The 139,429-nt window shown below is 48.9% G+C and overlaps 6 protein-coding genes and 1 pseudogene across 25 annotated transcripts in view; 3 read left to right on the top strand and 4 right to left on the bottom strand.

Moving 5' to 3' along the window:
• Positions 1-20,720: 20,720 nt before the first annotated feature.
• Positions 20,721-56,562, top strand: EMID1 (EMI domain containing 1). 6 transcript variants are annotated; one of them, XM_080941248.1, is made up of 15 exons: positions 20,721-20,822; positions 26,736-26,849; positions 27,234-27,331; positions 35,362-35,439; positions 36,368-36,429; positions 38,366-38,489; positions 38,872-38,961; positions 39,643-39,789; positions 40,711-40,809; positions 40,933-40,985; positions 41,344-41,406; positions 41,506-41,550; positions 45,651-45,695; positions 52,170-52,254; positions 55,988-56,238. In XM_080941248.1, the coding sequence occupies exons 1-15, from the start codon at positions 20,722-20,724 to the stop codon at positions 56,113-56,115; spliced, it is 1,332 nt and encodes a 443-aa protein (XP_080797374.1). In that variant the 5' UTR covers position 20,721; the 3' UTR covers positions 56,116-56,238. The 6 variants fall into 6 exon arrangements, with proteins under 6 accessions (XP_080797374.1, XP_080797372.1, XP_080797371.1 ...); XM_080941246.1 differs by lacking the exon at positions 52,170-52,254 and adding an exon at positions 53,330-53,420 and having other exon boundaries at positions 27,228-27,331; XM_080941245.1 differs by having other exon boundaries at positions 27,228-27,331.
• A 362-nt stretch (positions 56,563-56,924) lies between these two features.
• On the bottom strand, positions 56,925-62,608 carry RHBDD3 (rhomboid domain containing 3). 8 transcript variants are annotated; one of them, XM_080925541.1, is made up of 10 exons: positions 62,254-62,530; positions 61,922-62,071; positions 61,591-61,808; positions 61,220-61,407; positions 60,357-60,393; positions 59,626-59,815; positions 58,580-58,963; positions 57,698-57,860; positions 57,328-57,612; positions 56,925-57,246 (listed from the first exon to the last, which is right to left on the bottom strand). In XM_080925541.1, exons 6-10 carry the CDS (start codon positions 59,771-59,773, stop codon positions 57,069-57,071), a joined length of 1,158 nt encoding a protein of 385 aa, XP_080781667.1. In that variant the 5' UTR covers positions 59,774-59,815; positions 60,357-60,393; positions 61,220-61,407; positions 61,591-61,808; positions 61,922-62,071; positions 62,254-62,530; the 3' UTR covers positions 56,925-57,068. The 8 variants fall into 8 exon arrangements, with proteins under 8 accessions (XP_080781667.1, XP_080781668.1, XP_080781666.1 ...); XM_080925542.1 differs by having other exon boundaries at positions 61,737-61,808; XM_080925540.1 differs by lacking the exons at positions 61,220-61,407; positions 62,254-62,530 and adding an exon at positions 62,555-62,608.
• A 46-nt stretch (positions 62,609-62,654) lies between these two features.
• On the top strand, positions 62,655-90,438 carry EWSR1 (EWS RNA binding protein 1). 5 transcript variants are annotated; one of them, XM_080925518.1, is made up of 18 exons: positions 62,655-62,802; positions 67,661-67,697; positions 67,838-67,889; positions 69,502-69,625; positions 70,006-70,020; positions 73,803-73,989; positions 75,811-75,978; positions 78,188-78,399; positions 79,275-79,455; positions 82,190-82,224; positions 82,763-82,795; positions 83,183-83,301; positions 87,374-87,503; positions 88,544-88,666; positions 89,034-89,196; positions 89,402-89,499; positions 89,649-89,901; positions 90,026-90,438. In XM_080925518.1, exons 1-18 carry the CDS (start codon positions 62,790-62,792, stop codon positions 90,063-90,065), a joined length of 1,983 nt encoding a protein of 660 aa, XP_080781644.1. In that variant the 5' UTR covers positions 62,655-62,789; the 3' UTR covers positions 90,066-90,438. The 5 variants fall into 5 exon arrangements, with proteins under 5 accessions (XP_080781644.1, XP_080781643.1, XP_080781646.1 ...); XM_080925517.1 differs by having other exon boundaries at positions 82,187-82,224; XM_080925520.1 differs by lacking the exon at positions 70,006-70,020.
• A 4,072-nt stretch (positions 90,439-94,510) lies between these two features.
• Positions 94,511-99,386, top strand: GAS2L1 (growth arrest specific 2 like 1). The gene is made up of 6 exons (XM_080921039.1): positions 94,511-94,598; positions 95,333-95,985; positions 97,078-97,185; positions 97,267-97,363; positions 97,452-97,623; positions 97,953-99,386. The coding sequence occupies exons 2-6, from the start codon at positions 95,353-95,355 to the stop codon at positions 98,986-98,988; spliced, it is 2,046 nt and encodes a 681-aa protein (XP_080777165.1). The 5' UTR covers positions 94,511-94,598; positions 95,333-95,352; the 3' UTR covers positions 98,989-99,386.
• A 294-nt stretch (positions 99,387-99,680) lies between these two features.
• On the bottom strand, positions 99,681-101,374 carry RASL10A (RAS like family 10 member A). Of its 2 annotated transcripts, none has more exons than XM_080910470.1 (3): positions 101,072-101,374; positions 100,194-100,318; positions 99,681-99,974 (listed from the first exon to the last, which is right to left on the bottom strand). In XM_080910470.1, exons 1-3 carry the CDS (start codon positions 101,288-101,290, stop codon positions 99,707-99,709), a joined length of 612 nt encoding a protein of 203 aa, XP_080766596.1. In that variant the 5' UTR covers positions 101,291-101,374; the 3' UTR covers positions 99,681-99,706. The 2 variants fall into 2 exon arrangements, with proteins under 2 accessions (XP_080766596.1, XP_080766597.1); XM_080910471.1 differs by having other exon boundaries at positions 99,826-100,084.
• An 11,657-nt stretch (positions 101,375-113,031) lies between these two features.
• Positions 113,032-113,406, bottom strand: LOC308416605 (small ribosomal subunit protein eS25-like; annotated as a pseudogene). The gene has a single exon. The product of its transcript is annotated as a small ribosomal subunit protein eS25-like (transcript).
• Positions 113,407-120,869: 7,463 nt separating this feature from the next.
• The window catches only part of AP1B1 (adaptor related protein complex 1 subunit beta 1), a 50,911-nt gene continuing 32,351 nt past the window's right edge, over positions 120,870-139,429 (bottom strand). For both annotated transcript variants that reach the window (XM_080940432.1, XM_080940433.1), the window contains exons 10-21: positions 138,806-138,921; positions 138,187-138,352; positions 133,002-133,100; positions 132,183-132,442; positions 131,450-131,651; positions 130,198-130,353; positions 125,821-125,966; positions 124,330-124,459; positions 123,981-124,065; positions 123,404-123,490; positions 123,151-123,305; positions 120,870-121,710 (exon numbers count right to left, since the gene is read on the bottom strand). In XM_080940432.1, coding sequence (XP_080796558.1) covers positions 121,636-121,710; positions 123,151-123,305; positions 123,404-123,490; positions 123,981-124,065; positions 124,330-124,459; positions 125,821-125,966; positions 130,198-130,353; positions 131,450-131,651; positions 132,183-132,442; positions 133,002-133,100; positions 138,187-138,352; positions 138,806-138,921 — 1,677 coding nt within the window. In that variant the 3' untranslated portion in view covers positions 120,870-121,635. The remainder of the gene's footprint in view (positions 121,711-123,150; positions 123,306-123,403; positions 123,491-123,980; positions 124,066-124,329; positions 124,460-125,820; positions 125,967-130,197; positions 130,354-131,449; positions 131,652-132,182; positions 132,443-133,001; positions 133,101-138,186; positions 138,353-138,805; positions 138,922-139,429) is intronic.

The raw sequence follows: 139,429 nt of genomic DNA, 5'->3' as shown, positions 1-139,429 counted from the left end.
ATTATGCTCAGGGCAGACTCTGGTTTTCCCAGAAAGAACAGCTATGTTGGTCTGCTGTTTCCAGTCTTTGAAACTATGCCACTCCTAAGAGACTTCACAGGACAAATTGAAGCATCCCTGGAGCCTCTAGCTGGACACTGCCCCAGCTACCACATCTGTGGTTACGTGAGTCAAGGGCCTTTGGACCGGAAGCTGCCTGTGCTCCAATTTTCTTCCAGGTGGAGCCACCTCCTGTTGTGAAGGCCTCAGGGGACACATGCTGGGACTTGGAGGAGGACCACATTGTATGCCTGGTCTGAAAGAGTGTTTCTGACCACACGAGTTCCTGAATAACAGTCCCAAGGGACTGGACATTGTGACCACACTCTGGAAAGACTGCCACTGCTGTCACAGCCGGAGATGGACCACCTTCCTGTTGCAGGCACCCATATATACCCTGGGCAAACACTTTGCCTTGACCACTTCTTCCAGGACAGATGGCTTATGACTCATGGGGTCTGGTACTGGACATGTGTAATGGCCACCTCTTTGGTCCTTGAGTTCCTGTTGACCCTCAAACATAGAGTGTTAGCCAGGGTGTAATGCTGTGGCACCACCTGGGAAAACGGTGGAGAACGAAGGTCTCAGTCCCTGGCTGATGGCACTGAGTGACGCAAAACATCACGGTGCCAGCAAGTGGCAGATCCTCATAATGGCCAGGAAGCACTGGGCCCGGGTATACCCTACAGGGCATGTGACCTTGACCTACCTCCTAGCTCCACTGCCTCCCCACAAGGCCTTGCACAACCATCACACAACCTCCCATGAATTCGCCCATTGCGTAAGTCAATACCCTCAAGGTCTTGCCGCCTCTCGGTCACACCACAAACTGAGGACCAAACCTCAACATGCGACTTTTTGGTGGACATTGTACGTCCACTCTCTGAATTCCTGCCACTGCCATCTCCTGCAGAGGGACACCTGCCATGTTACCTCTCCCTCCCCTTGTCTTTCTGAGCCCTGCAGACTTGACCGCCCTCCTGCTGACAGCTTCCCAATGCTTCTACAGTAATGGGGCCCTCCCAGGGCCTGTCAGCCACTGGCTGCTCCAACCTGTTAATAGTAAAAATCAGACTAAGGGATACAGCTCCATCATAGGGAGCTCACCTAGCATGTGCAAGCCCTGAGTTAGATCCCTAATGCAGCCAAACAATGCTCTTTAGATATGTCTATCCCTGCATAAGGTCCTATCAGGTGCTCATATATAAATATTATTCCACCTTCTCAACTGCCACAAGGACCATCACCGTGGCCCCATTCCAACCCCTTAACTCTCCTTAACTTCTCAGACATCCCTTTTCCTTACCCTGATGATTTCTCTCCTATACCGAGCCCCATTCCTCAGTCCGCATGCCCCACTTTCAGAGGTCATTTGGGGAATGCCCACACCCTCAGGCAGTTGCCAGTTTCCGGTCCATTTATCCCCCACCCTCTCTATAGAGGGCACATAGAGGTGGTCAGAGGGCTGAGGCAGATGCAAGGGTGGCTCTCTGTCCCCTTGCCTCAAAGCCCCGTCGGTCTTAGTGGTGACAGGGCCTCTCGGTGGCTCCAGCTCTCCCAAGATGCGTCTTCCAGCAGGCTGACCTCAAACTCATGGCAATCCTATCTCTGGTTCGCTGGCACGAGTCGCCATCCCTTGCTTTCTCTCATTAATAATAATAATAAAAGGTTTATGTGTTTGGGGGGTATGTGCAGGTGGGTTCAGATCCCCTTGGAGCTGGAATGGTAATCTCAGCAGAGGGAAGGCAGAGGGGCGGCAGATGGCAGGCAGATCTCTAGGGGTTCCAAGCCAGCCTGGTCTACAGAGTGAGTCCCCATTCCCCTCTGCTGCTGTCTTTCCCAGGTGCCCCCTGCTGTCCTGCTCAGACGTCAGACCAGACATCTTCAGTAACAGGCTGTAAGAACTCTCCCTCTTCCAGGGCCTGCTGTTGTCTTGCTGTGTCCTAACTGACTCAGCTGGGCTGATTTTAGTGAAGTCTGTTTTTCTGAGAAAGTATACAATCTCTGGTTTGACCCTTCAGAGGCAGCCTTGCGCATGCTCCGAGTCACCCTGGGTGACGGGGTCATAACAGGACCCTCCTCGGCCTTCCCTGGCTTCCCATGTAATTGCCTGTCTGTTTGAACTCCCCACTGAGCTGGTTTCAGGAATGACGGATTAGTCTCCTGGGATAGAAACCATTCCTCAGATGATCTAATTAAACTCAGGCCCCCGTCATGGGGGTCCTCTTTGAGGTCAGCCTTTGAGGATTGTTACAGTCCCTTGAGGATTCCCCTCAATTGTTTAGTTTTTTTTTTTTTTTTTTTTTTTGAAGTTTTAGTGCACTTGAGCGTGTGTGTGTGTGTGTGTGTGTGTGTGTGTTTGCACACGTGCACATGTGCACACCCTCAAGTATGCCTGCAGAGACCAGAAGGCCTTGATCCCCTGGAACTGGAGTTATAGTCCATTGTGAACCCTCTGACCTAGGTGCTAAAAACTGAATTCAGGCCCTATGGAAGATTAGCCAGTGCTCTTAACCACTGAGCCATCCATCTCTCCAGCCCTGGAGTTGTCTCTTTCCACCCTGTAAATATCTAGCTGACCTTTATCTTAGCTTGCTCCCCTCCTGGAGCTATTTATAGCAGCCTTCTCTTAATTAGTAGCTATTATCTGCCTCTTTTCGCTTGCTACCAAGATCTCCACTATTTTCACCCTTGAACTTGAGCCGTTGACTCTCCGTCCCTTAGGAAGTGAGTTCCCTTGGGAGTGTGTTAGCTCTTCCTGCTGTGTCTAGTCCAACCTCTGCACAGCTGCACAGCATCAGGGGCGGGGCCAGCCTGCTTCTCTCTTGACACTCCTGCCCTATGAATGGGGGTGGGGCTATGGGTGGAGCAGCCCCGTCACAGCATGGAACCTCTTCTCCATAGCAAACAGGAGTAAAGGTGGCCAGGTACACTTGACTTTGTCCCTGAGGCAGATCTTCCATGCTGCGAGGGCAGCTGGGGGAGGAAGACTCCCAGCAGCTCTTTCCTGGAATAACATTTCTAGATTTCAGAGTGGGGATGAGACCTGCTCACATTGGCATCCTGCCTTTCCTGGGGAGAGAGGGAGGCTGTGCTCTGGGCTGCCTTTCCCAGCATCAGAGCCCCAAGAGGGTGGGTAGGGGAGGAGTGGGCATTGCTCTTCTGAGATTCAGGCAGGTGGTTTGTTTGTCCTAGTAGGTGTTTCTCCATTTCATGTGTCTTTCTTTAGGACAGTTCCCAAAGATTCTGAGTGATTTTGTTTTGGCAAACATTTTTTCTAGATATAGCTGTTTCTCTGAGAGACGTTCTGTCCTCATCGCTGTCTCTGAATATTCAATGTAATACCGAAGCACAGCGGGTGATCTGCCTCCCAGGAAGGTAGGTGCTTCTAACCAGACAGCATTGTTTGCCTTGGGGGGGGGGGGGGGAAGGAGTCAGTAAAAAGGTCAAAGCCACTGTACACATCAGCTTTTGTTCCTGAACGGCTGTTGCAAAACCAACTGAGGACCAGGACGTTGTCTTAGAGGTGAGAGCTCACATACACAGCAAGGCAAGATTCCCTATAGCAAGTCAGGATGCCTAAGGGCAGCTCGGCCCCAAAAGGTGTGTTCCCATTCGAATACCTGGAACCTTGTCTGGAAAAATGGGTGCTGGGACTACAGGTGTGTGCCAGCCTGCCTGGCTATGCCTCTGCCCTCTCTGGATGTCTCTCCCCTTTCCTTTTTTAAAAAAATGATTATCATTATTGTGTGCACAGGCAGATGTAATTATATGGAGGTCACTTGAGATATCTGAATGGGCCCAAGGAAAAGGGAAGCTCTAAGATGCACTAGAGGTCATGTGTGGTGGCTCACACCTTTAATCCCAACACCTGGGAGGCAGAGGCAGGTGGATCTCTATGAGTTTAAGACCAGCCTGGTCTCCATAGCCAGTTTCCAGACCAGCCAGTGATATCCTGTCTCAGAAAATAGCCCTGTGTGTATTTTTGGAGTGTCAGGTAATATAAGTAGCTTCCTGAGAGGAGAAAGCTGGGTCACGGGTCTGCTACACGTTTATGGGAAGGAAGGAGACAACTGAGAACTCAAAATGGCTCAGTGGTTAGTGCGTGTGCTAATCTTCCAGAGGACTGAGTTCCAGTTAGCCAGAGCTATGCAGAGGGCCAAGAGACTAAGAACCAGAGGGCTGGCCCGATAGCTCAGTAGGTAGCATGGTTACCACACAGTCTGACCATCTGAGTCTGATCCCTAGGACCCACAGAGGAAGAAGAGCACTGACTCCCACAAGCTGCCTTCTGACCTCCATGTATCCCTACATCCCATACACCCCCATATGCTCACTGAAACACTCACACCTATACCCCTACACCCATACCCATATACCCCCGTACCCCATACATCCACTCACACACTCTTCCACACACTCATAACCCCCCCACACCCATATACTTCCTACATCCATATATTCCTCATACACCCCCATAAACCCATACACACAGGCCCATACACATCCACACCTATATACCAACCACACACACCCATATACCCCCCTGTACCCCATACACCCAATGGCACACTCATACACCCCACACACACATATATTCACTTGGGCACAGATGCACACACACACAAAAAAAAAGTAAAAAGGAGAGACACCCAGAGGAGAAGTTCAGAGGCAAAGCTGGATTTGTTGACACGCACCTGTAGTCCCAGCCCCGGGAGGCTAAGGCAGGGAAACAAGAGTTCGAGGCTGGTCTGGGCTACATAGCCAGACCTTGTATAAAAAAAGTAAAGACAGGATGTGATGAGACCACAAGCCAAGAAATGCCTGTTTTAGACTGCTGTAACAACATGCCTTCGCCCAGAAATTCAGAATTAATGGCATTTAATGCTCAGGTCTGGAAGCTGGGACCCAGGTACCAGCAGACTCCATGGGGGAAAAATTTGTCTCCAGACTCACAGATGGCGCCTTTTTGCAGTAAGAAATCTCTCTGGGGCCTAAGTCCCAAAGTCCAGGCCTCCTATATGTTATAATATGCTGCACTGGGGATTAGAGTTCAACATTCAGAGAGAGACAGGAGCATCCAGACCCTGGTACCAGGGCAAGAACCACAGGAGAGGAAAAGTGTGTGTGAGGCAAGAGAGATGGTTCAGTGCCCACACTAGTGTTTATAACTCCAAGCCCAAGGAACCCAACACCTGCTTCTGGCCTCCATGGGTACACACACACACACAATTAAAAAAATAAAATAAAAGACTGGGTGTTCTCTGGCCCTGGCAGCCCCTCAGAACCTCTGTTGTTTTAAACCTGAGTATGTAGTAACTTGTTATATTATCACTGGACACCATATGTATAGACATACCTGTGTGAGGATGTGTGTACACACTCATGGATGTGTGCATTGTGTGTGCATGTTTGTGAAGGCTGGAGATGTCAGGGTCTTCCTCAGTAGTACTCCCGTGTTGTTATCACTATTTTGAAAGTACTGAGGCTCAAACGTAAGGCCTCGTACATGTAAGGTATCTGCTGAGCTCCAGCACATGCCTGACACATATGAGCAGTGGGGAGTTATATGCATATGACGTGGTGATCTTACATAGTTTATCTGGGACAAGTAAACTAAAGTGAGCTGGTCATTCCCGCTTCATGGTGTGTTCCTGAGTCCAGGTCTTTGTACCTGTGGCTCTTTACTCAGGAATGACAGTCTCCTTGGTGGTGTTAATCCCTCTCATTCTTCAGCTGTGACCATCCTCTCTGTACCACTTCCCCGAAGTCCTGGCATCTACTGGCACCTGAATTAGGCAGGTGTCCCCCCACCTTCCCAAAGCCCAGGCACCTGACTTAGGCAGGTCTTGTTGGTTGCTTTCTGCTGTATTCATTCCAGTGTTCCTGAGCCTGTGTTCCATTACAGTCATCTGCCTGGTTTCTCTCGGGTCTCTAAATCTGCAGCTGGTCACGCCAGCTTTCTACATTCACCACACAGCACCTGGGCAGCCGTAGGATGAGTGAGGACAGGCCCTGGCGCCGGCGATGACGCCAAGGCCACAGCACTACCATTGAGACTCCTCGGATTCAAGCTCACCACGTCCCACCCAGCAGCAAGATTTCCAAGCTGTCATTAATTCGGATCCCCACACATGATTCTTACAGAGAAAGCCACTCGGACGGACAATCTAGCCCTTTGTGGGAGCTGTGGGAGTCTTCCTGACCATAGAAACCAGCCTCACATCAGTCGCTGTCTCAGAACCATGAGCTCAAGAAATTAAGGATTCTGCAGGCGTGCTTAGAATCTCTGGGCCCAGCAATTAATTCCTTGGAGATTAAAGGATTGTTGTGTTTCTGATACATTATTATGCGGAGTGGGCTTGCTGTGGATTTCAAAACTTGAACCAGAATCCTCATTAACTGGGACCTTTTATCTGTGTGCAATTTCTAGAAGAGATGGGTTAGGAAGTGAGCTGGTGCCTCCCCCAGCCACATTCCAGAGGTGTCCTGATACACACCCAGCCTGTGTTCTCTTCTGAGGATGATGTGGCCATTGGCCAGCTTCCTCTAGCTTTACATGTGATAACCAACTCTATCTGGCCTCCAGGCCTCTTAATCCCCTTCCTCATGACGGCTCCATCTCCCTGATAGTGACAGCCAATAGGTAGAACAATCAGCCCCAAGGGTGGCCTTGGGAGCCACAGCATCTGGGGCGCTGGAAGACCAGAGGGAACAGGCTTGGATTTTTGTAAAGCCACCCAGGGGCTGGACCTGGTGTGTCTGCATTCTGTTGCTCATGGTGAACAGGCTCTGGGCTCTCCAGGGGTCTATCTGGAAACATAGGGGCTCCCTTGGAGGTTCCATCCTAGCTGCAGTGACAGGCTCTCTGAGGGGGGCATCTCCAGAGCCCTCGTCCAATGCTGGCTAGACCACCTTGAAGTTAACTTGGAAGCTTCTAGCATTTTAGCAGCTCCTGAACTTTGTCACCTGGGTTTAAATGCCCAACGTTGGTACACACAGGTGCTGCCTTGCCCCGAGGGAGGCCAGGCCTGTGCCCAGCAGTGCAGGTGGCTCACAGGCCAGGAGCCAGGTGGCTGCTCTTCCCACCCCTTCTACATAGTGGTTTCCTGGAACTCAGCCATCTCTACTTAGAAACTTTGGAAACAGAACAGAACCTGGGTTAGGATTCCAGACATCACTAAGAAAAGTATCCCCCCAGAGGGAGAGCGCCCCAGAGAATGCCGTCCCCTGGCTTCCTTTCTCTGGGCCCCGAAGGTCTACTTTCCCTGAGCCCTCAAGAGCTTTATGGCTCCCACAGCCCAAGGTTCCTAAAGCCGCTCGACCCCCATCTCTTAAGAGAACAACTGAGGGGAAACTGAGCCCTTGCCACTTCCTGGCAGGAAAGTAAGAGAACAGCCTGGAGACGCAGCGTACACTCTGCTTGTGACCCAACTCCGTGACTGTGTTTGCTCCCCCAAACTCTGAACACAGGGCCTCATTGAAGTCAGGCAAGCTGATTGCAGGAGCTCTGGATCACAAGGTGTTTACACACCACATTCATGGCACATACCTCATCAGAGCCAAAACGAGGGGCAATCTCAGTGTCCACTCACAGATGAGTGGACAGCTGAGGTGTATCTCATAGCCGTACAGTGGACCGTCATTCAGCCATAAAAAGAGAGGAATTCTCATTCATGCTACAGCGTGTGTGAACCATGGGGATGTTCTGCTGACCAAAACAAGCCAGACACAAAGTAAGTCCTCCTCTGTGCGTGTGCATCCTGGATCCGTGGTAACTTATAGTGTCAGCAGCATCTTAACGTGAATTCTGTCACCCTCATTCTGCAAAGGAGCTGACCAAGACGAGGAGGCAAGAAGCCTAGTGTGACAGCCAGTGGCAGGGCCAGGATTCGACTGGAGACCATTGACTTGGAGGCTGGCTGGCTCATGGTGCTCTTCCTGAAATCCTGTTCGGAGCTGCTGCCAGGGGACAGCAAACAGGCTCCAGATGGCTGTTCCCCACTCACCAGGCAGGGCTCCACTTGAAACCCCCGGCCAGCTTCTAAATGTATCCCAGCCGGCAGAGCTGGGAATGTCTGGGGCTCCCCTGCTGGGGTGGTGAGGACAAAGGAAGCCCTGGCTACACAGTCTGGGACAGTCACAGGGGCCTGGGAGGGTTGGTTCCAGCCCTGGCTTCATCTCTGAGGCCCAGGCTTCTTCCTGCAGCTCCTGGAGGCCATACTGCCATCCCTCCCACAACTGCACTTTTAACTATTTTTAAAATTTGTTTGATTGATTTATTTTTATTTTATGTGTATGGGTGTTCTCTCTCTCTCTCTCTGTATGTGTGTGTGTGTGTGTGTGTGTGTGTGTGTGTGTGCTTGCGTGCGCGTGCATGCAGTACCCACAGAGGTCGTCAGATTCCCCTAGAGTTTTAGATGGCTATGAGCCACCATGTGGGTGCAGGGAGGCAAACCCTGGTCCTCTGGAACAGCATCCAGGGCTCTTGATGGCTGGACCACCTCTCTAACCCCCCTATATTTATTCAGTTTATTTGTTTTTTTTGTTTGTTTGTTTTTTTGAGACAGGGGTTCTCTGTGTACCCCTCAGTATGCTAGATCTCATTCTGTAGACCAGGCTGACCTCAAACCTGAGATCTGCCTGCCTCTGCCTCTGAAGGGCTGGGGTTAAAGTGTGAGCCACCACTGCCCAGCTACATTTAACTTTCAAATTAACATGTAGAACAATGGGCTTCGTCTGACGTTTCCATACGTGTATATCTTGTATTTGACTCTTCCCTTGTTCCCTCTCTCCTTCCTCCCCCAGACGGCCCCCTTCTCTCCTGCCCTGTGTATTTCCAGCCAGGTCTGCTGCACTCTGTGAGTTGATCCCAAGTCTCGTCCATCCTCCCGCAAATGCCCTGACTTCATTCTTTATTGATTAAGAGAACTGTGTATCACAAGCTCGTTACCTGCCCACAGGTGGGCTTCCAGACTGGCCCAGCATCCCAGCTGCTCTGAGAGGTGAGGACCGTGGATGGATGCCCACGCCTGCTGCTGCCGATTCCATCAGGGTCATAGGAGGGCTCTCTTCAGTTTTCTGAGGACCTTCCTCCTTGGTTTGCACACCCACTCACGCTCCCTCCAGCCCTGTGCAGGGGTCCCCAGCCACACCCATGCCTGACCTCAAGAGCACTTCCTGTCCGTCCGGTCATTCTTACTCTCCAGCGTGGGATGGGCAGGCTTGCTTCTTGAGTGTGGGAGAGGGACCATCCTCTGTACTCTCCTGGTTCTGCTGGTCCTGGCCATCTTCTTCCTGTCTTCTAGATACTCTTCTACCCAGGCCTGTGTCCCATGTTCAGGGACAACCATAAAGAACCAAGGTCCCACGCCCACACTGGTCAGCTACACAAGCTCTGAAAGGAGCCACTTGTCCAACCTAACATCAAATCACTCCCAACCCAAACCTGCCTCCACCAATCAGAAAGCCCTGCCACCCAGAGCCACCTTCCCAGGGGTCTTCCCTCCACCTCATCAGCTCCAAATAGGAGGAAAAGAGCTTCCAGGGCTACAGTGAGTTGAAGGTATAGCCTGTGTTTCCAAGGTGTGTGTGTGTGTGTGTGTGTGTGTGTGGTATGTGGTATGTAGGGTGTGTGTATGTGGTATGTGTGTGTGTGAGTGTGTATGTGTGTGTGTAGTGTATAGTGTGTGATGTGTGTGGTGTGTGTGTAGTGTGTAGCATGTCTCTCTGTGTGCACACTGTCTGGAATCTGCTTCCTACAATGGGTTTGGTCTCAGCCCATCGATAAGTATTGATGGCTTACAGGAGCAGAGATGGGTCCTGAACCAGCCCAGTGGGGAGGGACTGTCATTTCATCCGAGGCAGAGGGAGGAGAATCAGGAGTTCAAGGTTAGCCCGAGCAATATAGGAAATTCCAGGCCAACCTGGGCTGTGCAAGACTGTGTCAAAAACAAACAAACGGAGCTGGGATAGATCTTTGGAAACTCTGGAGACGGAAGCATGAAATTAGGACTGACTACTCTCTGAAAGCTATGGGGGGGGGATTCTTCAGAAGCTTCTAGACGTTTCTTCTAGCTTCAAGTGTTCCTGCTCTGTGGCTTTATTACATAAAGTCCTGGTTCCCCCTCGCACACCCACCCCATCTAGGCCTTACCGTATAGCCCACCCTACACATGAGCCCCCATCTTCCTGCCTCAGCCTCCTTTGTGCTGGTACACACACACACACACACACACACACACACATACGCACACCCATTACCTTATCTTCGAACCTTAGTTATATCTGCTAAGACCCTTTACCAGAATAAAGTCACAGTCACAGCATCTTAGTGGATTCTATTCCAGCCACCACACCTCCCCGACCCAAGCACCATCATCCACCAGGACACTGGGTGGGTCCCCTTCCACCGGGTTCCAGACTTCCAGCTCCAGCAAACAGGAAAACTGACCCATGTTCCATGCCACATAGACTCGCAGTGACTCCCAGAGCCCTCCTGGCCTGGTCTTTCAAGCCTGGTTCCTCTACCGACCACTTTCCCATGTTGTAGCAGGTGCCACTTGTGTGGTTTGGGTTTTTTGAGACATGGTTTCTCTGTGTAGCCCTGGCTGTCCTGGAACTCACTCTGCAGACCAGGCTGGCCTCGAACTCAGAGATCAGCCCGCCTCTGCCTCCTGAGTTTAAGGGCATGTACCGCCACCACTGAGCCCGGATTTCTTTTTATGGTTGAATTGTGTGACTAGCACCTGCTTTTTCTACATTTCTGCTATGTTTGGAGTTTTTCCTTTTTTTTTTTTTTTTTTTTTTTTTTTTTCGTGAGCCTGTATCTTGAGCGTGCACCCAAGAGGGAAGAGTCTAGTTTTAACTTTTTTAAAAAATGTTTTTTTTAAATCAATGCAGGAGATCAAACCCTTGGGGCTTATGCATGGTAACACTGAGCTACAACCTCACTCTAAACTTAAATTCTTAATTACAGTGTAGTCAGATCACAAATTGAAAAAAAAAATATTTTGGCACAGCCATAATGTGCACAGGGACATTGGGGTCCTCCCCCTCAGACGTCCCTTCTTCATGTTAACTGACAGGGAGTGTGAGGCAGACATTAGCACAAAAATTGTGGCAAACCCCTGCCCTGCTCAGAGAAGGCCTCAGTCTGATCTGGCGTGTGACTATGAAAGGGCATCGTTCAGCACAGATTAGAAATAGAACCAGCTTTGATTTCAAAGAACAAACAGAAGCCAGAGAAAGGAAGCTTTTCACTGTTTTGGGCGGGACAAAGGTCCTCAAGCCAAGCCCTGGGGCAGCATTAAGGCAGAATGGATGGATTAACTGCTGGAGATTCACTTTCTTGTGTTCGTAAAAACCGCTCCAGTGACATTATATTGCCACCGTGTTTTACTGCTAGAAGGTTCTAAGTCACCACTGAAGGACGGCGGTGGGCAAAAAAAGATTTGTGAAGGTCAGCAGAATCCAGACAAGAGGGTGTCTGACTCCTGAGGACTTCCCTCAGAACAGGCTGGTCCGAGGCAAGCTGGAGTAAGGGGGCAGGGTGCTCAGTCCTGAGGGAGGGGACAAGAAGAATCAGAAAGCGCAGCAGTGGGCCTACCATGCGCAGGGCCCTGGGTTCAAGCCACAGTCCAATAACAGCTTCTCTCTGACACTGCACCAGGTAGGGTGGCAGACACCTGTCTCAGCTTTGGAAGGCCTAATCTACATAGTGATGTCTAGGCCAGCCAGGGCTAGCATAGTGAAGCCTTGTCATATATATATATATATATATATATATATATATATATATATATATATATATATATATATATATAAAATCAACCAAGCTAAAAAATCCCGAAGTTCTGCACCATTCCTGATCAGAAAGCCCTCATCAAAAGATTTACTTTAAGTCTCCTGCTGCATAAACACCCAGTAAAGTTTGTGCTTCGCTCCCAGAGCAATGCTCTTTAAATTTTCCCTTTTATGCACTTAAGAGTTTTTTGTGTTTAGTGTTTGTTTGCCGTCTATGTATGTGCATCCCACATGCATGCAGTGCTCTCTGTGGCCAGAAGAGGGCATCGGAGCCCCAGGAACTGGAGTTGGAGGTGGTTGTGCGCCCCCGTATGGGTGCTGGGAATCAAACCTTCCTCTGGGAGAGCAGCTGAGCTCCCTTTCCAACCTCCAAGCGTCTGTCCTAACAGACCTTTCCAGTACTGATTTCCCAAGCATTTTAAAAGGAGCTCCTTCACCCAGAGCTGACATTGCGGACCAGTCAGAGAACACCTTCCGACTTTCTAAAGACTTTTTCTGTTCTCAAAGGCATTTTCTAGGAACGGGTCAGAGGAGGAGCAGAGCGGACAGCTGAGCTTCTCACGGTGAGAAGACCAACGCTCCACCTAGTGGCGGAGTTGGCTAATTGCAGGCAGAGAGCTCGCTTCCAAGTCTGGTTTGTGAGTACCACGGTGTGATGGTTTGTGTCTCTAGTTCCAGTGCTCTGGGGGTTGAGGCAGGAGGATAGTGAGTTTTAGGCCAGCCTAGGCTACATGAGTTTTCCTTGCTTTGGCTAGAAAGTATTGACCGGCCAATAGAAATGTGGTTAGGAACCTGCTGCTCAGTGTTTTTCCCAGCCCCACCCACAAAGGCTACCTTTTTATGTCCCAGTTTCTCATTCTCCACACTATGTGCAACACACCTTGAGCTCCATGTGGGTAGTATGTCCTAAGCACCTTGGTCCCTAGAGGAGATCTCTGTGCCTTATCTAAATGTTCCCTGTAAAGTAGTAAGGCCCTTGGGGCTCAGAGAGGGAAATCACTTTGACCCAAGCCACACAGCAAAGAGAACACAGGTAAAACAAAACCATTCTCTTTAACCAAGAGGATCCTGGGCTGTCATCTGTGCTGGGTCTCTCCCTAGTCACAAGCCACCTTTCTTGCTAGAGTAGTTCCAAGCCAGGTCAGCTGTGCTTGGGAACATTCCACGAGGGACGGGCTATAGGCAGCTCAGATAACTAAGCAGCCATTGCTGATGGGAGAGGTGCAGGGATACATACAGCGCAGGGTCTTGGGGCTAAATCCAGGCTGAGACTGGCCTGGCCACCTGCCCAGCTGGTGTCTGAGCCTGGTGCAGCTCCTGGCAGCTAGCCTGTGGCTCACTCCCCGGCCTCCCTCTCCAGCACCAGATCCCTCCTCGCAGGTGATCAAGCAGCCAAACAACCAGAAAAGGGCTCCAGCCTGTCCTGTGGAAAGCCGACGGCACTGCCTTGGCTCTCTGTCCCCAGCACTGTATCCTCCTCTGGTCTTGATTTCATCTCTCTCCCTGTGTCCTTCATGTCTGCCTCTCTGTCTCTATACCCCATCTCTGTCTCCTCCCCTCTTCCTCTGGTGTCTGCCCTCTTTTCCTTTTCTTCCCTGGATCCAGGGGAAGAGACCAGTTCTATTCCTCCAGTAGATTAGGGTAGGAGAGAGCAGCTGGCCAGGCTCCTGGGCAAACGCCCTTTCTTTTACCCACTGTCCCCCTCCCCCTCCCCCTCTACCAGTCCTGAGAGCTAGGAACCGTAGGTCAGGCCTGCTGGGGACCCAGGGAAGGTGATGCCCTGCCTGCCCCATCTGTCCCAAGCTGCGGTCACTGACCACCAAAGCCCACAAAAGTGAGATCTCTCTCTCTCTCTCTCTCTCTCTCTCTCTCTCTCTCTCTCTCTCTCTCTCTCTCTCTCTCTCATGCACATGCATGATAGCACAACGACTACACAAGGGCAAAAATAATTAAACACAAACCAGGTTGGATGCGGGTGAGCTGAGGGGAGGAGACAGGGGCATGGCTGCAAGCTCCAGGGCCAGCTAACGTGGAGTGCACAGCAGGACAGAAACAGAGGGACTTACCTCACAAGATGGAGGGCGAGGGCTGACTCCGACCTCCACGTGTGCACTGTGGCACATAGGCAACCGTGAGCGTGCACCAGTAACTTGTTTCCAATTGTTTTTATTTATAAAATTATCTAGGGAAATAGCTCCATATCTAAACACTTTGATCGGCTATGTCTATCTATATCTGTACACAGAGAGAGACACACTACACACCTACACACACACACACACACACACTCTCTCTCTCTCTCTCTCTCTCTCTCTCTCTCTCTCTCTCTCTCTCTCTCTCTCTCTCTCTCCCAGTTGCACCCTCTGTCATCGGTGTTTGGGAACCGGGTCTCACCCTCACAATCAGGTGCCTCCATCCTCCCAAGTCCTGAACGTCTGACTCAGGAGCATCCGAGCACCGTGCTGTTGAGTAGGTCAGTTACTCCACGGACACTGGATGCTTGAGGCTGCTGTCAGCTCAAGCCACCTGCCTTTGACAGTAACATCGTTTTATCTGTAGAAAGACCGTGTGCTAAGAGCTAGAAACGCAGCAGGGGTGATTCGCAGGTAGGGAGGGGCCTTGCTCTGCCTTGCTGAGGCAGGGGCTGTGCTTGCTGACATCTGGCAACAAGGAATTGCCTAAATCAGCCCTACCGGAGCGCAGCACCAGGTCCACTCCCTGATGCCCACCCAGGAGATTCTCCGGCCCTTCCATCACAAGACCGGTGCCCCATCTACAGCTAATCACGCGCTTGCGGCCAGTCACGTGCTTGTCGTTAAGTAGTCTTGCATTTCACACCCGAGAGGCTCTACGACAGAGGGCTGGAGCGCATAACTTCCAGCCCTTTAGCCACACCCCCACTCCTCAGGAGAAATCTGGCGGACCTTCCCAGGCCTGCCTCCAGGGTGGGATGTTTCCTGTCTGAACCTCTGCGTCTTCTGCACTGCAGTGATCCCGTCAGGATTGAATCCCCCTCTGCACATGTGCAGGTCGACCCTCCTGTCGTGCGGCTGTCCCTCCAAACTGCCTCCATCACTCCGCGCTCACCTCTTCTTTTGTTGTGGTGCTGGCATAACCTGGGCCGCCTGCATGCTAGCAAGGCCCCCACCAAAGGCTGGGTCTTTGTGCCAGGGTCTTATTATGTAATCCAGTCTGATTTTTAAACTCAAAACAGTCCTGTTTCTACTTCCAGGCCCTGGAAGAAAAGTCCTATGCCCCCTTGCCAGCTTTGCCTTTTGTTCGAGACATAGTCTCGTAGTCTCGCTAAGTTACTGCTGGATTTAGGATCTTTCTGCCTCCACCTCCAGGGCAGCTGGGATTACAGAAGTGTGGCATCATGCTAGATACTCCTTGATCTTTTTCATGGCGATGTAGTATTCCCTGAGAGGCCAATTGCCAGCCTCTTGGGGTGGGCATTTGGGCTGTTCCCAGACTTCTGTTGCTACAGACAGTTCCTTGTGTCCTTTGCAAATTCAGCTGTGAGAAACTTCTCTCTGTGAAATTGCTGGGCCAAGGGTGTACTGGCGACATCGTTAGTGTCCCCTGATATACTCTAAAAAAGATCACTCGAGAAGGTGACATGTTCCCGGAGCCTTGCCATCACATTTAAAAATAAATAAATAAATAACTCCCTGGTATCTGTCTCACCAGATTCTGTCTGATTGTGGTTCCCACGTCTGTTTTGTCATTGGAGACAGGGTCCTGTTGTACAGCCTGCTTTCTCCCTTGCTTCTATGCCTCCCCATTTTGGCCCTATTACTTTTCTTCTGCATAAATATGAATTCTTCTTCAATCCAAAATCATCTGGTCACAACTTTCAACCATGTGTCTACTGCATCTTCAATCAAATATTATTAATTAATAAGAGCTCTTTACATGTGAAGAAAAGGCTTTTTTTTATTTTTTGACAGCATCCCATCTGGAACCCTGATTGCTCTGGAACCCTCAGAGGTCCACCTGCCTCTTCCAGCCCCAGGCAGCCAGAGCCACTGCCAGAGAAGGGCAAACTCCTACCCAGGGAGCCAGGGAGCGGTCAAGGGAAGCCAAAGCTGTATTGTGCAGACAGATGAGCGAACACCCTGCCCCCCCCCTCCAGGCTTCCCATATAAGCTGACAGCAACAACCTGGGGTCCTTTCCTTAAAGCACCCCCCTTTCTGTGAGTCTCTTTCCTGTTTCCCATTCCTGCTTGTGCGTGTTTCTGGCTGTTTCGTTGCTATCTCTGCTTTGTGGCTTTCTTCCTGTTCTGCTTTCTCTGGTATGTATATAGGAAACTGAGACCGGCCTCCTGTAGCCCAGGCTAACCTTGAACCCTTGATCCTTCCTCCTCCATCTCCCAAGTGAGAGTATTATACTTTCCTCCTCCCCCTCCTCTTCCTCCTCCTCCTCTTTCTCCTCTTTCTCCTCTTCCTCCTCTTCTTTCTCTTCCTCCTCCCACTCCTCTTCCTCCTCGTCATCCTATCTTCCTCCTCTTCTTCTTCTTCTTCCTCCTCTTTTTCCTTTTCCTCCTCTTCTTCCTCTTCCTCCTCTTCTTCCTCTTCTTCCTCCCACTCCTCTTCCTCCTATTCTTCTTCTTCCTCCTCCTTGTCCTACTATTCCTCCTCTTCTTTCTCCTCCCCCTCCTTTCCTCCTCTTCCTCCTCCTTCTTTTCCTTCTCCTCTTCTTCCTCCTCCTTCTCTTCTCTTCTTCCTCTTTCTCCTCCTCTTCTTTCTTTTCTTCCTCCTCTTTCTCCTCCTCTTCCTACTCCTCCCAGCCTTCCTGTCACTTTCTGCTACTCCCAGTGATGAGACCATCATTCAAGCCCACCTACCCCAAAGGAGGGTAAGTGCCACCTAGGACCAACAGGGCAGCTAGCAATTCAGGGCCCTCTGGTACGAGCATCACCTCCTGCCTGCCCTTTACTCTTCCACATCCAGCCAACTCTGGGGAGCCACAGCCTCCATTTGAGCTGAATCCAGCAGGAGGGGCCCTGGCCTCATTGGAGCAGGAATTCACATCCCTTTCCACACTGCATAGCATGTTTCTAGGCCCCTGCTCAGTCTCTGACTAACCTTGCTACCATCAATTTGGGATTTAAATCAGATGGAATCTCAGTTAATGCCCCTTTGTCCCAACTTTAAATATCATTAAACCTATCAGTTCTCATGTGATTAATTACTGTTGTTTATAACTACATACTTGGGCCTCAGTGTGGTGGACAACAGTGCCTCTCTGCTCAAAAAAACTACATGATGAGACCTCCTTAGTTCACTCTTGCTGGCAGAATGGGGTAAAAGAGAAACAGAGTAAGGAACCCCAGGGAGGCAGGGAGGCAGACATATGGAGGACTGAGTAAGGAACCCCAATAAGGCCAGACAGAAAGGCACAGTGGGGAAGGAGCAAGTGACATCATTAAGATCTCTCCTAAATCCATTCCTTCATAGTTAAAAAAAAAAAAAAAAAAAATCAGTCACAAGAAACTCCAAGTCCTTCTTTACCCCCATCTTCCAGATGGAGAAACTGAGGCCAGAAAAGGCCCTGTAGATAACGAAGAGCCCTGCCCCATTTTGGTACCCTGTTGCACAAGGATTTCTTGTGACTTTTACTTTATCACCCCAGAAGGCCCAGGCTGCTTCTCTGGAGGAGCCCGGAGAAGGGCGGGGAAACCTCCTTAGTTCTAATTTATGATTTCCCGACAGTTTCCTTCCCCTGCCTGCCAGCCTCCTCTGGGTAATAGCAGCTCACTGAGCACAAATAACATCAGGGCAGCCGCAGCCTGTGGCTGGAGTTCTCCTACCCAGAGGGCTAGAAGGCATCCTCTGCCCAGCCCTCCCTGACCAAGGGTCTAGAAGGCACTGCCTTTATCTGAATAGTCTTTGATGGCAGCTATATGGGGCTTGAATGCCTGGGACTATGGGTAGGATCAGATCAGCCGGGGCTAAGTCCTGCCCTGTAGCTGGGGACAGGCACTTCAGGGATCCTCATGGGACACAGTGGGGAGGGTGGCTGCCCCAAGCTGAGGTCCAGATGGAGTTCCCAGGGGAAAGAGGCCATGGCTCAGGTTTGTTTGGGATGAAAGCATTTCCTGTTTGGACAAGACTGGGGGGTGGCCATTCCCCACACCCCATGGCCAGCTCTAGGAGGTGACTGTGCGTCTCTCCTGCAGTCCCTTGGTGTGCGGATCCAGCTCCCCAACTGTCTACATGCACTCTGTCCTCTTCAGCCTACAGATGGAAGCCCACATTTGTGCCAAGTTCCCTCACCCCGAAGAATCCTCCTATGGGACTTGGCTGTTTGATTGGTAGCACAGGCCTGCCCACCACTGTCCAGCAGCCCTGAGTCCCACATCTGGGGGCTAACTGCTGCCCTCTGGGTGGTAGAGCCTGGCCTGTGGTCAGCCTGGGCTGGGGGACAGAAGAAGCTGCCATTGCTGGCAGTTATGATCTGGCTTGGGCAGACAAGGAGACCAGGCTCCTGGAGGGAAGGAAGACTCAGCCACAGGGACCACCCTCTCCCAGCTCAGTGGACACAGAAACCTCTAGTAAACCAAAAGCCCATTTCTGGGAAACACATCCTGCCTTTCTGAAACTCTGGAGTGAGAGCCCCTTTTCCACCATCATATCAGCTTCTGACCCCTAAGGCCACCTCGGGGGAACGAAGGCTGTCTCACCTTCCCAGAAGCGGAAGGGACCTGTCTCGGGTCACACAGCTCTTAGCGGGCACAGAACAGCCTGGTCGTGTTATAAACCAATATTCCAGACTAGGGTTTCCAGCCTCAGTCAGTCAGGCTCTCTCGTGAGGGGAAATAATGATTATAGCATTTACTGTGTCTCTTGCAGGGAAAATAGTCATCTAGAGCTGCAGGGAGCTTCTGTGCATTCAGTGATCCGTTAAGTAACCTGGGTGTCCTAACTTACAGGGGTGTCTCAAATGTACTGCTAACAGAGGTGCTGGGGCCTTCCTCCTGGCTGATTGCATGCAGCGAGCTCTCTGCAGTGGCCCTGGGGTGATGGGGATTGATCTTGGCCACTTGGCTGAAGCCTCAGAAAGACCTAGGTCCATCAGTAGGATGATCATGTTGGGGCAGAACTGAGTTGCTGATCTGCCTAGGGCAAAAACAGATCTAAGTTTGGGAGTACAGGTAAGGTAATAGGTTCCATTCCCAATACTGTACAAAACAAGACAAACCCCCCACAAGACATAGCCAGGGAGTCAAGGAACTGACTGATTTAGTGTCAAAAGGCAGCACACACCAAATGCCAACAATTTCAGTGATGGGAGGCAGGCCCTACCCTTCGGGCCAAGTTTGGCTTGTAGCTATGCCCTTGGAGGGGGTTGGGAGATTTGGAAGGCAGTATGCATCCCGGACATCATAAGCCTGCCCAAAGATCTACAAGGACCAAACAAGCAACTGAGGCTGAGACACAGGGAGGACTTGTGTAAGCCAGCATGGGCAGAACAGGCAAGAGACAGGGTTTGTAAAGCACCTACTACCTGGCCTCTTGGAGACAGGGCTGGGGTCTGTCTTCCTCTACCAAGGACTCTGGCTGTGCCCTGGTCCTGACTCTAGCCAGGACCTGCTCCTACCCACGGGTCCAGGACAAGCAATCCCCAGGAATCAGACTGTTTTGTTTCCTCCCAGAGACGGGCAAACAACCACATTAGCATGGCCCCTTGTACAGCTGAGCTGGGCCAAGATTCCCTGACCTAGGCCGCTCACTCCTGGGGCGGGAGTAGTAGACACTCTTCTGTGACCTTCTTTGATGATGACTCTGTTTTCAGGTAGCACACAGTGCTATCAGAAATACCAGAGCTGGGCACAGTATTGAACTCAGCACTTGGGAGGCAGAGGAGGACAGACAGACCTCTGTGATGTGAAAGCCAGCCTAATATGTGTAGTAAATTCTAGACCAAGCCAGGACTATAGAGAGAGAGCTTATCTAGAAGAAAGAAAGACGACGAATCATACTACATATACATTATAACATGCACATGTGTACACAAACATGATATGCATGCATACAAGCATCTCACATATACATAGGCATACATACATTGTTCATTCAAATATGGCATATATAAGCAAATATTGCCCATGCTCACAACTACATCATGTACATACAGATCCAGCACATACATGTATACGGCGTCATGCATGCACACATTACCCATGCACACAAATAGCCTATCATGTCTGCATAGGCAAACTTCTCACACAGGCTTGAGTACTACCCAGGCCCTCTGCTTGCAGCCAGTCCTTCCTTATCTTAGGGAATGGGAAACTGAGGCCCATACCAAAATGCTGTCTACACTTGTGCTTTGGAGGTCCCAATACTGCGATGAGGCGTTGTGGGTCTAGGGTACTCTGCGCCTTAGTGTTTCCCTGTAAACCGGGTGCTTGGTCACTGCACTTAGGGGATGCCTGGGTCTCGGGTTTCTCCTCCGTAATATGGGCAACTTAGCCAGTCCAGCATGGAGTGATGACAGCTTCAGCCAGGGCAGGATGTATGGGGTGAGATGCCTGGGACAATGGCACAGCTCACGCAGGATGGGAGGATCCCGAGTGTTTCGGGAACTCGGTTCCGCAAAGATGTCAGAGGATGTGTGCGTCTAGAGGCGATCGCTCAGGAGTGATGGGTTCGTGTCCTGACAGGGTTGGGGGACGAGGGGGCGGGGGCGGCCAGAGCCTCAGTTTCCCAGTCTGAGGCTCAGGTGGGTACCTGGAGGGCGTCCTGGCGGGGGCGCGGACGGCTTCCGGGTTGGTGGGGGCGGGGGGCGAGGGGCGGGCGAAGCCGAGCGCCCCCGCCCTGCTCCGCCCGGAACCCGCTCTGCGCGCCCGCGGCTGTGGCGGGGACGACAGCATGGGCGGCCCGCGGGCCTGGACGCTGCTCTGCCTCGGGCTCCTGCTACCGGGAGGCGGCGCCGCGTGGAGCGTCCCGGGCGCCCGGTTCTCGGGGCGCAGGTAAGTCTCCCCTAGCTCTGTGCAATCCCCGCACTGGGGTGAAGGAAGCGGAACCCAGCTCCGTGCAACCCCGAGACTGGGACAGGGATGCGACCCCAGCTCTGTTCAATCCCGCGATTGGGACAGAAACCCGACCCCAGCTTCGTGCAACCCCGGGACCCGGACAGGGACCCGACTCCAGCTCCGTGCAATCCTGGGATTGGGACTGGGAACTGGACCCCGGCTCCGTGCAATCCCGGGACTGGAGCAGGGACATCGGAGGCAGTCCGGGACCGGAGCAGGGGCTCCACCTCTCATCTCTGTAACCGGTGGGGAGCAGGGACTTGGCACACCGTGCTTGGAGAGCCGGCTCACCCACCTCTGTGTGAAGGAACAACCTCCCCTACTCCTGAGATCCCTGAGGCCCTAGAAGGTGGACCCATGGCAGTGTAACGGAGCGACCACCCCCCCCCCGTCCCCGGACTTCTGTGGGTCTGACTCAAATCTCCCCCCCCCTTCGTGTACATGTAAAATGCCAGGGTCACCCTTTAGCCGGCCCTTCAGGAATTCCCTCCCTTTCCCCCTGTTACTGTCTTTTTTTAATGTCCCAGCTATTTATTTCGCTCGGAGGAAGGACTGGGGTGGAGTCTGCACAGTGGGTCAGTGTCAGAGGCCCCCTGGGACCTGGCATTTGGTTGGACCTCCCCACAGCCTGAGTCTCGGCCGGCCTTTGTGGAGTGTTTCCCAGGATCTGGTCCTGTGGGATCTTTTCTAGACAGCGCGGTTCAGGATGGAAAACTTGTCCCCATTCAATAGAGGGGTAAACTGAGACTAATGATGGCTCGTGGTGGGTACTCATGGAAGAACTTAGGTTCAGCTCTCTCTTTCTGGTCTTGACGGCAGAGTTTGAACCTGCCCTGGCCCCTGCTCTGCCTTCAGCCCCTGCCCCGTCTCCAGGACAATGTGGACTAGTCAGGCCTCTTAGGCCTTTCAGCACATTCAAAGGCCCGTGAGGGCCCCGCCCCCCTGTGGCCTCACTTCTTTTTAGAAGTTTCCCTTTCTCAGTGGTCAGAGGCCAGCAACTCCCCTGGGAGCTAGCAAAAGCAGGTGACTGGATAGAGCAGGGGCAGAAATGGTTGGGGCAGCAGAGGCCAGAGGAGCAGAGGTCTGAGATGGGGACAGCCGTGTGGCAGATGTCACAGCATCCCTACAGTGTGCCAGCCACAGCTGGTGTGGGCTGGCACACCTCCTGCATCCACGGCTTCTAGAACCTTCCCAGCTGCCATCCAAGGCTTGTTCTCTTATGCTGTGTGTTTTATAGAGAAAGAAACAAAGGCTCAGCGTAGGGAATTACCCGCCCCACTTACAGAATAAGCCCCTAAATAAGAGAGATTCGAATTTTGGGCTTCCCGGGATTAGACTTGGGGCGAGGGGTAAGATACTCCCCTCCAGCTAGCTCAAGACCACGGAGTCCACATACTCCGTATCCCCGGCTTGCTGTGTGGGAACTTTGCCTGTGGGCAGGTATCTGGGCTTCATCCGGGTCTGTCCCCCCTTTATAGAACGCTGTTCCAGCCGCCCACTCAGACTCAGTGTATAGACACAGAGACTCGTGCCCATGCGCCTCAGTTTTCTCTTTTGAATATCCTGTGTCTGAAGGTCTGTTCTGAGAGCGGCACAAGCCACAAACATGGAGCCCGGCAGTTACCACCTTTAAGTAGGGTAGGGGCCTCAAACTGGAGTTATCTGTGGTCCTTGGCTGCCAGGACTTCCCCTCATGGCCCTGTCCCAGCATCCTGGAGACGGCATGGGGATGTTGCACCCATCAGCCCCCTCCCTCCACTCCCGGCCAGGCGCCCCGGGCACCCCTTGGCAGCTGAGGGACTGAAGGCAGAAAAGAGGCTTTGTGCCTGAGGAGGGGGAGGCCCGGGAAGGCATCCAAGGGGCCACCCCCAACCCCAGGAATGTGGTGAGACTTTGAGCCCCTATGACTAGGGTGCCCAGGGGCTGTGCAGAGCCACCTTGGAACACTTGGCTGCTGCCAGTCCGCAACCCGTAGTAGGACTGCTTCTGGTCCCTGTGACATCCCTCCCAGCCTCAGTCCTGTTTCTATGAATGGTCCCAGCATTCACAAATCCCAGTTCTATGCCCATGTGGCCTACCCCAGGCAGGTGCCTCCTCTCAGACCCTCGGTTTCCCTCTCTGTAAAGCTCATGGAACCCTGTGGAGATATGACGCTGGTGTCCTGGGTCCCCAGGGAGGACACTGGCCCCTCCAGCTGGACCATAGGAGGAAGGCTTGCTGAGCGCTTTGCTTGGAAGCCTTTCTGCTCTCCCCATTCGCAGATGGGAACAGCAAGGTCAGAGCCAGCCAAGGCCATGTCCAGGGAAACTGTCGCAGGACTGGAGTTGCATCCTGGTGCGGTTTGGGTTTCGGGTTCTGGCTCACACAGCCCCTGAGAGTCTCAGTTCTTTGCTCTCCTTTTCATAACGGCCCCTGGCCCCTGGCCCGCTTGGCTGCCTCCTGCAATTAGTTCCTGTCACTGTTCCGGATCGCAGCCCTGGGCCCTGTGGAGACAAAGTCCCCTGGGCCCCTGAGGCAGGGAGTGGAGGGCAGTGATCCACTAGAGAGGGTGGTTGGTGTCAGGCTGAGCTGGTCTGGCCTGTTTTTTGTCCCTTCTTGGTGGCCTCTGGAGTCTCTGAGGGTGCTGAGTGGGCCGGGGTGGGAGGCCAGGGAGGGTTGCGTTGTCTCCTCTGCCCTGCCCAGGTCCTACCTCCCAGCTCAGCCTCACCTGGCTCGAAGCCACCTTATCACTGACCTCCCCTCCGAGAAGGCAGTCCTCAGGGATGGTAGGCCTTCTGTCTGAAAACCTTGGTATCCAGTCATTTAGTAAACAGCCCTCAGCAGGCCTGGGTTGACTTCTGTACGGACTGGGTCCTTGCTTATGCCCTCATCCTTTCCCCCCCAAACCCCCACACGCAGCACACTCATGGAGAGAATACAGCTCAGAGTTGCTGTACCTGTGTGGACCTCGAGGTTAAGGGTTGTCAGAGTGAGGGGGTGGAGCTCTGTAAGTAGATTTTAAAAATCAAAGTGGGAGAAGAGGAGGCTGAGTGCTCAAAAAGTATGAGGGGCTGAAGGGGCTTGGGGACAACGGGGAGCCATGATGGACTTTGATTTCCATGGCAAGCAGTGACTACACATGACAGATGCTTTGCAAAAAGAGCTTCTTTCGGGGACCATCGAGATGGCTCAGCAGGTAAAGGTGCTTGCCGCAAGTTGGCCTCTGACCTCCATACACATGTGCACGAGTGTGTGCATACACACATGCATGTAATATGCACACACACAAATGCATATACATACATACATACATACAAATACACAAATGCACATGCAAACACATATACATATATGTACACACATGCATACATTCACATGCACAAACACACATGTGCACATACATAAGTCAAATGTAAAAAGAAACAACAAGAAAACCCTCCTGATATCTGTGAAAGTGGGCAAGGGTGGGCCTTAGGCTCATGCTGCTAACCTCGAACTCCACCTGGTTTGAGTGTCCCTTCCTCTATAAAATATCTGGCCAGCTACTGGCTCCAAATGTCCTTCCTTGGGATTAAGACAGAGTTCACCAGGCAGCAAATAACTAAGAACAGCATGAGACCTTTAATTAAGGAAGAAAAAAAATGTCTTTCTCTAGGGAAAAGGACACACTGCCCCTAGGCTGGTCTAGAGCTGGGGTTGGGGGTGTTCACGTGCATTTGAATCATGGATGAGTGTGCACAGACTCTCAGATGCATGTGAGCCCTGCTGTACCTGTCTCTGTTAATTTGTGTATGAGCACACACGTGTGCATGGCAAGACTATACGGCTGTGTGGAAACATGCACAGGACATGACTTCTGTCTGCCTCTGTGTGTGTGTGTGTGTGTGTGTGTGTGTGTGTGTGTGTGTTATGGGTCACACTAGTGTGGAGGTCAGAAGACATCTTTGGGGAATTGGTTTTCACTTCCACCCTTACACGGGTTCCAGGGATTCAACTTTGATCCTCATTCACAGCTGAGCTGTTTGCCATTCTTTTGTGGTTTTCTGAGGTGGGAGTCTCCTGGGCTGGGCCAAAGAGACTCAGCCCCCAGAGCAGGATCTGCAGGTGCAAGCATCAGTTTGGCTAGGGACTGCCATGAACAGAGCCAGCCATGGTCCTCCTTTGGTTCCCTGTACTCCCTCAGGACCTTCTGTGGTTAACCCCCCCCACCCATGCCAGCCCCTACTCTCTTATGTGGAATTGGAATTAGGGAGCTGACTTGTGCCTGTCCCTTGTCCCCCTCAGTGGGATAGCCCTATTCATAAATGACCGACCTGTCTGGATGCCAGATTGCACACATTGGGCTCTTACTACATGCTAGGGATATTTAAAGGGGTTTCCACTAAGCCAGAAAGATGCCCCTCCATTTTATAGGGAAACTGAGGTCCCAGGAAGAGAAGACAACATGTCACCAAGCTGGGCACAGAGCCAGAGTTGAGCCCAAGAATGTGACTAGCCAGGCCTGGCCTTTGACTCTTCCAGTGGCGTTGGTTCCATCTCCTGCCTGTGTTGGTTGAGACATGGTCCATGGCTCTGTGAAGGTCCCGGCCTGGGAACCTGCTGACCTTGGGCTCAAGGCCACAAAGTGCCTCTGCTGGGGAAGACAGCCCGGGCTGAGAAAAGCCACCTGATACCACCTCCTCCTTCCTGTGCCCCAACAAATGACCCTGGGCTCCTGACCCCAGGCTGGGCTGAGGGCTGTTGAACACCTGGAATGCTTCTGTCCCCCTCCCTGCACCAGTCCAGCAGACCCCCCCCAACTGCCCTCCCTCTACCCCACCCCGAGGAAGAGAAGCCTAAGTGTGTGAGGAGAAGGAAGTTCCCCTCATCTCCCTGGGTCTTGATAGAACCAGCCAAGGTGAGGCAAAGTCCAGGGGAAGGGGACGCTGCTGGAAAGGAGCAACAAGGCTTGGCAGGAGCACTTTCTGACCCAGTGCTGGGAGTAGTAGAAACCTGGGACTAGCCTGGGCATCTATAAGACCATGACAGAAGGCTAGACCTCCACAGGCTAACCTGAGAACCAGCTGTCACAGAGCCAGAAGCTACAGAACAAGCGTCCTTCCAGAAAGGGCAAGAGCTTGTGGAATGGTGTGTGCTTGTGGTCCCAGAGTTAGGAGGCCGAGGCAGCCCAGGATACTTAAAGAGGTTCTGTCCTAAATAAACAACTGAAATAAAGCAGAGGAAGAGAAAAGCAAATGCTCAGGGAACGCATAGATCGGTGTGCGTGACCGTAGGATAAATGATCCTTGTCAAACTGACACCTCTGGGTCAGAGCACTGTCATCTCAGAAACCCATGTCCCTGCTTGGGACACTTGCTGCACAGGAGCTGTGCCCAGCCTTCTGCTGTTCCTTCATTTACGGTCTTGAACCCCGATGTAAGCGCCACTTCCCACATGGGGAAGATGGAGGGGGCCCACAGTGGTCTCTGTAGGTAGCTGCCAGCCATGGCTTGGACTCAGCCCCAGCAGACCCCACAGCTTGCCTCTTAATCTCCAACTGAAAATGCTTCTCCTAAGAAATAAGTGAAGATTCTATTATAACCTTGAAGAGGTATGCTTCAGCTAGTTCAACGGGCGAAGCAGTAGCTCAAGGTCGGAGACCAGACAGAGGAGGCAGAGCCCTTTGAGGCCTCCTGGGAGCCCCCAGCATGACCACCCCATCTAGAGCCATCGAGTTCCCCCGTGAGCTGCAGGCTCTGTAAAACCTTCATCTAAAAACACAGAGAGCCCAGCGGTCTCTTTGCCTGGAGACTGAGGGCTCAGGAGAACACATGATCCCTCCTCCCGTCCTGGGCCTGCCCCTTGAACTTCCCTTCTGTGGGTTTGTCTCAGGAACTGGTGCTCCTACGTAGTGACCCGTACCGTCTCCTGTCATGTGCAGAATGGCACCTACCTCCAGCGAGTGCTACAGAACTGCCCATGGCCCATGGGCTGCCCCGGGAACAGGTGAGTGGGATTCCGATGGGGAGAGGACACTGGCTCTCTAGGTTGGGGCACAGCATGGGTGAAGGCCTGGGTGATTACATGGGGTGCCCGGGAAGGCTGGGGGACAAAGGCAGCATTGTGTGGGGAGGAAACTTCAGGTCCTCGGGGCTTGACGGGCTCATACTAAAGCCGTGAGTAGCACAGTCAGAGCAGGCGAGCCCAGTCAGCAGTGGAAATTCAGACCCTCACGGCCGTGGTGGTTAGTAAAGAGTTAAATCCAAACATGGAAGTTGAAGAGGGTCCAGGAAGCTCTGGCTTTGTCTTGGAGGTGGCACCTTTCCTGCAGCAGGAAAGGTAGTGGCAGCCTGTCTGAGCCAGGCTACCTGGCTTTTCTTTCAGCTACAGAACCGTGGTGAGACCCATGTACAAACTGATGTACAAGACAGTGACTGCTCGAGAGTGGAGGTGCTGCCCTGGACATTCAGGGGTGACCTGTGAGGAAGGTAGGACCTGGGACAGATTTCGAAATGTGTCCCATGCCTGTGACGCCTTCGGCCCCCTTTATGGTGACTGCTGCCTCTCTGGGCCCCGGGAAATTCCCTTGTCTGCTGTGCCAGCTTCTTTTAAGTCCTGCCATCCCAAGCTGTGTTTTCTACCGTGTGTTAGCCAGCTTCCGTCCCTCAGTACCTCGGGCAACGAACGCATTTAGAGTGAAAGGGTTTACTCTGCTTCACACTTTAGTCTTCGGGCTTCAGACCTGTGGGCGAGGCACATCATGACAGGAGTGTGTCACGTGGCTAATGGAGAAAAGGAGAGGGTTTGGGGGTAGGTGCCTGCGCCGCATCTCAGTGACCTAGGAGTCTCCTCGCCTCCATTAAAAATAGTTTCTTGTAAGCCAGGTTAGCCTTGAACTGTCTATGTAGCCAAGGATAACTTCAAACTTCTGTTCCTCTTCCCTGGGGTTCTAGGTGTGTGCCACTATGCCAGGTACTTCATGTATGTCAGGTAAACACTCTGGCAACTCAGCTACATCCCCAGCCCATAAGCCCCACCTCTTGAAAGGCACACCAGCAGTGCTGACCCTGAGGACCATATTCTCAGCATCTCAGCCTGTGGGGATGTTGAATACTCAAGCTCTGCACTGGCGAAATCCATCCAGATGTTCCCACGGGATAGCATAGCCCATCCCATCTGGAGGCCAAGAGCTACAGGAAAGGGTGCTGCACACCCAATAGCAGAAGGCCCAACAAGTTAATGGGCAAATGGCAGAGCTGGAACTCAAACCCTGTGTGTCTGGTTCTGTTGCCTGAAGTCTTTGTGGTACACTTATCCATGTCCCATCCAGGGGTACCCTTCCACACATTTCCCCATCTACATGTTAATTTGGGGTGGCTCGGTACTGGAGCTTGCAGCTCTCTCTGGGCCTTCCTGTCTCTTGTGGTGCTAGGCTCTGGGTTGCTTCACTGCCCCGCTGAGCCCACAGCAGCAGAGGTGAAAGGGTCACGGCTTCACTCACTCTCGGGGATGGCCCTATCAGGGATAAAGTGGCCCAGAATCAGTCTGAGAACCTCGCTTTAGAGAAGGCCCCACAGCACACAGTTATGTCCCTATTCCAGAAACAGGGACATGTAAGTGGGGGTTTTGTGTCAGGGGAGTGAGGAGCTGAGTGAAGCCCCGCCTCCTGCCGACTGGAGAAACTGAGGGCAGAGAGGTGGAGTTAAAGGCCCACGGTCCATTGCAAACGGGGTAGGGCTCATTGGTAGAGTAGTTGCCGGGTAGATACAAAGCTCTGGGTTCCATTGCTAACATGGAGCTGAAGCTAGGCATAGCACTGAGCCCAGGCTGATGGAACAGTTCTGAGACAGGGGTTTCCAGTGCTGCTGGAGAGGAATGGCGTGGCCATGCCCTAGATCAAACACCCTGAAGAAGGAACCGCGCAGTCAGTGTGGGAGCCTAGAAGCCTGGACCAGTTCCCTCCCCATCAGTAGAAGGTGTCCCATGGGTAAAAAGGAAAGCTGGCTGCTAGGGGCAGCTGCCAAGGAGACCACAGGGGTACTGTGGGCAAATCCCAGGGTGTGGGAGCTCAGGTGAGACCTTATCAAACAATGGTTATTGTATCCCCGGGGCCTTGGTGAGCAAGTGAGGGGAAAGGACATGTTTGGGTGGCTGATGGAGGCTGTGTGCCAGACTCTCAAGGTCTACCACTCCCTCTGTGGGGCCTTCAGGTCCCAGCCTGAGGACACAGTACCCAGAGCTTCCCATCCAGGCCAGCTTTACCACCCCACTAGCTGTGAAACCTCAGCTCAGAATTCCCCAAGCATTATACAAGGGCCTGCAGGATCCCATGAATGTAAGCCAACCCATGGCTTTGAGGTGACCCTGGGCCCCACAGATGCAGTCCCACCAGCAGCAGGAACTGGAGCAGACACAGAGGAAGGCAGTGTGCATATCCACTGTGTGTGTGTCTGTGTCTATGTGTGGGAAGCAGGGCAGGGCACGGTGGTGTACACCTTTAATACCAGCACTTAGGAGACAGAGGCAGGCAGATTTGTGTGGATTCAAGGCCAGCCTGGTCTACATAGTAAGTTCCAGAACAGCCAGAGCTATATGGTGAGACTCTATCTCAAAAGAAAACCAAGCCAGGGTATGTGTGAGTCTTCGGTGAAGGGCACCAGACTGTCAGGTGCACTTACGACAGTTTGGGCTATCCATCTGAACCTCAGATGGTAGATGGGATAGGAGGGCTGCTCCCACCTACAAGGCTGGAGCTAAGGACTGTAGGTGTCCAGTCCAAATACTCTGGAAAACTGTTCTGGGCATGGGGGTTGGGAGGCATGGGGACATTTCCAGCCCATCCTGGCCTTTGCCCCCCCCCCACGGCTGGATTTAGGCCACACTCCCCCAGCTGCTTCCCCTGATATTGGCCGTTCTTACGGCCATCCCATGGCTGTGACGTGACCCTGGGCCCCAGAGATGCATCATCCCCATCAACAGCAGGGACTGGAGCAGCCACAGAGGAAGGCAAGCACAGCCATTCCAGAGTCAAATGAAACCTGGCATCTTTTACTCCACATAAGTCTCTTCCGTGCTGGGCTTTCATGCTGGACCTGGTTCGTCAGTCAGATTCTTAGCGAGTGATTGTATGCTGGTGGGCTGGGCTGGTTTCTGTTCATACGGCATGGGGATGTTCATGCTGGGACAGTGAGCAAGGACAGTCTCAGCCACTGTTCATGACTATCAGTGAAGGGCCCATATTACAGACTGTGAGGCTCAGAGAGGGAAAGGGACCAGCCTGGGTCAGACAGCATGCAAGGGCTAGAGTTGAGATCCACCTACCCGTTGGTCCTTCCAGGCTTTGGGAGGAGCTCAGATACTACTTACCTGGCCACCTACTTGTGGAAACACAAGGATCCCAGGTCAGAACATACTATACCGGCAGGGCAGGCCGAGAGCTGGCCCAGTGCCAGGGCCCTGGCTGGAAGGGAGGAAGAGTGGAGCCGTCACATCCCTTGCTTGGGCCAGTGCCTGAGCCTGTGCAGAAAGTGGAGCTGCTGTGATCAGGGGCCCCCACACCTCCTCACTCTATCACTCTGCTGAAAGGCTCCCTGCAGTCCTACTATGCACCAGTCCCATAGTCCAGATGATAAAGCTAAGGCCCTCAGAGGGCATGGGCTTGTAGGTATTGTAACTGGGTTCTCTCCAGTGGCATCCTGCCTCAGCCCCTCCTGCAGTGACAGTGACAAGGGGCAGGGAAGCCGCCACTGTCCTCTTCCTCATCACAGTGAGGCTCAGACAGAAGGAAGCTGTGGGTCCACTCAAGCCGGATCAAACCGGCTCCAGAGTGGGGTTTGAGCTTTGTGGCAGCAGAGCTGGAGACATCCCAGGGAGCATGCTCAGACAGGTGGGGTGCTGTGAGCACCCCCCAGATGGAAAATTGGAGACGCTGGGCTCACCGTCCTCTCTTCATGACTTCCCTGGAGAACATGTGGTCTCTGCTTCCCTTCATTGGCTCACTGTCTTCAAAACGTATGTCCCTTCCCTGTCTGGAACCCCCCACAACCCTTGGTCTCTGTGGCAGGGAACCAGAGATGGACATTGACTTAGATATCTCAAAGTCTCGGAGCAGAAGTGAGGCCGGTTACGGCCATGCCCTTCCACGGCTCCTCCGCTCCTCTACTTTCCGGGGCTGGGCACCTCCCACACATGTCTGTCTTGTGCCAGCCAGGTGCCAGATACAGAACCAAACCTGTGCTTTGCTTTATAGGCTGAGTCCTCAGGGCTAAATTTTGTGCCATCCCACCGATGGCCACCACCCGTCACTCCCGTTCCTGTCTGGAAGACTCAGCCAACCCCTGCTACTCCACACCACACAACCCCTATCCTCACACCGGCCTCCGTGGCCTTGGCAATGGCAATCTCGTTCCCCTGTGGCTACCTTGGTGCTCCTGGGAAGACTGACTCTCAGCCCCACACTGACAGCCTGACTCCCTCAGCTCCAGTGCCTGGAATGGGCTAGGCACAAAGCGAGTATGTACAAACAGAATGAAACTTGTCCACCCTGAACAGGCCAGGCACATAGCAAGCCTTCTCAGAGGCCCCCCGGTTGGGCTGGAGGGTTCTTAGAGCTGAGAGCCTCAGCTCTGACCCTAAGCCCTGGCTCAGGCCACCGGCTGGTCATCCGCAAATATTTACATTTGCAAAGTAAATTCACACAGGAGACATGACCCAGCTAGGAAGGCTATGACCATGCAATCTGTGTGGTCACCAACCCAGGTGGGCCTGGATGGTCATCGGATGTGAACAAGGAAGCCCCTCCCCTGGCTCTGCTTTGGCAGGAAAAGTCACAGGGTTGGGGGAGCCCAGAGACCCCCCCCCCCAACTTCTTCCATCCTTGTCCTCAGTTCAGGGCAGGCTCGGAACCCAGCCCACTCGTCCTGCTGTATAAACTGGGCAGAACCCTCCTCTCTGGGTCTCAGTTCTTCTGTGCCCTGGCATGTGGAAGATCAGTTGGTACAGGAATGGGACATAGCTAGAGGCTACAGAGCGCACCGCCAGCCTTAAAGGGCCCAGCACACTGAGTGAGGAGCACTTCAGACCTGGGCAGTCTAGGAGGACTTCCAGAGGAGGTGACACAGAAACCACAGCTGTAGGAATTAGGGCCAGCGATGTACACATGTATAGTTTGGAACCTCCTAGGTAGTGAGGTGCCCCAGAGTCAGGGGGATCTGTGGCTCAGGGTTCTCCTGGGATAGAATATGGGGTTAGAGGAGGTTTTCAGGGCAGGGAGGCCTCAACTGTCAGCCTGCTTTAGGGCCTCTAGCCAAACACCAATGGTAGTAGGGATGGAATATCTTAACCATAGCAGGCCATTCCTATCCACAGCATCTGTACTAAGCTGTGTACACTAAAGGGCCCTCTTACAGTAAGGCACATCTCTGAAAGCGTTCTTGTCTATTTTTCGGAGCTTGGGAGGTTCAGCTGAGTCTGTGAACCCTGAATGTAAGCTCAATAGTTTTTGGTCCTTTTTGAGTCTTGTTTTTTTAAACTTGCCTTTTTTTCTTTCTCTGCTTTGCTGCTAGGGATGGACCCAGGGCTAGGCCAGCAGTCAAACACTGAGCTGACCACACCCTAGCCCTACACTCAAATTTTCTTCTTTTAGATTTACTGACTTTTATAAGTGTGTTTGGTGCATGTGTGTATGTGCTTCAGATGCCCTGGAACTGGAGTTACAGACGGTTGGGAGCCATCATGTGGGTGTTGGGGAGCAAACCTAGGGCCTCTGTAAGAACAAGTGCTCTTAAGCCAGGCAGTGATGGTGTACACCTTTACCCCCTCACACTCAGGAGGCAGAGACAGGCAGATCGCTGTGAGTTCTAGGCCAGCCTGGTCTACTGGGAGAGTTCTAGGCCAGCCTGGTCTCCTGGGAGAGTTCTAGGCCAGCCTGGTCTCCTGGGAGAGTTCTAGGACAGCCTGGTCTCCTGGGAGAGTTCTAGGCCAGCCTGGTCTACTGGGAGAGTTCTAGGACAGCTAACACTACACAAGAAGCCCTGTCTGGGGTGGTGAGGTGGGGAACCAAGTGCTCTTAGCCATTGAGCCATCTCTCCATCTCCCAAAGATATTTTAAAATCAAGTTTTATAATCTCTCTCTCTCTCTCTCTCTCTCTGTCTCTCTCTCTCTGTCTGTCTGTCTCTTCCCCCGCTGCCCCCTCTCTCAGCATAAGTTAATGATCTGGAGTTATAGGGAGTTGTGAGCCAAACAATATGGATGCTTGAAACCAAACTGGAGTCCTCTAAAAGAATAGTGCGTGCCTTCAGCAACTGGGCCTTCTCTCCATCCCCACTTAAACATTTTTGAGACAAGATGTCTCTATGCAGGCCCGGCTGGCTTCACACTCCTGGTTCTCCTGCCTCAGCCTCCCAAATGCTGGAATCTCGGGTGTGCACCAACCTCTTCTACTTGAAATTCACGTTCACATTGAGCACAGCAAGCACTTTGCTAACTGAGCCCTCTCTCCAGCCCCCGCTGGCCTTTTTCCCTAGTTCTTTATAGTTCTTGGCTAAATATCCCAAAGTAAATTCTTTGGGAAATAATTTCCAGCCACAAGTTCACTGGTCAGTAACTCAGGGACACTCTGTGTACCATGAGAGCATCTGTGTGCTCCACCTCAGGGCAGCTGTGTCTGTCACCTGCATTGTTTGGCCTGCTAGTGTGCTTCCGGAGAGTGTATTGTATGCGAACCTGTGTGTGAGGGAGTTCGAAACTAACATTTTATCAAGGTGCCTGTAGGACTTTTCTTGGCAAGGACAAGATGGTCAAGGTCCTTGTCCTGGTGGGGCAGGAGTTGAAGTCAAGGGACAGACAAGTGACAGTCACCTGGAAGCTGCTCTAATCAGCGGTCTTTGATGGTATGCACACACAGAAAATGCTGTGGGAAAAAGAAGCTAGCTATGGTGGCACACACTGCTAATCCTAATGCTAACGAGGCTGGGGCAGGAGGATTAAAAGTCTGAGGCCAGCCTGGGCTACATAGGGAGAGCCTTCTCTAAAGTAAAGAAATAAAGCGAGACACGGTGGTACACACCTATAATTATGACATTTGGGAGGTGGAGGCCTCTGCCTTGGTTTCCCCAGGAGAAAGCAGGGAGGGTTCTATTCGCTGATCCACATGGCTGTTCCTGAGACCAGGGGAGAACACCGACTCCCCGTCAGATAGACCTGTATGGTCTCCATTTACAGTGGCAAAAACAAAACAAGACCAGCATGGCGGATGCTTGGTGAGTGAAAAATCAGTGTGTGTGTGTGTGTGTGTGTGTGTGTGTGTGTGTGTGTGTGTTTGTGTGTGTGTGTGTGTGTGTGTATGTGTCCATGGGTGAGTGTGTGTGCTCACTGAGCACAAGTTAGCTGCAGTGGCTGCTTCTTGTAGAGCTGTGCTGGACCACAGAACCCACTGGGCACAAGGCTTGCTTCACAGTGGAATCTCCCCTCCATAGGCACCCCCCAATCTTTGTCCCTGTTCAGGGCTGCAAACCCCCATTCCTATATCCTGTACCTGAGCAAGTTGCAGGCCTCTGGAACTCTTAGGTAGGTCGCCGAGCCTGAGCAAAAATCCGTGTGCACATTGGGACCCGGAGCGAGGCCAGGCAGCCTCCCTGCTGGGGGCTGGCCAGAGAGACCCGTCTGGTTTGGATTGCGGCGCCTCTCACTCTCGGCCTCAGCCCACAGCCCGTGTCCAAGCAGCCAGGCTGGTGCCTTATTTGGGTCTTGTCTCCCCCATGGATGACAGACACTCCTTGGCCTTAAAAGGCAGGCATGGGGGCTGAGGAGCACAGTTACCACTGTTGGCTGGAGAGCCCCTCCAGCTGCGCCCGCCACCCTTGGCTTGGCTAGCCAGTCCCTCCAGCTGTGTGGAAAACCAGGCCCATGAAACCAGACCGGGCAGGCTGGGTGCGGAGCCGGGAGGCTCCTGGAACAGGCCGCCAGCCTCCCTCTGGCTTTCATTTAAAAATGTAAAGTCACTTTGGCCTTTGTTTGGCAAATGGGGTGTGCAGAGCAAACGTGGAAACCAACGCAGTGCCTTTATTGAGCACCTGCTGTGTACCTGAGCCCTGCATATGGACAGTAGATCCTTTGCACACGTCACCCTTATCCTGGCTTCGCCAAACAGGAACAGAGGCCTTGCGGTGCTGTTTGGCCGATGGGACAGTAGGCAGGTCCAGAGAAGACAGGTCGCACAGATCAGTAAGTAGAGGAGCCGGTTGCTGAGCTTGTCTGTTAGCTCTAAACGCTTAGCTCTGTCCCTAGCCGAGGACACTGGGAAAGCCTTCGGCTTTACGAAGCCCATCAAACAGGAAGCCTCGTCCCTGTCTCTTCGTTGCCCTGTGACCCAGGGAAGTTACTCCACCTCTCAGTGCCTCTCTGTGTATGAAGGGGAGCAGAAATCCATGGTGCGGTAACAGCAGCACAAAGGGCTGCTTAAGGAGGCAAGGCTAGCTCAGGTCAGCAGACTCTTAGCCCACTGCCCCTCCATTGCAGGCTCCCCTGGCTTCCTGGAGCCCACGTGGTCAAGCAGCAGCACGCGGCGGGTGGCAGTGAGGCCCGCAGCCTTCTCAGGTACGTCCTGCAGCAACCTCTTGGGGACCTCTGGGCTGGAGGAGATCTAGGGTAAACCCAGAGCAGTGTAGTAATTGTTCCTGGAAGCCAACTGAGTCCAGCAGTAGAGGGCCAAGGTAATGCTACTTTACCTCAGCCCCTGAACAGCCTGGAGGCAGAGGAAGTACCTAGAGGAGAGTCTGCATTGGACCGGCCACCCCACGACAACTGGACTTTGGTAGTTACAGGTCCAACTTCCTGAGTCCCACTCTGTGCAAACTCTCCGCTTTTCTGGGCGTCCCTAAGGCCCAAGCTGGATGCTTCCAAACCTCATATACTCCCAGAAGAGCTTGTTGAGCCTATTTAACAGCAGGAAACCAAGAGTCACGTGGAGCCTGTCCCTGCCCAAGGTGCTATAGCCAGGACTGGGCTGCACCAGGCCTGTGTCATCTGAGCTGAGCAGGTTAATATGTTGGGTACTCACTGTACCTTGTCACAAACTCAGGAGCCTCCTGTGTGTCATTTGCATCACACACGGCAACCGGGAGGACCAGAGCATCCAGTTTGTACAGGTTCCATAAATGGCAGAGGAGCTGAAGTGTGGCTCTGTGACACAGCCAATGTGACCTGTGAGGCCTGTAACATCCGAACTGTAGTCTGTCGGTCCCCAGCGATGATAGATTCAGGCCGGACCCTTATCCAGTAGGCAACAGCAGAATTTTCTGCCTGTAGCCTCTGGGATTGGGATCATCTGGATGCTGAGGCTGTCAGGACCAGGGTCCCAGAACCTGTGCTGGGAGAAAGGAACCCCGAGGGGTGATGACTCTGCACTTCTGCCCCACACTGCTCCCCAAGGGTTAGGGTTATTAAGTACCTGCCTCTCCCCAGGGCTGAGGACTCTCAGGGGACCTAGCTCCCCTAGTCTTAGCCCAGTCTTCCCCGCCCACAGGTTGTCTCAACTGCAGCAAAGTGTCTGAGCTCACAGAGAGGCTGAAGGCGCTGGAAGCCAAGGTGGGTGAGCTCTTGCCCTGAGCCTCCCTCACTCCTTCCTGTACCCCCCTCCTTGCCCATCCTTTGAACTTTCACCCTCAGGGCAACTCATGGGTTTTTCCAGCAGCCTGGCCTGCCCCGTCTTGGTGGCCATCCAGGTCCCTGTCCTCTGCTCCTTGTGTGTTTTCCCCATGAAGTTGATGCACAGCCCCACGGTCTGTTACACCATCCCTCCAGGAGGCCATAGCCCCCTCCCGTGAGGTTCAGTCTCAGAGAGATAAGCCATGACATATCCCCAAGAGCAATGACAGACCTTGCCTGCCTCCTCCCTTTGTCCTTTATCTTGCCCCTCTATCTTCCAGTTTGAAAACAAAAAATACCTATTACACATCTCAAGCTGTCTCAAAGTAAAAGGTTCCTGAAAATTTCAAAATACGACAATAAACAAGATTCTGAACGTAGAATCGAAAATCCAGAAAACCAGTTACAGAGACAACCTGTGCCAGAGGAAACTGGCAGCTTTTGAGGCAGGGTCTCACTGTGTAGCCCAGGCTGGCCTGAAACTCACGATATAGACCAGACTGTCCCTAGCTCAGACCCACCTATCTTTTTAAAGCCCTTGTTTGTTATGCGTGGAGGGGTTCTCTCCATCCAACATGTGGGTCTGAGGAGGCAAGCTCAAAGCATCAAGTTCAGAGGCGGGATCTCCACCCGCTGAGGATGCAGCCTGCCTACACCTGCTTCTTGCTGGGACTGCATCTGGTTTCCTTTCTCTTCTGTGTGGTCCAGGCTGGTCTTGAACTCTCGATCCTCCTGTCTCCACCTCCTGAATAACTGGGATGACAGCCATGAGCTGTCACCTTCTCATAAAAAATTACCTTTATTTATTTGTGCTTGGTGGCATGTGAGTAGTATAGTGTATTGTGAAGGTTATAGGACAATTTGGGGTGTCCTCTCTTACTGTGTGGGTTCCAGGAATTGAACTCACGTTGTTAGTCTTGCCTGTAGGAGCTTTTGCCCGCTGGCCCATCTCTAACTGGCTGTTCTCTTTTAATCCTTTTCCTCCAGGTTTTCTGAGCATGTGCAGATATACACTGTCTCTTTGTTCTGCCATTCCCTCCTCTGGGGACTTGTCCTCATCAGATGTGAGGAAGTTGAGTAAAGCGTTACTGTCATGGGGAAATCTGGAAGCCAGATCCCTGAAGATGCAGTTACATAATTACAAACCATCTACTGTGAGGACAGACCACCATCGGTGGCCATGTTTCCTTTTCCTGACCTTTGGTCAGAAGCTCAGAGTACTTGCAAAATCTTCTTCGTCCTTGGTTCTGGGTGGGGGTGGGGGTCAGACTCTCCCAGTCTCCCCTGCAAAATCTCAATGGTATAGCATTTATTTGGTATACAGAAAGCATTGTGTTCAATCTTCAGCATGCACACACACTGACACATAGACACACTCACACACTCTGACACACATAGACACACTTATACTCACACAGATATAGACACACACTCACATAAACATAAACACACACAGATGCACAGACACACGTTACATAGATACACTCACATACATAGACACACACAGACACAAAGACACACTCACAAGCACAACAGACACACACACACAGCTTCTCCCAGTGTGCCCCCCAATTGGAATTTCGACAGCAGCAGCATACAGTTGTGGTCATCGGATCCCATGATCACAGAGCTCAACTTGGGTGGCAATGGCAGTGCCGAATGACTGACCAGTCCACGGTGCATATTACGAATCCTCTGTCTTGAAAAAGTCACTTCTGACGACATTCTGGGCCCCTGTAAGCTCAGGTCTCCACTCACAGCTGGATTCTGCTGACTCCTCGGACCTATAGACTTCCAGGGCCCAACGCTCCTGGCTGGAGTGTCCTTTGTGAGTTCTTGGCATCCGCCCCACTTCTGTCTTCCTCTTCCTCCACAGGTGGCTGTGCTGAGTGTGACAGAGCAGACAGTGTCCTCCTCAGTCCCAGCTACCCCCAAGGACTCTGCCCTGCTCTGGGGCTCCCCAGCTGCCCAGGGCAGTCCTGGAGATGGAAGCCTGCGGGGTAAGGGGTCATGTGGGGTAAGGGGTCCTGTGGGGTAAGGGGTCCCGTGGGGTACATACCTCCATGTGACACTTAGAAGAAATGCTCCATCTGACCCCTTAGGGGAGGCCTCGGTCTTCCCAGCTCTCCAGTGGACTCAACTGGAGGCACCTAGGAATCCAGAAGTTCTAGTTCAGGGAGGGGAATCTGGAATCTTCTATCCCAAGCCCAGCAGGGATGCTGACCCCTACCTAAGCCCTCACTCAGGGTTTGCTAGGAGCTAGTGGGAATGTGAGGGGGTGCACAGCTACCTCAAGACAGTAGGGGCTGAGGGACCAGGACAGGGTGGGAAGCAAATGTAACCCATAGAAACCAAGTTCATGTTTTTTTTTTTACTCTGCAGACAGAGTTGATCCTTGGGAGCTTCCAGGGCCCACTGGTCCCAAGGGAGACACTGACAGACAGGATCCCAGAAGGATTAGAGGCCCACCAGGTGAGTACCCACAGGGCTGCCTCTTAAGTTTCTTTTTTGTATTATATTGTTTTGTTTGTTTGAGACAGGATCTCAATCTTGGCTGGCCTGGAGCTTGCTATTTAGAGCAGGCTGGCCTTGAACTCATAGAGATCTACCTTTTTCAGATTCCCAAGAGGTAGGGTTAAAGGTATGCCCCACCCTCTTGCTGGCGTTCTCCAGCTTCTGTAGGGATCTCTGCCTAGGGACTCAGGATGCCTTCGCCTAATAGTCAAGGTGGCAAACCTGTGCCACACACCTGGTCTCCTGCTCACCAATCCTCCAGTGTGCCTGTTCATGCCGAGCTATGACAACATCTCAGTCCACTTGGCCCGTGTACTTCTCTCAGCAGACCCTGAGCTAGGCACTAGGTAGGGTGAAGCTAGTCTGACTCCAAGATGGCAGAGAGCTAGCCAGGCAAGAAACATCAGTGCCTAACCCCTCTGACCAGGGTTCTGTGGAGGAACTGGGAGGTCTGGGAGCCCTATAGAAGGAAGCCAGAACGGCTTAGTAGAGACGGAGGGCGCAAAGCCGTGTTCTTCATTGTCTCAAAATGGCCGAGAGAACAGGCCTGTGCATTCTGGGGCCTTTGTACCCATTGCCCCAGACGTCCTTGTCCCTGCCTCCCTCCCATATACTCACCAGTCCCTGTTCTTACTGCAGGCCCACAGGGACCTCCAGGACGACCCGGCCAGACGGGAGCTTCTGGCATCCCTGGAAAGATGGGCCCTCCAGGCCCTCCAGGTCCACCTGGGCCCCCAGGGCCTCCAGCCCCTGTCGGGCCATCCCATGCCCAGGTCTCCCTGCATGGTAAGTCCCATGGTTTGAGGTGGGGCGAAAGAAGCCATCTGTCAGGTGTCAGTCAGGTGTGTGCCCAGTTGTCGCCCAGCTATTCAGCGGGTGCTGCTACTCTGTTCAGAGGGAGGACCCCGAGTCTGGGGAGGAAGGTCACGTGCCTCGCCCACACACTGGAGAGTGGGGCGTGGCCTCAGACCCACAGGCTCAGAACCACCTGGCATTAGGCCCTCCCCAAGCCTCAGAGCTGGCTGCAATCCAGCCCTCAGAGTGCTGGGAAGCTCAAGGCTTAACCTCAAGACTGAGCTCAGAGCTCCCAAGGCCACAGCTCTGGCCGTTGTTGCTTAGGGGAGGGCTCCAGTTCCTTCCCCAGCTAAGCGCCAGAGTGGATCCCAGGCATCTCCCTCCGGCACCCGGGCCCAAACCTACCCACATGCAGCTAGAACGGCTGCTTCAGCCCCGTCCGATTCTGATGTTCGGTGAATAGCTGAGTCCCGCTCCTTCATTCATTCTCTCATTACATCATTCATTCCCGCCTCATTCTTTCGTCTATTTTTGCTCTGAGTCTCATTGTCCTTGTTTCTATTTTGCGGATGGCAACAGTGCCAGCCTCCAGGGCCCCACGATCCCCAGCGCAGAGAAGCCTGAAACACGCAGACAGCTGGTAGAAGGCAGCTTTCCGCTATTTCCCTCTCAGCAGGTGGCAGAACAGGGTTGGCAAAGGAGAGAGCCATTCTGGATGTAACCAGCTAGACTGTGGCAGAGGTAGAACTCAGCTCTCCCTTCCTCTCCGGACCTGGAGACACGTGCTGGTGCCCCTGTCTGTGCCACAGGCTGTCCTGCAGGACTGTCAGAGCCAGCATACCAGAGGTGGCAGGTGATGACCGACTGCCCCATTCCCCCAGCTTGACACGCTTTCTATCTGTCCCCTCCCAGGAGATCCACTGCTGTCTAATACCTTCACCGAGACGGGCAACCACTGGCCCCAAGGACCCACTGGGCCCCCAGGTCCTCCAGGCCCCCCAGGGCCCATGGGTAAGTTGAGTCCAGGCCTGAGATAAGGGAAGGGAGTGGTAGGAAGCAATGGGGGGTGGGGGCTGGGCTATTAGGAGACAGTTGATGGGAAACTTCTTAGCCTTGTGGTCCTGTTTCACTCAGGTCCTCCTGGACTTCCTGGCCCCACGGGTGCCCCTGGGAGTCCTGGACACATGGTAAGTCATTCTCCAAGTTCTTCCACCCGTGTGTAACTCTATTCACTCATCTGCTCATCCATGCTTGAGTCGTACTTTGATATGCAAAGTACCCTCCATAAATCTTCTTAACTCAGTTCGCCCAACAAGAAGCATCATTATCCCTTGGGGCCAAGTAAAGGGTGGGGGATCGTCAGGCCGCAGCCAGCACACAGGATGAGGACGGCTGACTCCAGAGATCTCTAACAGTCTGGCCAGCGTGCTGTATGCTGGCCATATGGTGATGCCCGGCCCATGCTGAGGCTCCCTCTCCGCTCCCTCGGTCCCCATCCCGTCTACCTACCACAGCACAGTGCTGAAGCTCTGTCTTTTTGTTCAGGGAACCCCAGGCCCTTCTGGACCCAAAGGAACCTCTGGCCAGCCAGGAGAGAAGGGGGAGAGAGTGAGTACACAGGTCACCTCACGTGGGGGATTCTGGGGAGTCCAGGATGTTAGATCACTCTCACCAGCTAACTCAATTCTTTTCCCTCCTCTGACACAGGGACTGCCTGGGGAACCAGGCCCTCAGGGTTTGATGGGGTTTCCGGTAAGTGATGCAGCCCCCTCCATACCCATCCCCCCAAGGCCGCAGCAGCCCAGTTTCTGAACCTGGAACACCCAACCCTTCATGTGTGATTCAGGACAGCTAGCTCCCTTCTGTCTTAGCTCCCCATTGTTGAGAGCCATTCCGTCAGTCTGTCTGCCCGTGGCTCTGTATCCATTTCCTTCTGTCTCTTTGACTCTTATTTTTCCGTTTTTGTTTCTGAATGTAGAGTTGCCTGATTCTCTCTTTAATGTAGCCAGCTCTTGCCCTATGTGTTTTGAGTCTTTGTTATTAAGCAGATACATGTTTAGGATTTCAGCGTTGCCTTTGCCTCTGTGGAATTAATATTTATATCTCTAGAATACTCACCTTGAATTCTGCATTGCTTGTTGTTGAAGGAGCCACACCAGCTTCTGATACTGCTGTCTGTGCATGTTGGTGCTGGTGTATTTAAACTGCGTCTCTCATCAATAACATGAGCCTTTCCTTTTTCAGAGTCTGCCGTCCGACTCATTGATAGTTTGATACAGTGCTGTCTGGTACTCACTTAAGCTAGCCTCCAGTTTCTGACAGTCCTTCTGCCTCGGCCTCATGGAAACAGAATGTTCTTTCGTATTTCCAAACAGTTCCCTTTCTTCCTTTCCCCTCTCCCATATTCACTGGGAAGACATGGGTGCAAGTCTTTGACATGAAATTCACAGAGAAATTCACTCTGATTGGGACCAACTGAGCCTCTCCTGAGGCTTCTGTTACACCTGGTCCTCACCCTGCTCTGCTTCCTGTGGGTTTCTGCTCTGGAACTGTGTGCTCATCTTTCTGACTGCTAGGACCAGTGGCACAAACCCGTAATCCCAGCTCTTAGAAAGCAGAGGCAGGAGACTCGCCAATTCAAGGCCAGCCTGGCTACATAATGAAGCTTTGTCTCAAAAAAAAAAAAAAAAAAGATTAAAAAAATTACTGGTTTCCCCCCCCCCCAACACACACACACACACACACACACACACACACACACACACACACACTTTTACGCTACTAGAATGACTTGGTCACGTCTCAGCTTGGTGCTCCACTTGGATCCTAGAGTTGTATTTTGATTTAAAATCAAACTTGAAAAAAAGCCATGGGTCAGTGGGAGACGCTCTCCGTCCACTGTCTTCTGTGCCTAGAGCTGCAGTTACAGTGCTGACTGGAGCCCCAGGCCTCATTCCTGGAGAGCATGTACCCAGCAAACAGTTCGCCCAGCCCGGTTTTTGAAAACATCCTTTTATTTCCCTATGTGCTTCAGTTTAAAATAGCTTTTCTTCAGATTAATTGGCACTTTTTTTTGTACAATCTTCTGTTAGTCCTAACAAATGTTAAATCTTTATCACGTTTTACTTGTATATGTGTGCATACATGCATGCTGGGCACACATGCATGCTGGGCACAAGTGCATGCTGCGGCATAAGTGGAGGTCCAGGCACATCTCAAAGTTATCGATCTGTCTTTCCATCATGTGGGTTCAGAGGAGTGAACTCAAGTTTCAGGTTAATGGCATGTCCCTTTGCTTGCTGAACCATCTCACCGGGCCTCATGCATAGCGAAATTTTATTTTCAGGATTTCTATTTGAGTTTTAAAAACAATCTGCATGTCCCCTAACCTTCTCCATCTTGTCACAAAGCGTATCATTCCCAGGTGATTGCTTGTTTTGTTTGTTTTTATTTTATTTTTCTCTTAAGATAAGATCTCACTACTTAGCTTAGATAGACCTGGAGTTCTTATCTATCTAATTCTTGAACTCAGGAGCGTTAGCCTCCCCAAAGCTGGAATTACACAGGTGTACTACTGTTTAATCTGACTACTTTTTTTTTTTTTTTTTTTTTTTTTTTTAAGATTATTTATTATGGCTCTTGCTTCCTGGCTCACTTGCTCTCCCAACCCTATCCCTCCTCTTCCCCTTCCCTTCCCCCATCTCCCTCCATGTGCTCATGGCCGGCCTCTACTCCTCTATCCCCGCCCCCCGTGCCTCTACCACCCTCTTAACTCTCCCATAACCTGAATAAACTCTATTCTGTACTATATTTTTTAAAAATTATTTGTTCTGTATAGTGTTCTGCCTGCATGTACACCTGCAGGCCAGCAGAGGGCATCAGATCCCATTACGGATGGTTGTGAGCCACCATGTGGTTGCTGGGAATTGAACTCAGGACCTCTGGAAGAGCAGCCAGTGCTCTAACCACTGAGCAATCTCTCCAACCCCCCCCCCCCCCCATTGATTCTTTTAAAGCATTTTTAGGGAGCTGAAGAGATGGCTCGGTGGTTAAATGAATAATTGCTCTTTCTGAGGACCCCAGTTGAGTTGCCAGCACCCACGTCAGACAGCTCACAACCACCTGCAACTCCAGCTCCAGGGCCTCTATTGGAGTCTACGCTCATGTACTCATGGTCTTTACATTTCTCTCAATCTGCTTTAAAAAGGTTTAAAATGTTTGATTTTTTTTTTTTTTTTTTTTTTTTTTTTTTTTTTTTTACTATTATTGTGCATGTGTATTTGCTGGTGGGAGGATGCATGAAAAACAGGACAGAGTTCAGCTCTCTCCTCCCACTGTGGGTTTCAGGATCCACTCATATCCCCAGGCTTGTCCAGGTTTGCTGAACCATCTCCACGGTCCAGAATATCTGTCATAGATATTTTATTAATTTCTTTAAGATTTCTTTTTATATGTATGGGTAGTCTGCCTGCATATATGTCTGTGCACCACATGCATGCCTGGTGCCCACAGAGGTGGGAAGAGGGTGCCAGATCCCCTGGAACTGGAGTTACAGATGGCTGTTCTCTACCATGTGGGTGCTGGGAATTCGGGTTCTCTGTGGGAGCATCCAGTGGTCTTAAGCACTGAGCCGTCTCTCTAGCCCCTGTCACGGATGTTTTAAATGCCTTGTCTCCTACTTACACCACGTTAGCTACAGGTCTGCTTCTGTTGATTGATCTTTCTCTTACACGCTCATCTCGTTTCTTGTTTTTATTTATTTGTTTCACACAGCTTCTTCTCAAAAGCTTTATTGCATGAGAGGTGTCTTAGGGTTTTACTGCTGTGAACAGACACCATGACCAAGGCAACACTTATAAGGACAGCATTTAATTGGGGCTGGCTTATAGATTCAGAGATTCAGTCCATTAACATCAAGGTGGGAACATCATAATGTTCTAGGCAGGCATGGTGCAGGAGGAGCTGAGAGTTCTACATCTTTAGATGAAGGCTGCTAGCAGAATACTCCTTTCCAGGCAGCTAGGATGAGGGTCTTTTATATATATATATATAATTTTATTTATTTATTTATTTTATTGTATATGAATACACTGTAGCTGTTTTCAGACACACCAGAAGAGGGCATCAGATCTCATGACAGATGGTTGTGAACCACCATGTGTTTGCTAGGATTTGAACTCAGAACCTCTAGAAGAGCAGTCAGTGCTCTTAACTGCTGAGCCATCTCTCCAGCCCTAGGGTGAGAGTCTTATAGCTCACACCCATACCCATGGTGACATACCTACTCCAACAGGGCCATACCTCCTAATAGTGCTACTCCCTAGACTAAGTATATACAAACCATCATAGACAGTACAGTCTAAGGAGCTCCATTCTGTTAATTTCTTGAGCAGAGCTGAGGGCCCCAGGACAGCTAGGTTACAGATGGGTCTTTTGGAAATTTGCCTTTATTACAGAAAATCCATTTTGGTTTTGTTCTTGGTCCTAAGAAAACCCCATAGCCCTGGCCTTTCTGTTAGGGCTTTCTGCAGTCAAAGGAGAAAGCACTGGGTATTTCCAAACGCTCTGTGCTATGTGACAGGAAGTTCTTGAAATCTATGTTCAATCTACCAACTTGTAGTCTCCTCCCGGGGTTCCTTGCACACTGCCCTCCCCAGACACTGAACCCAGTGTCTCACAGGTGCTAGGCCATTGCTCTACACCAGCTTCACAGCCAGGTTTCTGTCAGTCTTTTTTCCTTATACCGGCTTCCTCCACCTCCAGCTCTCTCCCCTCCCCTCCCATTTCTTCCCTTCCCTCCCTTTCCCGTCCCTTCCCTTCCCTTCCTTACTTCTGTCTCTGACTTCTTTCAGGGAGAACCTGGCCCCAAAGGAGACCCTGGTGAGAAGAGCCACTGGGTAAGCTACAGCCAGGCACCTGCCTTCCCTCCTCCTGCCCTGTCCTCCCTCCTCCTGCCCTGTCCTCCCTCCTCCTGCCCTGTCCTCCCTCCTCCTGCCCTGTCCTCCCTCCTCCTGCCCTGTCCTCCCTGCCCTGGGTGCTCAGTAAAGAATCCTCTCACTGGTGGACCTTGGGATGGAGGGTGTCCTACTCACATACTCACAGGAGCCCTGCCCCCACACCCTCCCAACACTCCCTACTAACCAGGGTCAGCCCTCCAGCAGAACCCACCCATGCTCTCTGCCTCTGTCTTCACCCACTTAACCTCTGCAACCTTGCCAGGCTGTTGGGCAGTTTAGGAAACCCAGGCTAGACCCCTTCTCCACTTCCATGGTCCCTCCTGGCAAAGGTTTTGGCTTTGTCTCGTTGACCACAGAAGGAAGGGAAATGTGAAGAAAGCATCCACCTAAAACAGAAAAGGGACCTTAGGCAAGTTATGGGACAATAAAAAAGGGTGCACAAGGGATCCATGGGATAAAGGACTAGGGACCTAGAAACCAACAGACACACATAGAGAATTCAGGAAGCTTGGGGAAGGGAAACCTTGAAACCACTATGTATATGTTACATGGTTAATGAGGCCAGGAGACCTAACTCTGCTATACTCAAAAGATCTGCAAGAGGTACTTCAAGTGATCCACTAGGGAAGCCTAGAAACTGTCATATGCAAAGAGAACCGTAAAAACTGAGATAAAGTGATCTAGACAAAGGAAACTGAACAATAGAAAGGGGGGGCTAGAAACTGTCATATGCAGAGCAGACAGACACTTCGTAAATGAAATGGGGAGACCTGGAGACCACACATGTAGAAATCTCATGATTTCAAGGACCTCGCTGGGAACTTTAAGATCAGCAGAAGTAACGAGCAGATTTGTTCAGTAGGGATCTACTCTGCCTAAAGGTAGAGAAGGAAGCCTAGAGCGTACCACGTTGAGGTCCCAGGTGCTTGCACTTGGCAACCATTGCTAACATGGGAAGCATTTGAACAACAGATAGGGTGGGTGCAAACTGCCAACATCCCTACGACAAAGACAGCCTGGGTACTCTTTAGAAGCTGGCATCCTGCCTTCCCACCTGCCCTTCCTGAGCACCATTGGTGAGGGTGTGGCCAGCATCAGCCTCCAACCTTGTCTTGTCTGTTTGTGGTCATGGGAGTCAGTGATGGATACAGCCGTGGTAGCCCTCACCCTGCACGAGTTCACCTCTGTGTACCCCATGACTTCTAGGGGTCCTGCTACCTCTCCCAGATGCCTGCTTCCCGACCCTCCATCCTCACCTGTCCACTTCTGTGGTTCCTGGTCTTTGACAGAGTCACTGTGAACCTGGCTATGAGCAGGGAGACCCAGTGAGCAGCTCCCTGCCTCCTTTAGACCCCTCACTGCCCCCCCCCCAGAGATCCAGGGTGAGAAAACAGGGTTTTCACCCATCCCAGAAGGTATGAGAAAAATCAGGTCACTACAGAGCCAGGCTTTGCAGCTCCTATCCCTGTCTGGGGAGCCTGGGGCTAATCCAGGTCAGGCCTTGAACCCAGGACTAGCTATGGGAGAGCCCCCCAAAAGGTAGCAGGACCCCTACCTGCCCATCTTCTTTCATCCCCTGCACCTCTCTCTACTCCTGCTTGCTGCCTGGAAGAGGGATCGCTGGGCAAGAGATGCATGTGGCTGCCGGGCTGAGGGACCAGCTCTGTTAGAGGTTGGTAGGGATCCCGGGACAATGGGACCATCCCGTGGACACGCTTCGCTTGCCAGCGCCCCCTAAAGGTAGTGCAGCTTTCAGAGCGGCTTGCCAGGTTTAGCTGTAGCTCAGCAGTGTCACCAGGTGGTCACAGTCATGTACTGCAGGAGCAGAGTGACTGGTCTGAGTCAAGAGGGAAGAGAATCTTCATCCTTTATTTAGACAGGGGAAACTGAGGACCAGCTCAGTGGAGCAAACTGGTGGCACCAAAAGTGAGGCCCAAAGTGAAACAGGGTAAGACATCTAAATTCCCAGAGAGGCTAGAGAATCCATTACCATTCCCTAAGCATCGCTCCGTATGCCAGACTCAGGGCTGGGCAGTGTAGAGAGGCTCTCTGCAGACACAGGTCCCAGGAGGAGTCGCCGTGAAATTGGGTAAAACAGTGGTCAGCAGCCACAGAACAAAAGGAACTTAGCTGTGGTGGGGATGTTTATACCAATAGTGTATTGGGGACGAAAGAGACCTAACCAGTCACGGGGTGTTCAAACAGGCAAGAGGTGGGCAGCATGTAAAAGGGCCTGGGATATTTTTGGAGTAGCAAGTACTTGGAGCGACAGCTTGGCAGGCAAGCCGTGAGAGAGGACAGAAGCTCTCAGAAACTAGGAGGCCACATTAAGGGATTCTGACGCTGATGGACCTGGGACGTCATTTAAGTTAATGCTAAACTGGGAACCAGGAATGGTGGCTCACACTTCTAATCCTGACAGTCAGATGCCTGAGGCAGAAGGATTGCTGCAAGTTCAAAGCGAACCTGGGCTTCAGAGTGAGATACTGAAAGATCTCAAAAATTAAGATTTTTGTTTTAATTAAAGAATGTGAGGAATGGTATGGTCAGGGTTTTGTTTGCAAAGTGTGTTTCTGAATGCCAATTTGGAGAATGGATTGGAAACAGAAAGGAACTCTAGAAGGCTGTGGGCATCCTGATCAGAGGCCAGGGGCCTTTAAGTGGGAGCACGGACCGGCAGCAAGGCAGACAGTAGTCAGTGGTGTCAGGGGACCCTGGATGCTGCCTTGGCTGTGAAGGAAAATAAAGAGGCAGAGCTGGGGCTGGTATATAAACTTGTAATCCTAGCTGCTCAGGAGGCTGAGACAAGAGGGCCACAAGTTCAAGGCCAGCCTGGACGAGTTAGTGAGATCTTGTCAGAGAACATACTGAAGATTTTATTATTCTCACAATAAAAGGGAGGGGCTAGAATAAGTCTCAGTGGTATAGAAGCTGCCTGGTACTTGTCAGGCTCTATTTCCACTACCACATACATGAAACACAAAGAGACAGATGGCTCAGTGGTTAGGGGCTTTACTAAGGACCTGAGTTTGATTCCCATTACTCACGTGGCAGCCCACGGCAATCTGTAAGTCTAGTCCCAAAAGGGCTTCTGGCCTCAGTGGGCACTGTGCACACACGATGCACAAACATACATGCAAAGCACAGGTGCAATATTTATACACAAAAGAATAAATAAAACTCTTAGCCAATATCTGAGCAAGGTTCCTACACTACAGTGTCTCCAAGTTCCACCATCTTAACCTAGAGCGTGCTCCCTGCCCCTCTCACTGCTGGCCTTGTAAATGTCCTAGATCTGTCCACCTGCTTCTTCCCAAGGAGATAAAGCTACATCTGAGCAGCCCTTGCTGGGACTAGGTGCCCTTTGATTGTTCCTCATTGGCCTGTCGTCCATGCTAGGAATGGCTTCACAGTGGTTTGAAAGTCTAAACTTTTAAAATGTCTTAAGATTTACTTTTATTTATGTGCATGTGTGTAAATGTATATATCATATGTGTGTTAGTATCTAAAAAGGCCAGGAGAGGGCGACAGATTCCCTAGACCTGGAGTTAATGGGTGATTGTGAGCTGTCCAAAGTGGGTGCTGGGACCCAAACTTGGGCTCTTTGGAAGAGCAGCAAATGCTTTCCACCATTGAGCTGTTTCTCCAGCAAGTAAACTAAACTCACACACTTTCTCTGTCTCTCTGTCTCTGTCTGTCTCTCTGTCTCTCTGTGTATGTGTGTGTTGCATCTGTATGTATACATGTGTGTGGTTGTGTGTGCATATGTAACATTCTCTGCCATGTTTCCTGTGATTGAATCTGGGAGCTTACATTTTTTTAGCTAGGTAGCAGCCAGCAAACAGCCTTCCTCTATACCCTCCCACTGCTGGGGTTACCGGCATTGGAAAGTTTTTTTTTTTGTTGTTGTTGTTGTTTGTTTTTCAAGAGGGTTTCTCTGTGTAGCCCTGGGTGTCCTAAAACTCTCTCTGTAGACCAGGCTGGCCTCAAAATTATAATCTACCTGTCTCCGCCTTCCAACTCCAAGATTAAAGGCGTGCGCCACCAACTCGAGCTTTGGTGGCTTCTTCTTCTTTTAAAGATTTATTTATTTATGTATGTAAGTACACTGCCATTGTCTTCAGACACACCAGAAGAGGGCGTCAGATCCCATTACAGATGGTTGTGAGCCACCATGTGATTGCTGGGAATTGAGCTCAGAACCTCTGGAAGAGCAGTCAGTGCTCTTAACAGCTGAGCCATCTCTCCAGCCCTTGGGCGGCTTCTTATATGAATTCTGAAGATCTGAATTCAGGCCCCTCATTCTCCATAACCGAGTGCTCTTCCCACTGAGCCATGTCCCCAGCCCCAGGAGCATCCATTTTCATCACCTGTTCCCACGACACCTGAAGAGGACACTTTGGCATGTGACCCCGTGTACCCCAGGCTGAAATGGCAGTTCAGTGGACCAAGAATAGCTCCATCTTTACTTATGATATTAATAGAACAGTTGGAACATAAGGAAAAGCCCGGAGAAATGAACACACTCAGTTGATACATTGGGAGGCCTCTTGACTGCATAGATGTTCTTGTGGAGAGCCACTGCTTCAGAGTGTTGGCTGGTGAGCCAAATGTCTCAAATTCCAGCACATGGGAGTCTGAGGCAGAACTGTTGTGAGGTTGAGGCTAACCTGGGCCACATTATATCTCAAAGGAAAAAAATGGGGGAGGATCAGGAAAGATAGAAGTGAGGACCAGGGTCTAGATTTTAGGATCCACATAAATGCTGGGGGAGGGGCATGGCAGCCCATTCCTAATTCCAGAGCTAGGAGGGCAGAAACAGGATTACCAGAGCAAACTCTGGGTTCCACTGAGGGACCATGCCTCAAGAAATAAGGTGGAGGAAAACCTCAGATGCCAACTTCTAGCCTCCAGGTCAGTGTGCATGTGCGCGTGCATACACATGTGAGCACCCATCTACAAACCCATACTCACACCACATGCCGAACATACATGCACAGATGGGGGTGGAGGACATGGCTCAGTGGGTAAGAGCACTTGCTGTACATACAAGAGGCCTCGAGTTCTGACCCCAGCATCTAAACAGAAGTCAGACATGGCACATATGCCTGCACCCCAGGAGACAGGTGGAGTTTGATGGCCAGCCAGACTAGCTGAACAGGAAACTGTACACGCTGGATGCACCTTACGACCCTGTCTCAAAGAGTAAGATGGGAGGCAAAATACAACGGGGAGGCCTTCATACTTCACAAGACACAAGACTGAGTTCAGTTTGTAGGACCCGTGTGACGAGAAGAAAGAGCCGATTCATTCAATTTGTTCTCTGACGGCCACACACATGTTGTGGCCACAAGTTAACGTGCGACCTTAATGTGCACACTTTGGCATGATTAGAACTCTACACACATATACATGCACACACACACTGGCTTCTATACAAGTGTTCAGGTGCATATATATATACACGTGCATACACCACACACACATAAGGAGATGTGTGTTTTCATCCCTTTACTTGCCCTACACTAAGTGCCAAGAGACTTCTAGATGCCATCAGGTGTGGGATAAGTGTTGCAAGCATCCTGGTGTCTGTTGGAAGTTGTTTAGGAGGGGACATGTGCTGGGCAAGACCGTGGACCTTGTGTTGGGGAAGAAAAGGACAAACTGGGAGAAAGTCCAAGAGAGGTCTCTAAATGAGCATCTATTTAGGGAGGGTGGAGAGCCCCAGGCCTGGGAGTGCCTTCAGTTGCTGCTGGGAGGGGCTGGGCTGAGGGTGCACACCACGGTGGGTCAGAATGTGGGACCGGTGTGGTCTCAGCAGAGAGGTGAATGGTTTCCCGAAGGAGGGGGACTGGGCTTGAGCCTCAGATTAGCCTCATTTTAATCAACAATATCATTCGAACATTGTGATGTTCACTTAATACTCATCAGAGCGTGAATAGAATCCCTAGCAACTAACTTCCTTTCACTGCCAGAGTGAGGGTGACGCTGACGGGACCCGTTAAAACAGAAAGTCGACTTGAAGAACATGAAGAAAGAGAAAGGGAAAGATGTGAGGAATGTAAAATGGAGAGAGACAGTGTGTGCCCCCAGAGTACAGATGGCCTAGGGATGTCACAGGCAATGCGCAGAGGCTGTGAGGATGAGGGTGACAGGTCAAGCTGGTGCCACAGGGCCTTGAGAACAAGATGGCTTTCTGTGGTGCTCTCTGAGAGAGTGTCCAGGGGTTGCTTCCTCCTGCCTTGCCCCCATCCTGTACCCCTCGGTCTTGTTTGGCTGTCCGTGGGTCCTGGGCTGTGGTAGGTGGTACAGGACTAAGGTGCTTGTCCTGAGTGGGGCATGGGCCATTGGCAGGCTTTGCAGGGTCCCCTCCCTGCCCCCCGTCACGGCTGCATCTGTCTCTTTCCTCCACAGGGGGAGGGGTTGCACCAACTACGCGAGGCTTTGAAGATTTTAGCTGAGAGGGTTTTAATCTTGGAAACAATGATTGGGCTCTATGGTGAGTAGAGACAGACAGACGGACGGCCAGCCAGGCCAGCTCATGCTTACCAGCCTCCCCCAAACCTTCTTGGGATGGAACTGAGTCCAGTTCTGCTGAAGAAGCATAGGCTACAGAGGCTACTCGACCCTGAATGACTGATCCCCTCTCCACGGGACTCACCCTTGTGCCTCTCTCTAGGCATTGTGGGTGAAGTAGTTACTGACAGAGGAGATTTGCAAGAAATTATGGGCAATGAAAACAGACTTCTAAGCTGGGCACGGTGGCCTACACCTTTGATCCCAGCACTCAGGAGGCAGAGGCAGGTGGATCTCTGTGAGTTCAAAGCTAGCCTGGTCTACAGACTGAGTCCCAGGACAGTCAGGGCTACACAGAGAAACCCTGTCTTGAAAAACAAAACATACAACAAAAAGAAAGAAAGAAGAAAAAGAAAGAAAAGGAAAAGAAGCCAAACACCTAATCAGCAAGGGATTGTGGGTAACAGCCAAACTCTAGTCATACTGAGGTCAGGGGTCATGCAGTTAGAGCCCAAACCCATAGGACTATAGATAACAGATGTAGACTCTACTTGGGCTTCAACTCTAGAGAGGTCATGGGCAATGGAGACAGTCTCCAGACCTACAGGAAAATAGGTTATGTAGCTAGATTCCAAAAGTGCAGGGAACTGTGGGTGACAGAGGCAGACTCAGGACCCAGAGGATTCTGGATAATAAAGCCAGTTCTGACCAGCTTCCCATTAAGTTCTTGAAGCTCTTATAGGACCTGCCTTCCTGGCCCCAGGTATTCCTCCTGCAGTTGCCATTGTGGTCCTAGTGTATCCTAAGTTCCCTGTCAGGGCATAAGAGAGCCCAACCCTTAGCCCAGCACTCACCCTCCAATTCCCATCTTCCTGGCTACCTAAGGAGCTAGGCAAGCTCCTCCCTCTCTCATGAGGGGACACTGAGGTCTAGTGGACACTGGTCCAGACTCCTGCCCTGAAGCCCATCAGCATCTGGCTGCCTTCCTCCCCCACGGCGCCCAGCCCAGCCCTTAGAGGCCAGACTCGCACCGTCTGCTCTTCTCGATCTCCCATCAGGCTCCTAGCTTACAGAGCTTCCTGCAGCAGCAGGCTCAGCTGGAGCTCCTGGCCAGACGGGTCACACTGCTGGAAGCCATCATCTGGCCAGGTAATGGCAGGGCGGGCAGGCAGGGGCAAACCCTCCCAGGATGGGCCTGGGACAGGCTTGGGCACGAAGAAGATGCCCGCGGTGCTTGGTCTGGGCCAGAAGACACTTTGCACCTTTCCACTACAAGGACGTAGAGCCTGGCACGTGAACCAACTTTCCTGTTCTGACGGTCACCTACCTGCACAGGCTCCACCAGAGCCAGCAGAGGTAGCCCTGCCCTTGTGCAGTTTAGGGCAGGCATAGGATGGCCCCAGCAGCGAAAGCTAAGTAGTGCTGATAATTATGCCTCTGGCCCGCTGGAGACCAGAGCATGGTAGAGCATGTACCTCACTTGTACAAGTCCTTGGGTTCAGTCCTCACTGCGAGGGAAGGAGCCAGTTCATGAAGAAACAGTCTAAGAGGGCTTCCTGGAGGTGATGTCTCAGTGAAGACCAGAAGGGCAAGCACCGTGGTGAGTGAACGGGCAGAGGAAGAAACAAAGGCCGAAAAGTCTGCAGGCTTGTTTTCTTCAAGGTTTCTGAGAGGTGGAGACTAACACTGAGCAGACCCGATATGTTCTAGAAGGCAGGCACAGGCAGCCTGAAAGGAAGTTGAGGATAAGGAGCCCACAGCTAGCCATTCACGGGAATGGGCTGCTCCTCCCTTGCCCACTGACATCTCCTATCTCATCGGCTGCCTTTTGCCCCTTACAGCCACTGCCCTGTCTTAACAGCCAGATGCACATCAATGCCCAGAGGCTGCCATAGTTTGTCCACCCCCCCCCCATAAATCTAAAATCTGAGGCCCTAAGTATTCTCTCTGAAAATGTCCTTGACTGTAGAAATCAGGTAGGGTCGAAACCAAGCCTTTGTTCATCAAAACCAGGAAGTACCAACTGAGCGCTCAGCTCAGATGGGTACTGAGAACTATTCATCACTCACTGTAGAAACATCAGGAATGCCTGAGGGTGTGGGCCCTTCTTGCTGGACACTGGAGACTTCTTGGAAGAGGGGACCCTATGTGGGGTCATAGAAAATACCTGGTTGAGCCATATCAAGAGACAACCCTGACAGGAAGTCTAATAAGATCTGGAGGTTGGAGTGTATGTTGTTCAAGTCAGGAATGGTGGCTACATGCTTATGATCCCAGCACTGGAGGGCTGAGGCAGGAGGATAGCAAATTTGAGGCTAGCCTGGACTACTGAACAAAACTTTGTCAAAAAAAAAAGTGCCTATAGACTTTCTAATTTCCACCCATTAGTCATGTGGCTTCTCTAAACTCTAGAAACATCTGCTAGACTTCCTTCCACCTCACCCTCCCTGTCCCTGCCTTGGGAGGGGAGACTGTGGTCTTGATGGAGACATAGCAAGGCTCTACCCTAAGCCACTCAGCATCCATCCTCCATCCCCCATTGCCTCCTAAGGGCCTGAAGGACCACTGGGAACAGAACCAAATCCCAAATTCTCAGCACTTTTTCTGGTGCCCCGTCTCTCTGTATCAGTGTAACAGTAGGAGGGGCACCTAGAAAGCACAAAAGGAGAAAACTGGGGAGAACCACTGTGACCCCATCTTTAGCTGGCCATGCTTCTGAAAGCCCCTGGAAAATGTACAAGGCCCCTCATTAATGGCCCACCCCTAAGCAGCACCTTCAGGAAGAAGTGGTCCTCATCCTAGGAACAGGGAGGTACTTGGCCAAGTACTCATCCTGGCTCTCCTCTACTGGGAAAATAGCCTACCCTGACCTTCTCCCTGGCTTTACGGGGTACTAACAGATACTCACAGGCTTCCAGGCTTGGGTTTGAAGGATATTGGTTTTCTCAGGAGGCAAGTACGAGTTTATGCTTGTATTCAGCTTATGCACAGATCAGGGCAGACAGATCTCACAAGTCCCTTTGAAACTGACTTCAATCTCTGTTGGTGCTACCTAGACCCTCAGAAAATGTCTGTAATTTTAGAAATAAGACAACTGGGGCCCTAACAGGGTCTAGTTCCCCTGAGGCTGCTCTGGGCCAAAGCCTGACTCTACTAATCCCTTTCCTCCAAAATAGTGCTTTAACCCAAGGAAAGAGGAAAAGTCTCTTCCCTGGCCTCAGCTTAGTTATTTCATTTGGATGATCCAGAATTCATCTTCACTCCAAATCAGTCTCAAAAAATTGATCACTATCAGACATGATGTTGAATGGATCCCAGGACTTGGGAGCAGAGGCAGATGGATCTCTGTGAAAGTAAGGCCTGCCTGGTCCACAAATCAAATGCAGGACAGCCAGGGTTCTGTCACACAGAGAAACCTTGTCTTGAAAAACAAAACCTGCAAAAAACAAAAACAAAAAAAAAAAAAAAAAAAAAAAACCCAGAAAACCTAGGGAGTGTTATGTGGTGAGTCTACCCATCCCTATTAATCAAATCAGACACCAGGCAGCCAAGTGCTCTTGATGGGCTTGGGGCTGAGAGGTTGTGGGCAGGTCTAACCAGCCTTTAGATACCCATCTCTAGGATGCCAGGGTACCCTGCTACCTCCCAGGGCAAAGAGTGGGTTCTCCACGTGCGTGTCTCCCTGACACAGCCTCTCTCCTTATTCCCTCCGGCAGAACCAGACTTGGGATCCGGGACAGGCCCTGATGGCACACGTACCCCCAGCCTCCTTCGAGACAAGAGGGGAGGACACCCAACCAACTACCAGATCATCACCCCCAGGAGACACAACGAGAGGAGCTGAGAGGGTGGTGGCTCTTCAGGGTTCACACCAGGCTGCCTCCCCGAGCCTGGACTTGGCCGGCTGCCTTCAGGGACTGACAGTTCCTATTTATTAGTATCCTCAGGGACCCCTGTGCCATCTTGGTCTTAGGGGTAGGCAGATCTCAGTGACAGCAGCCTGGACAGGACAGACTAAACAGGGACTGGGCCTCAAAAAGCCAGGCCTCACTTGCACCTGGCCGAGTTCCTTCTGTGAAATGAGGCAAAGGGGCTTTGTGGGGGTGGATGGAGGTACAAGGGTTCCAGTCATCTCAGCTGCCTAACGCTGGGGCCTGGGACTGTCTGCTCCTGCAGATGTGCAAGGATCGGGCCAAAAGTCTGTTTCCTTCCTGTAACACCTTGGGAGTCCGGTGTGCCCCTCTCTTCTGGTGCTGAGTTTCCACCTGAGTCCAGGCTGCTTCATTTCTAACTGAACGGTTGGTGCTTCTTACAGCAGTTGTACCCCAGGCCCCACTGCTCCTGGGTCCCATGTGGGGATGGGATGTGTAGAAGGAACTCCTACTCCAAGTGTCTGCTGCATATGACATGGATTGCTATGTATGGGACAATAAACATCCCTGCTTGACCCTACTCTGCTTGGTCGCTATGTGATGCCCAGGGTAGCCAGAAGGGTCCCCCCAAGCCAAGGATATGAGGGCAGGAGTCCTGTGGTCCTAGACACTAGGAGTCATCCTCCTGTATCAGCCATGAATTCACGGCTTGCTCACTCCTTCATCCTTCCTGATGCCAACACAGGGGCCAGACATGACAACAGACATTCAGGAGGCCAGGTTGAAAAGCAGATCAGCTTTTATTCTTAGAAAGTACAAGGGAGACATGCTGAGGCCGACTCCTGCCCCAAGGGTGCTTTCAAGACACCATCCAGCCCTCAGGAGACAAGGCAAGGACTCAGGCCAGGCCTAATCTCTTCTTGGACTATGAGGCCCCAGTGTCCTTGCAGTGGGCAGGACCACTCCTCCCCTCCGTCCCTAGGGTCTCAGTATCCACTAACCCTTCCACCAGCAGTGACACTGCCCCCTCTACACGCCCTGTAGCTGCCAAGGCCACTGCAGCCTGCTCAGTGGGGAATCCCATGTGCTGTAGCTGCTGCAGCCTGTGAGGTAGGGACAAGGAAGAAATGTCAGGGCCGCATGGCTCACATCAGGCAGCCGCACCCCTGCCCACCCTGCCTTACCTTAGAGAAGACACAGAGGGCTTTGGGAACCACAGAGAGCTCTGGGAACCCTGGACTGATAAATCAAGAAGTGAGGCCTGGATCCCTTCCTGTAGCATTTGCTCATCTAGGGCTGCCCACATCGGCGCTGCTGGAGCAAAGCTGGGCCCAGCCCAGTCCAAGTCCCTCTCTGAGTTCTTCCAAGTCAGCTGCCCAGGCCCGAGGCCTGGTGGAAGCTGAGCAGAGCCATCACTGTGAGGCCAGGAGTTTGAGGAAGCCAGGTAAGGAGGACTGGGGGTGGCAGGCCTGTAGGAACAGAGGTGGATGACCTGGACTGCCAGCCACTGTCACAACTTCCACCACCCAACACTGAGCCCGACACTACCCTCACCTTCCTCCAGCAGGGTAAGTGACAGGCAGCTCACCCAGACTGCCTGGGGTGGGAAGGAGCCTCAGAGGCCAGCACCGGGCCAGAGTCCTGCAAAGGACTCCTTCCTGTAACACCTGCAGTCTCCGCTCTGAGAGCTCCAGCCACCGGAAGGCCCCAGTGGCATCTGCCTGCCCATGGCAGGGCGGCTGGTCAAGGAAAAACAAAATGAAGTGGGGTAAAGGGAATGTGTGGGCATTCCCATGTGTCTCATCTTGCACCCCTTAGGACCACATTTTCACTCCCATCAACAGCTGAAACAAAGAAAAGCACTGCCCAAACCTAGTCAGCCGGCAGGGAAGAACCTTCTCCCCAGCCACCTCACAAGCCTGTTCCCAGAGCCTGTGTGCCTGAAGATAGAGCCTATTGTCAGCAGACTTGAGTGACTGGTGTCTGCGTTCTGACATGATCCCGTGACTGCCTGAATGGCTGTATGGTCAGCCTGTTCTCTGGGTGGCTATTTCTCCCATATCTTGGGAGCAAGGCTCATGTTTAAGATACTGTACTAATGGGCCTCAGTTGGCACTCTGTTCCCAGAGAGCCCCGGCTCGCTCTTACACAGAGCCTTCTTTTCAGTTAGGCTCTAAACCTAGCCTGCTCATCTAGCTTTGATGATCCAAGTTAGTGACTTCTAGGGTCCCTTCAGCTCTCCCAAGCATCTCATAGGGTCATTTGATTACTGGGCCCTGTCCCCAGCCCACAGCATTGCTCAAAAGATGTGTCAGGAGCAGGTGTTTGGTCACCTGGCATTGCTTAGACATGACCCCCTTGTGTCATTTTTTTTCCAAGGCACCCAAGAGGCCCAGCTACAGGTTCATGTGGTCCCTGGGTTCAAGCAAAGGATACAGGCTAGGCCAGCAAGAAGGCCACAAAGGAGCTGCAGGAAGGGTGGCTCAGAGCTGAGCAGCAGGGTCAGGGCCAGCAGCAGCCATGGTAGCAGCCATGGTGACAGTGTCCTCTGAGGCCATCCAGGGTAGTAACTCTGCCTTGCCAGCATGGCTAGATGGACAGGCATATAACCACAGCCTCCAGCTGCACTGGACACGCCGAGGCCTGCCAGCAGCACAGCCAGCAGCCCGGTAGCCAGGGCAAGCACGGTAGAGTTGTGCAGGAAGCGCAGAGTGCCCAGATGACACTCCTGCCACCATCCCAGAGTGGGCAGGAGCAGCAGGCTCAGGAGCAGGCCCGGCAGTGCAGTGTGGCCCAGAGCATGGGTTAGTAGCCGGTGCACTGGGAACAAGAGGGTCAGGTCAGAGGGATGGACTGCCCTTTGCTAGGGTCACCTGGTATGGTAGCCTCTCTACCCAGGAGCTAGGATGTCTACCTAATCCCTGGTAGAGGACACCAAAGTCCTCAACACCACAGCTACTCTCTGGTTATATTAAAGCGAACTAACATATAGCAAACAACTACTGAGTGTTGCTATGTCCCAGGCACATCGAAGCTGCTTGTCACATTTACCAAATCTCTTTTACATCTGGCTAATAGCGCCAGTTCTAATAAAAACTGCCTGCTAGAACCACCCACTCCCACAGAGCTGCATGACCTTAGAAAATCTCTACACCTCCCTGAACATTTGGGTTCCTAAAATGTAAGCCGGAGGCGCATTTGTAGGAAGTATGCATTTGGCTGAAAACCTGAGTCCTTATTTCCAGGGAAAGCTGTCAGAAAGAGATGCTATCAGAACCCTCCCCACAGCTTCCATCTCACCGTCCGTGCCTTACAGGATCCTCTACCCTCGTTCTTTACTGTGGATGAGCTGGGCATGTCTGAACACTAACCTGCCTTATCCTTGTGTAACCACCACAAGGTTCACACTAAGGCCATTAACTGGTTTTGGGCCCTAGCATAAGTCTCTAGCTTCCTTCAAGGTTCATGTAGCCAGTCCTCACCCTGCCAGGGTTCCATGAGCAGCTCTGGAGCCAATCTGAGGCTGGGGCCAGCCCCCAATAACCACAGGCAGCACAGCAGCAGCATCAGGACTGAGGAAGCAAGGGGCAGTGTCCGGGACAGTGAGCCAGGAGGGTCCCAGGCATGCATAGTTTGGTTGATGATGGTCAAAGGTGGTCCTGAGGCTGTATGCTAGGGATAAACAAAAACAGTAGCAAAATATTTTTGCTGCTTTAATCTGATGCCCTTTCAATTGCTTTACCAATGACCCCCCCTTTTTGTTACTTATTTATTTATTTAATGTATGAGTGAGTACACTGTAGCTGTCTTCAGACAGACCAGAAGATGGCGTTGGATCCCATTACAGATGGTTGTGAGCTACCAAGTGGTTGCTAGGAATTGAACTCAGGGCCTCTGGAAGAACAGTCAGTGCTCTTAGCGGCTGAGTCATCTATCCAGGCTCCAATGATCCCATTTTACAGAGGCAAAAACTGAACCCGCAGAGGCAGGTCCAATAGCTTGGCTGTAGTGGGCTCAAATCCCAACCTGTGTTCTTATTAGCCACCTTCCTATCCTACCTGCCCACATGTCTGGGATGGGCCAGGGCCATTCACAGAGTCCTGATGGGGCCAGTATGGTAGTGTGCACCTATGACCCTAGCACTCAGGAGGAGGAGTCAAGGGGAACTGAGTACAAGGTCATCAGAGATGCAGATCAGTGGTGGGGTGCTTACCTAGCCATACATAGGCACCTGGATTTGCCTCCCAGTGCTGTAAAAAGAATACAAGAAAAAGTTAGGAGCTCTTAAGTTAAAAACCCAGCCTGGGTGACGTGAGACCTAGGCTCAAAAGACTAAAACAGTCTGATGGGCCTTAGGTCTCAGTGGGAGAACAGGACCAGACAAGTGAAACTGGAGTCGTTCACTGCCAAAAAGGTGGGTATATTCCCCCAGGAATGGCAAAGTCAAGGCCAGCTACAGCCTCCTTTCCAGTGTTCCCAGCCTTAGGGAGTCAGGTGGCCTTGAACTGGGAGGAGGCTGAGGCCTGCTACTGGGACAAGCAATTTGGGGTTGAAAGACAGGAGTCCCACATTCCAAGCTTTTCAAGGTGATTGACAACTGTGGCACTGTTTCCTCCCCAACCTTGGCACTAGCCTCATTTTGCAAAGGATATTCCATGTCCGCAGCTGTCTGCTGTATGTCCCGGGGCAAGTTTCCTAATCTGTGAAATGCCCATTCTGACACAACATTCTCTTTTTCAAAGTTTTTTTTTGTTGTTGTTTTAAACAAATCACATCATGTAACTGTAGCCTGGGATGTGAGATTCTTCTGTCTCTGTCTGGGCTTTAAGTGATAAGTCCCAAATCTGCACCATTGCACCTGGTTCGGCCCCCAGCTTTCTCGAACGAACCCAAAGCACCACTTCGTTACTTAACAGGAGGCACAGATAATTTGCAAGTAAAGCTGGTCGAAGCTATGACCCCATGGTTGTTCCCTGCCACACAGCAAAGCTTTTCTCCCCAGTGCTCTTTTCAAACCCAGCCTTTCCTCCAGGCCCTGCTATCACTCCTGGACACTCAGGCAGATTTCACCCTTACCTGGAGGCAGGGCCACCTATAACTTCCTCTCACAACCATTCCATCCCTGGGCACTAAGGGACAGGTCCATGGACATAGAGAACTGGGCCTTGAGTCCTCTGGACTAGTCTCTTCTCTTTCTTGGCGAGAGGAATGGAAACTAGGGCCTCATACATCATAGGCAAGCGGTAATACTCTTCCAACCATATCTTCAATTAATAAAATGGAACTTGTAAGAATCAAATAATGATTTAACTTACAAAAAAATAAATAAAAGAAATAATTAATCCAGCTGCTCCTCCTAGATACAAGCCTTTCCCCATTCTGATTCCGACGGGCCCCTGAGACAGTGTGAGTCGCTAGCTAAGCCTCTCTGGTGCCTGATCTCTCACCTGAAGGAGGTAATTTTACATCAAATGGGAAACGGGTGGCTACACATCCGGCTCCCCGCTCCCTTCCAATTCCTGCCATAAGCCTCAGCGGTGAAACCACGCCCATCCTCTGAAAGGTGTGACACGCCTACTTCTCCCACACGGACCCTGGTTTCTTCAGAGTCCTCGCCCGCCATGCCATGCTAATGTTTGTCTGTTTGTCCACGGTGTCAGTGACTCTTTAAAAACAAAACAAAACAAAACAAACCACTCGCCAACAATCCTCCTGAGTACCCTTCTGGAACCCTTGCCAGCGACCTCTCAGAGCTATGCATCATCACACCTTGCCTACCTTACACTGGGAAGCCAGGAGGACAGAATGGGAAGTCAAGGACAGTGGAGAAGCTTCCGGGTGGTGCACAGAGAGGGGCGTCCTGGGGTCTGGGTCGAATTCAGCTTTGTAACTTTAGGGAAAGTACACAATTTCTTGGGCCTGAGCTTTCTGTTAAAACAAGGGTATGGGCTGAAGGATGGATGATTATAGGGCTTCTCAGCTCCGACCGTTAGGGGGGTCGGGCGCGGCATTCCCGGCCTCCCTCCCGAGCTGACGGACCTCGGTCCCCTCCCCCGCTCAGGCCACGCGTCCAAGGTCCTGTGGAGCACGTCCTCCCCACCCCCACCCACCCTGGAGAGCCGAGGTGGGGGGCCCGCCCGGGAGTCCGGCCGCGGGCTCCAGGCCGAGACCTAGGTGTCCCCGAGCCCCGCCGCGCGCGCACAGGCGCGTGATCCCGCCTGCCGATTAGTCAGCAGTTGTTCCAGGCCGGGATCCCTTCCCCCAGCCCGCCCGCCAGCCTTCGTCTCCCTCCAGGGCACACTCTTCAGAGACGGTCCCTAGAGCCAGCGGGCGTAACCATTCCTAGCCACCAAGCCTCGTGCAGAGGATCCCGCGGGTTTGCTGTTGACACTCGCTCACTAGCGCGCTGACCCCTGAGGTGCCTTTTTAGCCCACACGCGTCACGTCCGGCTCTTTGGAGAGGACTGGGTCAACGGTTTCGGGAGCGAAGGGCCGAATAGAGCCGGCTCGTTCTTCTTCGCCCACCCCCGTGGCCCGGCCCTATGGTAGCGTCTGAGGTTGCGGGTTTCGCGCCTGCGCAGTGCGGCGCCTAGGGGGAACGCGAGAGGGAGACGGACGTTGAGAGAACGAGGAGGAAGGCGAGAAAATGGCGTCCACGGGTAAGTGGAGTGAAATCGCGGTCGCGCCGGCGGCAGCTGGGACGCCCAAACTGGGGGGCGCTCGTCTCTGGGGGTGGCAGGGATGACTGAGTGGAACTGCCGAAAGGGATTGAAGTTCCCGCCGCGGCCCGACGAGCTCGGGGGGTCCGCGTTCCCTTCCCCTCCCCCAACCAGGCGGGCTGGTTCTGGAACCTTCCGGCGCCCGAGTCGCGCGCGAGGGCCTCGCGGTAGCTGGGGCGTGCGGAGCCCGGCTTGGCCTCTTTTGTGTGGCGGTTGTCGGTGCGGGTGCTCCGGGTCTCCCGCCACGTGGGCGGGGCCTACGGTCTCTGTGGCCCAAAGGGGACCGCGGCTGGGCCTGGAGCCTATCACCCCGAAGGCGCGTGAAGCGAGGTGTCTGATGGCGGCTCGAGAAGCCGTGGCCGGTTTCCCCTGTAACCTTTCCCCCTACCGCTAGCCTAAGGGCAAGTGTTTATTGCATAGAAACTCAGATTTAAAAAAAGAAGAAATAAACAAAAAGGCGTCGCGAATGTGTAAGCTGGGGGGCGCCGGCTTATGAGGAGCCCCATTATCCTCCAGGCCTGTCCGGGCCCGGCGCTACCAAGCTGCCCCCTGGAGGAATCCCAGCTCAAGCCCGGCGCTGGCTTGCTCGGTCTTTTAGACCTAGTTGGCTCCCGAAATCTTCGTTCTCCCCACTCAGAGGCTTCGATTTTATCATGTGTTAACTCCACCTCCTTTCCCTACCCAAAAAGCAGTAGCTTCCCAGTGTCCTTTTCTCGGCTAACGGCGCGGGGGATCGGTTGTATAACAAGGTCCGTCTGGATCCGGAGAGGAGAATCTTTCCAGAAAGAAATTTCTAGCATCTTTGATCCAGGAGGAGCAGAAAATCCTCGGCCCCCACGTTTCTGTGGGTCTGCTCATTGAGCTAGCAGGCTGATTTATTTCTTGGCCCTGTTGAGGCCAGGGAAAGAGACCCATAGCCGACTTTGAAAGTCCACGGCGGGAAGGAACTCTAGAATGTGATGTATGTTGTGGTCCTTAAGGAGCGAATAAGTGTAGCCTAGCCTTCACCTGCAGTTTGGTACACAGTTAACTGGTGGTGTCAAATTTTAGTGTTTTGTTTGTTTTCGCTTCTGGAGGAATCTAGGGTCTGATAATTGGCTTTGGAGGCAGTAGGAGATAGCGAGAGGGTGAAAACAGGAATTATTTGGCTTAGGAAAGCTTCCAGCATCACAGTTTGACGACGCAAACGATGTAGTTAGTGGCTTTTGATACCAGTCTACCCAAAGTGTCCCCGAGAGAAGACTGAGCTACTACTACAACCCACTGGATCCTAGTGGGAAATGGATTCTTTGGTTCCTTTTACCCCTTTCTTAGCCTCTGAAGCCCAAGAAAGCAATTGCAATTTTTTCTTGATTGACCATTGCCACCTTTTAGTCATTTTTGTTATCAGCAAATGCTGATAAGCACCAAGCACCAAATTGGAGTTTAAAAGTTAAGACTCAGTGCTCTACTATACCCACAGTCCTGACCCTGATGAGGGAACTTGATTTAAGACTTGGTATTCCTTTCCTGAAAAACAGTTTAGTTTCAGACCTTTTAAAAGGTTTATTGACTTTGGGGAGTGGTGATGCACACCTTTAGTGCCAGTGCTGGGAAGTAAGAGGTAGGTGGTCTCTGAGTTCGAGGACAGCCAGGGCTACACAGAGAAATCCTGTCTCAGAAAAACATTCTTTTCTTTAACCCTTCAGTTCTTAAAGCAACATTTATTTTGGTCCCAATAAAATTATCCTTGCTGACTTTAATGTATTATGTAGCTTAAATCTTTCAAATTTCTTCAGCGTGGCTAATGACTACCCTGAAGCAAGCCATTGCTTTAGGGGAATAATGGTTTTCCCTCATCGGTATCTTGTAGAATAGTAACTACAGATTGTGTCCAGTAAAGCAGAATTACAGTGTCTAAATAACAGTCAAAACAAAAAGCAAAACATTACGAACATTCTAGGATGCCATAACTCCTCAGCCTGTTTATTTTTAAGTGGAGTCTTTACATGTTTGGGCATTTAAAGACTTTTTTCAGTTTTCAAATTATCTGACCATTGCTTTAGTGTCATGCTTGAGACAGGCTTATGTGCTGTATTAGGTAGATTGGGGGCGGCGGCAATGGTTGCTTTTTCCTGAGCCCACCAAATCCTTTGGTTGCACCCTCATCTGAGGTTGTTGGCTGTTCTGTATCAGCATTGCCAGTTTTACATAACTGCTCTTGTGTAAGTCTTTGTAAACATTGAACTGAGTGCCAGTGACTCAAAAAGTCATTTTTACAAAGAAACCTCAATAAAATGTAGGTTGCAGTATTTGGTTTAGGTGCTTTGTTGGTATATTTTACAAATGCTACGTGGAAGGAAATGATTTACAGGTTGTTTTTTGTTTGTTTGTTTGTTTGGTTGGTTTTCTTTCTTTTTTCATATATAGAATGTGGCAAGTACCCAGTCATAATTTAATCCTAGATTGGGGAGGGCAGAGTTTGAGGCCAGCCAGAGCTACATAGTAAGACCCTGACGCCAAAGGTGGGGGGCAGACAAAAAAGAAAGATAGCAAGTAGGCATGAAAGGTACACATAATTTCAGCACTTAAGTTGCTCTGTAGCAAGTTTGAGGCTAGCCTGGTCTATATAGCTAATTAAGATCAGCCAGCTAAGTAGTTGGATCCTAACTCAGAACCACTACTACCATCCCCAAAGAAAATGGAGCATTAAAAAAAGAAAGAAAAGAAAATGGAGCATTATTGAAAATGCTTCAGGATTTCGTTATAGATTTTTTTTTTATTGTAGATATCTTTTGGACAGTTTACTGATAATATTGGTAATCAGGGCATAGAGGAAGGAAAGTAGTCACAAGAGGTGCAGAAAGGTTGAAAGAGTCGATTTTAAGAGATGAGTTCAGGACCGGTGGTAATGGTGCAGGCCTTTAGTCCCAACACTTGTGGGACAAAGACGAGTAAATCTGTATTTGAAGGCCAGCCTCATCTACATAGTTCCAGGACAGCCAGTGCTACACCCAGAGACCCTGTCTTAGAAAAACTAAAGGGGGAAGGGAGGGAGAGAGATGGGTTCGGGAAAGTATTGTTCGCCGGGCCAGGAGATTGAGAGGCAGGCTTTGGATTTGCATGGAGTGAACAAGACCTCTGCATGAAAAAAGATGTTAGCTGTTACTTTTGGGTGAGGGACTACATTCTGATTGGAAAATAAAGGACCCTTTTTTCCTGTATTAATGACAGTACTGTCTTTGAACACCAAACAAAATATGTATTCTTGTAGAGAGGAAATAATTGGGTAGAATTTTTTTTTTTTAATTCCTCTGCCTTTAAAAAAAAAATGCCCAAAATGTATGTGGCTTTAATTCAGTGATGTTTTGAAAACTTAGGCATTTGTTTTCATTATTTGACGCCTCTATAGATCAGATTTAGTTCCTTTTATGTTTTTGAACCGAGTCTTGTATAGCCTGTCTGTCCTAGAATTCACTATGAAGACCAGGTTGACCTCAAATTCATAGAGATCCACCTGCCTCTACTTGAGTGCAGGGGTGAAAGGGATATGACACCTTACAAGGCTAATTCTTTTTCATATAGTATAGGTTTCATATGAGAAAGAAAATTATAGGCTTATTTACAGAGAAGAAAATTTGTGATTTTTAGTTGTTGTTGCTGCTGTTGAATCATTCTAGGTTTTAAGAAATGGTGATTGTGAACCTAGAGCAATTTTTCACTAGGCCTTTTAAGTGCTGTTTTCTCTTTGCCAGTTTTGGAATTGTATTAACCTGGTCAATTGTGTGTACGTTATGCTGGAGTTGGAACCCAGGCATCCACATGTCGGGTTATAGTCAAAGGTAATGAGCTCATATTCCTGCTCTGCTGCTTATATACTCCGATCCTTTACCCTGGCTTCACTGGGGTTTCTGTCCTTGACAGCTGGCCCTTTTTAGATTTAATGATTGTCCTGTTTTCTGTCATTTGATTTTATTTGTTACTGATCTAGGGAATTGTGGTTCATCTTACTAAAGTGATAGGCTGACAGATGCTTAGCTTGCTTCTGTAATCCCTTCTCTAGGGAAGGCAGAAACAGGTGGATTTCTGAGTTGGAGGTTATGTAGAGATATCTTGTCTCAAAACAACAAAAATGCCAGACGTGATGGTGGTTTTTAATCCTGGGGTGGGAGGGCAGCAGAGACTGGATCCCTGAGCTCAAGGCCACCATGGTCTACAGCTGGGACTAAGCAGAGAAAATCTGTCTCAAAAAGCAGAAAGAAAGAAATTTTAATACTGTCTGGATCTTTTTAAATCTGACAGTAAAGTTGATGCTGTTTTGTGGTCTTGGTTTTTATTAGACTTAAGACTGGTCGTGTCTTTGAATTGGTAGTTGGTAGTTGAGATGGGCTTATGGTTATAGGGTATCTGGCAAGGTATCTCTGCCAACTCAGCTGATCTTGACCTCATTAGCTAGTACCATATTCAGACTTTGTATAGTTACCTGACTTACCTTGGTTTGGTGTTTAGAGATGAGATGTGCTAACTGGGATGTGTCTGCATTATTATTACTGTTTGAATTCCATTTGTCTCTTTCCTCTTTTTTTTTAAAAGAATCATTTATTTATTTTATATATGTAAGTACATCTCTGTCTCCAGACACACCAGAAGAGGGCATCAGACACCATTACAAGATGGTTGTGAGCCACCATGTGGTGGCTGGGATTTGAACTCAGGACCTCTAGAAGAGCAGTCAGTGCTCTTAACCCCTGAGCTGCCTCTCCAGCCCCTCTTTCCTCTTTCTTATCCAGGCTAATAATTTTTTTCTTGTTTCTTTTAGATTACAGTACCTATAGCCAAGCTGCAGCCCAGCAGGGGTAAGTCAGCCTTCTGCAACAACAATAATTTGTCTTCAGTTAATGTTTTAGAGTATGAGGCCTTTTGTAATTGTAAAAGATATATAGTAACACAGTAAAAATGTTCTGTAGTCAATTCTTGTGTTTAATTCTTTTTGCAGCTACAGTGCTTACACCGCCCAGCCAACTCAAGGATACGCACAGACCACCCAGGTAATCCCAGAGACAAGGATGTGTAGTTATATCTTCAGTGGCGATGTTTCATTTGGCCACTAAAATAATAGCTAAGAGATCTTTCCTTAAAATTTTTTACAAGTAAATAGTGATAGTATTGTCTAAGCTTTTAAAACTCAATTTTTTAATCTTTCACAATGAGGATTGTAATGAAACCATTTTAAAGCTGGAAATGGACTTTTTAAAAAATTCCTAGGCTCAAAGTAAGTATTTTATTGCACTCTTGCTCTTTGTGTATATTTTATTATGCTTAATTTAATCATCATTGTAATTTTTAAAGAAAGACCATCTTAGGATCATTACAGATGAGAAAATTGTACTGCATGACTCCTGTATAACTTGTTAGTGATTACACATTAAGTTGTGGAGCTAGCTTTGGAAATTACTGTTCCTCAGCTCATGTCAGTATGTCAGTCTGTGTTTAAAACCCAGGCCAGAGGCTAGAGATGGCTCTTTGGAAAAGTGCTTGCCACCCAGCCTAACAACCTGAGTCTGATCCTCAAGTCCCACATAGAGTCAAGGGAGAGACCTAGCTCCTAAAAATTGTCTTGTCCTGACCTATACACACATACCATGTTACATATGCACTCCACCAGTCACATTGAGTAATTGAACCCTTAAGACACCTGGAGCTGGGATATGGCAGTAGAATTTGTGCCTGCACTGCAGAAATGTTTGATGGGGAGTGACCAGGATTTGGGAGTATAGTTTTTCGGTAGAGTGTGATATACTAACTCCAGCCATCACCACCTCCTCAAAAAGCCAAGAATGACAGACTCTAGAATCTAGAAAGTAGTTGCCTGTATTACCAAGAATTAATTACCTCAGCTGGGCCTAGTGCTGGTGTACACCTTTAATCCCAACACGAGGGGCATAGGTGGGTGGATCTCTGAGTTTGAGATCAGCCTGTTTTACAAAGCAAGGTGTAGGCTGAGACTACACAGTAAAGTCTCAGGAAAAAAAAATTACTTCTAAATTTGGAATGATCCATGCTAAAAAGTAGATATTAACTGCCATGGAAACATAGTCTAGGACAGGCAGGAAGTCATGCTTCTGGCAGGTTTTACTTTTAATTGCTCCTTCAAATCTACAATATGAACATGTTAATAGCTGAAAGAAAACAGCTCATTCCTTATCTGATTTTAAGTGTATTGGTGTCTGGATTTAAAAACCATAATCATACTGACAAGCATAAAGAGAACATGAACTGTTCTGATTTATTTTCTTGAAATAGAATTAATAGCTTTTATATCATGCTGAAAATCTGGTTTTCATTTCCAGCAAGCTGCTGTTGGATCTTGGATTATCTCTTTGTGCTGTCAGTTACATTGCTAACTGGGATTTTTGCGTAATTGTTTTAAAAACTTTGTTTCTAGGTTGACCAAAACATGAAAGAACTTGTATAAAAATTCATAGTTTTAAAGATAATTTGTTTTGTTTTTATGTCTTTGTTTTTGTAATTTTTTTTATACCAGAAAGCAGTATTTTCTACTTTTTGATTTTCTAGTTTATGAACTGGTAAATTAGGTCATTACTTGGCTAAAATATGAGGTTCTCTTATGAAGCTATTGCATGAATTTCTTTGGAGCAGGCATATGGGCAGCAAAGCTATGGAACCTATGGACAGCCTACTGATGTCAGCTATACCCAGGCTCAGAGCACTGCCACCTATGGGCAGACTGCATATGCAACTTCTTACGGACAGCCTCCTACTGGTAAGGCCAGCCTTCTAGAGGCTAGGTGATGGTATCAAGGGGATTTGATGAACAGCCTGTTATTTATGCTCTTGGGTATATATTCTGGTCTGTATGTTGACCTCTGGGGATCTTTTATTCTGGGGAGTATATTTTTTTCTTGCTCTTAATTTTCCTTGAGTGCTATCTAATAGAATGTGGGTGGAATAAGTTCTAAAAGAGGAAGAAACCAAACTTATACACTGTTTAATACACAAAATAGAACTAATGTAACAGATTGTACTAGTGCTAAGAATGAGCCTTCTTAAACTGAGCTGCTTAAGAATCAAAGTGTTTTTCACATCTGTTTGCTTCATCTGATAGTGTACCCTCTACTTTTTGTTTTGTGCTTTCCACAGTAGAAGGGACCAGTACAGGTTTGACTATCCTGCTCATTCTTGCATGGGAAATGCTTTCCATCTTGTCTAACCCTGTAATGTTAACCCTTAGGTGTTTTCATTTGTTTAAACCCTAAACTTTCTAACATCACACACAAAGGTGCTAATGAAAAAACTGCTTCAGGTTCCACTTGCAGATCCATGTTCTTATAATTTGGGAAAGGTTTTACTATGAACTGTCCTTTGTCAAGCCTCAATAGTTATTTGCCTTCCAAAAGGTATTACTCCAGCTGGTTTTTCCCTGCTCCCTGAAAGTTAGATTGCATGATTAGTTTTATTTAAGGAACAGACTTGCCACCCTGCATGTGTATGTTCGTCTGTTGTATAACACAGGTACATTTTATTTTCTGTTTAAGTGTTACAAATTGTTTTAATCTATTTTCTGTTTTAAGTGTTTTGAATTTTTTTAATTCATAGTGTGTTTTAAACATAAATAGCATTTTAGGACACTAAAAAGAGAAACTGGTCTAAGATTAAATTACATGTAATATGTAAAAAATAGTAATTTTTCAGTGGAATGCTGTATGATACAAGAAGGTCTTAGAGGTGTAAAGACTTCATCTTTCAACTAGCTGAACTGAGTTATTGGTTTTAGGAAGAAATACATTTATCTTATTGTCATGGATTTTGTGAGAACTTAACTAACCTATCTTAACTACTGTGAAGGGTTGGAAGTGTTTATTAACCTAGTGCAGGTGTGGGGAAAGCTGAAACTAAAACTGTAGATTTGAGAACATAATGGCTATCCCTAAGCCATTTAACACAGTCATAAGAAAGTTTAAGCAGAGTAGAAGGTCTAGGTGCACATGCCTTTAATTCCAGCTCTCAGGGAGGCAGAGGTGGACATCTCTTAAGTTTAAGGCCAGTATGGTCTACAGAGTGAGTTCTAGGACAGCCAAGGCTGCACAGAAAAACCCTGTCTCAAACCCACCCACCCACCTAATCCCGCCCCACCCCCCAAAAAAAGAGAAAGTCAAGTCCTGTAAGTCCAGAAATTCTAGAATACTGCATGCAAGCAAAAAAAGAAAAAAGATGGCTTTGTAAGTCAGGCTGTATTGCATGGTAAATAGGTAATCTGAAGCTACCTCTCATTCACACCTGACAGCTGCTTTTAAGCTATAGAACATAAATTAACCTTTATGGCTTAAGTAGGGGCTTAAGTAGGTAGGAAGCTGGATCAAGCACATTTTTCTGTAGCCAGTGCTGCACATATAAAAGTCAGTGGATAAGTATGAGAAGGAATGGGTAGAAATATACTGTTCTTTTCTAGTATTCTAAAGGAAGCTTCAGAAGAAAGGTACTATGTACCTACGTCTCACATACAGAATTCAAACAATTCTTAATCTATGATTTCTGCTATTCACTATAAACAAACTTTCTTTGTACAGTGTTTATCATCTTTTCCTTTGGAGAAATCATATAGATGTGCTTAGTCTCTTGTCACCGTTCTGTTGATTTTTGTTCATTTTGTTTGGCTGCTTATGTGGGTGCTACAGATTAATTAAAAGATTACTGATTAGCCTGGTATCTGTTACTGTAGAATTGTTACAACAGGCTCTTACTGCAGTTTAGAGATACAAGTTACTGTCTTCATTAGTTTGGTTCTTGTTTAGCTTCTGTGAATCATAATAAATAGGGAGAAATCTTACAGACAGTAATTGGATAGGGGGACTTCAACTGTAGTTAAATGTGTATGGTTACCTTTAGAACTTTGCTACAAGGTTTTGAGTACATAGGGCTCAGTGATAGGATGCTTCCCTAGCATGTATCTGAGGTTCTGGGTTCTATACCTAACACTACTTAAGATGAACATGTCAACTCAAAATTGTTGTTTTAAAAGATTTGTTTATTTATTTGTTTTATGAGTACACTGTCGCTGTCTTCAGTCACCAGAAGAGGGCATCAGATCTCATAGATGACTGTGAGCCACTAGTGGTTGTTGGGAATTGAACTCGGGACCTCTGGAAGAGCAGCCAGTGCTCTTAACCACTGAGCCTTTTCTCCAACCTTCAAAATTGTTAAGGCTCTTTTGTGGAATATAGTTTTAATGGTTTTTACCAGTTTAGATGGGAAGCTACTGTCTTTGTATATAATTTTAGAATTTCCTTTGAGTATTTGAGAAGAAAGGATTCTTTCTGTCAGTGCTACAAAAAGAAGTTGAGCTGGGTGTGCTGGTAAAGGCCTTCGATCCTAGTACTTGGGAGGCAGAGGCAGGCTGGTCTCTCAGTTCAAGGGCAGTTTGAGCTGCATAGCAAGTTCCAGGGCTACATAGTGAGACCCTGCATCAAAGAAACAGAAAGAAGTGGAAACAGGTCATGGTAGTACATGGCTGTAATCCCAGAAATCGGACAGTTGAAGTGGAAGGCATTGTAAGCAAGCCTGGACAATTTAATGATATGTCGCTGTCTCCTTTCCTCTTTGTGATACGATACTTAAGTTTTGCTAGTCCTAAATGTAAACTAAATTAAATAGTGTTGTTTCAAGGTATGTTTTAAGTATTAAAGCTCTTGTTTTGTTTCCTTTTTTAATATTGGGGGTTTTGGATGTGGGTGAGTGGGATTTTTGTGGTTGGGTTATTTGTTTGGGTTTTCTACAAGACAGGGTTTCTCTGTGTAGCCTTAGCTATTCTGGATCTCTGTAGCCCATGCTTGCCTCGAGCTCAGAGATTTTTGTTTTTGAGTGTGTGTTTGTTTGTTCAACAAAGGTTCTCCTTTGTAGCTTAGTCTTTTTTGGAAATTGTGGTCCCAGAATGTTGATCACCGACATGCACACAAACAGAAAATCCTTTTTAAATTTTTGTGAGAATTGGATTCCTTCAATGTGAATCCTAGCATCTAAGCTAAGCTTTTTTAGTGCATTACTTACTGTGCCTGTTGGTTGTAAAGAAGACAAAGAGCCCAGTACAAGGAAAAGTTGTGACACCATGTCCTTTGCTTCCCTTTCTGGAACATTTTATTTCCTGTTTGGAGGGGTTTTGTTTTTTAATTAATTGGGGAAAAATGTTTCTATAATTGCTAAAAAGCCATCCCTGTCTTCTATCCATCCAGTTTATTCACATGGGGGCAGAAAGAAGCCTGTTCTCCATAGTAATATGTTTTTTGGGGTTTTTTTTTTTTTTAATAGAATAAATTTTTTTCTTGAGGTAGAAAATACAGTTCAGTTGGTACAATGCTTGCCTGGCATTTATGGAGTCCTGTATCACATAAACCAGGTATGGTGTGGTGCCAGTATCTCCAAGGCTGGAGTTATCTTCTAAGGAATTTGAGGCCAGCCTGGGCTACATGAGACCCTGTCAAAACAACAATAATAAGCATACCTTACCGTTCTCATAAATATATTTTGAAAACAAAATTTTAAAAAATTGAATAGTCAAGCAAAAAATGGGATTCAAAAAAGAAATAGTGCTTTAGACTTTAAGTATTTTGGAGTCAGTGACATGGCTCAGCAGATAAAGGCACTTGGTTGCCAAACTTGATAACCAGAATCCATGTGGTAGAACGAGAACTAGCACCACAAGTTGTCCTATGCTTCCACATGCGCGCCATGGTGAACTTCCATATGCATAGTTAATAAGACTAAAATAAAAGTAAATAAATGTAATGGAAACAGTTTAAACACTCCTTTTCCTGCAAGAAGAATATAGAAATTCAATTTTGTGATGCTTTAAAGTTGGGCAGTTTAGAAGTTGTTTTGGTAATAAATGCAAAGGTGTCACTTTGGCAGCGAGGACAGAGAATCTGATCCACTTCTCTTTTTTGTAGGCTATACCACTCCAACTGCCCCCCAGGCATACAGCCAGCCTGTCCAAGGATATGGCACTGGTGCTTATGACACCACCACTGCTACAGTCACCACAACGCAGGCCTCTTACGCAGCTCAGTCTGCATATGGCACCCAGCCTGCCTACCCAGCCTATGGCCAGCAGCCAGCAGCCACTGCACCTACAAGGTAAGGCCATAGTTGTTGATTCCTCTGCTGCATCAGCTTTGGGTTATAAGGAAAGGGTAATTGTATACACTTGGACCATTCATGACTTAAATAGCTCTTCACACTCACTAGGTATTGACTGTTCTCAGTGTTTCCAGAGTGCTGAAGCTCAGCATAAAGGTATTCTGATGTAGGCGGTGCTAAACGAGGGCCAGAAATGAAGGATCTCATTTTCCTGGTTTCAGATCCTACTTTTGGGAGAAGGGAGGCTGTTTTGCTTTTTTTCTTTAAGATTTATTTATTTTATGTATATGAGTATATTGTAGCTATCTTCAGACACCCCAGAAGAGGGCATCAGATCCTATCACAGGTTGTTGTGAGCCACCATGTGGTTGCTGGGAATTGAATTCAGGACCTTTGGAAGAGCAGTCGGTGCTATGTAAATTGTTAATTGCTTTCCTTTAGGAAATATGTGGTAGTTGATAGTACATGGTAGAACAGTTACACTTGAGTCAAGAAGTACTGCATGTCCCAATTTTGTCAGTAAAGGGTCTGGGAAGGTCGAGGGTTACTGTTTCAGTTGAAGTTGACAATAAGTATTTCCTCAATATTATGTAGTGGTTTAGTAACCAAAAATCATAGACAAATTTATAGTTGGCTACCCAGGTATGTAAATGTTAAGAGTCCAATAAAGTTCTTACTCCATGGCTGGTTAGTAGATGAGTTATATATATATTACTGAACAGAAGATTTCAGGTCTTTAGACAGTATACTTAGGTGCCTTCTGCATACAGTCTTGAAGGAACACAGGACTCTGGTTTGAAAGAAGACTATAGGGAATAAACGAAATATCACCTTGTAACCTAAACTTTTATCTGCTGTGGAGTTAAGAAATTAGCTCTCAAACACTCTGAAAATTACTTCGAAAGTGCGGTGAGTTATCAGAGCCACTTGTAGTTAATATCCAGCAAACAGCCTGTACAGTAGTTCTATTTAACTATCTGATTCCTAGAAGGCCCCACTCTAGTTGCACTAGGTATTGGAGAATTTTGTTAGGTATACAATGTCCCATGTGATACTCTCATGCAATGGTGCATATATAAGCCACAGATCTTCATTATAACTGTTTCATCTTAGTGAAGAAACAGTACTTATGCATCTGCTTTAGTCCATCTGCTGATTGGGGCTTTGCTTGAAGTAGCCCTAGCTTAACTCTTCCACTCTCTTCCTCTAAATTGTTTGGGCCATGAGTTATTTCTCTGATGTTGGGTTTGGTGTTGGTAGGTGCTAGTTAGTCTGAGCTGAGCATGGGGTGGGAACATCTCCATCCCCATCTTGTGGAGACTGTTGGATAGCAAGGTTAAGTTAGTTTACAGTAGGCCAAGATAGGAAGTTTCTCTTGTCTGTTCTAATGAGTGAGCCTACAGATAACAAAATGTATAAACCAGTGACATTAAAATTACTCTAAACTTAAATTTGCATTGTTAAGTTCACTATTGTTTAAAGATTTGTTTTTTAATTTAAATACACTGTCATTGTGTTAAGTTCACTTTTTAAAAAGTGTTTTCTTCTTCCCTCTTCCCCATACTTGTTCATATTGGCAACACAAGCTGATGAAATCCCTTAGTATCTGTTAGTACTGAACAAATTTAAAAATACACACATTGCTAACTTGCTTAGTGTTTTCTTCCAGCAAATACTAGTGAATGATACTGGATTTAATTTACTTTATTTTCAAGCTTGGTCTTAACATTTCATTTTGCTCAAAGAACTGTGGGGTTTTTAACTAAGGGTCGTGTAGGTTGTTAAAACTAAGTCTTACTATTTTATTTCTCCTTTTAGACCACAGGATGGTAACAAGCCTGCTGAGACTAGTCAACCTCAGTCTAGCACAGGGGGTTATAACCAACCCAGCCTAGGATATGGACAGAGTAACTACAGTTATCCCCAGGTACCTGGGAGCTACCCAATGCAGCCAGTCACCGCACCTCCATCTTATCCTCCTACCAGGTCAGTCTCATTTTTGTGGACAGTGAATTAGTAATAAGACAGCAGGTATTTTCTTTTCGGGTTGCTGACTAGCTAGCATTGGTTTCCTTGGATAAGAATTGTTTTCTGACATGCTCTAGTTGAGCACGTACCTAGTAAATATTCAGACCTCAGCCTTGGGTTTCTATAGCCATGCCTGGAAGCTAGCTAATGATTGTTGTTCTCTAAATACAGATCTCAAAACTTCAGTTTTGGTCTTACAAGTAACTCAAAAGTATGAGAAACAGAAATGTTTGAAACCCATCTTCACAGAACCCTCAAACACGGGCATGAGTAAAGTTAAGGACAAGATTTCCTTCCTACTACCGTTTGCAGTGCTGGAGAGGGAATCTGGGGTCTTGTTCATTTCTGGGAAGGTACTTTATCTCTGAAGTACTCCAGCTCTGGTTTCCTTGTCCTTCATTTTCTGTCTTAACCATTGTAGCTACAATGTCCAATTTTAGTTTCTTTAAGGAAAACTACACGTTTTCTGATCTGTGTCTCATTTGAAGTAAATTTCAAATGGATTGACAGAATTGTTTTTAAAGTTTGGTTTAATTACCGTATAAATTTGTATCTGTCTTAGGGTTTCTGTTCCTGCACAGAACATCAGGACCAAGAAGCAAGTTGGGGAGGAAAGGATTTATTCAACTTAAACTTTATATTACTGTTCATTGCCAAAGGAAGTCAGGACTGGAACTTACACAAGGCAGGAACTTGGAGGCAGGAGCTGATGCCTAAGCCATAGAGGGATGCTGCTTACTGGATTGCTTCACCTGGCTTGCTCAGCCTGCTTTCTTATAGAACGCACAATGGGCTGAACCCATTATTAAGGCACTTTCTCAAGGAAGACTCTTCTCTGATAACTCCGGCTTGTCTCTGGCACAAAACCAGCCAGTACAGTATTCATTTCATAGGCTGATACTTGCATACAACTAGGAACAGAGGTGGACAGGGTTTACACCTGTAAACCTTGCAGAGCAGGTCCATTTCTGTTTGTGGAACAGTTGCTGTGGCAAGTTGACTAAATAGACTAAATAGACACATAGACTAAATATTTTTTTTTAAAGTTTATTTATATGAATGTGCTGTAGCTGTCTTCAGACACACCAGAAGAGAGCATACAGGTTGTGGGCCACCACATGGTTGCTGGGAACTGAACTCAGGACCTCTGAAAGAGCAGTCAGTGCTCTTAACTGCTGAGCCGTATCTCCAGCCTCATAGACTGAATTTTGATAAGTGTGGAGAGGTGTGAAATACTTAGTTTAGTTGAGTGTGTTTATGGTTCATTGAGAGTCTACCCCAGCCAGTGTTATTTTGTATAGTACTGGCTGTCTTAAAACTCGGTCTCGACCAGGCTGTCCTTGAACTCAGAGATCTGTCTGCCTCCTGGGATACAGAGTATTGGGATTAAAGCCTTGCCTTGCACTACACCCAGCTAAGAATCTTTTAAAAGTATGTGTGGGTACATAGATTACCTGCCGGGTAGTTTCACGGAGACCTAACACCTTTTATTTATACAGCATCCTAAGGTTTCTTACCAGTCTTATCTTTATTCCTTGATTTCTAAGGATCAAATACGTTTGTTTGAAAGGTTGAAACTATAGCAAAAACAATCTTGAGTCTGAAAGAAAATGGCATTTCGGAGTGCATACTTATTAATTAATGTGTCATGTTCACACTGGAACCAAGCAGGCATTCCTCAGAAAGTCATAGTGCTCACTTAGCCTATTGGATGGCTGGAGTAGAACGCTTGCCTAGTACATGTGGCTCTAAGTTGGAGCTTCAGAACTCCAGAAAGGAAGGATGGCATTCTGGGAACTAAATACCTCAGTTGGCTCTTCTTCCTCCTTGTTTTCAGTGTCTTTTCACTTCATTAGTCATCTCTAAAGTGCACGTGTGTACAATCTGCCCTTCTGAACTGTATTTGTCTCAAATATAGTTGGAAAAAAAAACATTTTAAATAGGAGCTCTGAACCACAACTCAGTGTGCTCATGGGTTATTTTAATTTTCTCTTACATTTAAAGCTTTATTATTAGAAATCTAAAAATGTTGCCTTAGTGAGACCCTGTCAATGAAAGTAAAAAGAAAGTAGTCGTTAGGATGCCTGTGAATGTCTTGTATTTGGGGTCTTACAGAAATTACATGATTTTTCTCCTTCCTGAAAATTTTGTTTTTTTTTTCTTTCAGCTACTCCTCTTCACAGCCGACTAGTTACGATCAGAGCAGTTACTCTCAGCAGAACACCTATGGGCAGCCAAGCAGCTATGGACAGCAGAGTAGCTATGGTCAACAAAGCAGCTATGGGCAGCAGCCTCCCACTAGTTACCCCCCTCAGACTGGATCCTACAGCCAGGCTCCAAGTCAATATAGCCAACAGAGCAGCAGCTACGGGCAGCAGAGTGAGTTGCTGAGAACACTAAGTATGAGTGGGTTTGCGTGAAGTTTCTGAGAGTGGGGAATGCTTGGTACCACTGTTTGCTTCTGGGGCCTAGGGTTCGAGTCTGAGCTATAACATCTTGAGTGATAATCTAAATGCCCAAGTAGGCCCAAGTAGGGGCTCTGTTAACAGGTTGGGCACTCTGCAGTGAGTAGGTCTGGCATTCTTTAAGACCTGCCTTGAACATTAAGAGAAAGTAGAAAGTTAGCTATAGAGGGCTGCTGTGGTTTTTGATAGCCAAGTAAAAACTTTTGAATTTGTGTAAATCCATAAGCAGAGGGAAGGAGTCATGCTTACAGAATACTATAGAGTGTGCTCCAGCCCAGTGCTTATCCTTACATTTGGAAAATGTCTTATTCACCATTTAATCTCTGCATCAGTTCTTGCGCTTTTAAAGTTTAATTTCATCAGCCAGCATGGTGGCACAGAACTTGCAGTGAGACCCTGACTCTTAAGGAAGGGGTTGTGTTTGTTTTGATTTTTGACTAGGATGACTAATAGCTACTTGTTACCATTTGTATGTCAGAGCCCTAGGTAACCTGGCTCTACTTTTGGTGTTGAGAGGTAATGCAAAGAAGCTGCTTTTAGAGACACCTGGAGCACAGAAACTTACAAAATATATTTTTCCCAGAAGAAAAGTCCTGTGGAAGTAGTTTTATAGCCTGGCCATACAAGGCTGTTTTAGCCTTGATGAACCAAGAGAGCCTCTGGTAGAAACACTTTTAGCATAGCACTTAATGGAGTTGCTTGTAGTTGAGAGTTCCATGAGTCCAAGAGAAAGATGTCAGGCAGTAGTGTAAATGCTGGTCATGCTTACAGATGTGACTCTTTCCTCAGGTTCATTCCGACAGGACCACCCCAGTAGCATGGGTGTTTATGGGCAGGAGTCTGGAGGATTTTCCGGACCAGGAGAGAACCGGAGCTTGAGTGGCCCTGATAACCGGGGCAGGGGAAGAGGGGGATTTGATCGTGGAGGCATGAGCAGAGGTGGGCGGGGAGGAGGACGCGGTGGAATGGGGTAAGAGCAAACCTTTTCTCCTTTTACCTAATTTTGTTTCATCCATAGGATTTTCAATGGAAAGAAGGGACTGAAAGACATAAGAAATTTATTCCACATTTCCATGGACAATCTATTGAGGTCAAGCTTTCTCTTAAAACATGGAAATGTCATTTAAGTGGCAGTTTACTTTTTTCCCTGCCAGTAACCATTGTTGGGCTGGGGTGAACAAAGAATGGCTTTGAAACCAGAGCTTTCAGTCTCCTTCATGGTGTTCAGAGGTGAGAGAGCCTCTCTGGGTAATAGATTTGGGATGGAACACACACAACCCTTCTAATAACCCTAGGTTTTAACTAATGTCCTTAACGGTTGTCTTGAAATACCTGGTGTATGTACTGCAGAAAAAGAATGCAGCTGTTTTCCAGTGTTTGTACCCAGAATTGTTGAACATGATGAAGATTGACTGGCCCCATAACCCTTAAACCATGACCTGAGGTGCCCTGAGACATAGTTAAGTTGGAGCAGAGAACAATCTTAATAACGTTCTTACAGAGTAATGTATATGAATATAGCATCACTCCCTATTGGAGATTTTAAAAGTCTAAATTGGTTTGACCATTGTGATTGATGGCACAATCTGGTTTAGAAAACTGTTTAGATCAGTACCATGACCCTGCTGCCTCTGCCTACCCCACCCTCCCTCCCTCCATCCCTCTCCCCTTTCTGGTATCTATACTTTGATGAAGGTGAAGTATGATGTTGGTGGTTAACATAATCAGATTTAGTTAATGTGTGTGTTCTGTCCCTATATAAACTAGTAAAAAAAAAGTTATGCAGAATGTTGTAGTGAGTGCAAATTTGATTAACTGTTAAAGAAAAACTAGCCATTCTTTTTATAGAACAAACTTCAAAACAGATAAACTTGACCTATTATTCATTTATTAGTAAATATCTGTACTACTGAAAGATAATGTTTTGTTTATTCTGCATAACTTTAATAAAGTCTTCAGTGAAATCTTTATTGGAAAAAGTATAAAAATACATGTAAATTTTTATGAATAACTTTTGACAATGTAAAATTGGTCTTCTGATTTGGAGAATATCCTTCCATTATAAAGGTTTCACATCTTTGTGGATGTTTTAAAATAGACATAGACACTTGAAATTACTATCATCACGTCTCAAATCACCTAGAATTCTTAGTATTTTTCAATTGCAAAAGCAATTTGAAGTTTATTCATCTTAATACTCCAGAAGTGATGATTCTACTGACTTTGTTAGACTGCTATTAGTGGGGCCCATCTCTGTGGATGAGAAGTCTCTCCTGGAGCCATAGAAGAGACCATGGCCTGCCCCATAGGATTTTAACAGAACTGTGAAACAGTCTGTTGGATCCTGTGAGGACAGGACACGGGGCAGTTCCCTTTCCCTTTTTTTATTGTGGTGTGGTGATGGTTTTCAGTGTCTGCTACAGGTAAGGCGCTCAATGTTGTTAACATGCCCTTTTTCATTGCCTCAGTATTTTGATATTTTTCATTGGCTGTTAAACGTGGAAACTTTTTAACATGCTTTGTCGCATTTATATGCTACAGGTTACAAAGTGAGAGCCTTGTATACACTTCAATACTTAAAAAGTACCCGTACTCAGTACTCAGCCGGCAGCATAATGAAAAGTGGGACTAGACACGGTGTCCATATGGAGAGGAAAAATATACATAGAATATTTTAAACAAAATGTATTCATTGTATAAATGGAATCCTTCTGTAACTTTGGTAACTGCATACTTGTTGTTTGGTAATGAACCAGAGGAGGTATAATACTCTAGAATTGTGTAACATTAAAGTGTAAACTTTGTGTTTAAAGAGAGAGAACATTTTATGGTGTGTACTTTTAAAAAGGAAGTAAAGCTGCATGCAACAGCTTGAAATGTATATTTAGGTATTAAAGGTGCAATACTGGTTAAGCAAACCTCAGGTCTTCTACTGGGGAGCTGCCTTTATTTACTACTAGAAAAATACTGCATCCCCCCTCCCACCTTCAGAAAAGGCCACAATATATTCCCTCTCTATGTATATAGTATGTATATTGCCGTAGTCTTAACTGATATGTCTATAAAGTTGCACCCCCAGTCCATGAGCCTTGGTATTTATTGTAAATTCTTTCACAGTAACTATTAAATCCATTAGGGCCCTGGACTGTATGGCTTTATGCTGAAGATTGGCTGGATGCGTCCTCTGTGTGTTGTAGACATTTAATGTGGTTGTCTCCTGCTTTATTATGACTTGTTAGGAAGCCTAAGGCCTCATTTGGCTCTCCCTTGGGAGAGGTTGAGGGTGCACCTTTATGAACATGGAAAGGTTCATCACAGCAATTGTCTCTGCCTTGTTTCTACACCAAGTTCACCTGGTGTTTCAGCTGATTGGGGTGGATGTTTGGGATCTAGGGTTTGGTTTTGTTTTTTCTTTTTTCTTTTTTTTTCTTCCTTAATTTGCCAAGTATTGCACTATTAATACCAGCCCCTGACATGAAAGAAACCAACCACATTGGTGTGTACAATCAGACAAGCAAGGTTGTATATTAAGGAAATTTGAGCAAGCTGCCCTGAAGAAAGGCATAGTGACAAGATGAGAGAGATGCATTGTTTGGAGATGTGTTTAGCCAGTGCCCTTCTTCCCCACGAGCCCTGCCAAGGCTCAGAGCGGTACTGGCTTTTAAAGGGAAAGGCCTTCATTTCTTCGTTTATCCCCCCAGCAGCGCTGGAGAGCGAGGTGGCTTCAATAAGCCTGGTGGTAAGTTTTTGAGTATTACCATGGATAGTGTTTAAAAAAAAATACAGTCAGTTTTTCTAGAAAACTATATAATTTTTACTAGTTTCATAAGTGGTTTAAAAATGATCTATACAAAAGAGACTAATGGGTACTGCCGGCATTGTCTTAGGGGTAATAAGGTTAACCTATGGTTACAAAACAAAGGGTAACTTCAAGTATTGAGCAACTGCTTCTATAATATGGGGGAGAGTACAGCTTTAATTTGGTTTATGTGGAGGAAAGGTTTTGAATTTAATTTAACACTAATTTGGCACATGAGGCATTGAGAGTGTATTTGGTTAATGGTTTAGAAACAAACGAGCAAAGGGAAAAAAAAAACCCTAGCAAACTTCACAAACGCTAAAGGGCCACTGCTCCATCTTAGCAGTGCGGGTCATTATTTTGAATTAATGAGTCCCCATCAAATGGTGGTATAGTAGATAGCTGTGTGTGTTTGTAAGGTTTGTAGCTTGCAAGGCTTGCACTAATAATATTTTATATGATCTTTCCTGGTTGGCAGGACCCATGGATGAAGGACCAGATCTTGATCTAGGTAACTTTAAGTTCTTGAACTTCATACTGTGCTGTTTTGAATAAATGCCAAAGAAGCAAGAGTTGGGTGGCTCAGTAGACTGATGGCAGTACACTGATCCATTCTTGGCAAAGACAGTTTGGGACTTCTTTTAAATTGTTTTAAAGTAACCAAATAGCTTCATTTTATTATCAGTATAATAGGTGGTTAGTTCTCTTGCCTTTGTGATGGATACTGTTTGATGATAACGTCCAATTGGTAAAGAAGCCCCTGTTATCTGAGCCTGGTGGAACATGTCTGGGAGGTTCAAAACTGATTAGAAGTGTGAGGCCAGCCAGCCTATCTCCTAAAAAGAAGCCACTGTTAATTCAGAGCAGTAATTTTGTTTTATCTAATTTTCTTTGGAAGGCCTTCCTATAGATCCCGATGAAGACTCTGACAACAGTGCAATTTACGTGCAAGGATTAAATGACAATGTGACTCTGGATGATCTGGCAGACTTCTTTAAGCAGTGTGGGGTTGTCAAGGTAAGTGATAGTGATCAGGCGATCTAACAGAAATTGAGCCCACAGAGCATATTTAAGATGCTTGGATTGTGCTGAGAATTGTTTCTTAACTCTTTTTGTTGACAACTTGTATTTACTTCTTGAAGCACTCTAATTCAAGACCCTGTGTCTTGAATGCTGGAAGGTAGCCCAGTGATGGAGCCACTTGCCTGGTATGCATAAGGGCATTAAACACCAGCCCTTGTTGGCTGGGTAGTTACTGTTTATTTTTTGAAACAAGATCTTATGCATTCTGACTTGAGTCACCATGTAGCAGAGAATTACCTCGTCGTTGTCCTGTTCCCCCCCCCCCCCCGACACGCTCAGTTTACAGTCTCACTCTACCACACCCAACTTTAGCCAATTTTTGTAAATGAAAAATGCTGCTGGTTCTATTACTAAGTATGCTATTCTCTTTACCTATAAATAAACTTGTCCTTTTCTGTTGTGAAGAAAAAAGGTAGGCTTTTCTTGATATTCCTTGGTTACTTGATAACTTGTGGACTTTTTTTCCCAAATGCTTACAAAAACACTAAAACACATTATGTAATGTAGAGAAGGACATTATGGATTGATTTCCCAGCATAAGGGTCGACTTTGCCAAAGGCGGTGGTGCATGCTTTTGATGCCAACGCTGAGGGAAGGAATAAAAAGGAAAAGAAGCGGACCTTTAGGAGTTTTGTTTTTATTTTGAGAAAGGGTCCGATTCCGTAGCTCTAGCTGGCCTGGAGCTTACATAGATCCACCTGCTTTTTCTGCTTCTGTATATTGGTACCACACCTAACTATTCTTGGTTTGATAACACATCTGTTGTTGGCTCGTTTCCTTTTCCCTGTTTACAGGCTTGTTGTGACATTTTTGTTGAAAGGTTTACCTGAGTCTCCAAACCTAGGAAGTCTGGTTCTTCTGCTTTTTCTCATCACATTTTTTTTTTTTAATTCCATGTTTGTGTGGGGAGGGTTTGTGCGTGATCCACAGAGTATCTTTGGAGGTCAGAGGGCAACTTGTGAGTCTGGTATTTCCTAGTGTGGGATCCATGCATTGATCTAAGTGGCAGGTGTCTGACTAGTCCTCCTTATACATCTGCTATCCACCCTTTGCAATACAGGTTAAGAGAGTCTATAATGAAATTTGAGAATTAATGTTTTTAATGTTTTCTGATATTAAAACCTTAAAGGTGTACAGTTAACTTTAAAATTCTACTTTATGTTTATATCTCTTGAGTTTATGTCTGTACCACATGGGTGTCAGTACCCAAGGAGGCCAAAAGAGGGTGTCAGATGTCATGAAACTGGAACTACAGGCAATTGTAAAGTCTGACCTCAGTATTGTAGACTGAACATAGGTCCTCTGCTAGAATACCAAGTGTTCTATAAGATTTTTCTCTGCCTATTTGTGCATGCACACACATTCATCATACACTGTTAATGATTTTCTGTTGCCTTACCCACTCTGAGGAAAAGTTAAACCCCAAATTCCTATGCTTATATTTTATTTTAAAGATTTACTTATTTATTTTATGTATATAAGTATACTGTAGCTATTTTATCTTCAGACACACCAGAAGAGGGCATCAGATCCCATTACAGATGGTTGTGAGTCACCCTGTGATTGCTGGGAATTGGACTCAGGACCTCTGGAAGAGCAATCTGTGCTCTTAACCACTGAGTCATCTCTCCCCCATATTTTATATTTAAGATGTTTATTATTGGTTGGGTATGGTGTACATGCCTTCAATCTCAGTACTCAGGAGACAGGCAAGTGAGTCTGAGGATAGCCTAGTCTATAAAGCAAGTTCCAAGACAAGCCAGAGCCACACGGATCCTTGGAGGGGTGTGATTATTTTTGTTCAGTTCATTACATTTATAAAAAGTGTATATTAATGCATATATGGAGGTCAAGGGGCAACTTGCACATCAGTCATTTCCACTATGTTGGAGATCCAACTCAAGTTGCAGGTTTGGCAACATGTACCTACTGGACCGTCTTGTCGGCCTCTTTGTGTGTTTTAGCAAGGCCTTGTAACCTAGGCTGACCTTAAACTTACTCTCTTCCCACAGTGGCCTTAAACTAAACTTAATCTTCCTATTTTTTACATCCCAAATGTTGGGGTTGTGCTTGAGCTACCATGTCAACCTGGTTCTGGTTTTAGTTTGGGAGAAGAGTTGTTTTGGAGGTTATAAGATTTATTCTGTATAGATAGTTTTATGCCTGTAGGCCAGAAGAGGGCAGCAGATCTCATAGATGATTCTGAACCTTTATGTGGTTGCTGGGAATTGAACTTGGGACCTCTGGGAAAACAGTCAGTACTTTTTTTTTTTTTAAGATTTATTTATTTGTTATATATAAGTACACTTTAGCTGTCTTCAGACACACCAGAAGAGGACATTAGATCTCATTACAGATGGTTGTGAGATACCATGTAGTTGCTCGGATTTGAACTTAGGACCTCTGGAAGAGCAGTCAGGGCCCTTAACCACTGAGCCATCTCTCTAGCTCCAGCCAGCTTAACCTCTGATCTATTTCTCTAGCCTTTATATGGTTTTTCTCTGTGGCCCTGACTGTCTTGAAATTCAGATTCTCCTTGCCTCTACCCTCTGAATGCTGGGATTAAAACTGTCCCGACATATCCCAGCCACTTGCTTTTCTTTGTTATTGGGGGGAGAGGGGAGACTTGTGCATGGGGTACATATAGAGTTCTACTATCAGTTAGGGTAAGCTCTGGTTAAGTCGGGAATTTGCCATCAGGTGTTTTGTTTGCTTGCTTGCTTGTTTTTATAATAGAGAGTTATGGGACTGGAGAGGTTGCATAGGGGTTGAGGGCATTGGTTGCTTTTCCAAAGGACCTGAATTTAATTTCTAGTATTACATGACAACTGTCATTAGTCTAGTATTACATTCACAACTGTCAGTAACTCCATTTCCAAGAGATCCAATACATAAATGTGTTTAGACACACGTTGTCAGAATGCTCATTTACAAAAATTAATAGAGATTCTTTTAAATGCATGTTATCATTCATATGGGGCTAGATAGATGGTTCAACAGTTACAAAGCACTTGCTGCTCTTTCGGGGACCAAGTTCATTTCCCAGTGTTCACATGGTGGCCTTCAGTGGTCACTCAAGTTCCAGGGAATCAGATATCTTTGTCTCTGAAGGCTCATACATAGTCATAGAATTTTTTGTTTTTAAGTCTTAATGCTAACTGTCAAAGACTTCTCAATAAGATAAAAGTGCTTGCCACCAAGTTTAATGAGTGTTATTTTATGGATATGAGTATTTGGGTCACTTTTTTAAAATACTTTCGAGCTATATAAAGAGCACTTGACATAAGCCTGTATAGTTTGGACATTGTTTATGTGCATGCTTGTTAGACAGTGTGGTTTCTAAATTCAAGCCAACCACAGACAAGCCATCTTTCCAACTCTTAGAGGAAATCAAGAGTTTGTGTAATATATTCACAGCCTCATTAAGTAAGGGGCTTTTTTGTGGGTTTTTTTGTTTTTTGTTTTTGTTTTGATGTTTGTTTTTAGAGAGCTGGGGATCAAACTCTGATCCTGTTCATGTTAGTTAGATCAGGTTTCTTCCTATAAAGGGCATCCCTGGAGATACTTTCTTTAGAGTAGTTACGTCTCCTGGCTTGACTTCTGTGTCTCTTGAGGTACATAATTTGGGACTACTGCACAGGTACCAAGACCAAGAATAGGGCCTACACTGTTTGCTTTTGATTATTTAAAGAACACGTCTGAGGTGTAAAGTTTACATAAATACCTATTTGTTGTAGATGCTGAGGAACAAAATCACTCAGTTCTGGTATCCTGAGGAAGACTTGACTGTTAATAAACTGTGGAATGGGACTGCCATTTTGGGGGATCTTGCTGTGTTGGTTTTGGTTGGCCTAGAGATAGATCTCCCTTTTGAGCATTGGGATTAAAGGTGTGGACCACCACACTCTGAGTGACTTTTGCCTTTTGGTATTTGGGGGTACTTGGGAACTACTGTAAACTTTAAGCTCATTTTATAGTCACATCTTGATTATTGCTTTATGTATAGATGAACAAGAGAACTGGACAACCCATGATCCATATCTACCTGGATAAAGAGACAGGAAAGCCTAAAGGTGATGCCACAGTGTCCTATGAAGATCCACCAACTGCCAAGGCTGCCGTGGAATGGTTTGATGGTAGGATGTGCTTTTTGTCACTCTGAATTTTGTTCACTCGGGCACATTTAAGAACTTAGAACAGTTTCATGTGTCAACTTCCAAGAAAGAAAGTGTCTTGCTAAAACGCCATGTCTTTGGAATCTAGAAACAGGGGGCGTCTACTTTCTCTTTTCCTGGTGAAGGGAATTGGAGAGCTGAAATAGTAAGATCCACTCCAGAAGGAAGTTGTTCACTATGTGCCCTTCTACTGTTAAAGGGCACAGACACTGGCTCTGGGTCAGGGTAGTACTTTATTATGTGTTTGAGTGCATAACCCCCAGGCTGCAGCTGCAGGTACTTCTCCGAGCAGCCAGTAGTTGAGTGCAGAAAACCCTTGCAAAGATACATAATCAGGGATAGCACATGAGAGAAACACAGGAAGAAAACATCTTAAGCAGTGTACATTGAGTTACGTGTCAGTTGTATACTATGCAAGAGCTCTACCACTGAGTTTTATCCCTAGGCCTTTGATGTTTCTTAAGTAAAGTTTCATTATATGGACAGGCTGATTTTGAACCTGACAGTCCTGTAGAATTCTAGAATTACAAGAATGTAACTTAACATCTTTTGTGCAAACCTCAGCAGTAAAGTGGTTGGGTGTTGTTTTGTTTCTTTGTTTCATTTCCTTTCTGCTTGTTTTGAGACAGAATCTCATCTTGTCCAGGCTGGCCTCAAACTTCATATGTACCTAGTAACCTTCTTGAGCTTCCTGGTACTTCGGTATACCCAGTCCACCTCTGCTTCCCAAATATTGAGATTATATCCCTGGGCTAATTGACTGCTGTGCCCATTTTTATGCAGTGCTGAGATTGAGCCCAAGCCTTTGGCCATTTAAGCAAGCCCAACCAACTGTGACATTTCCAGTCATATCAGGAAAAGGCCTAGAGGTAGTGAGAGAGCAAGTTTCATGCTTCAGGATGTGTCCAAGTTCAGTAAGGTGGAATTTGTTGAAGAATAGCTGCTTGGAAAGGGAAGAGTTGGAATGTGAGGATTGCTGATGTTGTGTAATCTTTTTCCAGGTAAAGATTTTCAAGGAAGCAAACTTAAAGTTTCTCTTGCCCGAAAGAAGCCTCCAATGAACAGCATGCGGGGTGGCATGCCACCTCGTGAGGGCAGAGGGATGCCACCACCACTTCGTGGAGGTATTCACCATTGGTTTTAGCTACTTTGGTGTTAGGTTAAATGGGGTTGGTTTGGTTTTGGTTTTTCCAGTAATATTTGCTCTTGAGAAACTTAGTTGAATAGTTAACAAAGAAAGGGGTGTATAAAATTGATACTAGACCATTGAAAGCCAGCCTTATATTAGTAATGTGGGTTAACTGGTTAGAGGGAGTGGAAGTTCCAGGGAACTCTGCCTGGATGTCAGTTTTACTATCTGAAATGCCATAGTTAGAGGCTACATGAAATGACACAGAAAGAATATTGTGTGTGGACAGCACTGCGAGCCTGTAGGAGAGTTTATCCTAGCAAATTTGCTATAGAGAAATGATTAGCTATTTGTTATTGCAGGTCCTGGTGGCCCAGGAGGTCCTGGAGGACCCATGGGTCGCATGGGAGGCCGTGGAGGAGACAGAGGAGGCTTCCCTCCAAGAGGGCCCCGAGGCTCCAGAGGAAACCCCTCTGGAGGAGGAAATGTCCAGCACCGAGCTGGAGACTGGCAGTGTCCCAATCCGTATGTACTTCTCCCGGCAGATTGATTAACACCCTATCCCCACTTTGGGACAGTGAGGCGGGACGAGGCACTCTGGTTTATTACTGTCTTGAGGTTGTCTGCCTTGTGCTTTGTGCTTGAACTGCATCATTGTGCAGAGTATGGTGTGTATCTCTATTTTTCTCGGTTCTGTTGGTGATTTCTGTTGTGATACAACTTTATGCAGGGGCTGTGGAAACCAGAACTTCGCTTGGAGAACAGAATGCAACCAGTGTAAGGCCCCTAAGCCCGAGGGCTTCCTCCCGCCACCCTTTCCACCTCCGGGTAGGTACAGGTTTTCTGGAGCATTTCAGCTTCCTGGTGATTGAATAGTGTCTGCTCTAGGAGAAGGATTAGCAAATCAGCCACAGGGTGTCCTCAGAGTCTTGGCTTCTACTCCTCTAACTCACCTGTCACTCTTGTCCCTGCCTTAGGTGGTGATCGTGGCAGAGGCGGTCCTGGTGGCATGCGAGGAGGAAGAGGTGGACTCATGGACCGCGGCGGTCCTGGAGGAATGTTTAGAGGTGGCAGAGGTGGAGACAGAGGAGGCTTCCGAGGTGGCCGTGGCATGGACCGAGGTGGCTTTGGTGGAGGAAGACGAGGTGGTCCTGGGGGGCCTCCTGGACCTTTAATGGAACAGATGGGAGGAAGAAGAGGCGGACGTGGAGGACCTGGGAAAATGGATAAGTATGTGGTGGGAGAGCACTGCCCCTTCCCAGCCTCTGCTGCAGTGAGTCCTTAGATACCTGGGGGCTCTGACAGGGTTTTCTGTCCTTTCCCATTCTGACCAAAGGGTCCCTTTGCTTTGCAGAGGCGAGCACCGTCAGGAACGCAGAGACCGGCCCTACTAGAGACCTGCAGAGCTGCATTGACGACCAGATTTATTTTTTAAACCAGAAAATGTTTTAAATTTATAATTCCATATTTATAATGTTGGTGACAACATTATGATTATTCCTTGTCTGTACTTTAGTATTTTCACCATTTGTGAAGAAACATTAAAACAAGTTAAATAGTAGTGTGCTGAGTTTTTTTTTGTTTTGTTTTGTTTTGTTTTGTTTTTCCTTTTTAAGATGGTTGTTTTAAGACTTAACAATGGGAACCCCTTGTGAGCATGCTCAGTATCATTGTGGAGAACCAAGAGGGCCTCTAATTGTAACAATGTTCATGGTTGTGATTTTTTTTTTTTTTTTAAATAAAACTCCAAATGTTTATAAACTGTCATCCTTCTCTGTTCTGCAATCTCATGTCCAATTCTTTTCAGCCCTCACTGGATGGGAACAGGAACTTGTGGTGCCCTGGAAGATGCCCACTGGAAACCTGTGTTCTCTCCTCTGCAGCTCTTGGCTTAACTTCCAGAAGGCTCTGAGGCAGCTTTCAACGTTGCAACTCATATTATCTGAATCCACAGCGTCATCCTGTGCCTTTGCTGCGACAGTAGATTTGACCATGTCTTCTGCAATGCCAAGTGGTCATTCTTACCCCTTTGCTGCCTTCTGACTTCAAAATGGGCCTTCTCTACTCAGCTGATCCTCCTATCCTGTGTTTTTTAAAAGATATATTATTTATGAATGTGAATATACTGTCTCCAGACATACCCATGTGGTTGCTGGAATTGAACTCGGAACCTTTGGAAGAGCAGACAGTAAGTACTCTTAACCACTGAGACATCTCTCCAGCCCCCTTATCTTTGTTTTTTTAAGAGAGCTTTTGTAGTCTCTGTTGTCCTGGAACTTGCTCTGTATACCAGGCTGGCCTCAGAGTGGTGGGTAAAAGGCAGGTACCACCACTCCAGCCTCACCCTGTGCTTTTAACACAGCTGGCACCCTTCTTCCAAGACCTGCCTCTGCTTCAGTCTGACAGGAAGTAGGGCTTGGTTCTATCACAGCAAACAAGTAACCGTTAATACTCCACACCAGCCTCCATCTTAGTCTGTCCATTCTTAGACATTACAAAACTGTGACCACCCACAAGTGAACTCGACTCCCTTTTCCCATCCTTTCCAGAGCACCTTAAGTACACAGGACACAAGAACTTTAGTGGTTCCTAACACACTGGGGTAAATTCCCTCAAGACCTCTGATCTCAACTATTGTAACATCACACCCAGCTCTTCATCTCTGTGATCACGCCTCATAGGACAGTGTGTCCTTTGCACACAGTTGTGGCGCCTAAAATTGATCCCAGGCTTCCACTAAACACTGTCAAATGTCCTCACATGTTAACTCCAAACGCCTGATAGGAGAGAGGTCAAAGAACTTGACATTTACTCAAGTGTTGTGGTGCACATTTGATTCCCAACACTTAAGTGTTGCAAATAGGACTGCAAAATTAAGTGAGACTCCCAATACTGAGAACTGGAGACATCTCAGTGGTGGAGCACTTGCCTAAGGGTGGAGCAGTGCCTGACCATCCTAAGGTTGCTGGATGCCTCATGAGGGAAGGAAAGCAAGACAGCAAATATAAAGCATAACTCTGTGGCCCACAACACAGGTCCTAACAAAAGTGGTTGGCTTCATACATGAGAAGAGTCTCAGTGAGTGCCCCTTTCTACCTCAGTACAGCCAGGGTCCAGGGCAGCAGTTCCCTCCACCCCTCACCCCATACCATTCTGCCTTGTAGCGTTGTAGGGGCAACATTAAAGGGGACTGAGTTGAGTCTTCTGCTTTGTTTTGTTATCTTGCGGGGCACTAGACGATATCAGAGTGTTCCCACCCGGTGTCATAGCTAACAGCAGTCTGAAACTTGAGAATTTTTGCTAGGTCCTGAACTAGGCTCAGCTCACATACAAATAGTTGTCTCTGCTATTTATCTTGGATCTGCAAGTAACCCAAGGCTACATGGCAGCCCTGGGCTACCTTAGTCATGGTCCTCCAGGATTCTAGTCACATCAGTGAGGTCTGCATCACTGTTGCCATGTCAGGAAATCCCAATGAGGCTACAGAATGGACTAGTAGACATGTCTCCACCACCAGGCCACAATGAGTTGAACTAACTGTTAATTTGACAATTATAATGTGATAACTACGGTTCCATTTTATAGATGAAGTCGCTGAGGCTTATGGAGCTTAAGCATAGTACCTAGTTTTTTTTAAGAATTTCAAGATAGAAACATTCCATCCCAACCCACATGGAAGCTGTTTAAAAAGGAAAGTAACTCCAAATGGCTTCAGGAAGTCCCTAAAACAGACCAGATTCACTAGGCAACAACTTGCCAGGATAAGCAGAGCCAGACTGCAAAGAAAACTCAAGACAAACTAAGTTTTGAAAGGAGACTCTTGAGATCCAGAACAGCTGCCTGGAAGAAGCAGAAACTAGTCCCGCTGCCTGGAAAAGAGAGCAACTGAGGTGCCTAGAACATGTTGAGCTGCCTGCAGGCTGTGATCAGGTTCCCAGCTTTGTTAGCTTGTCACTCATGCTTGGGTGGGCCTTTGGTGATACTGTTGTTTGAGTCATGTCAGCTCCTGTAAGTAACCACAATAAAAACTGGACTTTGTGGTATCAGTACTTTGGTCTGTTGTGGGTTCCCTATCAGGAGTGAACAGACTTGTGTGTGACATCTCTCCCAGGAAAAGTTTGTCAGACAGCACTAGTGACCAACAGAGCCTAGATTCAGCCCTGTCTCTCCTATGTCCAGAACTCTGAAGCACAGAGAAGTGGCTATCTGTGAGTGTCAAATTCCTGCAGAGCTGCTGGTGGCAATGGTACCTCAACCTTCCCAGTCCTCAGCTTCCCTAGATCTTCAAAGCTATCCTATGAGGCTGGCAAAAAGGCTCATGGGATAAGGGAACTTGCCACTAGTATCCCACATAGTGAAAGACAGAACAAACTCCTTGCATGTATACTTTAGCGCGCGCGCATGCACACACACACACACACACATACACGCACACACACTAAATAGATGTAATAAAAAGTATCGGTGTATTGGATTGTTTTGAAGATGATTGCTGGGTTCATTACTGCTTGTTCCAGGACAGGTCATTTCTCAACTCCTCCACTTAGCATTCAGTCTCCATAGCCAATTCTCCAGGACCTCACTCCCTTCTGGGTGTTATTTAGCAACCCTGGGCCCACGGTGCTCACCCCCAAACCTGAGATTCCTCCCTCATCTATACTCACACACTCACCTCACTAACATACATCATCAGTTCTCAACAGTCAGTCAAAATCCAGCATCGCCTCTCACCATCCCAACCCAAACCACTTGACTTCCTCAGAGGCTCTCTGCCCACGCTCCTCACAATAGCAGTTACAGGAGCCCCTATGGCTCCTAAACCAGCCTCTCCTGCTCTAAATTCCTCCTTAGAGAGGCCTGTAACCCCAGCAGGAAGAACAGGATGGTGAGTTCAAAGCCAGCCCATGCTACATATCAGGACTTTAGGTAAAGTAAAGGCATGGTGAATGAAACATGCCTTTAATCCCAGCACGCAGGAGGCAGAGACAGGCAAATCTGATCATTTAAGCCAGCCTGGTCTACATAGGGAGTTCTAGGCCAGCCAAGGATCACATAGTGAGATCCTGCCTCAAAACCACAACAAAATCCAACAATAATAATTGAATAATTAACAAGCAAACCTCTCTATAGCTTCCATGACCTTTGAAAAGCATGGTCCACAAGGTCCTAATGATTCTCCAGCTACACACTTTTCTTTCCTTCTTCCTTTCCTTTTTTGAGATAGGCTTCCTCAATGTGAAAAACTTTCCTTCTAGATGTCTCCCAGCTTCCTTTGTTGCCTCCTTTGATCTGAGTTTAAATTAACAGTCTTTCCACAAACACCCACAGATTCCAGTCTCTACAGCACCTCATTCCTCTCTCGCCAGTCGAGCGACAGCAGGGGGCAGGGTTCTCCAGATCTTCCGTGCTCCTCCTAAGGTGTGTAGTTGCCCCTGCCACGCCCCCTCTTTTAACCTAACCCGCGGCCACCTTCCAATCCCTGAGCCTCGACGTCCTTGTACCTTGAGCTAAAGTCCCTGGACCGTCCTGCAGGAAGAGCACCCAGTTATCTGGCCTGCAGAGGTCCACCCGGGACGGAGGTGACTCTGCAGTCCCCGGTCCCTATCGCTTCCAGGATTGCCACTGTCATGAAGAAAGGACAACTGAAAGGGTCTGAACCCCTCCTCGGAAGACTCAGACGCGGAGTTAAAGGTCAGGAGGGTGGGGGCAGGCGGACCTCTTCGCCAGCCTTGTGACCTAAGCCCCAAGAAAGGCACGGCCCCTTTAAGAGCGCGGCCCCGCCCCTTCCTGGCCGGATCCGAATTCCAGGGGGGCGGGGCTGAACGGACGCCTGGAAGCAGCGAGCTCGGGCGGCGCCTGTGTGCGGCGGCTCGGCTCGGCTCCGGCCCCGCCGGGGCGATGCTCCCCGGGGCGGCGGGGTGAGCTAGGTGAGCTCGGAGACCCCCGAGGGCCCCTAGCCAGAGTGCCCGGAGGTGGGCCGGGTGGTGAGGGGGTTTCTGCTTCCCAAGGCTGTGTGACCTTGACTGGGCACGCACCCTCTCTGGACCAGGCCGCGAGCACTGCAGAGGCTCGCGGGGGCCATTCGGAGTCCCGGCCTTACAGGCACTGGCTCGGGCGGCGTCTCAGAGCAGGAATCCGGCCTGGCTGGGCGACCCGATTCCTCCACCCACTGCTCTGCGACCTTCAGCGAATGCCTGCCCTTACTGCGCCTCAGTTTCCTCGTCTATAGAATGGAGATACGGTCGCCGTTCAGCCAGTGGCGCGGCCCTTAGCAGAGGGGAGAGGGAAAAGCGGGGACTTCGAGCAGGTTATGGACTGAGCAATGGAAACAGTCCCTCTGTGGTTCTGGGCGAGGCTCCTCTCCTGTCCCTCCCTGCCCACATGTCTTCATGTTTTAAAATGGCTTTTTTTTTCCTCGTGGGTGCCAACCTGTCCCCAGCCACCCTCTCCCGGCCAGCCAGACAGCAAACATAAACATTAAGATGCTATAAATGTTATTGAGCCCTTTAAAGCAGGTCCTGGCACTGTGAGAACAATGAGGTACTACGTTTGCTCACAGCCTGTACTTAAACTTCGCGTTTCCCGTGTGGTGGGCCGGTAGAGGTGGACCATTCTGGACCCTTGCGAGGCTTCACAACAATATTGACCTGTGTCCCCACAGTGACTCCACTGGCCCCGGGCATGGCGGACCCAGTGGCGGGCATCGCAGGCTCCGCCGCCAAGAGTGTGAGACCCTTCCGATCCAGTGAGGCCTATGTGGAAGCCATGAAAGAAGACCTGGCCGATTGGCTCAATGCTTTGTATAATCTTGGTCTACCTGGCAGTGGTGATGGCTTTCTCACTGGGCTGGGCACAGGCACAACCCTGTGCCAACATGCCAACGCTGTCACCAAGGCTGCCCGGGCCCTGGCTGCTGCTCGTCCAACCCGAGGTGTGGCCTTCCAGGCACATAGTGTGGCGCCTGGTTCCTTCATGGCCCGAGACAACGTGGCCTCTTTCATCGGCTGGTGCCGGACTGAGCTGGGCGTGCCTGAAGTGCTCATGTTTGAGACAGAGGACCTGGTGCTGCGAAAGAACGAGAAGAGCGTGGTGCTGTGCCTATTGGAGGTCGCCCGACGTGGGGCACGCCTCGGCCTGCTTGCCCCGAAGCTGGTACAGTTTGAGCAGGAGATTGAGCAGGAGCTTCGGGCTACCCCTCAGGTCTCCAGCGTCCCTGCTGCTGAAGAGGATGTCACTGAAATTGCCACAGCACCAGGGGCTCCCACCCGCACACCCCGCATGACGCCCAACGACCTTCGGAACCTTGACGAGCTGGTGAGTCTTCCGCTATCCACATTGGGGGACCATTGCCCACTGCCCTATCTGGGGACCAGATGGCAGAGCTAATAATGCCTACCCTGACCCCTAAGCCTCCCGGGGCCCACTCCGTTAACTGCCAAGTATATACCTGGCCACAGAGAAATGAATAAGCCCAGAGAGGCAGAGGTGCTGAGTGAGGTCACACAGCTTAGGTGGGTCCGAGGCAGATAAAACCCTGGCTTCTGGTCATGAGCTCCGCTTTTAGTATTGAGCAGCAACAAAGTTCAGTGCATTCCTTCATATGGAGGATTGTGACTTGGGGACCTTTTGGCACACAGGTGCTACACAGATGCATTGGCAAGCTCAGACCTGGGGCTGAGTGGCTTACCCCGGGTTAAGGCTACATGAAGGCCGGTACACAGTGAGTGTCTGGGAAGACATCACCCCTGGTACCCTGATAGGGAAAACCTAGCCCCACCACCACTGTTCACGAGAACAGGAAGTGCTTTTGGGAACACCGGAGGTGCAAGCCTCCAGCTCCCTCTGCCTTTCCCAAGTCCTGGGTGTCCATGCCACCCCCGCAACCAGGCCAAGAGTTTCTTTCTTATCAGGAGCTTAGGGCTATGATGTGCCTGCCCAAGAGTCAGGCGCAGGATGGTTGTGGGCAGAATGGCTTCCCACATAGCCAGCCTGGCATCTCCTGCCTCTATTCACATGCATGCAGTAGTGTACTGGGGTGGGGGGCCTTGTGCCTGTTGGTGTGTGTGTCCTGCATGCTGCCCTCTGGTTGGGATGTTCAGCTGTGAGTATGGCCCCCTGCACTCAGCCTGGACCTGCCTGTCACCAGTGTAAAGGAGTCATGGGTGGCTCCAGGGCTCTCATGGGCTTAAGGCTTCAGAGTGCTTCTTCCAGGAGACAATCCCTGGCTTCTGTCACTGGGGTTGACTCTCAGACACACACACACATACATACACATACACACACCCGGTGATCAGGCAAAGGGTCCTGTGTAGGACGAATTGGCACTTTCTTCTGCCCTACACTGCTTGTTAAAACCCCAGGAGGGACTTGATCCTTGACCTTCAGCTTTCTCTTCTCTGGCTTCAGGTAAGGGAGATCCTGGGCAGGTGCACCTGCCCAGACCAGTTCCCCATGATCAAGGTCTCCGAGGGGAAGTACCGAGTGGGAGACTCCAGCTTGCTCATCTTCGTGAGGGTAAGTGGGGGAGGAAAAGCCCAGTCCGGCCCCTCAGGGGTGGGCTAGTAGGCCCACAGTGACCTGCCCTCCGGCCTACAGGTGCTAAGGAGCCACGTGATGGTGCGAGTGGGTGGTGGCTGGGACACACTGGAGCACTACCTAGACAAGCATGACCCTTGTCGCTGCTCTTCTACTAGTAAGTGCCTGGTGGGAGTGTGGGCTGCCAGCAGAGAGGGGCTGGTTTCTGAGGTATTTCCCCTCACTTGTTCTATCCATTCCCACAGCCCACCGCCTGCCCCAGCAGAGAGCGGGGACTTTCTCCCCTCAGAGGGGATCACCCACTCCAAGTCCCCGCCCCGGTAGCCCAGTCCCTGGGAGTGAGCGCCGGAGTTCCCGGCCCGAAGTAACCCCCATCAGCCTGCGAAGCACAAAAGAGGGGCCTGAGACCCCGCTCAGGTGAGATGGAGGATCGCCTCAGGAGCTACCAGGGCTGGTGGGGGTAGGGCATCCGCCTGGGCACGATGACTCACACCCTGGGAAAAGTTCCCGTGCGTGGGGGCGGGACTGGCCTTCCATCTCCATGGCAACCCTGACAAACCAACAACACAGCTGGGGCGGGATGGGGCGGTGGCTGGTCCAACCCAGGCTTCGGAAGCCGAAGGCGGGAAGTCGCGGCCTCAGCCTGGACGCTCACTTGTGCCTGGAAGTCCCCTGACTGAGCCCAAGCCTCACCAGTTTACTCCACCCACTCCAGTGATACACGTCTCTCTCGCACCCCACCTCAGGCCCCGCGATCAGCTGACCCCCCTTCCCCGCTCCCGCCGCTACTCCGGGGACAGTGACTCCTCAACCTCAACCAACTCATCCCAGAGCGGCCCCATGTTTGCCCGCAGCGACGATTCAGCCGCTGGCTCCCGGAGGGAGCGGCCCAACAACCACCGGCCAACTGCCGGTCTTCCGGCCTCCCCGAGGCGGCCGCCCGCCCCTCGCAGCCAGTCTCGAGACCGGCTGGACCGGGGACGGTCCCGCGTGGCCCCAGGAGGCCGAGGCGCTCAGCTGTCGGCCTCCAGCCCAGCTCGGCGCACCCGCAGCCAGAACCGCGAGGAACAGGAGATACTGATGGTGCGCAGGGACCGAGACGGCCAGCACTCGTGGGTGACCCCGGGCAGGGGTGGTGGGGGGTCAGGAGGTTCTGGAAGGAGTACCCCGCAGACTCCGCGTGCCCGCAGTCCTGCAGCACCCCGGCCTTCCAGGGGCCCCAGTCCGGGCCCAGAGCTCACAGCCACACCCGCCAGCATCTTCCGCACACCCCTGCAGCTTGACCCACAGCAGGAGCAGCAGCTGTTCAGGCGCCTGGAAGAGGAATTCTTGGCCAATGCTCGCGCCTTGGAGGCTGTTGCCAGCCATACCCCCATGGGACCAGCCCCTGACCCTCCAGCTCCGGACTCTGCTTACTGTTCATCCAGCTCCTCATCTTCCTCACTCAGTGTCCTGGGTGGCAAATGTGGCCAACCTGGAGAATCAGGCCGCACAGCCAATGGGCTGCCTGGGCCCCGCAGCCAAGCTTTGTCCAGCTCTTCCGATGAGGGTAGCCCCTGCCTTGCTGTAGGAGGGACACTGGATGCGACCAGGAGCTCTTTGGCTGGCCCAGAACCCTCACTGGCCTGGGCAAGGGGGAGGATGGACACACAACCAGACCGCAAACCCTCACGCATACCCACACCGCGGGGACCCCGCCGCCCATCGGGACCCACAGAGCTTGGGGCTTGGCAAGCCTTGAATTCGGTCACCCCAAGGACCGAGCCAGATTCTTCAATGTGATGGACTGGGTTCATTCCATTTTCTTTGTGGCCTTAACCTACCCTTCGCATCAGGGACCCCCCCCCCTTCCATCTTTGAACACCAGACCTCATGGGACCAGACCCCACGGGACCATATGGCACAATGGGACACCTGCTGTACATTCCGGTTTGGGGGACGAGCATTGCTATTTAATTACTAATATTATTGAATGCCTTAGAGGAGACCGGGCCAGCCCGGTGTCCAGAGGACCTGTGGTCCAGTAAGCAGAACCTCTGACAGTAAAGTATTGCTCCAGCTCCTGTTTTTTGGGGGACCGAGCTTTCATTATATGTTGGGATTCTAGGGTTAACTGCCTAGAGACCAGACCTCAATGCTCTGGACCTGTCTATTCCAGAACAAGAAACCCTTACATTGTGCGCTTACATTTTTTGCTTGTTTTTATTGCCTGGTAAGGCATGACTTTAAAAGTGTCTCCAGTAGCCAGCCCAGCAGTGGAGAGGTAGAGGCAGGTGATCTGTGTAGTTCAATATGAGCACTAGAAGCTGTACGAATGCTTATGACCGCATTCATATTCCAGTCCTTTCCATCTGTGATTATGACCCAATAAGGTCTCAGACAAAACCGATTTTGTCCAATGATTGGGAGTTGGTTGGGTCCAATCAAGGTCAAAGAAAAGCCCGATGGCCAGGAGTCTGGGTGGGAGCCTGCTTTCATGAGATGTCCCTGTCCAATCTGATCACATGAGGCTGCAGCGCGCTGGGTGCAGCGCCCCCTGCAGGCGCAGGGCCGGATGGGCAGGACGTGTGCGCACCAAAGCACAACGCAGAAGCTCTCGGAAGAGACGCAGCACGTGCCAGTTGTATTTGGCTGAGCACTCGAGGTAGCCACAGCGCCAGCCCCTGCGAACTAGGGTGGCCAGTGCACGACGAGGTCCGAAGCGCAGCCGCTGACAGTCCCGCTTGTTGCCCACCACCAGGATGGGTGCCTCTGGCGCTCCCGCCGGCCTGGAGGCCCAATGGAGATGAGAGAGGCAGTGCTGGAGACTCCATGGCCAAAGGAACCCACCCCATATGTACAAATGAAGGCAGGTCCCCCCTCCCCGTGTGCTGCATACCTCATACAGCAAGAGACCCTCAAGCAGGCACCAAAGTGTGGTCCAGAAGCAATCAGACCATAACTACCCGCTCCCCCAGCAAGACCTCCACCTCCAGTCAAGCCCTCACCTGTTTTCGGCTATGCGCTGCCTCAGGGCTTTCACATAATCGAAACTGTCGGGGCTGCAGATGTCGTAGACCAGCACAAAGGCGTCTGTGTCCTGCAAACTCCAGTCTTTAGGGTCCGGCCACTCCTAGGGGTAGAGGCTGGAGATTACAGCAGACCCTCCTACTCCAATTCATCCTCATTCCCCATCACCTTCCAACAACACCTAGGACACACCTTCCCATACGCCAGATCTCCCAGCCCTGCCTGGATCTCATCAGTCCTTAACCCTCCAACTTCCTGGGCCTCCCCGTCAAACTACTATCCTCCCAGCGTCTGGTCCCTCTGCCTCTAATTCCCAGGCGCAGACCCTGGGATCTGCCGTCCACCGGCTGACAGATGGAAACTGTGACTGCCCGCTGCAGCTGTCCAGGTGAAGCCTCTGGCCTACGCTCCTGCTGCTCTTTCCCCCTTGCAATATTTTTACAGCTTCTTTTACCAAAACTCCACTTAGCCTCCCAGGTGCTGCTCAAATGCCAGCCCCTGTGGGAAGCCTTGAAATGCATCCAGCGCCAAAGACTGGGAATCTGAGGGTGCAGTGCCCCCCCCCAGGAAGGATACTCCTGTGTCTGATCCAGTCTGTCACAGCGGCGCGGGTCAGCTCGGGCAGTGCGGTGCCACACACTCACCCAGACACCAATCTAGGCAGCCAAGGAAGACAAAAAACACAAGAAACAGCCACAGAGCACCTCCAGGCTAGCGCTGGAAGCTCGCATGCAAAATACCTAGACAGGCACACTTCTTCAATCCCAGAACGGGCTTTGGCGCCCTGGGTCAGTACACGTGGACACGCACGTGGGCACCAAGTGTACACACACCCCCGGCCCCCTCGAACCGCTACCTCAAGACTTCTGGGGCTCGAGCCGGGTCCAGCGACGTCACCATCGCGGATACTCAGGTCGTAGACAGCACCGTCGAGCAGCACTGCGGGCCGGTAGAGGCGGGGACCGTCCGTGGGTCGGTGGCGCTCCGGATAGTCACCAAACAGGAACTGGCGGATGATGGCGGTCTTGCCCACTCCCGGAGCACCCAGAACAGCCACCCGCAGGCTGCCGCCCATGGCTGGCCCGCGCTCCCGCGCCCGGCACCTGGGAGCTTCATGAGCCCGTACTGCGCCTTGCTTGCCCTGCCGGGGACACCCGCATCGCGCCGCCTACAGCACCTGAGGCACGAGAGGCCAGGCCCCGGACCGAGCCGGCGGAAGCACCCGCAGCTCCGCAGGGAGAGCGCACCCGGCGCGGTGCAGACCGGCCCCCGCCCGCAGCTCCGTCCCCTTCTCGCTCCGGCGCCGGGAGCCGCCGCCTCTGTCGGCCGCGCGGGCGTGCAAGCGAGCAGGGCCTCCTGGAGGCGGCGATGAGGTAACTGCCCGCCCCGCCCCTCCCGGGGAGGGTCGCAGCTCAGTGACTGCGGGGCGGGTCGCCTTTTTAGAGCCGAGTCCCTCAGGTGGCGGCCTGCTCCCCTCAACCGTTTCCAAAACAGAAGTCTCTGGGCGCCACCTCCCTGCTCAACCAACACCGCAGGCTGCAACCTGGCTGTTGACCAAACCCAGACTCATAGAATCAGGCCACTTGGGGTCAGACCTAGTCCTGGGCTGAATGACCTTGGGCCAGTCGTCGCTTTGGGTTTCGTGTCTGCATCGCTGTGTCCACCAAAGGCCGATGGCTTCAAGGCTTCTGTTTTGTGAGACCCTAGGCACCGAGTCCTTTTCTGGGCTTTCTCCTAAGTCATCTTTGAACCGCAGCCTCAACCCGGTATTCTTAGTTTAAAGAGGAGGAAACTGAGGCTGGAGAGAGGTATCTCAAAGTGCAAAGGGCACTGAGACTCTGGCCCGGGCCTGCAGACTTTCTTTACACCTACAAGGACAACTGAGTGGAGACAGAAGGGTTTGAGCCCAGCACGTAAGTTTGCTCAACTGCTCAGCCCCTCCCCCCTTTCACTGCCTCATCTGGTTGGAGGTGAAGGAACAGATGCACATGTCACTGCATAGAGTCTGTCACAGAGGTGCACCATGCCCTCCTCCCTGGACAAGTTTGTTAAGTCTGGGTTTGCCCAGCCTCCTTCCGACTCTCCAGTCTGCACATACTGGAGGCGCTCCCGGCCTCTGCCCTCCATCCAGGTACTGGGAAAGGCAGACACCTGGCATTACTTGTTCAACGATGTTTCCAGTCTAACGGTGGCCGGCTTGCTGAAATGAATTCAGACGGAAAAAGAAATGTCTCCTCCCCCTTAGGAGGGAAAGCTCTGGAAACACTTGGATCCAGGCCTCTAAAGGCATTGAGGATATGTCTGCCTGGTCAGGAAATAAGTGGGAGAAAGGGCAGGAGAAATTAACCCGAGAAGGGGGAAGAAGGCACCCTCCGACGGGGAACATGTGACATATTCATTAACACTGGGTTCTCTTCCTCTTCCCAAGGTGGACATAGGGCCTGGTCTGATTTCATCTCCTACCTCACCCTCTTTCAGCCACTACAGATATTCTAGGTCTTAAAATTCAGAGTATCGACAGCCGGCTTTTTTTTTTTTCCTGAGCTTCCTCAAGAATGACTTCTTTTTCATTTACAGGTTTCCAGGTTTTGGAACCATTTACAGGTTTGTGAGCTGCTTTTTGCTTCCAGAAACAGAAGGGATGAACTCAGCCCCTTCCTTTTATCACACAGTCCGGCTGGTCTTTCTCCGGGGCTGTGTGTGCTCTTAAGCCCAGCTCCAGAGTTCTCTGAGGTTTCCTTTCTTAGCTAAGCACCCATGGCTGGGTTTTCTTGGCAGTTGCAAGCAGCATTGTGGGTGAGGCACCTCTGGGCCCCAGTGAGTTTCTGTGTTGTTTCTGAACCGTCTCATTTTCTATGCCCGGCTGACCTTGAAGTTTTAATCCTCCAGCACCAGTCTTTCGAGTGCTGGAATTACATGTGTGCCACAGTGTGCCTGGCTCTCACATGTTGTGGAAGGTGCCATCCCTGGGGCATTCTAGGGTTCCACAAATACTTTCCTGGGAAATTTGCACACCACAGTTACCAATAGCAGTTGCCACTTGTCCAGACTGGCATTGTCCAGCCCTGGGCTGGGCCCCCTGCTCCTGCAGGCCCTGCAGACCTTTGAGGGAAGAAAGAAACACAAAGAAGCAGAAAGAGGAAGCTGGAGTCCTAGGCTACTTCAGACCGGCGGGAGGTTGGGGGAACATTAGAAGCCCGAGTGGGCTGAAACTGGAAAAGCATCTGAGGACACACTATCACATCACCTAAGCTAAGCCCTGAGAAGTGGGCTGGGAGGCCCCTGAATGGGCTTCCAGCTGGGGAGCAGGCTCCTGCTGCCCTTGCCTCTCAGGCAGCCATGTGAAGGTCACTCCCTTCTTCATAAAATGAAGTATCTTCAGTTCTACCCTACTGACCTGCACCAACATAGCTTCTTCCTGGCTGGGCTGGCAGGCCTTCCCGGGGCTCGGCACCGCATCAACTGTAGAAGCGTTTCACCCCCGGGCTCCCTGAGGTCACATCCATGTCTTAACCTGTCATCACGACACCAGTTGTCCCAACACTTAGTCACCTCCCTGAGGTCTAAGTGGGAGTCCTCTACAGCTCACACACGCAAGGCTGGTATCACTACAGCCCCATCCATGGTGGCCAGTCAGCTTCCTGAAGGGAACATGAGCTTTCGAAGCCATCAAGGGACCTTCCTCCCTCCTCTGTCATCTGTACACATTACTTACGCTCTCAGAGCCTTGGTTTCCATCTCTGTGAAAGGAATGGTGACCAGGCAGACAGTGGCAGCAGGGACCCCACCCCGGAAGATGAAGGATAGCAGGGCAAGGCCCTGTCTCAAAAGAAACACCTAAGAAAATGAGTTAGTAAAGAATAGTCTGCACTTGGCAGGGTTGTTGAGGGACATGAGATGACCCAAGGAGGAAAACAATGCACAGAGAAAAGAATTCCGTTTTATATGTAAATGTGGAGACGTGACGGTGGACATGTGTGTACACAGTGGGCGGGCACACATGTTCTTGCTCTGTCGGCCGTGAGGAGCAGTGACGCCCCTGAATAGTACAAAGCGTGTTCAGACCCGCGTCTCGCCGCGTCTCGGTTTGGGACTCTGTGTTCGGTGACAGCAGTCAGGCTCTTTGAGAAACGGCCAGCTGTGAGGCTGGGGCAGGACGGACACAACTCAGAATAGCCTAGGCCGCCAGGAGGAAAGGGAAATGCCAAAACAAACAAATCAGCACAAGGATGGTGAGTCAGAAGGACGGCCGGCTGGACGGGAGAGGGCTCCTGCTGGCTGAAGCCAGCCCAGCCTCAGCACCAGCACAGTGCTGAGGTAATGGCACATTTGCTCAGGTTAGATCTCAGGAGCCGAGTACGGTGCTGTGCCTGTAACCCCACACACGGCAGGCTGAGGCAAGGCGGGCATGAGCTTGAGGCTGTCTAGGCTGTAGTAAGACCCTGTCTCCGAAGTAACAAAACAAGGGCTGCCAGGAAGATGGCTCAGTCAGTAAAGTGCATGCTCACCCTACACACGTGTGCACACACACACACACGAACACGTACATACATACACACAACCAAAACAAGCACACAAAGTGATCCCTAATCCAAACTGATAAAAGTGATGGACGGCTCGGTCCACAACACTTGCCTAGCCAGTGTCTTGATGCATCCCTAGGTTTGGAAAGAGAAAGAAAAACTCAGAAGGAAGCCGGGTATGCTGGTGACTCAGGCCTTAACCCCTGCACTGAGGAGGCAGAAGGAAGAGGAATTCCACGTCCGTCCGGCCCAGCCTGGCTCTGTGGAGAAAGCGTCTCAGAGAGGAGGGGGCGGGGAAGGAATACAGGACAGGAGGAGAATTAGGGCAGGCACAAGGTTCCTGTTTAATCCCCAGTGTGGAAGAAACAGATAAATTAGTTTTATTTATGTATTATTGTGTTAGTTTATTTGAGCCCAAGTGGCATCTAGCCCGCACACTCAAACTCATGATCCTCTGTCTCAGCCTCCTGAAGCTGGAATTAAATGCATGTGCCAGTGTGTCTAAGAAGCACTTTTTTCTCTTTTGAGACAGTCTCATTATATGACCTTGGCAGGCCTGGAACTCACTATGTAGACCAGGCTAGCCCTGAACTTGTGGAATCATCTTGCCATCTGAATCCTGGAATAACCAGCATGTGTCACTGCCTTTACCAAGCACATTTATCCTCTTTACTTATGTTGTATGTGTTGTATGAGTATATGCCCACTTGCATGCTTGTGTGGGCTTCCTACATGTGTGTTGAAGACATCCAAAGGATGTTGGATCGCCTCCTCTACCATTTTCTAAATGATTCTTTAAAATTTTTTAAATTATTTTTAATTAAAAAAAATTATGTGTGCAACCAAACATGTCCTAGCTCTCAGGAGGCAGAGGAAAGTGGATCTCTGTGAGTTCCGGGTCAGCCTGGTCTGCCTAAAAACCAAAAACTAAAACTGTGTGTGTATGTGTGTGTATGTGTGTATATGTGTGTATGTATGTGTATGTGTGTATCTGTGTGTGTGTGTGTGTGTGTGTGTGTGTGTATATGTGTGTATGTGTGTATGTATGTGTGTGTATGTGTGTATATGTGTGTATGTGTGTGTGTATGTGTGTATATGTGTGTATGTGTGTGTGTGTGTATATGTGTGTATGTGTGTGTATGTGTGTGCATGTCTGCATGGTGTTGAGAATCACTTGGAGCCTTGCACAGGCTAGGTCAGGCCCTTACTACTCGGCCCCTCCGTGTTAACTGGGATCGTTATAAGGGAGCCAACTCTTCAAACAGTACAAACAGCTGATGAAATCCAAATAAAAACACTTTTTCCCCAAAACATTAACTAATTCTGAACTTCATGTGAGACACAGAAGGTGCTATTTGTGTGTGTGTGTGTATGTGTATGTGTGTGAGTGTATGTGTGTGTATATGTGTGTGTGTGTTTTGCTTTTATTTGTTGTTTTTGTTTTGCTTTGGTTATTTTTGGTTGTTTGTTGTTGCAGTAAGTATTAATGGTAACCCTTAATCCTTCCTAGTGCAGGCACCAGGAGGGCCACGTGGCACTGCAGGGTGTCTTTATCTCAGCAGCTCCACGCTGCCCCCAAGTACTCACAGACCACCACTTCCTTTGACCCCGGCGGTCTGGTCTGCTCTGCTTCTAACCCGGGTGGCAACCGCCCCAGCGTGTTGTTTTCATTTACTTTCCCCTTGGCAAGTTGTTGCCAAGCCTTGCGCACACACATCCCAACTTGGTGGCCGGTTTTGTGCATCCCGCCACTACACCCTCTTTCGAATTCTTAATTGTCGCCACATCAAAGAACACACCCAAAATACTCTGATCCAATTGGTAAGATACAATTTACCCACATGGACAAATCAAATCATCCTGTACAATCCCATCCCTTATAAAATATTCATAACAACATTTATCCACATAGAGATGCACTGAGAGAAACGTCTACGTCTGCCTCCGTGTTGCCCCTTCTTCAGTCTCCTGCTTTCTCCTTCTCTCTGCTTTACCAAAGCTTTGTCCCCACCCCACTCTCTACTGTCCAATCATTTATCCCCTTGACATCAACCTACAGTTTTTTGTTTTTTGTTTTGAGACAAGGTTTCTCTGTGTAGCCCTATCTCTCTGTCTGGGAATTAGCTCTGTGGACCAGGTTGGTCTGGAACTCAAAGATCTGTCTGGTTCTACCTCCTGAACGCTGGGATTCAGACACATTTTTAAAAAGGCAGAAGACAAGCATTTTCTGGTGCAGGCTGGAAAGACATGGAGTGTATGCGGAAGTTCAGTATAGGATGAAAATGCATGTGAGATCTGTGAGGAAGGATGGATACTCAGTATGTGGTGTAGAGGCTCCTGGGGAGTCATGAGGGGGAGGGAAGGTTGGATTCCTACTTCATTCCTACACACAGCCAGATGGAGCTGGAGAGAAATGCAAATGCTCGCAGCAGACAAGTACTAGAAAGAGATACAAGAAAGTTACATAAAAAGCCAGAGATGGCGGAGAGCCTGGACTGCTCTCGCAGAGAATCCAAACACGGTTCCCAGCACCCACGGGGCAGCTCACAAGCATCTGGACCCCCAGTTCCGGTGAATCCAACACCTTCTTCTGGCCTTTCCGAACATGTGGACGGGAATGCACACTGCACACACACAAATAAGGAAAAAGGAAGCAGGAAAACAGTATTGATATGGAAGAGGAAACACCTTAATAAATGAGGAGAAATGAAGACAAATGAATAAAAAGTAACCGACAACCACATAGAAGTAGGTAACAAGTATAAAAACAGCTTCCCAGACAAGAGCAGCTGCCCAGAAATACTGGAATATAGGCCCATTTAAAATGTGGTACTGAGGCTGGAGAGAGGGCTCAGGGGTCAAGAGCACTTGTTCTTGCAAAAGACCCAGTTTCAGTTCCCAGCACCCAGGAGGTGCCTCACAAACATCTGTAACTCTAGTTCCCAGGAACCCGGCATCCTCCGAGGACTCCCACAGCACCCACACGGTGCACATACAAACATGCGATCAAAACACCTGTACACATAAAGCAGAATGAGTAAATCGGAAAACATTGCTTGTTGTGGTAGCATGTGCCTGGAGTCTTGTCGCTTGGCATGTGGAGGCAGGAGAATCAGAAGTTCAGGTATATCCTCAACTCCATAGTGACTTTGAGGCTATCCTTGACTATATGAGACCCTGTTCACCTGACGGGGCGGGGAGGCCAGGAAGGTTCTCAGCATGCGCTCCAAGCCTGGGGACCTGAGTCCCCCTCTGTGTGTGGTAGATGAAGAGAAGAAGCTGGTGCCACAGCTCAAAAACATAACAAAAGAATTAATTCAAATCATTTAAGTAAGTAAGTGAAAACACAGCAAGATGATATTCTTGGCCGGCTAGTTTGGAATTTGCTGTTCCGGACACGTTACAAGTCCTGTGGCCTGGTAACTCCTGTCTTCGGAGTTTTATCTGCATGTGGTGCTCTCTGCAGATGTGGCAATTTGACTGGATCTGGGATCAACAGAGGGGCAAGCCTCTGGGCACAGCTGTGAGGGTTTCCTTGATTAAAGCAACTGAATTGAGAAGGCTTACCCTAAATTCGGGCAGCACCTCCCAGTAGTGCCAAGCTGTAAAGAGGCTGGGCCAGGAGCTTTGGGGTTTCACCTGCTTGCCTTGTCTCTATCTGGTGAGTATGGAGACAGCCACCCTTTGCTGCTGTCTGAACCGTTTCTCCTCGGCTTTTCAATGTGGACTGAAGACTAGCTAGTGACTCCTCAGGAATCCTCTAGGCCCGTAGCACCACGTTGGGCTGCTCAACATTACTTCATGTGTATGGGTGTTTCATCTGTGCACCACATTAGTGCCTGGTGACCACAGAGGTCAGAAGAGGGCATCAGGTCTCCTGGAACTATACTCACAGATTGTTGTGAGCTGTCATCTGAGTGCTGGGAATCAAACCCATGTCCTCTGCAAGAACAGCCAGTGCTCTTAATGGAGCCACCTCTCCAGCCCCTAAATCCTTCTTTAAACATTACTTTTAAAATTTTTATCTTATGTGCTTTGGTGTTTTATCTGCATTCATGTCTGTGTGAAGGTGTCAGGTCCCCTGGAACTGGAGTTACAGACAGTTGTGAGCTGCCATGTGGATGCTGGGAATTAAACCCGGAGTCTGGGGAAGAGCAGCCAGTGCTCTTAATCACTGAGCCATCTCTCCAGCACCATCCCTAAATGTAGACCAGGCTGGCCTTGAATTCCCAAATGTTGGGACTAAAGGCGTATGTCATCACACCTGGCTCTAAGTCCTTTTAATATGTATTAATTCTATCAAGTGTTTCTCTAGAAAATGCTAATGCACTTGTACTGGTAACACCCAGGAGAATTCAACTTGAATTACATAAGGTTGGAGCTAACAGGTCTCTTCTCAGGTGGAGTACTAATGCTCTCCACCTGGAGAAGGCACAGATGCCTCTGTAATGTAACAGTAACAGAAAACGGGTTTAGGACGGCCTAGAATAGTGCATTCCATTTGTTGTACATGACTGTCCTGAGCCAAGCAACCGTCACCTGGAGAGATCAGCTGCACCCTTGCAAAAGAATCATGCAGCTGTGCTGTCTCCATCCCTCCCTGGGGGAAGGGCAGGTCAGGACACCTGCGCTGAGTATCCAGACCCTCTCTGCCACCAGCTGTTTGCAACTCTTAAATTGCATGTGGAGGCCTAGCATATACAGGTGGGGGAGCCTTGGGGGGTGCCTCCATTCCTGCAGCTGTGGGAAAGCAAAGACCTCCAGTGTGGCTTTGTGAGGAGCACTTCACACCCTTGTAGGTAACCCTTCTCCTATGCTCTGTAAATTAACACAGTAAATGTCTCTACTGGTCCCCCAGATTGAATTGTGACTCACTTGGTTTGTCTTGGGTCCTTGTTAGACAGGGTTCTTTCCCTCACTGGGGAACTTTAGCAACACCATTTGTATGCAAAAGAGAAAAAATCAAGCCGGGGCGTGCTGAAGCATTTCTTTAATCCTAGCACTTGGAAGGCAGTTTGGTCTACATAGGGAGTTACAGTCTACCCAGGGATTCACAGTGAGACTGTCTCAAAAAAAGAAAAGAAAGCCAAGTATGGTGGTGCATGCCTTTAATCCCAGCACCAGGAAGGCAGAAACTGGCAGGTCTTGAGTCTGAGGACAGCCTGGTCTACGTAATGAGTTCAGGGACAGCCAGGACTACGTAGTGAGACTCTATCTCAAAACAAAAGAAAAAGAAAGAAAGGAAGGAAGAAAGGAAGAAAGAAAGAAAGAAAAATGTGATACCAGATAACTGTATTGGTTCCTTCCGTTGGAGAGAGTAATGGTTTCTTCCTTTGTTATTTATTTATTTAGTAGTGCTGTTTAAAATCCAGGTTGTGCACTAGCTTGCATAACCTTGCCCCTCCCCCAGCCATAATCTCAGATGTAAACTCTGCTCCCCCTCTACTGCAGACACCTGCAGTGAGAGAGCCCGTAACCGAACTGTTCCAGTGGTCCTGGGAGTGTGTGGCGTGGAGTGGCTACAGCATCACTGGGACTCACAGAAGACAAGCCCATCCCTCATGTTCATCCACAGACAGGGACTGGCATCGAAATCCTGAGGGGGGTCAATGTGTACGCACAGGGAACGAGCTCCTGACATTACAATCAGTAGCACTAGAGATAAGGATTTACTCCGTGCAGAGGTGCTGGCCTTGCCTAACACAGGCCCTGACTTCAAATCCCAGCATGAGGAACAGAGAAAATCACGGTGACAATGTGCCAGCATGCTCAGATGTGGCCATTTGTTAGAGGGTTCTTCGGGGTTTGCATGGAGATGTGAGTATTCTACTCCTGGAAGAAACTCAAATCATATAGGCCTGTAACTCAGAACTGCGGCAAATTCCAGGCCAGCCTGGGCTACATATCTAGGCCAGCCTGGGCTACATAATGAAACTCTGCTTCAAAAACACAAACAAGCCCCAAAACAAGCAACTAATAATAACAACCCCACTTTCTCCTTTAGGGAGCTAAGGCCTGAAAAAGTGTGGGTGGAGACTGTGGGCATCTGTTTTCCTGGTGAAATGATACGGCAAAGCCAATGTGCATCACAGGAGGCTTGGAGAACCAAGTCCCCTGCCTCAGTTTCCCCTTGTATGTTTTAAGCCTTTGCCATACTACATGTGCTGGGGCCTTTTCTCCTCCTCCTCCTGGTTATTTTAAACATTTTCCTAATTATTATTTTTTTTAATTTTATGTACATGGGTGATTTTGCATCTATGAACCCAGCGTCTGTATGTGGTGCTGTGGGGCCAGAAGAAGCTGTTAAATCCCTGGGACTGCAGTTACAGATGTCTGTAAGCAACCATGTGAGTGCTTCCAACCAAACTGTGGTCCTCCAGCAGAGCAGTGAGTGCTCCTAACCCCTGAGCCACCCCTGCGGCCCCTGTTCTTTTTTATTATTAATTTTATACACGTACATGATGCATATATATGATGTATATATAAATATATACATTATATAATACAGTCTAATACCTCTCACCCCCTCCTCCTTCAGCTTTCATGGGGTTTTGTCTTGTGATTAGGAGGTCACCTGTGTGGGTGAAGAGAATCCACCTGATAACCTTACTGAAGGTGGTGCCTGCTCCTCCCCCCTTAACAGCCAGTAGTTCCCCAGGGACAGTAGGGCTCTGTGAGCCCCTCCTTTGTTCCTGACCAATATAGACACAATATAGGCACAATATAAGCAGTCTCAGCTGCAGTGGGTTTATGATTGCAGCAGTCCTGTCCTGCCCAGAAGACAGAATTTTCTGGCCCTCATCTTTATCATCCAGCGTTGCAGTAAATATTAAATAAGGCCGTGACCGGTTGCTGTGAGTTACCACTCTGCGCTGCCCCCACTCTCTCTGACCCAGGCACTCGGTCCCAAGCTAGTTCTGGCACCATAGGGCCATTATGGAACTTGCACTAATTTATCTCAGCAGCTACACGCTGCCCCCATGGTATGCTCTGACCCGGGTGGTCTGCGAGCCGTTCCAGTGTGGCACCTGGCTGCTCCCACTCACAAGGCGGGTTGTTACCACACCAGGCCCACACATCCCAGTTCTGTGGTGGGCTTGGTGCGGCCCGCCACTGCACCCTCTCCTGAACTCAATTACGTCACCACATGAAGGAAAACACCACACAATAGACTCTGATCCAATTGGTCTGATATAATTTTCCCATCTAGACAACACAAAATCCTGTACACACCCATCCCTTAAAAATATTCACAACAACCTGTATCTATGCAGAGATGCTGAAAGATATATCCACATCGGCCTCCATGTTCTTCCAGCTCCTCCCTCTTGCTCTGTTCCTCCCTCTCTTTCTAAAATTTTGTTCCCACCTATCCTTCCTTCTTGTCCAATGACAGACCTCATTTATCTTGTACCTGCCTTCCTGCATAAAGATATCGTCTTACAATCTAACATTTTAAAAAAAGATTTTAAAAATTGTGTGTGTGTCAGTATGTGGGCATGCGAGTTTGAGTGTGGGTGCTCACAGAGTTTAGAAGATGCCCCTGGGGCTGGAGTTACAGATAACTGTGAATCTTTTCACAAGGGTTTTAGGAACTGAACTAAGGTGCTTAGGAAGAGCAGTGTCTTAGTCAGGGTTTTTATTGCTGTGATGAAACACCATGACCAAAAAGCAAGTTGGGGAGGTTTTGTTCAGTGTCTTATACTTCCAGAGCATAGTTCATTATTGGAGGAAGTCAGAACTCAAGCAGGGCTGGAACTTGGAGGCAGGAGCTGATGCAGAGGCCATGGAGGGTGCTGCTTACTGGCTTGCTCTGCATGGCTTGTTCAGCCTGTTATAGAATCCAGGACCACCAGTGCAAGGTTGATATCACCCACATTTCTTCTTCTTCTTCTTCTTCTTCTTCTTCTTCTTCTTCTTCTTCTTCTTCTTCTTCTTCTTCTTCTTCTTCTTCTTCTTCTTCTTCTTCTTCTTCAAGATTTATTTATTTATTATATGTAATAATGTAATGTAATATGTAATGAAGACAATGTATCTGTCCTCAGACACACTAGAAGAGGGCATCAGATCTCATCACAGATGGCTGTGAGCCACCATGTGGTTGCTAGGATTTGAACTCAGGTCTTCCGGAAGAGCAGTCAGTGCTCTTGACCGACCACTGAACCATCTCTCCAGCCCATTACCCACACTTCTAATGAAAATAATTGTGCACAGCTTACATATGAGGGGGAAAAGGTTTTTTTTTTATTTAATAATGTTTTATTTTCCCAAATGCACAGCAGATTGAACCTGTTCATGCATCTTCACCAGCAGCTAGGTCATCTCCACCTTTTAAGTTTCTGGTGTAAATGACTTGGGCTCTGTGATTTGAAACCAGCTTGGTAAGTCATTTACTAAGTAGCTCCTGAAGGGCTGCCCTCGCCAAGGAACCTCGAATCTTCAGTCTCTCGGAGACCATGGCTGGAGTGATAAGCTTATAGTTGGGAACTTCCTTACAGAGTTTGTCATATGTAGCTTCGTCAAACAGGACAAGATCGTTCATCTTGTCCCAAACTTTGCCTTTGGACCAGTTCTTCTTTTTGGCCCTGCCACCAGATTTATTTCCTAGGTCTTTGTCTTTTTTGTCCAACTTTCTGGCATCCTTCTTATTGTCGTCTTTGGGCAGCATGGGAAAGCTCAGAGAATATTATGGACCACAGCAGCCTCACTAAGATGTTTTTGTTTTGTTTTTGTTTTTAATTAAAACAGAAAAGGTGAGGTGTAGGTTGATGTCTATATACAGGTGAGAGCTGGCACTGGTTAGGTCAAGGCGATACCTGATTGGATGGTAGAGAGAGGGGCGGGGACAAAGTTTTGGTAAGGCAGGGAGAAGGAGAAACAGAATCAAGATGGAGCTGAAGGAGGAGGTTCTAGACCCAGGTGGTCTTAATTGGCAATAGGTAGATATAATTATTTCTAAGGGTTTCTATGAGTCAATTTGTTTTATCTAGGTGGGCAGTTTACATCTTTTCAAATGGTTGTAAGCTTTTTTGTGTGGATGCATTGTGGATTGAGAATTTAACACATAAATCTGATTGATAAATTATTGATTATTGAGTCACGATTTTACCAAGCTGTGGGGAATATGAGCTAAGTTTACGGCTAGCAGGGAGACAGCTGGGAGAGGATGGCTCACAGTCCGCCTGAGTCTGAGAGTACTTGGGGGCAGCGTGGAACCACTGAGCTAAAGATACCCCGCAGTGCCATGTGGCCCTAATGGTGCCAGCACTAGCAGAATAAAAGGTTACCACATTTTTTATTTACTGCAACACCCCCAGGGATACCCCAGGATGGGGAGGCAGGGAAGGCTCATGGAGAATCATATAGATGATAAAGATTTAAGTAAGATGCCATCCCAGCCCTGCTGCCATGTCTAAGCAATGGGGTCTTCTCACATGCACTGGATGATGATACTTCCTTCTCCAAGCAGCCTCTTAGTTACTGAATCCCAAGACCAACTAGCACTTGCTTATGATGGACAGTGACAATCGGAGACCCTGACTACCTCTGAGCAAAGGTTTCACAGTCCATACTGACCTAGGAAGCAACCTCCTCTGTTCCTCCCTACCACCCACCCGCCCATAGAAACACTCCCCACAAGGCAACCCAGAGCCAGAACACTTATGAGATCCAGAGAGAGCAATGGAAACCAAGGGATGGAACAACTTCACACAACAGTGCAAGATCAGATACCGACACCTGGAATCATAGTTATCCTAGCTCAGAGGCAAACCCCTGGACACAAGAGCAAAACCAGGGGCACCAACAGTCAGTGTCTCCACCAGAACCCAGCAACCTATGACAGGCTCTGAGACATGCAATACAGCAGAGGCACAAGGTGAAGACTTCAAAGTTGCAATTATGTATATGTTCAAGGACTTTAAATGCCTTAATAAAATCTGTAAAGACACAAACAGTGGAATGAAATGGGGGAAACAGATGCACAAGCAGAAACAGAATAATCAAAGAAAAGCCAAGCTGAGATCAAACTGAAACTGAAAAATTCAGGAGGTTAAAAACCTCAGAGGCAAGTCTCACCAACAGAAGACATGGGATGAAAGAGAGAATCGGGCACTGAAGACAAGATGGAAGAAATGGATACTTCAGTCAAAAAAAAAAAAAAGTTAAATCTAAAAATATCCAGGTACAAAATATCCAGGAAATCTGGGACATTATAAAAATACCAAATTTACAAATAATAGGAATGGAAGAGAAGACACCCAGGTCAAGGGACCAAAAATGTTTTCAACAAAATCACAGAAAATTTCACCAACCTAAAGAAGGAGCTGCCTATGAAGATACAAGAAACACATAGAATACCAAATAGACAGGACCAGAAAAGAAAACTTCCATGATAATAATCAAAACAGTAACATCAGAACAGAGGAAAATATTAAAAGCTATAAGGGAGAAAAGGCAAATAAAGACAGACCTATTAGAATAGCAATTGACTTCTCAGTGGAGACTGTAAAAGCCAGAAAGGTCTGGACAGATGTTCTAAAAGTTCTAAGAGACCAAAATATCAGCCAGACTACCCAACAAAACTTTCAATCACAAAACATTCCACAACAAAACTAAATTTAAGCAGAGTCTGTCTACAAATCCAGATCAACAGACGGTGCTAGAAGGAAAAACTTCAATCTGAAGAGTATAGTCACACCTAAGAAAACACAAGGAATAATTAATCACAGACCAGCAAATCAAGAGAGGGGAGATAAATCTACATGCTAACAAAACAGCCAAAAATCAATAAATTCTTCTCATTTGATAATGCTATCAATGGTCTCAATTCCCCAGTAAAAGGTAGACATCTCCTGAGGGTACAAGGATGGAGAAAGATATTCAAGAAAATGGACCCAAGAAGCAAGCAGGTGTGGCCATTTTAATACCTGACAAAATATACTTCAAGACTAATCTGAAGAGATAGGAAAGAGCATGACATATGCATCAAAGAAAAAAATGTCCAACAAGAGGAACTGCAATTCTAAACATTTATGCACCAAGCACAAGTCTACCCAAGCTCATCAAAGAAACACCATTACAGCTTAAATCCCATACTGACCCTCATACATGCTATGGGGGAGACTTCTACTCATCCATGTACAAACTAAACAGATGTCATAAACCAAAGGGACAAAACAGGTATTTAATTAATTAATTAATTAATTAATTTTAAATTATTATTTATTATATATAAGTACACTGTAGCTGTCTCTCAGACACACCAGAAAGGCATCAGATCTCATTACAGATGGTTGTGAGCCACCATGTGGTTGCTGGGACTTGAACTCAGGAATTTTGGAAGAGCAATCGGTGCTCTTAACCGCTGAGCCATCTCTCCAGCCCGCAAACAGGTATTTATAAAAAATTTTACCCAAACAACAACAACAACAAAAGAATAGAGCTCATGGAACTTTCTTCAAAAATGGCCACATAGCTAGACACAGTAATCCTCGACAGATACAAAAAAATTAAAACGCCACTCTGTATCCTATCTGACCACCCAGAAATAAATATTAACAACAGCAGGATTACAAATTCATGAAGACTGAACAACTTCCTACTGAATGGAGAATTGGTCAAGATAAATTTAAAAGGAAAATCAAAACTTTAGAGCTAAATGAAAATGAAAATACAACCTATCCAAACCTATGGGACATATTGAAGGTGGTTCCAGGAAGCAAGTTCATAGCACTAAATGCCTACATTAAAAATTGGAGAGATTTTATATTAGCAACCTAACAGCATACCAGAAAGCTCTAGGGAAAAAAAATGAAGAAGAAATAGCACCCTAAAAGGAATAGATAGCAAAAAATAACTCAGGGCTAAAATCAATAAAATAAAAAATCAATAAAACAAAGTTGTTATTTGAGAAAAATCAAGATTGGAGCCGGCAGTGGTGGCACACACCTTTAGTCTCCAAGTTCGATGCCAGCTTGGTCTACAGAGTAAGTTCCAGGACACAGATAGATAGATAGATGGGTGGATAGATGGGTGGGTGGGTGGGTGGGTAGATGGATGAATGATAGGTGGGGGGTGGATGGATGCATTGATAGATAGACAGATAGATAGATTGATGAATAGGACTTCATGAAACTGAAAAGTTCCTGTACTGCAAAGGACACCATCATTCAGACAACATGGCAGGCTATAGAATGGGAAAAAAATCCCTTCCAACTATATATCTAATAGAGAGCAAATATCTACAATACATAAAGATCTAGAAAACAACAAAAAGCTAGACATCAAGAAAACCCAATTTAAAATGGCATACAGAGCTGAACAATTCTCAAATCAAAACACAAATGGCTGAGAAACACTTAAAGACATGTTAAATATCCTTAGTCATCAAGAAAATACCAATCAAAATGACTTTGAAATTTCACCTTAACACTAGTCAAATTGACCAAGATCAATAAAGCAAATTGGAAGTCCATACTGGCATGGATGTGAAGTAAGGGGAATATTCATTTATTGTTAGTGGGAACACAAATTTGTACAGCCACTATGGAAATCAGTGTGGTGGCTCTTCAGAAAGATGGGCATAGATCTACCTCAAGATCTAGGTAACCACTCTTAGGTGTGTACAAACAGTTCAGCATCCTACTGCAAACACACTTGCTCAACCATGTTCATTGTTGATTTATTCATAATAGCCAGAAATCGGAAACAGCCCAGATTTTCATCAACAGATGAATGGATCAGGAAAACGTGGTCAATGGAACATTACACAACTGTTTAAAACAATGAAACTTGTGGGTAAAAGGATGGAGCTGGAAGAAAATCACCCCAAAAAATACAAACATGTTATATATTTGTTTATATGTGGATGTTGGTTTTTTAAGCCTTCAATGGGCACACCACAGTCTGTATAACCTTAGGAGTTAGGTATAAAGGACTAGGGTGGAGGGAAGGATTTCCCAAGGAGGAGACGTAGAACATATACTTATGGAAAGATGGGGCTGGGGTCTAGAACAGGAGCATTAAACAGAGAGGGAAGAGGCGGTTAAGAGAGGGAATAAAGGAGGGGCAGATAAAACAACTAAGGACCACTTGGGAGGGTATATAGAAACCTACTACAGTAGATTATTCATACACACACACACAAGAAACCTAAATGAAAGCCCCACATGACAGGGAAACAAAGCCTCAACTAGACATGTCTGCCACTAATCAAGACCTCCAGTGCTGGAATGGGTTAATGTGTGATTAGGCCGTTGGTCAAAGGGCCACATGGAAACCCCAGCGAACTCAGGCTTTAGCCAACACTGTTGGTTGCTTTCCACAAACCAGTGATAAGGCCACATTGCTGAAGATGACACGTAGGAAGCTCACTGCCCAGTTTTACAGAAGTTGAGCTGGTGCCTAACTAGAGTCTTCACCCCTACTAAATAGTGTTCTGGCACTGGAAGGTACTCTGCATGCTTTTAGAGAAAACGAAGCACCAACCCAGCTATACATTCTTGTACCCATAATGGTGACCTGCCTATATGATATCCTGGTACAACCGTGGAACAAGAGTTGTGGGAGTAACCAACCGCTGTCTGAATTTAAGGCTCACTCCAAAGAGATGGAACCTATGCCTGACACTGTCTGGGTGGCCAAGAACCTGGGACTAGATAGCCCAAGGATCTAGGGGGAAACCAAATACTACTGTTCTTCTAAAAAAAATGTAGCAATGAAATGACTCCTAAAATATTCGGCTTTAGTCATAGAGCAGTGTTATGCTCAGCCGTTAGAGAAGCTTCCTCCTGCAGTAGGTAGGAACACAGAAACCCACAGCTGAACCCTGCTCAGGGGAGAGACCTTGGAACGCTCAATCCTAAACAGGATGTCTCTGTCAAATCCTTCCCTCAGGGCCCAAGGGACTTTGTAGAAGAGGCAGGAAAGATTTAATAGCCAGGGGAGATGGAAGATACCAAGGAAACAATGGTTTCTAGGTATAACAGGTAACACCCATATGAACTCAGATCGCGGTAACGTGCACAGGGCCTGCGCTGGTCCGAGATAGCTGGGTTCCCAGTACTGAGAGAAGGAAGTGGACATGGTTTCTCATCCTTAACCAAGAAGCTATCTCCAATTGACAACAGCTTGCAAAGGAGAAAATAGTTTTCTTCAGTGGAGTCTCACTAGAGACTTACCATAGTTAAGAGCAGCCCTGTGTCCAGCAGTGGACAGCTAACTGAAAATGAAGTCAATGGTATTTTTGAATTTTGATTTTCAAGACAGTATTTCTCTGTGTACCCCCAGTTGTCCTAGAATTCACTGTGTAGACCAGGCTGGTCTTGAACTACAGAGACCCACTACCTTTGCCTCCCGAGGGCTGGATTAAAGGTGTGAGGAGCCAATGCCACCACCACCCAGACCACATTTCTGATTTGTGTTTTCTGCATGAGTGTACTTCTTCTGTGTTTGTTTTGTTCTATTTCATTTGTTTTCTCTAGAGAGAGAGGTTGTATGGAGGAATGGATGGGGAGGATCTGGGAGACGAGGGGGAACTGTGATCAGAATATATTGTATGAAAAAAAACCTATTAATTATTCTGATACCTTGTCCCCTGGCCCTCAAACTTTTTTTCGTCATGTAATGTCAACCTCTGGGTCTCTTACAAATTTACAGAAGCACCTGAAATGACTCGCTAGGATGGAAAATAAGTTTATCCAGGGTGTAGGCACAGCTGGAGAGTTCTTGGAAATTTTATGGCTAAGGTACAAATAATATACCTAAGCAGGTGACCAAAAAACCCTACAACAGCCTGTGTATATAAATGTAAAAACAGTTAAGGAGTTTACATGAAGTAAGTACTGTGTGGCGGGAAAAGGCACATTCAGAACATTTTTGGATGAAAATCCCAGTGGCTAGGGATGTTATCTTCCTCCAAGTTGATGGCCAGGGAGACTCCTGAAGCCTTACAAACCAAAAGGTACTTTTCACTGATTGCACGTTAGGACTGGATGGTTAAGTCCTTATTGCTGACCGCACCATAAACTATGCTGTAGGGCACGGAAACATCTGGCAAGGGCTGGCTGGAAGGGCCCTCCTGCTAGGCAGGCTTCCGACAAACCGCTGTCAATTGCTTCTCAACATCTGCCTGCTAAGCAAGACGTGCCGTTGAGTGGTACAACCGTTGTGAGCACAACCAGTTGCTCTCCAGTTGGATTGAAGGTCTGCTCCACAGCAGGAACCCTCATTTATTAGAACACAGAATCTTGCGGGCCGGCGAAGTCCTAGCCCCTAGTGGGCATGTTACTGCTGTTCAGATTATTGTTGCTCTAGGCCTCGGTTAGGAAAACTTCTTTTTTCAGTGGGCAGTACTTACTACAGAGACTCATAATTGGCCAAAGTACTGCGAATAAGTGACTATTGCTATGGCCTACTAGCAGTCCTCACCCCCAGAGGAATGGGAAAAACCTGAAGAAACAGGTTACTGTGGAACCCTGTTTAGGCATGATGACTGACCATTACTGTCCCGAACCCAGGGTAGCTGTAGCTAACTGCACAAGACCATCACAAAGCTAGATCTTATTACCTCATGGAAGCAGGAGACTGTTCCCCAGGGGTAGTAAGAGGTTAACAGTGCTGAGGTGGTGCGATTCTTGGGTAGTACAACTTCTTGGACAGACGTCTTAGTCTCCTGTGGGTCCTCTTCCTGGGTCTCTCCGTATCTTCCCTCAGATAACTCCCCAGGAAAATACAGCCACAATGCCCAGCCCCCTCCTGTCCTGACTCGGTCATTCCTGCTGCCCCAAGGTGGCAGGAAAGAGGAGACACAAATGAAGCAATGATCCCGAAGGGGACAGAGACACCAGCAGGCCACAGCAGGCAGAAGGGGAGGGGACCACAGTCAGGGATAATGGCTTCAGCACAGGACTCCTGCCCAGAGCCTTACGACCTGACACACTGGCCAGGAACACACTTGATGTCATCATTTTTATTCACTTTCTCTTTTTGAAAGTAAGGGTAAATACACAATCTATATTTTCATTTATATGTATTATCTATAATCACTGCAGGGTCAGATACTATCCCCAGCTACCAGAAGCAGTTTCTTAGGATGGTTTTTCTTTGTAGAGGGAAAGAAATGCACATAACTGCCAAAAGCAGAATCTCTTTATTATCAAACAGCAGTGACAGGATAACCCATCACTGTCACACACAGACTGGGGAGCCAGCGGGTGCTAGAGAGCCCACAGGAGCCTCACACTGGAAGTGTTTCCACTGCCCCTTGCTCCACCTTTCACCCTATTTCTGTTCTAAGAGCCCTGGACTCACAGAGGGGACACCACGGAATGTTTTGTAGGTAGTGACCATCCTCCAGGGCATAAGAAAACAGAATCCTAGATGGGCTCTGGGTGGTCACAGAGCACCAACTGGTATCATATAGGGTGGATGGTGCTGGCCCAGGTTGCCCCTCTGGGCTCAGGTCTGCCCATCACCACTTCCAGCCCTTGGAGTCCCAAGCAATAATATTGGCACCCAGAGGACTCTACCCAGGACAGGCTCACTGAGGAGACAGGGCAGGGGTTATGGGCTAGGACCCTAGGGAGGGGTTCCATGTTTACGCCCAGGAGAGGAGAAGGAAGAGCACCCTGTGGCCCCCTGTCCAGCTGATGCTGTGCTGGCTCCACTTCTTTTGATCCCACATCAACAGCAATAGAAAAAAGCAGCCACTGGAGATGCACTGAGATTTCACTCTGGGAGATGTGGCCTTGCTCCAGGCCCTCAGTTAGGATCAGGGGAGCCTCCTGGGTGGTTCAGGAGCCCACCTGGCCTCTCCCTAAAGAAAGGAGAAGGTACTGCCACCCACAGGGTTCCATGATTGGGCTATCAGAAGGCTGGGGTGGATGCGAGAGGGACTTCAGTTCTTGAGGATAGTCTCGTAGGCCTGGTATACATGCTGGGACACCTCTGGTGCTCGACACTTCAGGGACAGCTGCAGAAGAGGAAACAGGGAAAGAACTTATCCTTGGGATTCTTCAGTAAAAGGATGGGGGAGAGCGGGCACCAGATGGAAAAGCAAGCAGGAGTGTATTGCATGCACACACAGCAGGCTGGAAGCTAGGAGTGGGGCAGATGTGAGGTAAAGCAGAGGGGGTGGCCATCACAACCGGGCGGGAACCAAATATACTTGCAGCCCCCACGCCTGCTGTCAGTTCTGCCACCGAAGCCACTGGCAGGCGGCATGATTCACGGGCCGTCAGGAGTGCCCAGCCCACCTCCCTTTCTGGGCTGTCTGTCCCACTACAACCTCTGGAAGTCTAGGTCAGGAGCAATTCTGACATACAGTCTTGGTGGGCAAAGGGTTTAAGGGGAGTAGATCTCTCCTGGGGTCTACATGGTATGTGGGGATTGCTCTAGTTACTGCACAGGAAGCAAGTTTGTGTGAAGTTGCCTCAGTGCTGGATGAGGTCTGAGCCTTGAGATTCCAGGCAGAAGAGACAGAAACCAACTAGCCCTTCCACTTGAGAACATCAGGTCTGTCTGAGGCTGCAACTATGAAGGAGTGGCAAGCAGAACTCTGGATTCAGCAGCAGTGGCCCCCTGAGGGTCCATGGTCCCTTTAAGGGCTCTGCACACTATGCATGTGCAAGTGGTCGGAAAGCCCTGGTGTTGGTAACCTCCACATACATCTACTGTCCTTGGGAGCATCAGGCTGAAGCAAGGCCACGAGGCAGGAGAAAGCGAATGCACTGGGGCCTAGGAGATGACTAGGAGATGAGGCATGCGCAATACTGCTAGGAAGGATGGAGGTGGAGCACAAGAAGAGAGAAGCAATCGCTAACCTCCAAGTCCTGTACCATGGCACCAGCAGGGAAGGTGGACATGCAGCAAACAAACAGGAAGATGGAAATTACCACCACCTCAGCTACCATCACAGCCCCACCCACCAGCGCCAAGGTCGCCAGCATTAGGAAGGGCCATACCTACTAGGCAAGGTGCACGAGGGAAGCAAAGCCTGGACTCTAGGCCTGGGAACAGCAGTGGAGTTTACAAAATACCCAGGCCACCCTAGAAACTGTCTTCTGATGGTTCTGACTCAAGGTCTAGAATCATGGCCTGTAGAAATCAGCGTGCCCCTGGCCAGGTACTCAGGCACCCATATGGCAGCAGGGCCAACTCCTGTAGCCAGTGATACTATTTCCCTGTCTGGGGATCATGTGTTTATGTGTTTTCTTGGTGTCTTATTTGGGTAACCTGATGGGGTTGAGTTGAAGTTTAAGAACTAATTCTCAGACTGGGCTCAAAGAGACCGTGGCATAGTGACACCCAACAGTCTCCTTACAGCACAGACTAGGGTGGCTGATTTGGGAAGGCCCTGGCAGGGCAGGAAGGTGGAGAGTCAAGACCTGGCAGTGGATACAAGGGTTCTCACCGTGAAGCTGGGGTTGCCTGGCTGGATCCGCAGCTCTGCCAGCACCCAGAGGCCATTGGTCAACTTCAGAGATTGGTAGAGCATGTCCTGGCCCTCCACATTCCTCTTGGCAACAGTGAAAATGTTACTGCTTTGCAGCTTGTTGCTTGCAGCCTCTGCAGGATCAGACAGCCATGGAAGGCCCACATTCAGTGGGTACAGGGGAGAGAGTGAGTGGAATACTGGGAGGTAGAGGGGGTAAAGGGGGGCTCACCTGTGTTAAGCGGGCAGTCTCTGATCTGGAACTGTGCTTCATTCTCGTTGGGAATGTCCTTCCATGTGGCAAGGAACATTTGCCGGTCTGCAGGGTAAATGGGGCAGGATAAGAGATGGGATCCTAATGAACTGTGGCCCCTCGGCATCACATGGCAGAAATGGGTCTGGTCTCCAATGTGCTACCTGGAAGCTGAGTGAAGGCACTTGCCCTCCACAGTGCCCTCTGCTTCCAGCCTCTCCTTTGCCTTACCGGCTATCTGACCTCATCTTCTTCTCCCTCTGTGTGGTCTGCTTGGTGGGCATGGCTCTGTGGCAAGTGGCAAAGGTGATGTGCCACACATAGCCACCAGGTATGGTGACTGACTTGGTTCTTTGCATCCCAAAGATAAGCTAACGGGTGAGCAGCAGTGCTCACAAGTGAGGTGGCACAGGCTATGTGCAAGCCAGAGATGGTGCCCCTAGGACCAGCTGAAGATCTCATAAGGCAAAGCTGTCCTGTTGATCCTTATCACAGCCCTTCCCAGGTTCCCAAGCTGCAGTCCTATTGCACGAGTCCCCGGCCCCTCACTACTCACCCATCTTCCCATCCTCCACGAAGAGGACGTGCAGTGGGTACAAAGTGCTGAAGTAGAAGACGTCAATGTTGTTCTTCACAGCCACCTAGGCATGGGGGTCTCCAGTCAGCCCCCAAAGCTGGACACCCTGACTCTTGGGCTTATCCCACCTCCAAGGGCCCAAGTAGGGTGTCCAGAGCAGGTTTTCTCACAGAACCCTCCCTTGGAGCCATGACCTTTGTCCCCTAGCCCAGGCTCCATCTGCAGCCAAGAGCACTATTCTCTCCCAGGCTTCCCGCACAGACAGCTAGCATCCACCCCATGGCTGAGACTGGGTAGAAACGGGGTGTCTGGCCCTGTGGGGACACACCTGAAGATTGTTTAGAGGCTCCATCTTCATGACTGAGCCCACTGTGTTAAGAGGCAGGGAGATCTCCACGGTCTGGTTGGGGCTGAGTGGTGCGTGTACTTGGAGTGGTGCAGCAGGGGCCAAGCCAAAGCTGAAAAGAAGGAGAAGTACCCACAGGGGTTGTGGGAGTGTGACCAGCACAGAGCTTCATCAAGTCAGACTTTCCCAAGCTCGTGACCACCCCTGCTCTACTGACCATGCAGACAGGAGGCAAGAACTTGGGTGCAGCAAGACTTCTCTGCTTCTTTTTCTCCTCTGGGCTGGCTCCTGGTAGGTCCTGATGGTATAGCTCTGCCCCTTCCCTCAGGACCTCCACCCAACACCAGGAGCCTGGGTGTTTCTCAATGGAAAACTGCCAGCTTAGATATTTATTGCTAAAACCCCTAACTCAAAAGAGGGGCATGGCCGCCCCAAGAAAGAGCAGATTTCACTGTCTGAACTAAAAGTGGCCAGGCTATACCACCACAAGTCACAGTGGTGTGGGGATCCTGAGCTGAGCATTCAGTATGTCCAGGGTGGCACATGGCAGTATGCCAATTTCTATATGGTCAAAATCAGAATACCACAATTCCTTCTTCCTGACGAGAACACCCAGCTCCCAGCTTTTACAGGGCAAATGGCTGCTGAGAAACTATGCTCTTATTTAGACTTGCTTAGCATCCAGAAGGAAGCCCAGGCCCACTGTCACTGTTAGCTCTGTCAGCTCTGTGACCTTTGGGCAGGGCCTTCGAATTACAAGGAGTAAATAACACCTGCTCTTCTGGACTGTCAGGTGGCTCTACGGAGATTAATACTCCACATTCCCTGGCCTGGGATCCGCTCCCCAGGAATGTTTAATGCACAGAGGCTTGTTATTAGCAGTCATGCTCCTATGGCCTTCGAGTGTCCTGCCGCAGCCTCCCCAGTCTGTCTAAGGCTCTCCTGGGGAAGCTGCCCCTTCAGTCAACTTCTTAGAGGCTCAGTTTGCTCATCACGGGAGCCACTCAGGAAGAGCGATCATTGAGCGGGGCTGCCAAGGTTCCCAGAGGGCCTGGCTGTGCTGGCTCATGGTGTTAGCAAGCATGTTTCCTCACCACTGTACAGGAGACATGGGGGCCAGGGCAACAAAGAGCTCAGAGCAGCCACTACTCAGTCTCACAATGAGTCCTTGTCTGATGGGAAAATTTGGGCTGAGCCCTGTTCTGTTCTCAGGGGAGCCTGGCTGGCTGGCCTGCTACCCAGCCCACTTGTTCAGAGTTGCTCCCCAACAGAAAAGTGACTCAGGCCCGGGAGGAGGGAGATGTAAGGCACTTTCAGTGGTGGGTTGCTGGCTTAGAGCAGTGATTTCTGACACAAAACTATCCTTTGGGCAGTGAAGGGCAAGTTAGCAGGGATGCTCTGTCCACTCTGTCTGGTGCATTGAAGTCCACACAGCAGTCAAGACACTGCTGTTGAGTTTGGCCAGCGACTCACCTGTTACGATTGAACTGGATAGCGAAATCTGTCATGACCTGCAGGGCCTTGTTAGTCAGCTGTAGGTCCATGGAGATTGAGCCAACCTGCCGGGTGAAGGTGCCAGAGATCTCTAGCCCTTTGGCCTTCATAGCAGGGAGCCAGACCTGTAGGAAAGAAGGTGGGAGGAGCTGTGTACCTCTTCCCTAGCCCGGAGTCATATCTCCTTCCTTCCTTTCTTCCTTCCCTCCCTAAAGGGTTTTCTGACCAACCTGCTTCTACCACTAAGGCATGACAAAAATACCTGATGATAAAGCTAATATTGTAGCCCACCCAGGGCAAGCATCATGGTATAGCTGATGGACATCAGAGTAGCTGAGGACAAAAAGGACATCTTCAGAGGTCAAAGAAGACAATACTGAGTAAGACAGGTGAGCCCTGACAGCACCATGACATGCCAAGGTCAGAGCTGAGACCCAACAGTATTCTAGATTCTGGACACAACTTGAGCTCTCCTTGGATGTTACAGCCTGTCCTTCCTTGAAGGAGGTATGGCTGGTGTTCCATTGAAGAAACTCGCCTGACAGATAGTATAGATGGTATGAAACAAGTTCTCACCTGCTAGTGTCCTGGCTGCCCTCTGAGCAGGCTGAGGAACAGAATTCCTCCATCAGGAAGCCTGCCCTCATGAGCTCCTGTATCTCTCCTCCATTCAGGGAAGTGTGAGATGGTCCATCTTCATCTGCAGCTTAGAGCCTAGTGTGGTGCTGCTGTGCACAGGTGTTTACTAAATGGATGGCAGGAATCACCCTGCCTGTGAAGGACAACTTAAGTGTCACCCTTTGGGTCACACAGGTGCCTCTCAGGCCTCCATCTCGACTGGCTTTCTGGCCCCTTGATATTAAAAGGCAGACAGCTTCCAAGTCCCCAGTGTACCTGTCCCTCATGCTGTACTTCATAGCCTGACATCTGTCCTCAAGCCTTCTACTTCTCAAGGTACCAGAACTTCATGCAGTTGGCTGCCCAGATTGCCCTTCTCTCCTTTTCACAGCAGCTGGGATCATCTTGTAAAACGCAGACACGATCGTGAGCCCTTGGAAACCCTTTCCCACCTTGCTTGCACTGGTATTCAGGGCCTGGTGACCACTACAAGATTATCTTGTCCCTTCCCTTAAGATGTCTCTCCTGCTCTCTCCCCTGTTGGGAAGCTCTTCTTTGTCCCCACATGTGGCTGGATGATTACTTTGTGTCCCACCAGCACTGAGTCCCCAACCACAGCTTGGATGTAAGAACTGTTCCTCTCCCAACCACCATGTCACATCTGATTCCTGCACTCAGCAAGTCTCAGCGCTCTGAACTAAACTGCACTAACTAGCTGCTGACCTGTGCTGAACCAACCTGAAGTTCTCATATACAGGGTGCTCCATGCTCTCTATGTATAGAGAGATTAATTACCCAAGGCAGGTGGGGAATCTCATATGAAAGACAGACAACCCCAGTAGTAATAGTGTTGTGAAGGAAACATAGATGACTCGCTACTACTTCTGAGGGGAGCAGCGATTAAGGAGGTGGGGAAGTCCTCTCCTGTGGCAAGGACTCTCCCTCCAGGAGCCTGATTATTTCCAGCTCAGTCCCTGAGGCTCTCACCGCCAGCACGAAGAGTGACTAGGTACATCGTCTCTACCAGACTAGCACGATATCATCACTTAAAGCCTACACACATAGAAGCCAGCTCATGGCTTCTCAGTCCTTGTTGAGTATCCAGTGAGTCCGAGGCAGCAGGATCCTCTGGTTTATCCCTGTGACATCAGTAGTTCTTGTTTTGAGATGCTTCTGCCTTTTAATGCTGGGGATAGAGATGGGTTCCACTATACCCTATTGATCAATTTTAAAAAAAGGTTTTCTATGTGTTCCATATGTGTCCATACTGCAGATGCCATGGTGTTCATGTGGGTGTTAGCTTTTCCTCTACCATGTGGGGCCCGAGTCTGATCTCAAGTCATGAAGTGAGATGGCAGGCTCTTTACCCTCTCAGTGATGTCACTGGCCCCACTGAGTGTTTTGTTGTTTGTTTGCTTGTTTTGATTTCCCATAGCCAAGGCTGGCCTTGGACTCCTGATCTTCCTGCCTCTACATCCCAAGTATGGCTGCTGTTAGGATTTTTAATGAGTATGTTCTGACCTGGTGCTTCGTGTCAACAATCTGTTTAGCAGGCAATTAGCTGTGGTTTATAGCTCTTCGTACTCTGGTCCTGCTGACTGACTTGTGACCTCACAAAGTATACAGCCAGTATGGCTGCTCATGTCTAGAATCCTAGCCCTTTGGAAACTGAGGCAGAAGAATTGCCGCAAGATCAATGCCAGCATGGGACTTCATAGTGAGACCCTGACTCAAAAATGGAAAGCATCCAAGTTCTCACTGTGCAGCACAGTGACCCAGAAGTTGAAGCACAGGCTACAGTCACTGCCCAGCATGCAATTCCAGATTCTGTCACTCACCAGCTATGTGGCCACATGCAAAAGCACTCAAACTTCTCAACCATAAAGTGAGGAGCAGTAACATATGGCTGTAGGAGGACCCTGCTGGCTGTGGCTGTGGAAGGCTGCTGCGTGCCTGGCATCAAGCCTGCTGTTGCATGTGGCGGAGCTTCTGTCATGTGGATTTCTCAAGAGACCTAGCCTGTAAGGGGCTTGCCTGGGGTCCTGGCTACCTCCTCTGCAGGTGCTGCTTACAGCTCCTAGCACAGCAGACTTATATGGGTGGGTCCCTAAGTCCCCTGGGGCTAGAACCTCAGAAGATGAAGGTTCAGCAGACATGGCCTCTGACCTGTGTTGTAAAATAATTAGGCCAAATATGTCCTTGTAGAGTTTCCCTGGCACAAGTGACGTGACCCACTCTGTGCTCCTCCTAGTTCTAGGCACACACATTTGTGCCAAGCTGAGCCATTTTCCCCCATGGCTTTGCCAGTGCCTTTATCTCAGTACCTATAATTGTACGGCTGCTCACATCAGAATGGATGCAGCCCTTCTTATCCTACTATTCCCACCACTGAGAAAGCTTTCCTGTCTTAGTCTCTATCTGCTCCCAAAGCTGCTGCTGTTGTCTATGCTGCTATAGCACCTTGATATTCTCCTTTGGGCTCTCTGCAACGCCACACCTTTCCTTGTTGTAAAAGAGACCATCTCATCATTAGTGTAGAACTTTCCAGCAACTACTGCTGAGCCTGTACCATGAGCAAGCACTGAGCCTGGCCTGGCTTTCTGCCTCAAGAAACTCTAGTCTAGCGAAATGTCTTAGCGGCTGATGATACCCTCAGGAACACAATGGGTGCTTTTGGGCCATTCTCTAGGAAACATGATGAGGTAAGAGGGTGAGGGACTGAAGACAGGAATCAACTACAACTCCTGAATCCTTTGAGCATTCTTCACATATACAGAAATACATACAAGACTAACTCATGGGGAGCTTGTTTTGTGTTTTTCTTTTTCTTTTTTCTTTTCTTCCTTCTTCTTGAGACAGGTTTTTTTCTATTATGCAGCCCTGGCTGTCCTGGAACTCTCTATGTAGGCCAGGCTGGCTTCACACTCACAAAGATCCACTTCCTCTGATTCCTGAGTGCTGGGATTAAAGGGGTACCCCTTTAGCTGCCCCGACCCTGGCTTTGGAAACTGGGTCTTTGTAGCCTTAGCTGGCCTGGAACCCACAGAGATCTGCCTGTCTCTGCCACCAAAGTGCTGGGATTAAGACACGAAGCAGCAAGCCTGGTGACACTGAACCCTTGATCCTCCTGCCTCCTGGCTGGGATATGCATCACCACACTTGGTCCTGTTCTGCTAAAACCTTACGGAGTCAGCTACCACTTAACAGTGCCACCAGCCACACTACTTAACGCTGAACCACTCATGCCGCCTGTGCCTGTCATGTCAGTGACAACACACTGCCATGTCCTCTAGTGCAGATAGGTGTGCTGTGTCTGCAACACTGGCCTATGCATTTTCTTTCGCTCGTCTGATTTTTAATTTGCATATGTAGACAGGTCAGATGGGCCACCAGTTTCCTTCAGAGACAAGTTCTCCATGTCTGAGGCACGGAATCTAACAGTCCTGAGAACCTGTGCTCTGACAAGACCACCTTCCCTCTAGGTTTTACCACAGACAACAGCCTGCAGTGCATTCCCCCATCTTTACTCAACAGATGCTGACTGGACCACCTGGACGAGGCACTGCTGTCAGACAGGTGGAAGCAGAGGCTGCCGGGATACTAGACCACAGCTAGAGTACGGTGAAGCCCTGTAGGCTCCTCACCATCCTCACAGGGCTGGGTTTACTGGGAGGCCTTACCAATCCCAATTCAGTTTCTTTTCTCTGCTCCAGCCCAGAAAGACAGTGAAGGACTTACTGCTTTGGGAGCTACATAGGATCCTGAAAGGGTGCCCACACCACTGGTCAGGTCAAAGAGGTCACTTAAGCCACTGCTGATGGGCGCTCCAAGTCTAGCTGGTGCTGGTGCTGCTGCCACTGATGCTGGAGGTGCCCCAAAGTTGCTATCTCCAATCTGGCAAACAGATCAAAGACATGCATGAGAGGCAGGGACTTTAGGGGCCCAGGAAGAATAGTCACTTAGCTCTTTTAAAAACAGTGGAGTAAAAACAGGACCATCCTCCACGTCAACTTGAAGTAGTAGAAAGGAGACAAAGTGAAGTAGGTGGAAAAGAGGCTGAGCACCCGAGTCCCATAAGCCCTGGACCTCAAGGAGTGATTTCTGGGAGAAGACTCAACCCATCCAAGGGGGAGCCTCTAGCATATAGGGCTGTCTTCTAGGTGAGACGCTCAGGCCGAGGGCCAGCAGTCTTTTGGATGACAAGGCAGCACTGTTGTGGGATTGTGGGCATGGTGGCTAGTGGCAACTGCATGCCAGGAAGCCAAAGCAGAGACTGCTCAGACACTGGGCCATAGGCCACGGCTCACACAGATAAAGAACTGGTGACAGAGGGTTCAACCATACCCCTTCAGGCTCATCCCCCATCTCCAAGCAGAAGCAGGCAGGGTGAAGAGACAGGCAGCAACATGCAGAGAGAGAGGCAAGGAAAGAACATGAGACAAGAGAAAGAGATAGGTTAGTTAAGTGTGGCTCTAGTTGTAGTGAGTCTGTTCTGAGGCCCAGAGCCCATCCCTCTGAAGGACCCTTTCTCATGGCTTTATTTAGCCTGGCACCCTCCCACACAGCCTGTGCCATAACTTGTACTTTGTCCTAGGCTATCTCTTGGCCAGACTATTGACACTAAGGGAAAAGTTCAGAAGCTGCCTCTGCCCAGCTCCATTGCGTGCTTGAGGAAGGACAGAGAGACTCTGGACTAGGCTTACCATACCTCTTTGGAGGGGCAGAAGGAAATGCTATCCCTGACCTTCCATGGAAGCCTGGCTGGGCTCTCCCTAGCTGGTAGCCCGAATGAGAGTAGACAAAGGCCTGGCTCCTCAAAGGTAGGGACAGTCTACCAGGATGCAGCTGCCTAAGCATGGAGCTACACAATTACCACCTAGCAGAATGAGCATTCCACATACCCTCTCCTGGTAGATATAACACAGAGGAGCATCAAAGCCTGCTCCTCTGACGATCATTAGTAACATCACCCAGGGGACCTAGGACATACCAGGCTGTCGAGGCCACCACCAAGAAGATCCACAGCTCCCATTTGCACTGAGGAGGCAGCCAAGGGTGGGCCACTCACTGGGGGCCCAAGGTCCAGGTTGAGGAGGTCACCTAACAGGTCACCCTGGGCAGGAATGACATCAGGCTGATCACCAGTAGGTGCTCCAGTAGGGGCTGTCTCAGGGCTCTCTGTGCTCTCGCTCCTGTTGGACACAGAGAGGATCAGGTAGGGTAACAGTATCAGTATGTTCCAGGGAAGGTAAAGAGATGTTCGTCTCCAAGATCTTTGCCTACGTCAGGCTCTGGGTCTCCTTGCTGTCTGGGGGTGTGGACACAGGACTATATGACTTGCCTCTCTGCCTCCTTAGTCAACTGTGTATATTCTAGCTAATTCTCAGAAGGAAACTAGATGCCAGCCTCCAAGAACTATCATTGGGCCAAACCAGCCACCTAGGAGCAACAGAGATGGTGGGAACAGGTCTTTGGAAGTAGAAGCTGTTCTGCTAGCATGTGGCCCTGAACTGTCCAAACTCCCCACACCCACTGTCCTCATCTGTTAGATGGACACTTTGTTTCAACAACTCAGAGGATTACATGGGGTGATAGATAGTGGACACCTAGTATGTAGTTAAACACTGGCAGGAAGTGGCTAGGATACTACTAGCTTGCTTAAACTACGGCCTTTCTGGGGCCATCTTCTAAGGCCTGCATGCATGTTAGACAGCTGTACTCACGAGGCAGTGCGAGGTGGCAGGCTCTTATGCACCACTCCCCGGCCTCCCTCCACAAAGGCATTGGGTGGCTTGTGGTAGACAGAGGCCAGCGTGCCAATGTAGCAGATGAGCTCATCCAGCAGTGTAGGTTCAATAAGGTCTGTCTCCTCTGAGATGAGGGGCTTCTCAGCCAGTACCACCTCTTTGGCAGCTACAGGGTCCGTGGAGAGCAGGCGCCAGTAGATGTAGCCACGGTCCCGAAGGTCTGGATTGTCTGAGTCCTTGGGGGTGGGGTTAAACAGCCTGTGTAACTCCCTCCCATATAAGAAGGGGGCCCTTCCACTCCTATAAACCAGTCATATCACAGAGTTTTCCCCCCCTTCGTTTTGGGTTTTTGACATAGGATTTCTCAGGAACTCACTCTGTAGACCAGGCTGACTTTGAACTCACAGAGATTTGCCTACCTCTGCCTCCCAAGTGCTGAGATTAAAAGCATGTGCCACCACACCCATCTCATCGAATGGCTGAACACATGCAAAAGCTGGCTTCCAAACCACTTTAAGGGGCACATCCCAGCCCCCAACTTTCAGCTTTTTTCCTTGGATGTCTAGTTCAGGCAGGTCACACCCACTCCTGTCTTCATTCCCCTACCTTGCAGTGAATCTTCCAGCACTTGATCCCACATACCCTCCTCGGTTTCACCTGGTGACACCATGCTATGTGGACCTGCTTGTGACTCTGGCTACTCTGGCATCAGTTTGCACACATGCGACCCTTGAGTGGTTAGAGGGAGACTGGCTCCCAGGAATAAAGCTTCTTTGATTTGAGGTGGGGCACTACCTGAGTGGCCAAACTGAGGACCTGCTGCACCAGCTCCTGAGTCTCTGTTGGCTTCTTCAGGAAGAGCTTCACAATGGCTGTCAGTAGCTGTAGCTGGACCTGCAAGGGACAAGGCAAAGATGATGCAATGTAGACCAAGGGAGGTGTGGCAGGTCTCAGAACAGATGGAAACCAAGAACAGCTCTCCTCGTATTGGGGCTGCTACTGAGGAACTTAGATCTGGGCACTGTACTATGTGGTAGGCAGGTTGGGGTCAGCTGGATTGCTAGATGCCTGCCAGATTCAAGTCCATGGCTCTAAGAGAGGTTCACTTCAAAAGGCACCAGGTGTGACTGCTGTGCTCCCCTAAGGTGTTAATGGTGCCACAGAGATCCAGAGGGCGGGCCAGCCAGGCTCCACAGAGCTAGCCTGCCACTGAGGAACTACATGTCTGCCTGTCAGAAGGTAGGATGCATCCCTGAGGCCTCCATTTTTTCACAATATCCTCAGCCTTGCTGGCACTACCGTGACAGTCATGCTGATCCCAGCCCCATATCTCCAGTCTCCTCCATGTTCTTATCAGCCTCCAGGCAGTCTCTATGGCTGTGAGCCTTTTCTTCTTTTTTTCTCAAGTCAGGTCTCAATAGCTTTGGCTGTCCTAGAACTCAGTCTGCCTCTGCCTTCTGAGTTCTGGGATTAAAAGTGTGTGTCACCACACCAAAGTGTGAGCTTTTGATGGGTGGGGATAGGGTCTGTCTAGCTCACTGTGTAATTCTATATTTCTTAGGCTAGTGCCTAGGGAACAGGAGGCACTTAAGAAATTCACGAGATTCAAGAAATTTGTGCTGTGGAGCTTGCTGAAAGAGCACTTTGGGCTCTCCAGGTCACAGGCTACTGCGATCATCTAGGTTCTTAAAAGAGGGGCCATGTTGGGCCCTGCTTTGAGCAGCTGATTGAAGTATATTCCCTGTCTTCTAGAAGGGCCTGGTCAAGGTGGTAGATGGCTTAAAGTACCGAGTTTCCAAGACTGGAGTGGACGTGGTTCAAACCACATGTTTAGTCAGTTGCTAAATTCCTTTCCCAAGGTTCCACATGCCTATAGTATAGAAGCTGAAATATCTGTTGAGTGCTGACAATTTTTTAAAAGTTCACTGTTTATTTACTTGTTCTGCTTTTGATGCCATAGCCAAGACTGGTCACTCATATTTAAGTGAGTAAGGCTGGCCTAAACACAAAGCAATTCTCCATCCTCAATTTCCCGGGATCTGGAATTACAGGCATGAGCTACCGTGTCAGTTTAGATGTTATTAATTTTGCCCACAAAAAGGGAAACATTCCAAGCAGTGGTGGTGCACCCCTTTAATCCCAGCACTTGACAAGCAGAGGCAGGCAGATCTCTAAGTTATAGGCCAGCCTGGTCTGTAGCATGAGTTCCAGGATATCCAAAGCTACACAGAAAAAACCCTGTCTCAAAACCAAAAACAGAATAAATAAGTAAATAAAAAGAAATTCATGGATGAAAAAAAAAATGTACATGAGACCATGCAGACGGTCCTTCCTAAGTCTTTTTCTTTTTTGTCAACCTGGGACAGGTCTGTTGCAAAGTTGGAAGCAATGGCCCAGGCAGCTTAGTAGCAGCAGTACTGGTGAAATGGCTTTACCTTCCTAGCAGGGTAGTCTGACAACAGGAGTAGGAAAGGAGAAGGGCTGGTAAGATGGCTCAGTAGGTACAGACAAGCGTCTGCTAAGGCTGATGGTGAGTGCAATCCCTGGGACTCACATGGTGGAGAGAACTAACTGCTGAAAGTTGTCTTTGGTCTCCACTCAATTGCTATAACGTACCCTCCCATGCTCCTTTAAAAAAATTATAAAAGGAGAGGTTTGTTCTGGGAATGAGTTCACCCACAGCCCCTTGCCATCTGCTTATAAATGGGTCAGTGGAGGAGGAACAGCAGCTACTGTATCGAAAGCAGGAGTAAGCCCAGCCTGTGGCTTCCATATGGGGCTCCAGCCATTCACCTTCAGTCAGTGAGGAAGACATATAGCCTAAACTGCGAGTGGTCCATACCTGCAATCCCAGTACTGAGGAGGGGAAGCAGGATCAGAAATTCTGGTTGGAGGCCAGCCTAAGATGTATGGAAACCCTGTTGCAAAAGCACCCTTCAAAAAAACCAAGAGGGAAAAAAGCAATAGCCTGCTTCTGATGGGAGCTGGTGTCTCGTGAGCTCTGCAAACAACCCACAGCACTTGTTGGGAGTGAGAGTGACATCACTCTTCAGCTCAACGCTGACTCTATCTGGTCCCAGCAGCCATTAAAGTTACTGGGGTGGACTCCTCATCTGTAAGATGGGATAGCTGCAAGAAGAGTTCAGCAGCAATAACCTTTTATGAAGCTGTGTTGGGACTGAAGGTGAGCACCATCACACGCTGCAAGGGCTTGGTGAATTTAAGGAACATAGGGTGAGTTCAGAATTTCAGGGATCTTTCCTTCCATACAGACTCCTGACTCAGCTGTTCCTCCCAGCTTCCCCAATCCCTGGCTCTTTAACAGGTTTATTCATGTGGAGGAAGAGGCACAAGATTTTCCCAAATATTTAGCAGTTTACACCCCAAGGCAATCCTCTGCCTTAACCTTAAGGAGGACTTGGTTACAGGGGCAGAGACAATACAGGCAAGGCTTGGCTTCTTGGAGCCACAGGCAGGTCTGATGTAAAAATGAAGCTGCACAGAGGCAGGCGGCAGGCGGCAGGAGGCAGTGGGAGGTGAGTGGTGGTGAGAATCACTGCTATGATCCTGCCGTGGACATCTGCTGTTTTTGCTCACTTAGCACCCACTCTGCTGGCTTTCCTTCAGAGAACTGCTGTTCTGTCTCTTTCAATCTATACAGACCAGAATGAACAACTGGCTCATCAGTCTTAGTAAATGGCTCCAGAAAACACAGACAGATTTTGGGGCTTCTGTTGGGCCGTTGGCGTAAAAGTTCTCTTTCCGTGGGAGCTGTTAGAACTTTAAGGACAGAGCCTATAGTGTTGACCTACTGTAACCCTGCTTGTGAGACTGTGACCAAGGCAGAACCATGGAAGTGGCAGAGACAGCCTCAACAACATAATGTAAGCAGGGGCATGAGGAGGCCTGTGCTGCTCAGACATGTTGGCTATGGGGACCAGCAGGCTCTGCTTTCTCTTGGCCTACTTCCCTTTTGAATCTAATTCTGACCCAGGTCAATACTACCACTGATGAGTACTTCTGATGGGCCAGACACATGTTAAGATGAGGACAGCACCATAAGTGAGTGAGCGGATGAGGAGCGTGCCCTACCGTCTCTGACTCCACTGTCCATGCTTGGACTCACTAGGTTACACTGCCTGCACTGGGCAGAAGACATTTCCCACTTCACAACAAAAGAACACCGATGGGAAGATGAAGCTACGCCCACTACCTTCTGAGCTGCTCAACCAAGTACAAGGCAAGGAAATACTATCAGAGACGGGAGGTCAGACCAGGACAACAAACAAAATCAGGCAAGAGCTACCACAATCACTTGTGTTCAATCCTTCCTCTCCAAGCTATCTGCTTAAGGGTTCATCCCCGAAATACTCAGTTCTGCAACGTGCTGTCTATCACAGCAGCATGTTTACAAAAACAGACTAGACACACAAATGTCCAATAAACTTAAAGGACACATCAATTAATGAAGACATGCCTTTTAGATACATCCTAAGAGGAGAAGACAAGTTCCTAAGCGATTTGAAGTTGGACAGTGGACTACTAGCATTTATGTCCCCACACTTGTAAAAGCTTAGCTTTATTTATTTATAAAGATTTATTTATGTATTATATATAAGTACACTGTAGCTGTCTTCAGACACACCAGAAGAGGGAATGAGATCTCATTACAGATGATTGTGAGTCACCATGTGGTTGCTGCGATTTGAATTCAGGACCTTTGAAAGAGCAGTCAGTGTCTTAACCACTGAGCCATCTGTCCAGCCTGGTTTTATTTTTTATTACAAGTGTTTCTTATCTGTGTAAATGTGAGTGGCTGTGCATGCCGTGAGACACGTGGAGGAGAGAGGACAGCTTGCAGGAGTTGGTTCTCTCTGAACACCAAGTGGTTCCTATGACTGAATTCAAGATGCCAGCCTGGGTGGCAGGTGACTTTATACACCAAGTCATCTCACCAGCCTTGTTTTTACTGACAAAGTCTCATGTCACCCAGGCCAGACTCAAATTCTATATAGCCAAGGATGACCACAAACATCTGACAAACTCTACCTCAGAAATGCTGAGATTACATGTGTACACTGCCTGTTTCTATACTTGTAAATCTGCCTCTTGTTGCCCTTCAAGATCAGTATTTACACAGGGCTTGTGTGGTCACCTGTGCATACAGGCAGAGCACTGGAAAGATAAATCACCGGATGTCTATGTACAAGCTGAGGTTGGACAAGGCAAGTATTACTCTACCTTTGTTTCAGCTCTTATCCTGTAAAAAGTATCCTTTTCCTCATTTACAACTGTCTCAAGGCTGTGAGGCTATAGTGCTTGTCTTTCCAGAAGTCTGGAATGTTCTCTGTTGAGAAATATGTATGCTAGATAAACTTTAGTGAGGCACAAGTCACAGAGTTGTTGGCCAGAGTTCAATGCTAATAAATCAACGATGTTACATGTTAACCAGATGATAAAAGTCTACACGTCAGAGGATCTGCGTCTCCCCTGGAAGTGCTCAATACTTACTTATTTAGGAACTGTAGTGGTTATGGAACACAAGTACCGAGAACAATAAGAATTAGATGCAAAGGAATATGTATGTATGAAGGCTTATCTACCGGTATATTCCTAAAACCTCTGTATCACCAAGAAACCAAGGATGCTAGTAATGGGAAGAACTATAGCCAGGATTCAGTTAGAGAAAGAATTTTCATTGTAAAGTCTCTGCAGCATTTCTGTTTTGAACCATGTCAATATACGAAAGATAAATATGAAATTGAAAACAAAACCAGAAACTTCTGTTCATCTTCCACACACATACCGCAGACTGTCCTATGTCCTTTGAGGCACTGCTGTGGGGGAGAAAAGGGAACCACACAGAGCCTGTCAATTAATGCCTGTCATACCAGCAATGCAGTATGGGGGACTGGGGAGGGCTAGGAGCAGCCACTGTAGGCCAGGGGGTCAGTAATGGGCTGTCCACCAGCAGGCTCACCTGGGTGCTCTCATCATGGAAACCTTCCAGGAAGCTCTCGAGCAGCTCATCTGCATTGTCAATCCGCTCAGCATACTCGCCCACTATCCAGATCATAGCTGCGCGGGCCTCAGGCTCATCCAGCGAGTCCAGATTCTCACACAGTGTGGCTATCACACTCTCATACCTGGGAAAGCATGATTGAGCCAGTATGTGAGCACCAATGAAGATATGCAGCATCCACATCTGAGAGGAGCTGAGGATAGGATAGAGTCTCTCTCTCTCTCTCTCTCTCTCTCTCTGTGTGTGTGTGTGTGTGTGTTTCGGTTTGGTTTGGTTTTGAGACTGTGTTTCCCTGGCTGTCCTGAAACTCACTATGTAAACCAGGCTGGCCTCCGACTCACAGAGATCTTGCCTTCCTGTCTCCCAAATGCTAGGATTAAAGACACATACCACCACTGCCCAGTGACAGGGAGTGTTTTAGCTGTTGGTCTTTAGCTGCTCTTATTTTGGCCTAGATGGCCAGTTTGGATAAAGAAGAAAGACAAAAAGTTTCTTTTGAGAAAGCTGCTTGTGAAATGGAAAGGAAAGGAGGAAGGGGAAACCAGCTGTCCCCTTACTAGGAAGAGTAGGCACCTACTTGTTGGGGTACTTGCGGAAGATGTCCTTAATGACCACAATGGCTTCCTGGACCACATAGTTGACCTTGGTCTGGATGAGATCAAGCAATGTGCTCACACAGCGCTCTGCAGATTGCTGTGTGGGAAAAGGAGGTAGAATGGACACAAAGTTTCCAACAGGACTAAAGATCATGCCAAGGCCAAGCAGCTTAAGTCACCTTGCCCCACCTTCCTTATCATAGCATGAGACCTGATCACTCTCCCTAGATGAGGCCCTGGAGGAGGCCCTTTAGGAGGAAGTAGAGAAAAAGGCCCAAGTGAAGGCTCTGGATGAAAAGAATGTACAGATAAGAACGTGAGAAAGCCCGAGGTGTAGCTCTTGACAGGGTGAGGTCATTGGGAGTTCCTCCAAGCAAAACCCAAGAGCTGAGTGACCCTACTTGGCCCCCGTCTCTCTGGCTTGTTTTATAAAATGGGCTGCTATGACTAAACCTACAAAGTTTCTGTTCCTAGTCTTTTGCTTTTATTTCTATACACAATAGCCCAAGAATGCAGATGTCTCAGGAGGGCCCTAATAAACATCAAGGGGAGAACACCTAACTGCCTCAAGGGTCTGTACCGAGTATACGTAGCTATCCCAGTGT

Source organism: Micromys minutus (assembly GCF_963924665.1).
Source record: "Micromys minutus genome assembly, chromosome: 1".
Lineage (NCBI taxonomy): Eukaryota > Metazoa > Chordata > Mammalia > Rodentia > Muridae > Micromys > Micromys minutus.
Note: the sequence above shows the minus strand (reverse complement) of the source record. Positions and strands in the feature narration are given on the sequence as shown.

Excerpts from the sequence above, each read along its gene's own strand:
- EMID1 (XM_080941244.1), top strand. The coding sequence starts at position 20,722 with ATGGGCGGCCCGCGGGCCTGGACGCTGCTCTGCCTCGGGCTCCTGCTA. Across the intron at positions 40,810-40,932 it reads AGGCCCCCCAGGGCCCATGG|GTCCTCCTGGACTTCCTGGC; the intron begins GTAAGTTGAGTC and ends TGTTTCACTCAG. Across the intron at positions 40,986-41,343 it reads CTGGGAGTCCTGGACACATG|GGAACCCCAGGCCCTTCTGG; the intron begins GTAAGTCATTCT and ends CTTTTTGTTCAG.
- RHBDD3 (XM_080925540.1), bottom strand. The coding sequence starts at position 59,773 with ATGCATGCCTGGGACCCTCCTGGCTCACTGTCCCGGACACTGCCCCTT. Across the intron at positions 57,861-58,579 it reads CCTTCTTGCTGGCCTAGCCT|ATGCCACTGGGGCCTTCCGG; the intron begins GTATCCTTTGCT and ends ATGGGCAGGCAG. Across the intron at positions 57,247-57,327 it reads CCCTCTGTGTCTTCTCTAAG|GCTGCAGCAGCTACAGCACA; the intron begins GTAAGGCAGGGT and ends CCTACCTCACAG.
- EWSR1 (XM_080925517.1), top strand. Across the intron at positions 67,890-69,501 it reads GATACGCACAGACCACCCAG|GCATATGGGCAGCAAAGCTA; the intron begins GTAATCCCAGAG and ends TCTTTGGAGCAG. Across the intron at positions 87,504-88,543 it reads TGCCGTGGAATGGTTTGATG|GTAAAGATTTTCAAGGAAGC; the intron begins GTAGGATGTGCT and ends ATCTTTTTCCAG.
- GAS2L1 (XM_080921039.1), top strand. The coding sequence starts at position 95,353 with ATGGCGGACCCAGTGGCGGGCATCGCAGGCTCCGCCGCCAAGAGTGTG. Across the intron at positions 95,986-97,077 it reads TTCGGAACCTTGACGAGCTG|GTAAGGGAGATCCTGGGCAG; the intron begins GTGAGTCTTCCG and ends CTCTGGCTTCAG. Across the intron at positions 97,186-97,266 it reads GCTTGCTCATCTTCGTGAGG|GTGCTAAGGAGCCACGTGAT; the intron begins GTAAGTGGGGGA and ends TCCGGCCTACAG.
- RASL10A (XM_080910470.1), bottom strand. The coding sequence starts at position 101,290 with ATGGGCGGCAGCCTGCGGGTGGCTGTTCTGGGTGCTCCGGGAGTGGGC. Across the intron at positions 100,319-101,071 it reads CGAGCCCCAGAAGTCTTGAG|GAGTGGCCGGACCCTAAAGA; the intron begins GTAGCGGTTCGA and ends CTCTACCCCTAG. Across the intron at positions 99,975-100,193 it reads CAGCGCATAGCCGAAAACAG|GCCGGCGGGAGCGCCAGAGG; the intron begins GTGAGGGCTTGA and ends TTGGGCCTCCAG.